Here is a 144,179-nt window from a genome sequence, read left to right as displayed (position 1 = left end):
TTTGCTGAATTTCCATGCTATAAATAGTTAACTATGAGTGATTTCAAACTACCCACTTACGACACTGAGTATGGAATTGGAAAGAGCATATAATTGTACAATTTATATCATACAACAGGCACAAGTAACCTCAAGAGAATGAATAACAAAAAAATGTGAAATAATTAGAAGCAATGAGTGTTGAATATTTATTTCCTTTGTTTATAATTCATTTAATTAAAAGTTTATGTAATTTAATGATTAATAATGGCTATTTAACAACCAGCTTGCAAAATTTTTGAAAATTTAACAGTTGTTCTCGCAAGCTGATACAAGCCAGCTCTAGGAGATGACTGACTGCTTAAAATGTTAGAAGTTTCCATTTTAAATTTCAAGCATTTCTTTTACAATGAGGATCTTTATGTCTCATTAGAAAAGTCTCCAGTGTCTTCTGTATTTTCCATGTGGAGTAACATAATCTTTTGGAACTTCTATTAGACTTCTGTTACAACAAACGTGTCCAATATATCAGAATACTCTTTCCGTCTTTCCTCATTCCCACCCAGTGGCCATTCTCTTCTTCATCTTTCCATTCTGCAAGGTCCTCCACAGAAACAGAATTAACAGGAGATCTGAAGCAGAGATCTATCTGTTGCAGGCACTGCCCCATGGGCATGGAGACCAAGAAGTCCCACACCTGCCTTTCCTGAGCTGTTGATACAGTTTAGTCCAAATTCCAAGGTCTGAGAATTACCAGGGGCTCAGTGGTGTCTGTCTCCAGACTCTGAAGATCTGAGCACCAGAAATTCTGACACATGAAGTCAGGATATGGCTGTCCCCGCTCCAGAAGAGAGAGTGTATCTGCCTTGCCTTCACCTCTGTGTTTGGGTCCCCGAGAGAGACCGGATGAGACCTCCCACACAGGTAAGAGGATCTTCTTTACCCAGTCTATGCATTCAGATGCTAATCTCTTCCAGAAACACTTTCCCAGGTACAACCGGAAATAACATTGTATCAGCTGTCCCTACTCCATTTAGGCTGTCACACAAAGTTTACCATCAGCAGCAACGTCTTTCTCCTGGTTCCACAGCTCTCAGCTTTGCAAAACATCATCAAATTAAAGTAGAAACTTGTTCCCACTCACCTCCTCAAAGTCAGCAATCTGAAAGTCACCTTAGAAGACATGCCAACCCTCTTCTGAAAACCTTGAATTGTGTGTATGTTTAATATAAACATCCTTACGTCAGAAAATACCAGGAACAAAATGCCACTTTAAGTTGCCATCCATAACCAGTTGAACTTTAAAAAAAACTTTTTTGGATATTTTATGAATAATTTGCCAAAGAGTAAGAGTAGAGGAATAGTGAACAACAACCATATGGGACATTTACATGAGAATATAAATTAAAAAATGCTTTTTGTATGAAGTAAATTTTGTCATTCAAACATCATCCTGATGAAAGAATGAATGTTCTTCACTAAATTGGACAATAAATTCTCATTGCTGCATAGTATTCCATTGCATAAATAAACTACAGTTTATCACATGGATGCACATATGTCCCATTTGGAGGCTACCACACATGTGTCTGCAATGAGTACTCTTATTTATGTTTTGGTGAGCATAGCTCTATACACATTCTTTAGAGCACACAACTAGAGGTAGAATTGTTGATTAATGGAGAAGAATTTCTGAGCAATTAGTTATAAATAGGCTTATTTTTAAGAACCATTACCAATTTTTAGATACAATTACCCTTGAGTACACTTTTCCAACTTCTACTAGCAAACTATGATTGGTCTTCTCACCCATTATCATAAAATCTCAGTGAATTATAACTGCTAAAGTGGAATCATTCTAGCAGCTATCTGTTGTCTCTGCCATCTCGCTTAATAATTTTCAGCATCTAGTTTGTCTTTCCAATTACGTTGAGATATTGAAAGAAAAAAAAAAGACCCTTGCTTTCTCTGATATATTTCTTAGTGCCAGATGTATTAAGTTTGAACTGAATCCAAAGTTGCAAATTTACTGAAATATTTGAGATAACCTATATAAACTTTTTAAAAAAATGTGTAAGCAAAAGGAAACATTTTTCCCCATGAAGGAAAGTGAAGACTTTACAAAACATTTCACATTTGCCAACACAGAAGTACTGTGTTGAGTTTTATTACTCCATTTTTTCTGCAAGGATTGTCTAACATTCTAAATTTTATTCTTCTAAATTTCCATCGTTCAACTGGACAGCAAGAATATGTTCCCCTAAAAACATAATTGCTGATTACTCTGCCAACCATAGTTATTACTGTTTTGTGCTCTAAGACATTTCCTAGGCGGGCAGTTGCTCGGAGTTCTCAGGTCATCTACCTGCTCTTAAAAGGGCTCCATGTCAACTAAGCGCTGTATAATTCACTTTAAAGCTGGTATATTAGGCTAGAGAAAGTTCCAAGTTATTGTCAGAAATGTTTCCGACATTCAGGCAGACATATGCCACGATTTTTGCAAAGCACATTGAAAGGAAAATGAGGAGAAATGGTGCCTGGGCTTGAGTCATATCAACATAAACATTTCTTTAAGCTCTGCTCTGACAGAGGCAATCTTGCTGGAAGCCAACGCAAACCATTATAAAGTAAGGCAAACCCTTTGCTCGGCCACGAATAAACCAGAACATGACATTTATATCAGGAGTTTAGATGGAATTGAGAGCCAAGACTGGGCAAGATTGCATGTTGGAAAATTCTGTAATTCATGGATCGCTTCCTTTGAAGCATATGCACGTTAATGTGCCTAAAACTTCAGAGAGGAACTTACTCATACTTTCTGATGCAAGTTACATGGGGTATAGATAAAGAGGCTTATGATTTGAACAGGCACAAGATGCACAGCATTTTGAAAATCCCAAGATAGCTTATGCACTTTTTTTTTTCTTCACAGTAGGAGTAGAACTGGAAGTTCTGAATCAGGAGTGTAAATGCATTGCAGCGTAACAAAAATTTGAGAAATAGTAAAGGAGATACAGATTAATTATCTGGGATTCTGTTATCACATCCCACTCAAATTACCGTTAACCACTTCCCTGTAGGTAGTTTATTTAGGGTCTAAGATAGCTGCTGGTTTAGAAAATTCAAAGATATATAAATCACCTCAAAATGTTAGAGGGGATAGTGCAGTGAGGCCCTATCTTGACTGAGTTTTTCCCAAACTGGAGTCAACTATATACAAACAAAACAGGTCGTTGAGTAGAAGTATGAGTCTCATTGTGCTGCAGTTTGAGGATTAGAGATCCAAATAGATTGATTTGATTGTTTGTTCAATAATCGAGTATGGAATGTTTGCCCAAACAATTCAGTGCAGTAGATGTGTTTGCTTGGTGCTCCTATAAAAGAGGAGAGATGAAGTATCTCAGTTAAAGATTTTACTGACCCTCCGGGGACGACAGCATCTGATTTCTGTCATATCCTCTTTTCATTCTACCACCAAGCTTCTATTTTAAAATTAGAACATGCAAGCTGTATCCTATAGTACCTGAAATTATGTGCTTCACTAGAATAAAACATGTCCTTTGAGAGCCATTAACAGTATTGCAGATTAGTAAATCCGACTTGTCCTTAATATAAATACTTTTTGAAGATATCCTTGGAATTCCAAGTAAACAATGGTCTCCTGTCATTATGTTTTGTCTACTGTAATGAATTCATAGAAGACAAAAGGAAAATACATCTATTGTTGCTTATGATGTGTAAAGATAGGTTTGGTGAAACTGTGGCTTACTCATTCTGGAATTTATTTCAGTGCAAGTCTTATATGAAAGAGATAAACATGGAAAAGTGCACTTTAACTTAAAAAAGCATGCATATCAATTTATATCTTATTAAAAGTACAATCTAGTCTATTCTTTTATTGCTAGATCTCAATCCTTTTTAAGCTATCAAACACAATTGCTCCCACATATTTTTCTGTTGATGTTGTGCTTATAAAATGTTATCAAAACAGCAGGCCAGTGGGGTCCTACATCTACATTTTAGAAGGTCCAACAGAAGGTAGACACTGACACGTACACCATGTATTAAGGGGCACAGGCACTTGGGTCCAGCACTCACAGCTGGGATTGTATCAAAAGCTTTTGTATGTTTTCTCAGCATCCTCTCTCCATTCTCCACATTTTGGATCCTTCTGTCCTTGACATGAAAGGTAACTGTGTCCAAATAATGTAAAGGCTTATGAGTGTCCCCTCTCCCGAGTACTCCCATGTTTCTTGGGAGTGTAGAAAGATTTGGATACAGGTTACCTAAGATAAGAAAAGCTGGATCAAGCATGCTTTTTTCTATTTCTATTTGTATTTCTTTTTTTTAAAGGCTTGTTAATTTTATTTGAAAGTCAGAGTTAGAGAGAGAGAGAGAGAGAGAGAGAGAGAAATCTTCGAACAACTGGGTCACTCCCCAGATGGCTGTAATGGACAGAGCTGAGCTGATCTGAAGCCAAGAACCAGGAGCTTCGTCTGGGTCTCCTTCGTGGGCACAGGGGTCCAAGGACTTGTGCCATTTTCACTGTTTTCCCAGGTGCAGTATCAGGGAGCTGAATCAGAAACAAAGCAGCCAGGACTGGAACTGGAGCCCATATGGAGCACCTTCATATAGGTGGCAGCTTAACCCACAACATGATGAGGCCAAGCCCCCTCCTTGTATTTCATTTGTGATTTTATAGAGACCATGAATTAGCAAATGGGACAATGTTGCAGTACTGTATACGTGTTGAGAAGATAGAAAGTAGAGGCAGGCATTGTGTTGTTGCAAGTAAAGCCTCCACCTGCACTACTGGCATCCCATATGGGTGTCAGTTCCTGTGCTGGCTGCTCAGCTTTCAGTGCAGCTCCCTGATGATGGCCTGGGAAAGCAGCAGAAGATGGTCCAGGCGTTTGGACCCCGGCACCCACTGGGAGACCTAGAAGAAGCTCCTGGCCCCCGTCTCCTGGCTTCAGGCTGGCTTAGCCCTGGCTGTTAAGACCATCTAGGGAGTGAACCAATGGATGGGAGATCTTTCTCTTTCTCTCTCTCTGTAAATATGACTCTAAAATAAAATAAAATAAAATGTTAACAAAGAGAAAGGATAGAAGAGTAGGTAACAGTAAATATAGGAGCTGACCTGAATTTCTGGTATGTGGATCTTTTTATACTCTTGCCTTGAATTTCACAAATGTTAGGGGCATGCTGGCTTCTGTTTAGAATTTAAGTTGCCAAAAAAGAAGCTAGTTTACAACCATGCCCCATATCTGGAAGAAAATGAGACATTTTTGTGAGAAACTTGAGTCTGACATTCAAGAGGCTCATGGTGTGGTCCTGAATGTCTTTGCAGCCTCATTCCCAGAACTGACCCTGGGACAAAGGTTTGTGTGTGGGGAATTAAGGAAGATCTCCCAGGAGAACCCAGTAAGGGAGCTGGGGAGCGAGTTGGAAGAGGGCAGGCTTTGAAAAAAGGGTACAGTGTTGGGTGAAGTCTTGTTCTGATTTCGGGAGGGAGCTCTGGTGTAGACTACAGAGTGTGGTGGCATTCCTGTCAACAAGACAGCGGGACTTGGTGCCTTACCAGTAGTATCTGCTCCCCCAGTGCTTTCCCTTACCACATGATGTCATTGTGAGAAAGGATGAGTCCTTGTTCCATCTGAGAGGCTTTGCTACATGTATAATAAATGCCCTAAAAAGTCACTCACATCAAATTGCTTAATCCCAATGTCACCTAAGCCCATGGAAGGGCACAGGCTGATATTAGGTCTAGCAGCCTCCAGTGAAGTTTCTGTTTCTTTAGCAAACCAGGATGTTCAGCCCTATTGCTCCAACTTACTTTATGATTGTCCTTTTGCTTAGCATATCTTTATCTCTTTGGAAGGAAAACAGTAAAAAGTTATCTCTTGTAACACATATCACAAACTAAAGAGGCGATGGCTGTGTTTTTTTTTTTTTCCACTTGTCAATCTATGCATCACTCCCTTGCTTTCTTATCCCCCAATATCACCCACAAGGTAAGAGACACTTCTAAGTAAGATATTTAGAATGACTGCTGCTGGAAATAGATAACTAATACTTGCATATTAAATTGTGTTAGTCAAACGTTGCTTGAGATTTTATACTGACTTATTTTCTGAATTTTCATATCGATTGCTGGAAAAGGAAACTTGGAATTTGTACTGAGTAACTCTCAAATGCAGTCATGCTTGTGGATTAGATACTCTGCTGAGCCAAAGTGATACCCTAATTCTGAAGAAGGATCAACACATAAAGAGGGACAAAGTTGCAAGGGAGCTAAGTATCTAGAGAGATTTCTCACCACCTTTGAGGACTGCCTATAGGATTGTGTGTGTGTGTGTGTGTGTGTACATGTACATATACATTATAAACTATGAACTACTATATATAAATACCTACTTAGAGTATACAGAGTATATATTGAGATAAATATGGTTTACGTGGGATGGGTATTTAGCCTATTGGTTATGACTCCATTTAAATTATTTCCTCCCATTTCACAATACCTGGCTCTAGCTGCAAATTCTAGCTTCCTGTTAATGTGACCCTGGGAGGCAGTAGAATGACTCAAGTGATTGGGTTGCTGTCATTCATGTGAAAGATCTGGATTGAGTTCCAGGCTCCTATGTTCAGCTTGGCTCAGTCCTAGCTTTTGCAAACAATTGAGGAATGAGTCAGAGAATGAGAGGATCTCTCTCTCTCCATTCCTCTATCTGTCAAATAAAAGTGATTTAATTAAATATAAACCTTAATATATGACTAGATGCTTTAAAAAAACTCTGAAATACTTTTGAATATATACATGTAAAATTTGGTGATCAAGGCTTATAAAAAACAATGCTTTTTCATACTTAGTTCAAAGATGAGACTCAGAACATTTATAATAATATTTTTCAGGAATAAAATAGAATCAAACTGCTAGCAGGAAAGTTCTAGCCTCTATTTTTATTCATATTTTATTGATGTGAACTTCATCAGGAGATAATGTCCGTATCAAAGAGTGTGTCACACAGTCTGCTGGGATTTGCCTGAAAAGCGGATAAAAAGTCAGCCATGGCCTGAGGAGGGAGAAGCGTACCAGGACCCGCCAGGAGTATTAGCCTGGCTGCAGAGAGGGGACCACCAGTCCTCAGGTCAGCTTCTGCAAGTGCTGTCTGTTCACCTCTTTCTCCCAGGAACTCATCCACCCCCTGCCTTCACAGGCACTTGGGTTTTTGACTCCTAAATCTAAATTACTAACCCTGAACTCATTCATGGAAACAAAACCAACATGTAGTTGCGGTCGTCCCCAGCTTTCTGCCTCAGAGTTCTCGGATTCCGATGTTAACACAAACGCTACTCCTGTGTTAGCCCTTTGGTCGATGTTTTTGTCACCTGCAGTTGCCCATGCTGTAAACTTTTTAAAAATTCCTGACTCCTCCCTCTTCTTCAAAACCTGCATCATATGACTTGTAAATTTTCACTGTTTTACTTTGAGTCTTATCACTCTCTATTGATATGACTTCACTACTCCAAGGCCATATCCTTTTTAGAGTATTACAAATCCTCCTTTACAAAATTGTTTATTTATTTGAAAGATAAAGTTATAGAAAGTGTGGGCCGGTGCCGCGGCTCAATAGGCTAATCCTCCGCCTTGCAGCGCCGGCACCCCGGGTTCTAGTCCCGGTCGGGGTGCCGGATTCTGTCCCGGTTGCCCCTCTTCCAGGCCAGCTCTCTGCTGTGGCCCGGGAGTGCAGTGGAGGATGGCCCAAGTCCTTGGGCCCTGCACCTGCATGGGAGACCAGGAGAAGCACCTGTCTCCTGGCTTTGGATCAGCACGGTGCGCCGGCCGCAGCGGCCATTGGAGGGAGACCTTTCTCTCTCTCTCTCTCACTGTCCACTCTATCAAAAAAAAAAAAAAAAAAAGTGGAGGAGAGACAGAGAAAGAGATCTTCCATCTGTTGGTTCACCACCTAAGTGATTGTAAGAGCCAGGGCTGGGCCAGGATGGAATCAGGAGCCAAGAGCTTTATCCTGGTCTCCCATATGGGTGCAGAGGCCCAAGTGCTCAGGCCATCCTCTGCTGCTTCCCCAGGCACATTAGCAGGGAGCTGGGTCAGAAGTGGAGCAGCCTAGACACAAACCAGTGCCCATGTGGGATGTGGACCTGTCATCTTCCTAACATTTCCCCTCTCAAATTCATCATTGTCAATACAATCAAGGTGATTTTTCCAGGTTTTTTAACATCCTTGCTTAAAACAAACAAACATGAATATATAAGCAAATATGTTTGATAGCTCCTCCCTGTTTATGGAATTAAATAAATACTCTTCAAAATTGCTCAGCCAGTTTGGCTTCTCATCCACATCATTTCTCTTAGGGCATTATGGAAATAACTGTGTTTTCCAAATACTGTATTCCCTACTATGCCACACACGTTCACACGTTCACACTCGTATTGTTGTGGGCAACTAGACCCATGAAGGTGTACAGGAAAGTGTGGTTTATGGAAAGAGGTAAGGAAGAAACAGGTGCTGGCCCCACCAAACTTGGGCTCATTCTTTTACAGAGTAGGGGGTTGTGCCCTAACTGAATATTCAGAGCGGAGTTTAGTTGGGGCTTGCAAACTGCTGACTTGGTCCCTTCTTGTGTGAGTCTATGAGGTCTCATGGCACCACCACGTGGAGCTAGAGCACACATATGTTCATCTCTAGGAAGATGTCATGGCATCTCACGTGTGATGGGAAGTGAGGCTCAGGTGCATGATGGAGAGTGTGCTGAGCCTGCAACCACGTTGGATTGGCATGGACATGTGTAGGTTTGGTGTGCATGATGCTCGGTTCTTGGCAGTCCCTTCACTCCTCTTGGCTTACCCGCTACCTACCTGCCCACACTGCTATCACTGCTCTAAATGATCACCTTCTCTTGGTGATGCCACACTTTTTCAGACACAGGCAAAATCTCGTTATTTATATGAAGATGCTCCTGACTGTTCCATCACCTTTTGAAAATAATTCACTCATACTCTTGAACAGCCCTTGACTTACAATAAAAGTCAGTTGTTCATCAAGTTTTCTCCGTCTTTGAACCATTACAGCATACTGGGTGCCCAGGTAAACTAAATCAGGAAGGTTCTGCTTGAGAGAGAATATACTTGCAGAATTTTCTGAGTTTTACAAATAGGTGAGTGAATAGAGAACCAAGGAGAAACTCAGTATCTTATACTTACCCAAAGCCACTGAGTTTTTTTCTGTTCCTACTGATGTCAACTGAAAGTCTTCAGGTTTGCCTCAATTAACTTCAACAAGCATTTATTTAATAGTAACAATTTATTGTGATTCTAATATCTGTGATGACAAATGAAGAACTCTCATCCTCTGTACTCCAAAGACATTTGTGAGAGTCCTTGTTAGAGATTTGCATTCTTCATGAAATAAATGGAAAATGTGTGTGCTTTATTCAAATAACCCTCATCTCAAATATGTTGCATTTACAGGCACCATGTTTCCTTATAATTCAAGAAAAAAACCTGGTGACTATCCACTCAAAATATAAGAATAATGATGACCAAAGATACTTAAAAATGCTCTTCCCTACCCAACAAATATCAAGTGGAAGAGAATTCAGATGTATCCTAAATATTTCAGATTAGTCACATCCTTCTATGGTGCTAACTCTCACTTGTGAGTACTGGAGCTTGTGATGAGAGGCAGGGTCAGGCCTTTGGTGTGCTTAAAGGACTGATAGCCATTTTCTTTGACAAGTTAGGATCACAATGGAAAATCTCCCTACAGTTTGACAGTTGACATTCTGTAGCTCAGAAGCAGCCATGACCATCTGTCATGTGACTGCTCGCAGGATAATGAGAATGCCTCGGACATGTGGGCTGGAAAGAAATGACTTTATTCCAAGGAAAATAAATCTAAATAATACAAATGCAGTGGGAGTGTTGCTAAATATTTCTGGAGACTCTTGAGGCGCTTTTGGAAGAAAATGAATCATTTTTGTAATATTTTTTTGCTTCCTTTTCTCCTAGTTCTGGCAATTTAAAAATATCATATAAGCAGAACTTGTGTTTTCAACTCTCCCTGTACTTCCAGGAGGGTGTCTGCAGGCTGTGCCTGCAGGGAGGTCACCGGGAGTCAGTGCAAATCAGGCCAGTAGCCTCGGGTTTCCTCCAGGACCTTTGGCACAGCCAGGTTTTATAACAGCAACTGCATAGAAAAAGGAGCACTACCAGTGTGTTGAGACAAAACAAAATCAGGCTGTTTATTATCCTGTTCAACAGGAGGGTACATTTTTTTCCCTAGGGCTTCCCCCATCTCTCCTGCTGAACGCAGCTGATCGCTGCACTGGCAGCTTGAATCTCCTCGGGGTTCATCAGCTTCTCTGCAGTGGATGAGCTGGAAGGAGGACCAGGCCTTGACTCTGAAGTTCTCTCTGCCGTATCGTTTCATGTAATCTTAACATCCATTCTGTTTAATCATCTTTTGTCTGACAGACATAAATAAAGCATAAATATGTGTCTGACTGCAATGAATTAGTTTCCTAACAGGTGAACGTGGCCTTGCCAAGATTTAGCAGAGATCTGGCCAGTGTAGATAATGTAGTGCATTAGATGAGAGGCTGGCAGTTCACTGTTCTATGAATAGATATAGATTTAGCATTATGAGAGCCTTTGAATAGGATGAGACAAAGCAAGGAGCAGCAGACAGGCCTTCCTGGATTTGATTTTAGTTAGCACTTTCACACTGGGTCAGTGACTCATCTGTTAGTACTAAGAAAATAGGTGCTCAAATACCAAAAGGCATTATTAGGGAAGGTATGCTTTTGCCTTGATTATTATGAATTGAATTAATTAATTATTAATACAAATATTTAAAAAGCATAATTGAAGGCCTTGTTTCACCTTGTCCACTATTTGATTTTTTCCTGTGGAGGAAGATGTTTTCTTTGCATTATCCTCAGTAAAGTTAAACCACCTGAGGTTATTGAAAAAATGTTGACGCCGAGAGTTGTGTTTTGGGCTTGGTGTGGTCGCTGGCTTTCTGTTTCACTTTGGACAAGTCACTTGATCCCTGTAGTTGACCATTTCATCTTCTGTACTTGAAGAATTTGAGCTCATGAACACCAAGCTACCTTTTCACCTCTAGAATTTTATGGAAGAATATCAAGGCTACCATCTTGTCTTTTTCCATCTCCAACTTGGTATGTAAGGCATCTGACCCTGTTTTGATAATTTTGTGGCTTGCACTTATTAGTGTATCTTTTAGAATATCTGATTTTAACCAAATTTTCAAAATTATTTCTATTATGGTTTATGTGTGTTTTTAGCTGATTTGGATTGTCCCTGTCTCCTAAATGATTGTTCACTTTCCTCTTTTAACTGGGTCCTCTTTTCAAGGTCAAAGCTTGAACGTCAGTGACACAAGTGCCTCTGTATACCTCCTAAAGAAATCTGGGACAGTGCTCTGCAGGTATTTCAAGTGTTCTTCCTTCTGTACACTTTCTTTCCATGCTATCGTCGCCTCACTTTTCTTCATTTTCCTCTCTGTACTCTGAACCCAACGCCTTCTTGATTCCTAGACATCTTGAGAGCACTGCTGAACAGCAGAGATACTACTCCAGAGCAGGGATGTGCTGCGTCCTGCTCTAAGGTTAACATATGGGGGTGCTGGAGTGGACAACTGGCACGATTCTTGTCACAGAGCTGGCAGTCAACAAGTGGAGTTCCCCCCTGCCCAAGGAGGATGACCCCTATACTAGTGTTTTAAATCTTGATTTCGCAGATCAGGGCATCACCTTGGATTTACAATAAAATTGCAGATATAGTTGGAGTGAAGAATGGACGGGGTGGATGAATCAGACACAATTAAGATCTCTAGTTCAATATATCTCCATGAACTTGTCCTGTCCCAAGAGCTGCTGGGTGGCCAATTCTTGAGGTCTGACTGCCTTTACAAAAACATAACCTGACCTCACTTTGCCTCGCAATCACAGTGAGAGTTCCTCCTCCTGCCACAGGGATTCTTTGCGAATGCTGAGGCTAAAGACCCCAAGGAGCGGCTTGGCCGGCCAACACAATTCACAAGTACAGAAGGAAGGAGAAGAAGCTCAGAGGACTGTTGACTGGGCAATTTCAATTTGAAAAATAAATCTATGGACAATGGAAAATAGATCTGGTGGATACACTCTACCCATCTTTGACCTAGAGTGGTGTTTGACTCAAATAGTGAACATGTAGCATCTTCCAAGACTCAAATACTTAATTGCACTTGACTCCAGCTCTATAAAATATTCTCCCTTCTGTCTCACTCATGCTTCCTTGGGTTTGCACTCTAATCAGATGGTCTTTCTGAAGACTTGTGCAGTTTTCTGGGGAACTCAGAGTAAGACATTGGTCAATTTAAATAACATTCAGAAATACATGAGATCATTCATGGTTTGGTGGAATATTCTCTGGGCTAAGAGATATTCAGATTAGGACAAAGTTATTGAGGTCATGCAGGCTAAGCTGTCATCTGCTCCTCCTGTAGTCTACCATAATTTTGTAAAATTTAAAATTTTATGCAGAGCAGAAATGCATTGATAAGGAAATCGCAGTACATGTAAATTCACAAGAATTCCACCTTTTCTATTTTGTAGATGAAAGTCTACAAAATGAAGGGCAAGAATATATTTTTGAAACAAAATCTGTTTTCAGACTTATTTTTAAAGATATGCTTACTTTAGGCTAGCGCTGCAGCTCACTAGGCTAACCCTCCGCCTGTGGCAATGGCACACCGGGTTCTGGTGCCGGTCAGGGTGCTGGTTCTGTCCCAGTTGCTCCTCTTCCAGTCCAGCTCTCTGCTGTGGCCTGGGAAGGCAGTGGAGGATGGCCCAAGTGCTTGGGCCCTGCACCTGCATGGAAGACCAGGAGGAGGCACCTGGCTCCTGGCTTTGGATTGGTGCAGCGCGCCGGCCATAGCGGCCATTTGGAGGGTGAACCAACGGAAGGAAGACCTTTCTCTGTCTCTCTCTCTCACACTGTCTAACTCTGCCTTTCAAAAAAAAAAAAAAAGATACGCTCACCTTAAAATGCTTCTTATTATTTTTTACAGAGATAGATGGGTATCAGGAAAAAATAGAAATAAAGTATTCCTTAAGGAAAATGTTTTGAAGTTAATGCTGGAAGAAAATTCATATTTCTGTCTACACAACAGTTTCAAGTTCACATTTGCCATACTCATGTAAGCAGATTTTACAGAACACAATAAAGTGAGTAGTCATGAATTCCATAAGCATGTGTTGAGTTTCTATACTGTATTAGGTGCTTTTTTATATAAAAAAAGATTTTATTCATTTGAAAGGTAGAGTTATAGAAAGTGAGGGAGAAACAGAGAGAAAAATTTATTCTCTGCTGGTCTAAGTGGCCGCAATGCCTGAAGCTGAGCCTATCTGAAGTCAGGAGCCAGGAGCTTTTTCTGGGTCTTCCCCGCAGGTACAGAGACCCAAGCACTTGGACCACCTTCCGCTGCTTTCCCAGGCCATAGCAGGGAGCTGGATCAGAAGAGGAGCAGCCGGGATTAGAACCGGCACTCATATAAGATGCTGGCAGTGCAGGTGGATGCTTAGCCCACTTTGCCACAGCGCTGGCCTCAGGTGCTCCTTTATGTGCTGGAAGTTCAGTTGTGAGAAGCACAAGCCGAATTTCTTCTTTCATGGATCTTACATCCTGGAGGAATGAAATAGAAAAAAAAAAAGAACACAGTAAAATGAACAAGTCATTGTTTAAGGTGATAAAGATGTCAAGACAATGAAACACAATGACGTGGCACGTAGGGACTCAGTAGATCTGTTTTAGATCAGGGGCCCCGGAGAGACTGCTGTATGCAGGTGACGTGAGGATTGAGTAATTCCTAGAAGCTGGTGGTTAAAGCCTGGAACACAACTGTCTAAACCAAAAGAAAATCCAGGCCCAGCACCAGGAAGGGGTTGGTGCAGACCAGGGAAAGGAAGAAGCTGGCGCAGCTTGAGGGCAGTGCCAGGGCTCAAGGGGTGTAAAATGAAATAGGAGAGGTTAGAAATGGCCAGCATTTTATTTTAGGCCACATGAATGAGTCTCAGTTTATTCAAAAGGTAGTGGAAAGCTGTTTAAAGGTTTTATTAACAAATAAAAATCAGCATATTAAAGAACCCATTTCACAGCACTCTTGGAAAAGCTGAATATTAAAATATGTAAGGATAACTTGTAAAAAGTCAGAGTGAAGGAGTTTAAACAGGAAAGTGATATGATTTATGTTTTTGATCACCTTCTATTTGTGACATTTTATCCATTCAAGTAGAGAATGGACACTTACCTCAATTTAAGCTCTTTTGCCCTCTTCTCTTTATGTGATAATTAATTAGCTACTCCCACATATTGAGGACCACAACAGATAATGTAACTGTTGCTTCAACTTTCTAATATAGTCCAGAAGACTGGAGAGTAGAATGGTGTTCTATTTATCCATATTTTTGCACTTTTCATCATTATTAATCATTTACGGTGTTTCATTTTTCTTCCCTTTCCATTCCATCCCTATTTGAAGCACTGCCTTTAACCATTCTCTTAGGTCTACGCAAATTCTGCCAGTTTTCCTTCATCTGAGCATGTCCTGCTTTTATCTTCATTTCCGAGAAGTCCTTTTCTGGGTGCAGACTTTAAGTTTGACCGTTCTCTCTCTTTGAGCACTTGAAAAATATGATTGCCTTCTCTCTGGCTTCCATGGTTCATGATGATAAACATGCTTTTATTCACATCGTAGCTCCTCTATGAGTAATGTGTCATTTTTTCTCGAGCTTCTTGCAATATTTTCTCCTTTTAAGTTTTCTGAACATCATTTATAATATGTCCTGGTGTGGATTTCTCTGGACTTCACTTGTTTTTGGTCCACGCAGCTTCTTTATCTACACTACTGAGCCCTACTAATATCGATGGGGATGGGTAAAATGAGGGTGCAGCTAGCACTAACTGTTCCACCACACTGCTGCTGGGTGGGAATGAAGGCCAGCTCCTCACTGGGTCCTGGTAACCTTACAGAAGTGATTTTTATGTTTTGGAAAGGCTTCTCTGGGTCAACGTGGAGTGTGGATTGTCTTTGGGACAAGCAAAGGTGCTAGAAGCTGCAGGGGGAGGAGGCTGTGGGTCAAGGTGAGAGGATTTCTGGAGAGATCTGCCTTAAACCTCTCAGGAGGCAAAAAGCAATCTTCATTTTATTTCAAGTAATGCCCATTTCATGCTGATCTTTTACTATGGAGAGCATGTTTATTTGTGTTTAGATGGGATAATTGATGATTTAGTGTGAAATTTATGTAGTATAGAGTCATTTTCCTCATTCCACACAAGAACTAAGGGATGTGACTTTATTTATCTGAGACAAGACTGTAATCAACCAAGATGTTCCATGGCTTGTTCATGGTTACATAAAATTTCTTTTAAGTAAAATTTACTGATAGTAAATAAAAATAGTATAGACGAATATAGGATGGTAGGTAAAAGTGTGGCCTTTTTGGTTTATTAATTTGAAAGGCAGAGTTACAGAGTGAAAGGGAGAGATACACAGAGAAAGAGATCTTCCACTAGCTAGTACAATCTCCAAATGGATGAAACTTCTGGGGATGGGCCAGGTAAAAGCCAGGATTCAGGAACTCTGTCCTGGTCTCCCACTTGGGTCACAGGGAACCTGGTACTTGGGCTGTTTCTTGGGGGCTGGATTGGAAGTGCAGCAGCTGAGACTTGAACTGGAGCACATATGGGATGCTGATATTGCAGGCGGTGACTTAACCCACCATGCTACAACACTGGCCACAAGTCCCAACTTCTTGATTTATGGACATGTGACTTAAGAGTATTCATTTAAACTGTTTGAGCTACACATTTCTCTTCTGTTAAGTGGGTTTGAAAATACTCATTTATCATTGAGTGTTGTGAAGGTTGAAATATCTAGCAAAAGGTTATATTGTTGTTTTTGGAACTTACTATAGAATGATTTGATTCTTTTGAAAACACTTTTATGTCTACATATAAATAATTTTCTCAAAGGCAGGAAAAAGTGTCTAAATCACTAGAACATTTGAGTAAGAAGTCAAGCTGTTGATATAACAGTATGATATAGAAACAGAAGGTATCACTGATTTCATATTGCATTTTTATAAACTTGTAAAAATGAATTTGTTTTGAGAAACAAAATATGTGGATTTTGTTTAAACCTGTATGAAGAAGGAGAGATACTCAAAGTATAGTGGGTAGAACCAAAGTCCAATTAGGCAACATATTACTTAGGCTAAACTGGTCTCGGTTAAGTGAGAATTTGAAGTTTACATTTATTGCTGGAATAACTCCAGTTAGGCCTAAGATTTCTAAAAGACACACAGCATTTCTATAAGTCTTTCTTCTTAGGTCAGACATTATTTATTAGTTTTCTGTTTGCTGCACTTGACTTGCAAATCATCAGCTGATCACCAGCTTCTCTGTGATGAATGGAATACAAGGGTGAACTTGAATGCATTTTACATGACTAAAATTTACATATATGTATGGAATTGTTACTGTAAACATGACATTCTAGAAGCATCCTATAGGATGGTGAGTTCTAAGGTGTAGTTGTTGTATAGCAGTTACGACAGCCAAACATCCGGGCAACTAAATTTATAAAAATAAAAAAGTTTATTTAGCTTATAATTTTGGAGTTTCAAGTTCAAGATCAGGCAACCCCATTGGTTGGGCACCTGGTGAGGGTGTCAGATAGCAATGGTGGAGCAGGTGCAGAGCAAGACTAATGTGGCAAGCCAGGAAGAAGAGAGAGAGGCTGGGTCCCAACTCAGCCCTTTATTATTACCCTATCATGAGAGCTGCCTTCTGCAGCCATGTCTCCAGTGGCTTAGGGACCTCTCTGACTCGGCTCCACCTTCTAAATACAATAACTGGATTAAATTTCTACCCTCTCTCTTAATGTCATTGACTTATGACTTTGGGTTTGACGTCCTGCATGCGTTCAGAGGCCAATTATTTTCAAACCACTGCAGCCTAAGAAGAACCCCTAATCATCCTCTCCAAAATCCATTTCCTCCTTCTCACTTTTGTGCAAATGCCCAGCATGCCCTTGCCCTCTGGGAAGGCTGGCCCTGCCCTGAGATGGGCAAGTAGAGGCTTTTAATTTGTATAACCAATGTGATGCTCCCTTTCCATTGTAAATGGCAGTTTGGCATCAGTGTGTGAGATAATTCTAGTCATAACATGCTGTTTGTCTCCTGAGAATTATTTGTTTGTTCTTAAAAGAAGAACAAAAACTGAATGTCTTTCCACTTCTGGATGTAATTCTCTTTAAATCCCTGAACCATAGCAGCCACCTTGTGAGCAAGAGGGGATAGGTCTGGAACACAGGCTAGAGTTTCAAGCTAGAAGAGCGGGGAACTGAGCCACTGTGTGGAGCCACTCTTCAACAACCATGACAGTATTCTATTCTAGGTTCCCTATATGTATTAAGGAAATGTTCTTGTGTGTGCAAGTTGGTTGAGTCAATATTGCTTGTTACTTTCAGTTGGAGGAAAAGTAAGATAGTCCCCAATTGCAAAAGGAATTTATGAACCACAGGAGGAGTGCAGGCAAGGTGAACCTCTAATTCCACAATGGAGTACATGAAGAGTACCTCGGTGGGCAAGGGAACTCAAGAAATGCTTCAGATTTTTCCGCCTCCATTACATCTACTGACTCTTTTCACGCTGTTTTTCTTCTTCAATACCCTTCGTCTAAGCCATTTACTTTTCTGACCTGTAGTGTATTTGTCTATGACTGTCTTAACACTTCTGGCTTGTAATCTTCAAGCTCCATATTGGCTGCATATACAAGTATATAGCTTTGTACTAGTAAGAGTGTAAGAAGCATTTGTTGACTGAATGAATAAATAGGATACAGGATTACAGAACATCAAAAAGGCGAGGTCACCAATACATATGGCTGGGGTGAGTAGGAGAGACATTCCAGAAGAAGGTGAAATATATCTTGTAAAACCAGTGGCACTTGAATAAGAAAAGGGTCCTGGGGAAGGTGTTCTAGAGGGATGATTGGAGACTAAAGGAACAGTTACATGAGGCTGCAGAATGTTACAGCTGCCATTATGGGCAGAGAGAAAACTGGAAAATTACCCAGAGTCAAATGAGGGAGGATCTCAAATGGCAAAGTGAGGGGCTTCTTATTGTCAGCTAAGAATTATTAGAAGAATGAAAGGTTTAAGGAGAGGCACCAAGGTATATGAAAGTTATGTTTTATGGAAATGTTAACCTAAAAATTCTGCTTCCCCACCCTCTTGCTAAAGAATGGAATGATGTCTTTACAACTTTCCTTTCCATCCTGGGTACTTCAAGTTGCACACCCCAAACCCTACAGAGACTGTAAAAGCTGTTCTGACATTCATTTTCTGAATCTGTAGTGTTGCTGTAGTGGTGCAGAGCAGAGTCCTGCATCTTCTCTTTTGTGGACGCCTGCTTATTTCAGACCCCTCCAGTTCTGTCCCTGCTGGATGAGAACGACAGTATTTCTCTCTGCAGTGTGAGCAGAGCCAGCATGGGCATCAGATACTTGTGGCCCCACATTGAGCAAGAAGAGATGCACTATCAGTGGAATGGTCCTGGCAGAAAGACCACTGCTTTGAGAAAACTTAAAAGAGCAATAGTACAGAAGATATGGAAAGTGAGCATGTTACACATTGCTACAGGCCTGTGCAGAAAGTGTGTCCAATGTGGACTTTTGCACAGTACGGGTCTTAGGGAGCTGAGTGATATTAAAGCCTGTTCAGCGATGGCTGGTAGGCTAAGCAGTGAAGTCTGGTTACAAGCCCAAGAATACCTAGGCATAGTCCCAAGAGAAGTTTGTAATCAAATGCAGCTTGCAAAGAGAATTTCAAATCTCACATGATTTTCATAATGAATGTTTTGGATTTTCACAGTATGTTTTCCTATGCTCATTTTCATCTAGATGGAGGGGGGATTTCAAGAATGCATGCCTTATTCTTTTTATTTCAGTTTCTTGAGGTACCCAGAATTTCTTTGCCAGAAGGATCCATGTAAAAATTAGAATCCATCTTGAAATTCAACTAGAGACTGCATCCCTAAGTTGTTTCAAAAAATTGAGAGCTGAACATATTGTAATCCTCAGAGCTGTCCCTAGACAGACAATATTGCAGAAGTTTTTGCCCATGTGTCTTTGTTTTGCAAATGAATATGCAACATTACATTAGAGCAACAAAAAATTATTCTTGGAGTTGAAGAGTCTAACAAATGTTGAATTGAAAAACAAGTTAGTTAACTTTAGAGAAAGAAAGAAACATCTAGTAAATTTATTAATGCCTCAAATTTTGCAGCGATTCTTTTCCATTGATAGTCAAGGGAAGAGGGAAGTAAATTGAGTCTGCACATAGTATTAAGTGCTGTTTTAAATGAATGTATATTATGGTTCCTGTAAATACCATACAATAAAGCTAAATTATTCAAATATTACTTAGTAATGTGTTCTTATAAAAGGCTCCAGGCACATAGCCAATCTCATTTCAAAACAAAGTGACAACAACAAAATAAAATTGTTCCATTTATAGAAACTGTAGCTTAGAACACCTCTAAAGACCAGAATTGCTGGAATTTGGGTATAAAAGCTGCTCGAATTATTATTTGCATTCTCATGGAGACATCACTGTGAAATACTTTCTTGCAGAATATGATGTTATGGGTAATGCGTGGAAGAGTTTATTGTACATCCTTTGGTGAATATATTTTTGTCTCCTTAAGTTGCATTGTTAATACCTTCTGGTCTTCTTTCTAATCATTTAACACATATTGTCCATTCTCAGTTTAAATGATAAAAAGGTGATGATTTTAAATTTTCTATGAAGTTTCCGATTGATAGTGTTGAAAATGAGACTGGAAAAATTCATTATTTTCATAATGTATTTTGAAAATTTTCAACAAATATTCCTATTTGAGGGCATTATTCTAGAAAGTATGAGGTCATTTTAATAAACAGTCATCCCTCGGTAAATATCTAAATTAAAGATGATTTTTTCACTGCTGGCTTCTCCTTGATAGTTGCAGGAAAGAAAAACTTTTCCTTTCTGTCTTGCAGCATGTGCTGGCCTATGGGAGCAGTAGTTGTACAGAGACTATCTCTCTAAATGAGGTCAATGGGCTGCTAGATTCTTCTCCTACCCTGTCCCTTTATTGCCCTCCCAGGTATCTACTTATTCTCATTTCTATGTCTCCTTTAGTATTAATACCTATAGTAATGACATTTGAACAATGAAGTGTGCTGTTGAAATTTATTCTTTTTTAATAGATATTTCCTTTATAATTCATTCACCTTTCCAAAGTGATTTCATCTCATAATCCTTATATAGAAAAAAGTGGTGCTCAGAGAGCTTCAGTGTTCCAGTGTCAGAATCAATGACCCAGATAGGACTGGAGTTCAGTTCTCCACTTTCTTCCCATGGCACTGTTTAGCCTCTGATCCAGTGAAGAAAACGTGCTTTGTTGGAAATGTGGTTTATGTTAGGGACATCTTTAGATGTAGCTGCATATGCTGTCCAGCATGTTCACTCTTTTCATCCATTCCCAGTACTGTTTCAGGCAAATCAGCACTAAAGACACATGCTGATGGCTCTTTAGTTTGGGGCTGCTTCTCCCAGGACTGAGAAACCCTCCTTGTTCCTGGGCTAGAGATCGATGGGTTCCTTTGCTTTGTTAGCGACTACTTTCTTCTGATTGGTGAATTCAGTTCATGGAAAATCTTAAAGAGGAAAACCCTGGCAGGTTGTTTTTTGAAAAGTGCAGTATTATATTCCTAAGTTATGGAGTGATAGGAATGAGAACTCCATGTTTCAAAATCATGTGAGCTATTACTTTTTGTTATACTACTTAATGCAAATGTGTTTATTAAAACTTTTTTATATGTCTATTGAAATTTGAAATATTAAATGGCTTCAGTATGTTTTTGTTTTCATCATCTTGTTGACTATTTTGGAAATAAACCCATGTTAAGCTGAGTGAATCCCAATTTATTATTGAATTCTTATTATAAACATTACTGCAGTGTTTAAAAATTTCTTATCTAATCCCTATATTTATTTTGGGATTTATTGAAATGTTTTGTCAATCAATTCCTATATACTGTGCTTATGTCTGAAAGAGAAGTCAGGTAAGGGACAAGGGAAAATCATGGTTAATCCTCTGCCTGCAGCGCTGGCATCCCACATGAGCACCGGGTTCAATTCCCAGCTGCTCCACTTCCAGGCCAGCTCTCTGCTGTGGCCTGGGAAGGCAGTGGAGGATGGCCCACCTGCATGGGCTCCTGCACCCGCATGGGAGACCAGGAGGAAGCACCTGGTTCCTGGCTTCAGATCAGCTTAGCTCCAGCCATTGCGGCCATCTGGGGAGTGAACCAACGGAAGGAAGACCTTTCTCTCTGTCTCTTTCTCTCACTGTCTATAACTCTACCTGTCAAATAAATAAGAAAGAAAGAGAGAAAGAGAGAAAGAGAGAAAGAGAGAAAGAGAGAAAGAAAGAAAGAAAGAAAGAAAATTAACTCAAAAAAGAAGGCAAAGGCAACAAGTCTCCAGGAAAAGTTCCTCTTCAAGTCACTGAAACTGATGGAATACGAGATACATTCAAATTTACTTATTTATTTTTACTCATTTGAAAGAGGGAGAGTGAGAGAGCGAGACAGAGCGAGTGACAGAGAGAGAGAGCGCGTGCTATCTTTCATTGTTGGTTCACTACCTAGATGCCTACAACAACCAGGACAGGGGGACATGCTGAGGCCAGAAGGTAGGGGCTCCATCTAGGGCTGCTATGTGAGTGGTAGCGATTCAAAGACTTGGGCCATTATCTGCTGCTTCAAGGAGTAGCATCAGCAGAAAGCTGGGTCAGAGGTGGCATAGCTGGGTCTTGAACGAGTTTTGAGAATGAGAGGCTGAGAAAAGAAAATACTCATTGCTCATCTTCTGTAGTGCAAGTGGATAAATGATAATTAAACTGAGAACAGAAACTTAAAAAGCAGCAAAAAGAATCATGTTATTTAGATATATGATGAGCTATGTTAAAATAATCAGTTAAAATACATACATAAAATAATGTTTTTGGAGATGTCGTCCAGTTTGTTGCTGGGGTAAGGGGAAAATGTGAGAGTAGAATTGAGGATCTGCTAAGTTTTATGAGAAAGTTTGTAGAACTGTTTGAGTCTTTTAAACTGTAGATTTATTTTTTGTTAAAATTAAAACTAAAAATGCTAAAACTAATCAAAGCAAACACAAAATCTCCAATAGCCAAATGATATAAATTGGAAGCTATTCTTAAAGCTTGTACCTAAAGCAAAGATAGGAAGTTAGGTGTACATAGATAGCGCAATAGTTCAAAAATATAACCTGGTGCTGTGTGATTACGAAAGGGCTCTATTTTAATGTCACCTTGGACATTTTAAAATGTTTATAGTACATAATATTCTTCCAATTATGTACAGCAAGGTACACATGCATTCTTGTAAGCCACCTTGAATTTTTCTGGGAAGAAAGCAAGGCATATATGAGTCATAATAACATCAGACCAATTAAACATTCGAAACTAACACAGGCAAAACAAATAGAGGGAAATGAACTGCTCACTACCAACAACTACATCAGGAACTTGAAAGATGGAAAAATAATTGTCAGACTCAGGGGCATATGCTCTAAAATTGTTTAATTAGTGCTTTGAATGAATGGTATGTGGTCACCTTTGTGTTTTGAGTTGTCAAACACAGAGGGTAACATGCTCTTCTTTATGAGGCCAATGAAGTTGTGTATGACAGAGTTTATTTCATTTAATAATTACAGGTGTGTGTGGATAGCCTAACAATTGAGACACTTAGTCTCCACATCAGCGTCCTGGGTTTGATGTCTGGATCTGTTTCTGACTGTAGTATTCTGATAACACAGTATTCTGAAATGCAGTGGTGATGGCTCAAATAATTGGGTTCCTGATATGCGTGTGGGAGATCTGGATTAAGTTCCTGGATCCCAACCTTGGCCCCAGTCCAATCTTGACCACTATAGGCATTTGGGGAATAAACCAGCTCTCTGTCTCTGTGTTTCTCTGCATCCCAAATAAATAAGCAATTTAAAAATTACACAAATATAAGACAGAAACCAAAATTATAGGATAAGTGAAAAGGACAATAGAAGGACTACTTCATGCCAGTTGTAGAGAATGAACATTTTGGTGAGAGCTTTATTTGAGATGGAATTTTTGGATGGGGGCTGGATTTCTGGTTGTGAGGAGGTAGGAGGATTTCCCAATGATGAGATGGAAAACATGGATGAAAATCATTAGACTAGAATGGAAGGGACACAGTGAGAAGTCATGGGAAACTAAATGATGTAAGAGGGGCCAATGACGTAGATGAGATTGGATTATTGAAATTTAGTGATACTACGCTGGATAACAGAAGTTATTTTTGGGTTCTGAAGATGCATGGTTCAGAAAATTTTTAAGGCAGTTGAGTCTGCAAATAAGCATAGGGAAAACAAAGAGGAAAGAGGCTGGTGGTAACAAGATGAGTTGGAGATACTGAGTGTAAACTGATTAAAGTCTGCCCTAGAGTGGACTGGAGAGATGGGTGTAACAAAGCTGACTGAGGATTTGTGATATTTTTTATATTTTACATTTATGTAATTGAGTCAGAGAGAAAATATTGCATCATTAATTCAAATGGGTAATCTTAAATATAGAGAGTTTGCTGACTTTCATTTGAAAAGAAATTGTAATTCTTATAGCCAGTCATCACCGATGTGCTTGGAGAGTTGATTTTTACATGGCACTGCTGGAATGTTGGAGATCTGATTCATCAGCTAAATATGTCTTGAATGTATTTAGTGGAAACAACTACACATAGAGAGGCTGGAAGATACATCAGGATTTCAGCGTGAAGATGCAGATCTACCTAAAGGTAAAGTTGTGGAGCTGTTGTACCAAGGCAGAATTAGATCTGCCCTAAGCAAGTGATTGGTGAAGAGGAAAAGCTGTTACAGCATTTGCTTATGTCTGCTTGTAGTCCAGATAATAGACTTAGGTTGCATATTTATTTAGTTGAAATAGACATAGCTGGTTTTCCAATTGGTTGGTATTTGCAAATAAATGATAACTTTCTTCATTCTTGTTAAATCTCTATAGATTTATGAATGCAGTGATAACTGTACAAATAACTGCAAGAAAGTGCTTTGTATGCATCAAGTTAAATAAGATTCCTCTTGTTGTTTAAAAATGTGAGAATTCTGAAATCCTTATGATGAGCCAGACTCAAGGTTAATTAGGCAGGCAGTACCTTGATCTCATTATCACAATTAAAGTCAGTTGCAAACAAGTGTCCAGAATTCTGTTAAAGATTTAGAATGTTTATATTGCATCTGGTAAGCCTACACACTTCCCATAGTGTGTGGCCTGTGCAGGAGGAAGGAAGGGGTAGGGCAAAGTTGGGGTGAGGTAGTGAGGAATAGGAAAAGACAGAGAAAGAGGGGCACATCTTCACCCAGCATCTGGTTACTTTGTAAACTGCAATGATAAGGAGCTCTTTGAATATTTGGCTTGGAGGTACACAATTTTAACTTACAACATTGTATTTCTTTTTATTTTTACAGTTTGTCTAAATTCAGTTTATTCACTATAGCTCCAGACTATTTCCTTTTTTTAAAAAAAACAAGATGAAATAATTACAGCTTTTTTTACCCCCTGAACAATAACAAATCAAGCAGACCTGAAAGACTTGTGTTTTCCTATTTATTTCTTTTGTGTCTTTCTGAAAATATGAAACCAACCGCTGCTCTCTTTGGGTGGTATCAAATATGAAGAATTTTGCCTAAAGAGTTAACTGAAATTTGACTTGTTTTCCATTTCACATTCTGATTGGAAAAAGAAATATGCCTGAGGATAGTTAATGAGGGAGAAGTGTTGTGTGTGTGGCGCTTGTGGGAGTGCATCCTACAGCTCACTGTGGAGATGACCGTGGAGCTGGCCCCACTCCTCCTGTGTATAGCCCTACTCAGAACACTTCTCATCTACAACATTTGGATGCTGATGTGTTCTGAATGCCAGGTCTTGGTCTTGAGGCGAATCATGAGGCAGAACCTGTGACACACAGCGAAACCAAGGATTTCTCAAAACCATAGCTTCCATCCAGAGCAATCAAAAAAGAAAGGGACAACCTCATGGCTGTAGCTGGTGGTTAAGTGAAGCAGGAGGACTGATGGCCATGTCTGAGGGCCTCATAGGCAAGAAAGGACTTCTCAGGAGATAGGGTTCTAAGACCCCAGATTTTCCATGGCTATTTATGGAGCACCTACTATATATCTTAGTGGGGAACGAGACAGACCCCATACTCAGGAAACAACACGGAGTGTGTGGGCTGAATCACCACGAGGTTGGCTCTAAAGTAATTTGTGCTTTGTCGATATGATGGACAGTTAAAAACAGGATGTACTAAGTACATTGTAAACACTCAAAATGTTAACAGCAGCTATTTGTGAATGGTGGGATCATGCATGATTCTTATTTTCTCCATCATTTCCTCTTAAATTTCTAAATTTTCTGTGATGACATATTATTTCCATATTCCAAAAATGGAAAGCTCCAGTTAAAGTTAACTGTTTGAACAGGGGCTGGCAGCAGTGCCCAAGGGGCCAGAATGAGTTTAGCTTGGGATGCTGGGTTGTGCTCCAGAAACCAGGTTGGCATGAACAGAGGCCTAGGATGGATGTAAATCATGAATTTATGTCAAGCTAGGAAGGGTAATGGGAGAGGAACATGAAGGGAGGAAATTGCGCTCTCAGCCAGGGCTGTGTCAAGGGTCACAAAAGAAATGTATGAGCTTGGACTTCCATCCTGAGCAGTCCAAAGATCATGGTCCCTGGTTATCAATTCTGAAATCCCAAAACCCTGACAACTTTAAGATCTTACCTTGAATATTTGTTTGACAGTGGAAACTGATTTTGCGTCAGTTCATTTAAGAGCAGAACTTGACCTTAATGAACATGAGGCTATCCGTTGGCTCAATTCATTCTACTTAGTACAAGTGTATCTAGCTTTTAGGGGCTGCCTCCGATGTACCAAGGTTGTTAGAGAATATGCCTTATATGTATCCTTTCTAAAACCCAAGACATTTCACTTTCAAAACACACAGTGCCCCATGGTTTCAAATATGCTATTGTGGATGTGTATGTATGTCTGTTGTCTATATCTGAGGGGACTTCAAAACATTTGTGGAAAATAGAATTAAAAGATGAGTCCACTGTGGTGCAAAATATGTTTTGAGATCAGTGCATATGAATGAACCTAAAAAAGTTCATGAAAAGATGAATATTATGAAATAATAATACATGGATTTCAATCATTTTTGCACCAAATACTTATCTTTTAATTCCATTTTTTCACAAACTTTTTGAAATACACTGTGAATACTCTGAAGCCTCTTGCAACTCAAGTTTCCTAAAGCTGTACTCATCTTGCCCTTCAAATCTGCTTTTTAAAATGCTTGATTTCTGTTAACTTTGTGGCCAGATGGTCAGATATGAAACATAAAATTAATATATTAGTGAGACCTTAGCTTATTGTGCTTTAGAGTTATTTACAGTTAATTGTCTTCCAATATCAAATACCATCCTGAAGCTCTGCAAACTCTCATATACATCTCAGGCAGGTTGATTGATGTAAAACATGTGGGCCCCAAACCATTAGTAGCCTCTCGTTGTCTACCAGGTTATTAAAATGCCTCACCCTGGAGTTAAGAACCTCGCCTCTCTAGTAACCTTCTTAGAGATTATTTTCTTGCTTCCTATGGAATCTTAATGTGCCTTCTTTCCCTAAAGATACTTAGATTTTCATCTTCCAGTGACTACTTAACCAATCCCATCTCCTGGAGAAAACTTCAGCTCCATCAATTAAAATCTTGGATTTTCCAAAAGGAATTAGCATCTCTGCTGTGAAGCCCTCCCTGGTCAGCCACAATGGACTTCCAATCCTTTGAACTCATACCCCGGGTTAGCCACAACATTCTGTGAATGGGCATGCAGGCTAGTAGTGTCCATGTCCTGTGTTGGCAAATATCTGCCTTTCCCAACATCAGAGCATAGGGCTGATCCTCAACAGTGTGAGTTTCCTTCTACCTAGGGAAGTAATGGTGTTATTATCTAATATCTTCATGTTCCCTATAGCACTCATAGAAAGTAATCATTAAATATTTGTCAAATGGTTGGATGAAATTGCCATTTGAAACTTATTGAATTCAGTGCAGAAACTAGACAACTATTCCCAGAACTACAATTCTCCCTCTGAAATACATACAGTATTTCTATAATAACCCTGAAAACCCCATACCTCAAACATGTAAACAAGATCCTTTGCCTAGAGATATTATTTTGGGCAAGAAGTCTGGACATTTCATGAGATCCAAAAGGACTTTCTAAAGAGCGTTCTGAAAGGCCTGCAAAAGCTATCCAAGCAAAGTTTCCCACACCAATTAATGTGCAAAGATGGCTTACATGGAGATTAACCTCAGGGTTTAAGGGTAAGTTGATTTCCTCCTTTTATTTAAAATAAGTTACTTCCCACTGGATTGGCAAGCTAAATAAGGTCAAAAAATTGAATTCACTAGAGTCTATGTTCAAGAAAGCATGTGACAGCAGCATCCATTCTCTAAAGACTTAAATTTAATCCAATGATAGACAGTTGCTTAAAAAAATTAAAATGGGCAAATGAAAGAGAAATAAAGGGCAAGAATAAATTCATGAAGGATAAGTAATGATGATTCCTTGACAGATATTTATCCTTTTTAATATTTATATTTCATTAGTGATCATATTAAAAAAAATTCTTGTTTTCAAGATTATTTGTATCCAGTATTGAAGGAATGAGGGTGTTTTCTAGCAATTATTTGTTAGTTATCAATCCATCTGAACCTTTTTATTATGCACCATTGCACCATGCATGGAGGACATTTCTCTAGGGGAGCCTGATCTGCAGACACAGTTCAGAAAACTCAAAGGCTAGGGGTTTCTATACGGGGTATTTAATTGTGCCTGTGGATTCTTTTTTTTTTTTTTTTTTTTTTTTTTTTTTTTTTTTTTGACAGGCAGAGTTAGACAGTGAGAGAGAGAGAGACAGAGAGAAAGGTCTTCCTTCCTTTGGTTCACCACCCAAATGGCCGCTATGGCCGGCGCACTGTGCCAATCCGAAGCCAGGAGCCAGGTGCTTCCTCCTGGTCTTCCATGCGGGTGCAGGGCCCAAACACTTGGGCCATCCTCCACTGCCTTCCCGGACCACAGCAGAGAGCTGGTCTGGAAGAGGGGCAACCGGGACAGAATCCGGTGCCCCGACTGGGACTAGAACCCGGGTGCCAGCGCCACAGGCAGAGGATTAGGCAATTGAGCTGCAGCACCGGCTGCCTCTGGATTCTAACACCAAACTCTGTGGGGCCGAGCCCTTTGTAGAATTGGGAAGACCTGTGCTACTCCAGTGTCATTCCTACAGCCCCATCTGGACGGGCACTCAGAGAGATGTCAACCACGTGTGGAGGCTGACATTCCTTCTCTTCCAGCTTCCATGGGTCTGTTGACAGTCATCTTATTTGTCTCCCAATAGAATTCAGTGATTTTAATCCTATCCCTTTTTGGTGAGTGTTATCTTCCCTTGGGATTTCCAATCCTTTTATTCTTCTAGGTCTTCAACCTTATGAGACTGCAGACTGCACCTTCCCAGTGCTCTTTATTCTTTTTCACACCAGGGGGATCACATCTAGTCATTTGCATTTTCTTTTTTTTTTTTTTTAAACAGTGACCACTGCATTGCAGTCAGTGGTTTTTTTTTTTGTTTGTTTGTTTTGTTTTTTTGTTTTTTTTTTTGTTTTTTTTTTGTAACGATTTATTTATTCGAAAGTAAGAGTTACACAGAGAGAGGAGAGGCAGAGAGAAAGAGAGGTCTTTCATCTGCTGGTTCACTCCCCAGATGGCCAGCATTGGAAACCGCTGGAACTGCACCAATCTGAAGCCAGGAGCCAGGAGCTTCTTCTGGGTCTCCCATGTGGGTGCAGGGGCCCAAGCACTTGGGTCATTTTCTACTGCTTTCCCAGAGAGCTGGATTGGAAGTGGAGCAGCCGGGTCTCGAACTGGCACCCATATGGGATGCTGACACTTCAGGCCAGAGCGTTAACCCACTGCGCCACAGCATTGGCCCATCATTTGCATTTTCAATAAGATCTCAAAGGCAGATAGCACTGGAGCATAGGCAGGGTCCTGTCTTCCTTTGAAGACCCCTTAAAACATGGCACACAAACTCAAACCTCTACATCAATAGAGCAGGTAATGAGAAAATCAGGCTTACTACAAGAAAGACTAGTGAGGGTTGCACAAAAACAAGAGATTACGCTGTATACTAAGGCCATCCAGGTTTAATCTATAATGACACTGTTCAGAGAAGTTGTACACATGCATAAATGCCCACACAGAGGCCCATAGTTTGCAGCCCCTGCAACTGTCACTCCCTTTTTTCTTTTAAGATTTATTTATTTATATGAAAGTCGGATTTACACAGAGAGAGAAGGAGAGTCAGAGAGGGAGAGAGAGAGAGAGAGAGAGAGAGAGAGAGAAAGTCTTCCATCTGCTAGTTCACTCCCCAATTGGCCGCGATGGCTGGAGCTGCGCCTATCGGAAGCCAGGAGCCAGGAGCTTTTTCCAGGTCTCCCACGTGGGTGCAGGGGCCCAAGGACTTGGACCATCTTCTACTGCTTCCCCAGGCCACAACAGAGAGCTGGATAGGAAATGGAGCAGCCGGGACTTGAACAGGCACCGATATGGTATGCCGGCACTGCAGGCGGTGGCTTTACCTGCTATGCCACAGCGCGGGACCCTCCCTCTCTTCTTTCTTAAACAAAAGTTATTAGGCAGAACAGATGAGAAATATGGAGACTGAGTGCTCAGGAGCCGGTTTGCATGTATTCATATTCTGATCTTAAGGCTCGCCTGATACATGAATGTGTGATGAGGATCACTTTGCAAGAGTCGCTGCTTTGGCTGACACATGTCACTTTGCACAATCACGATACACGTGCCTTGCAGCATTTTTTTTTTTTTTTCAGAGAAAATTAGATCATGGATTCCTTGATTGTGTCATGCAACTGTTATATTTCGTAGCTCGAGAGCCCAGCAGTTGCTCTCCATGTGAGGGCTGTCCCATGGCTCCCCTCTGAGGGCACAGCCTGGATCTCCTGTGTGCCACCAGCCAGCGGGCCAGACAGTCCTCCGCCGGCGTCGCCGTGGAAAGCTGTGGGCGACTCTTTGGCTGCTTGGCTTTTCAGTGCTGGCAGATGGGACCTCATTGTTTCAAAGTTTCAGTGTGGAAAAATTCAGACATCAAGGGTTAATCTACATTTTAAACTAGTCGTCTTTGAAGGAAATTATGCCATAAATGAGAAACCTGTGTGCAGTGCTGGGCTCTCTCTTTCTGTTAGCTTTGGCAGGGCCAGGAGCCTGTTTGGATGATAAAGCCAGCATTGGAAACCTGTATTTTCTATCGCAGGAAAACCAAGCAAATTCAAAATACTCCGCATTTGCCTTTTGACACCCCGTAACCAATAGATGAACTTTAATTTCTGGGCGGCCTCGCGGTGATTAATGCCCTCGGTTTTATGACGTGAGAAGAGCGCGCCGTCTGTGACAGTCGGTCTTCTGTCCGTTTCTGGGGAGGGCCGGTGCCAGGATTTTGATGTGCACTCGCATTCTGGCACCAGGCTTCACACTTCTCACCCAGCACGGAGCCAGCTCACAGATCCTGCTCGGCACAGCGACTCCAGACACGCAGCCTGCATTTGAAGGCGGCCTCCTGCAATGTGGCAGGCACAGTCTCCCCCCACTTCTTATGTGGAGCCTGTTTTTCGAGTCTAGGACCTTTCGCTGCTGTCTTCAAAGCAGCAAGGGGAGACCTGCATTGGGTAGCGACTCCCTGAAGCAATGGCCTTGAAGGTGAGGCTTGGTGCTCCGAGGCTGCTGTACAACACTCACCGGCAAGGGGAAATTCTGCTGTTTTTCTTCACATTCCCTTTAGAGCCCAGATGCTCTGCCTTGTTGGAGGAGGCAGGATTACAGTAAACACCTCCAGGGATTTCCTTCATTAGTGCCACTCCCCAAGCCTCGTGTCTTAACCTGGGTCGATGCTATCCACCAAAGGCTTTTGGTTCTCTTCACCTGGAAGGCACACAGTAGGAGTGCGCTTCCTCTCTCTCGTATGGCCAGGCGATGCACTTTGTTCAATAAACATTGTGCAGCAGTGCCACGTGTTACTTTCGACTGTACATGTTGAGAACTAGTGAGAGACGCTGACCATTTTCCTCTTGTCACTGCATTGATAGAAGAGGAACAGGCTGAGATGGGGCTTCTGTCAGCTAAGCCCCTGAGTGACTGATGAACAGATCACCATTGGCCATCAGTTTTAGACTTGTGAACTGTGCAAGAAATACGTGTTTGTGTGCTAACCGCTGAGATCTGGAGCTTGCTTATGAATGCAGGGTAAGTGGAGCCACTGCACCGGCGATTCTCAGCACAGAGCCAGGCCCCTCTTTTCTTTGCTCCACCCTATCATTTAGGTGTCAATAAAATAGGTGAGGTTCCTCCACGTGGAAAAGAGACAAGAAAGACTTGCTTTAGCAGGCCCTGCAGCTTCTAAATTTTCTTCCCATGACAGACTAGAGACACCAATATCTAAATGAAGAAGGACATAGGAGAACCTGCTACATTCTCCAACTAGGGTTTCAATCAGTACATTGAATATATTTTGATCCCCATTTGGTCCTTGTCTATTTCTTCTCCTATTGGTTAGGAAAGCAGTACAAGGAGTAGGGATAGTGGCTATTTCCCAAAACCTCCAACACTTAACTCTGATAGGTTAGATAGCAAGTATGACATACAGTTTTTGTTGCTTTTAAACAGCTCTTAAGTGGTGGCAGCCAATGGTTTATGGATATGGCAGGCAGGATTCTTAGACGGGCCCTGAGTTCCCAACCCTTGTATAAATATTCTACATAACCCTCTTCTCTTTGATGTGTAAACAGACATATCATTTTGTATAAATAAAATATTACTTCCATGGTTATTTTATAGTTAATGGCAAAGATGAAGAGATTTTGCCAGTGTGATTATGGTCCCTGATCAGTTAACTCTGAGTTACTCCAAGAGAGGATTTACCTGGTTGAGTCTAATCTTGATGTGAATGGAATGGGAGAGGGAGCAGGAGATGGGAGGGATGTGGGTGGGAGGGAAGTTAAGGGGGGGAAAGCCATTGTAATCCATAAACTGTACTTTGCAAATTTATATTTACTAAATAAAAGTTTAAAAAAAAAAGAAACGTAGGTATAGAGCTCAGTCCAACCATACAAACACACATGCATGAAGTCAGCCTTGGTAACTTCTCTGGAGAGGACTGAGCCGATGGAAGGAACCCAAGAATGTATTGTGTTTACTGATGTCCATCTCCATGGATATGTAAATTAAATGTAAAGGAGATTTTCTCTCAAAAGCCTACTGTTCCCTTGTTCCTTAGGCCTGACCACCAAGTCTCTTGGTCCACTGTGCATGTGAGGTCTGCAGGTGTCCCTATCAGTGCAGGAGAGCAGCAAGTTTATTACGGAGCTTTTGCCCCCATGACAACCACTGTTGACTTCCAGATCCTTTGTGCAAGCAGTGAAGAATTCACCTAAGACAGCTCTGAAGTGGGTTGCACCCATCCAATCCTGGAGCCATTCAACTCTAAGATTACTTGAAACTATAGGCTGCAACTGGCCGGTGCCGCGGCTCACTAGGCTAATCCTCCGCCTTGTGGCGCCAGCACACCGGGTTCTAGTCCGGTTGGGGCGCCGGATTCTGTCCCGGTTGCTCCTCTTCCAGGCCAGCTCTCTGCTGTGGCCAGGGAGTGCAGTGGAGGATGGCCCAAGTGCTTGGGCCATGCACCCACATGGGAGACCAGGAGAAGTACCTGGCTCTTGCCATCGGATCAGCGCGGTGCGCCGGCTGCAGCAGCCATTGGAGGGTGAACCAACGGCAAAGGAAGACCTTTCTCTCTGTCTCTCTCTCTCACTGTCCACTCTGCCTGTCAAAATAAATAAATAAAATAAAGGCTACAACTATACACTTATCTTTTTATGTGTACCACACACTGTTCAACAAAACCATCAGAACAAATGCGATTAAGTCAAATCACATCAATTCCCAACTTGACTCTCACTGGGATTAAACATGACAATAGGTCTGATCTGATTTCATCATCATTTAAAAAATCATCTATTATTTTTCACTTTATGTTTCTGTGTGGGAGCAAACTGTTGAAATCTTTACTTAATGTATACTAAGCTGATCTTCTGTATATTAAGAGAATCGAAAATGAATCTTGATGTGAATGGAAGGGGAGAGGGAGTGGGAAAGGGGAAGGTTGCGGGTGGGAGGGACGGTATGGGGGGGAAGCCATTGTAATCCATAAGTCGTACTTTGGAAATTTATATTCATTAAATAAAAAACAAAACAAAACAAAACAAAAAAACAAAAAAATAAAATGCTAACAATACAATATAGTCGACTATAAGTCTTTGTTTTTATTACATTCCCAGGAAGAAATAAAAATTCAGACAGTAGAGTTTCAAATCAAGCCCTAAATTTTTCAAGGAAAAATTATTAAAGTCTAAAATCAAAATCTCAATTTTGATCATTAAATAGCCAAAGACACTAGAGCCCACATGAATTTTCCCCAGTCTTAACTAAAGAGATTCTCTAGGGGGAAAAATAAGACTTCACTAATATTGTAATTCTGAGAAAAACTTTATTTCACATTTTAGAAAAGAAAATGTATCTGTAGGATAGCCTTCAACAGACACATTTAAATACAGTTTGTAAAATGTGACCATGGGAAAAACAGACCCACATTGGACATTCAAAAGCACTCACATCCAGCTCCGTGCAGTTTTTGTACTTGGAGTTGTCATTAACTACAGGATGGAAGACTGGGTCTTTCAACTTCCTGTCATTATGAGAGCCCCTGGAGAAGGGAGGGTTTTTCCTTGATTGGGAATGATCGAGGGTGGGGCCATGGCGGGACCATGAGTTGTTCTAGAACTGGGGATGATGTCTTCTTATGTGGCCAAGGTGGAAGCAGCAGCGATGGCCTCTGTACTCCCTCCCCTCTCCCGGAACAGTGCAGAACAGAGCTGGAGACAAGACTGTAACACAGGATGAGTGACAGCACCAAGGCTGCTTCTGAGACAAGAAAAAGCGCAGCCCGGCCCTCCAGTCTCAGTGCTGGTTGTGGGGGAAAATGGAAACTCTCTGAAGATGATTGAGTTTCCATGGTGACCAGGGGTGGCATAAACACAACTCTCCAGTCTCACGTGGGGGAAGCTTCCTTCGTCAAAGACAGCCTGAGTACCAGCGGAGTGTTAAGGAGGCCACACTTGCTATCAGTGTCTGGGGTCTACAGAAAGAGTCCCTGAGACCTCGGTCAGAACACTTGGTGTTGAAACATGTATTATGGAGAGGCCTTTCCGATCAAGGGTGTCATTCTTCAGCTAGATACAACGCAGAGCCCAATCGCCTTGCATATTAAGCAATATACGTTTATCAGTGAACAAGTGAGCTTGTGGGTTCTAACAAGGAACGCCTTTCCCATCCAATTCTGCTCTTTCACTCAGGTATTGCTTTTGTCCTGACAATTTATTGCCAATTGCATTTCAGGCATTTCTACCCATGCTGCTCATCTGCATTTTTGTTCTGGGGACAAGAAAGAGGATTGCTTCATCTTGCTTTCATCACAGTGTCCTGCACCTCTTGTGGCAGGGCCGGGTCTCAAAGAGCCTGGGTCAGAAGCAGGGAGACGGGGCTGCAATGATTCCTCGTGCCTGATGCTCCGTCCTAGAGGCAGGAGACGCGCGGTCAGCTGGGCGAGGGAGGGAGGTCACGGCAGGGAATTCGCAAGCTCCTGCCCTTGGCCCTTGTCTGCATCGTCCCGGGAACTGCCGGAGTGGCTGAGGCTGATGGTGGTGAAGAGGTGAACAGGGCAGGTCGTGCCCTCTGGGTCCCTGAATATAAGGGCTGTGTATAAAGAAAGAAACTGCAGCTGATATCCTTTTTGTTATCGTCAAAAATCGTCTTTCTCTAAGAAGAAATCAATGTCAAGGAAAAGCTCTTCCACATCAACTGTGAAGGCATTTGTGCTCTGTACATTCTGATCGGGCCCCAATCTCTCAAGTGTGAGGCATAAATTCTTAGTTTTTACAGCACTGGGGGTGACCCGATACCATCTAAACCAAGCTCACGGCCACCTTATAATTTTATTAATGTTCTATTTTATTAATGGATAATGGCCTAATAAAAATATACCTGTGCAAGCAAGCATCTGTGATCAAAATAAAAAGAACAAGACTTGGAGAATTTTACTTCTGATGGGAGCAGAGGAGTTGACTTCCACTCAGAAAAGCTGAAGGAATGGTGGAAGTTGAAGTATGTATGCGTATATATTAAAGTGCTCATGAAATAATGAGGGATGGTGAGGCCTAGATGTGGAAGAAGGAGGAAGCCTTTCAAAATTGCTATTGCTTTTGCATTGAGGGAATTTTCCCAACTTGAGAGAGCCTTTGCCACACTGCGGTGTGCTGTTGGTGACCTCATAGGTGGAGGGGGACTGAACCAAGAATGCAGGTTCTTCCAAGGTGGAAGATGTCGGTCTGTAATGAAAATTAGGCCTGTAGGGGGGTGTCGCAGTGAAGGGGTTAAGCCACTTTGGAGGCCACCCATTTCTCTTATCAGAGTGCCAGTTTGAGTCCAGGCTATTCTGCTTCCAATCCAGATACCTGGTAATGCACCTGGAACGTGCCAAGTATTCAGGTTCCTGCCTAGGAGTCCTCTATGGATGGAGTTCCAGATCTTAGCTTCAGGCTGGCCCAGCTGTCCGGCTGTTGGTTTGGGGCTTGAATAATCAACTGGAAAATCTCTCTCTCTCTCTCTCTCTCTCTCTCTCCCTCCCTCTCTCATCCTCTCTCTCCCTCTCACCTCTCCCCTTTCAAATGAATAACTAAATAATTAAAAAAAAAAAAAAAACTCTTAGTCTGTAAGGAAGTACAAGTGTAAGGAAGTGCAAGCCAGAAGTAAATAAAAAAATTATTTATTGAGATGTGCAGCTGGAATTGAATCATTTAGGGTCAAGAAAATTCAAGCCTCTCTCCCAACTCCTAGACATTATCATAAATTGGCTCTGAAGGAAGTTACCATTATCTTAGATATTGAAGTAACCTACCTAATAATTTATGAAATAAAACTTCGATTGTACAAGGATAGAAAAGTAAAAACATAGCATCAGGTACAACACACAAAATAAACAGACACATAAGAGAGATGTTGGAGCTGTCATGTATACAGAATAAACAAGTACTCTCATGTGTCCAGAAATGGAAAGATAAGATTGAATATGTTGGGAGAAAACTAAACCAAAAAAAAAAAAAAAAAGAAAAAGAAAAAAAGAAACCTATTAATGAGATGAAAACTTAAAAAGAAATTAGAAATTAAAGAAAAATTATACAAATATAGCTATGTTAAAAATTTAAGAATTATGAGTTTCAGAGCAAATTAGACATAGTGGAAAGATACTAGTGAACTGGAAATCAATCAGAAGAAACTATTCAAAAAAAGAAACATAGAGCACAAGATGAAAAATATAATTGAGACTAAACAATTCAGAGGATTCAGATAGAAAAAGTAACATCCATTTGATTGAGTCCCAGAAAGGAAGAAATGAAAGAATGAAATATAGGAAATAGTGGATGAGAAAATATGTAAAAATATTCTATTAAAATAATTGAAAATGCTTCAATTTTCCATACTCATATTTTAAAATCCCAATGAATTACAAGTGGAAAAAGGAAAAGTAAATGTTCCTTTAGAATTATCATGATGATTCTGCATAAAACCAACAGGGTCAACATTACAACAGCTGGAGGGCATGACCATTAAACAGAATAAAACACAGTGAGCACTTACTTCTTAAGCACTTTGTGTAAAACAAAAATAATCATCTTTGTGCTGGTTACTGTATTTCTATTTTAATATCATTAGAACATACAACAGTAGTAGCATATCACTAGGAATTGAAAAACTGGACTTAAGATACTCCACACTCCTGAAAAAGAGTAAAGGTAGTGAAAAGTACTAAATTTTGGTAATAATGCATGTGTAGATTTAGAGCATATATGATATATCAAATGTTATCATTGCCCTGAGCCATATTTCATTTGTCCATTTAAATGTAACTGTTGGTATAACAGATTGTCCAGCCAGCATGCTGACAGCTTAATATTGCAACACCCTAAATAGCTCTTCCTCTTGGCCAGAAAGAATTCTATGGCCCTCTGGAACTTATCTCATCACAATAGATATAATGCACTTTACCCAGAAATCTAACTATCCCAGGGGTTTCCCTCAAACCATAGGGATAGAATTTGGTAGAAGATGCCTTAACTATGCATCCTCTATGGGATGATTTTGTAGTATGTTTCACACATTCTCAGAGGGTTCAGAGTAGGATGGACCTCTGATTATCCATAGTTATGTGAATACTCCATCATTAATGCCCCCATTATTGACTTCTTTCCCTTTTGAGTCTCATACTCCACTACTATCCCAGTTATTCCAGGGGTTTCTTCTAAGTTAACTTCTGCTGCAAAAGTCTTTATATTAGACTCTAGTTTTAGAAACTCCCCATCTAAGGCTATTGCATCAGTTTCAAACCTAGAAAACAGACCTTTAGGATGTGATTCTGACATTGATGTCTCTATTAGATGACAAGAACATCATTGCATACGGTAAATGGGTTGTGGGAAGCTTTTCTGTGTTGTACTATCACGATTCCTAGGTAAATTGAGTGGTGCACTGGGGACATGCCATAGACAAGATGGGAAGAGTGCTTGTTTTTGCAAGAGCTCTGGCGCCCGAACAGTAAAAGGGCCATGGTGATTACAAGCAACACAGAACTAGCTGGTTTTCATTAAATGACATATATGCCTTTAGAAAGTGTACAGTTAGGCTCAGGTACGCTACAAAACGCAGAGGCTTCTCTGAAAGTGTTTAAAGAAACAGTCTTCCCTCCCTTGCTGGAGGAGAGTAGCCTCACATTGTATTTAACCATCAAAGGCAAGATGGATATCATTACTCTAACACATGAGAAAGCTAGAATGCATTTGATCCGCTGAGATCAGTGGCTAACAGCCCATAGAGATCCTGGAGGCTAGTTGGATGGGCAGAAAACAAAAGTTTCCTAGCTACTGAATGTGATAACTGGCAGGTGAGCAAAAGCTTAATATTAGCCCCCATAGTGGGAGACTTCTTAATCAGCCCAGTTACATAGTAACCTACTTGCCTGACTGTATCATCCCTTTTCATATTTATCTCATTTAATTTTCCCTAAGCACCATACATTTTATTATGCACCATGCATATTTATTATTGCAAATTTTGCAAGGACTTTTTAGGGGGATATGTGTTATGTATTTCTGAATAATAAAAACATAAAATAGTGACTAGCATACAATAGGTGTTTAATGAATTTTGGTTAATGCTGCCAATGAGGTATGTTGTCTTAGTACCAAGGTGTAGTCCAGTTGGTTAGGATCAAGGGGTTATTTTAGAAAAAAAAAAAAAAACTTGACAAATCTTGTGGTGCTGTCAAGATGTTGTCCATTTCTTAAGATGTATATGCTCTGGGGGTGTTTCTGGCAGGCTTGAGTGCGTGGACAATACTTCCTAATTCTTTCCCATGAAGTTTGTCTACACTTGTCTTGTGGACCCAAGACTTGAGTTTCGTTCTCCTGAAGCACTTTTTTCCTTATATTTTCATCCCTTTGGATGTGCCTCATTCCACTCTGCTTTACTTTATTCCTCATTACAATATTCAGAAATCATTTAAGGAAAAAGTTGGGGCATATTTAATAAATATCAATTATCTTCAAAAATGAGCAGTTCTCACTGAATCTTTGGTTTGGAAGGAGTTAATGCGTAACATGCTCCCAGAGAGGATCCTGTGCTCCCTAAACCTGAGTAATGATGCCATTAACCTTTCCTAGCCTAGCTCTGTATGGCACTTCACCAGTGGTTCAAGTGACTCTTTCCTTTCATTGCGAATAGCTAGAATTTTTATTAAGTGTCATTAATCAAAGGTGAAAAATTCTCTAAGCAGGGAAATTGTCAGTGAAACTGGCTGCTGTGTGTGGAAAAAATAAATAAAAGGGTTTGATAATTATATATTAACTCAAACAGTAGTAGTCTTTTCAAACCATCAGAGGTTGCAGGTCCTCTTTGATTTTAGGGGTCTAATTTGGGGGATGACCTATTAATCTTTTTTCCATTTCTTTGCCTTTCTTTTTCAGTAATTGAACTGTTCAGGTGTTATTGATTAATGTAGCTTTCTTAAATGACAGGTTGGTATGGCAGCTAAAGCTATTCTCTGTGCTGTGAAATGACTCAGGAGATATTCTGGAATGTGGAGAAAGAGTGAAGATTTCAAGTTTTTTTTTTGTTTGTTTGTTTTTTACACAAACAGACTTAGGCACCATTATAGGGGAGAAAAGGGAGAAAAACAAGCTTTTCTTTGGAGTGCTATTGTCAAAACTAGTTGGAAAGAATTTTAATTTGCATCAAGAGTAAGAAGCAGCATATTATAAACTGATCAGACCTGGGAATGAAATGGACTTAGGGAGGTTTTAATTAATATGCTGCCCTAAGCCTTTGACTGGATGACTGAAGGAAGAAGTTCTCCAGCTGTAGCTTATTGAGGCTTATGCAACAAGTAGGTGAGCAAAGCTCTTCATATTTTTGTCTGCTGCACATCACAGAGGGAAAAAAATACAATCTTGAGAACAAGAAAAGAAATACATTCGGTAGAAAATAGGTATTTAGAAAGGTAGACCCTATAGAATTATATCATAGCCCAAATGTGCCAATATCATTTATTTCATGGAATAAACATCTGTGCTTTGCAATATAATTGGGAGCTACAAGTGCAGTGTGAGTTCTGTTTAGTTTGCAACTCAGGTTGTTTCTTCTCCCACACTGGTTTTGTTAATGGCCCCTGTGTTTCGGTTGGGTAGTCTCAAATCCTCACAGTGTGCAAGTGAATTTGCGCTGTGCTTCTCTCAAACACACCTGCAAGAAATTTTAATAGCTTTAAAACCTGAAGATGTTTCCCTAACTCCCTGTTGCATAACAGTCACGACTACCTGAGGTATCATCACAAAAGATAATTTAATAATAGCTATGATGATGTAGGCACCTGAAGTTCCATCTGGCAGTCTCTCTCGCTCGCTTGCTCTCTCCCTCCCCCCCACCCCATAGATGGTAAAGAGAGAGAAGGCGAGAGAATCTGCAGTCTTGGCTAATGTCTTTCCTCTGGTATATATTCTGCATGATCTTCCTTGAACATCCAAAAGCAGATTTTAGAGATATTTTTCACAGAAAATCCATTTTGGATTACAAGTTGGTGAATGCTTTGACCTGCTTCATACCACCTCCTGAAATTTTTTGTTAACAGCTAAATTTAGGTTAGAATGCAGCAATATAAATATAGAATGGAAAAATAATCTGTTTCACTAGCTTCATCTATTTGAAACTATGGCTTAAAACAACCAAAAATAAATGCTAAATATAAAAATAAATGCAAAAATTTTTGTTAAAACACAGAGTGTAAAGATTTTCCAAGCTATAAAAATTATTTGCTACACCTTAGAAATGGATGATCACTTGTTAGGGAAGGGAGAAATTGTAAACAGGGATAATGTAGTTTTCCTTGAGTGATCTGTAGCTTTGCTGAATGAATAAATGAATAATTGTGTGGGTGGATAAATGAATGAACTACATAAATACATACATTCATTAAGACTAAAATTTGTTATATTATTCATTATTTTTTTTAATTCAATCTATGTTGAAAACATTTTTAGGTAGGTGATAATTCAGGGAAGAAAAGCTTCTTTAAAAGTGTGTGTTACTCATCCTTTGTCATCGCTACATGACTGGACTCCTGTGACTTCTCATTAAGCAAGTACTTTGAGATTTGGGTGTGGGGAATTTAGAAGAACATTGTGTCTGCTACGGCTGTGAATCTTCTTTCTCTGTGCTCTCTGTTCATGCTGCTCCTTCAGTGACCCAAACGTGCCACAGAGAACATCATAGATTTTTTTCCATCCATGGAAATTATCTGCAGATTTTACTGGATCTCATGATAGCTGACAAGATTTCTGATGTGTGTGTGCGTGAGAAGGAGTCAAGGTTAAGTCTTGCCAATGAGAAGTGAGTCTGCTAGAGCATTGCCCACAGTGCTTAGTTTCCCCTATTGGATGCTCTGAGTGTACTCCTAACTGATATATAATAAAACTGTCTTAACTCTGCTGGAGCGTACCAGTTACTACATCACATTATCAATCTATCAAAAACTAACAGAAAGACAAGCCATTTTAAACTTAGATGATATTGACGTCATTTCAAAGCACACCCAAATGCTTGCTTGTTCTACATCTTTCTTCAGAACTTACGTATAGCCTTTTGAAAACTAATACTGAAACTTCTATCCCACTTAGCAAGGCATCTGTAAGGATGTATTACCAAATTTCTTCCTAAATGAAATGACTGTAGTGAGATTGCAAACCTAACAAGCTGTATGGGTTAGTTTTGAATGCCAAAAATTCTGAAGAAAAAATATCTCCTGTTCATATTGAATTTAAAAATAATTAAATATGTTGTTTTGCAATTTGGGTGGATATATTTAATTCTTTTTTTTAACCCAAAATTTTGCCCATTTATTATCTAACAAAGGATTAAGGGAATGGAATACAATAATATATGGTCTACCTTTCTTTCATATATTATTTTTAAGCAATAAAATAACTCTCAAATGGAATATTTTCAATTTTTTAACACTATGATACATTATTTGCAGAAAAAAATCATATGTCACCTACAAGGAACACAAAATATCATTTTTCTGTGACCTGAGCAATAATGGTATTTAATTATTGTAAATGAGGGGATGTGCATCAGCAGGAACAACAAGGCTTGTGTGGCATTTCTGACATGCAACATTAGCTTCTGCTCCTTGCATTTGCTCACCCTACCATGCCTGTTACTCCATTGCAAAATGACCCTAGTGAAGTTAGCCCCCAGAAAAGGTAGTTCAAGTAGTGTCTGTCACAGTTTCTCAGGATCCCATTGCTTTTCCAGATGAGGTTCCAATCATATCTCATGAGGCAGAACTGCATCACCTGATGACCTGTAGCCGCAAGGGAAGCTGGGCTTCTAGGCAGTTAGCATTGTTAGATGATGAAAAAGCAATACTGATCACTCCAGTCTCCATAACAGAAGACAGCAAGAGAGTAGATAGTGAAGAACTGTCTCCAGTACCCACTATGGTTTCCATGTTCTATCTGATATTCATGAAATTACAGCAATTTGAATAGAAAATAAGTTGTAGAAAAACAATGGAATGGAGACATCTACTGAAAGCTTACTTCAGAGGATCTTACGCAGAACTGATCATATTGATACATAATTTTGAGGAAAACATATCACCAACTTTTTAGGAAAAAAAGGGATGTCAATTATGCTAAGTACACCCTAAAACATTTGTGTGAAAATGGGGGGGTTTCTCTTTAAACAGGCATTTAACACAACCTATTTTCATAAATCATGTCAGTAGACTAGTGTGGTAATTAGATAAGGATTTTTGTGCCGAGGATTTAGTTAAATGAGCACTAGTATCACTACTCAAATGAGTATTCATAACCAGTACTTGTTTTATTCTAGAGCAGCAACAAAATGGCAGAGACGACAGCTGCCACATCATATACATACACACACTCCTTCCTACACAAACTATGCTTTGTACATCAGATGCAGCATAAATACCACAGCATGTGGCAGTTGCTATGGCAACAAGTTTTTTTCTAATGAAGAGCAGATGGAATAGGCATATAAAACTTGCATAAGTTGTTAGTAATCTGTGAGTTACTGCAGACTAGTTGCCGGAGGAAACTTTTAAATTCTAGTGTTTCTAATTCTCCCATATAACATGTTCAACTACATCTTTTCTCCTTCTCTAGCTCAGCCCGTTTTGGTAACCAAATGACAGTGGAAAATTGTTAACTGTTCTTCCTGTACCACAGAAATTGTGTGTAGTAGTAAATTGTGTAATTACATATTCCTGTCTTTGCTTTTCCAAATAAATTTCCATTATGAAGTTTTTAACTGTTTTTCATTGAATACATATGCACTTTCAGTGATTTCTATATTGACTGCATTTTTTTAAATTCAATTCATACAATATACAGTAAGTGGTAATTTTTAGAATGATTCCAATTCATACAATATACATGATAATTTTGAGAATACCGCCAAGTATAACATGGTTACAACATCAACATTCTATATGGCTTGTTACACAATCCTCAGTGTTGTATAATGTGCAAATGCATTGGGATATAGATTTAGTGCCTTGGATTGCATTTTGTTCTGTCTGAGCATTTAAACTGTAGCCATGATCTGAAATATTCTAATCATATATTTAGACGAAAGAAAAATAAAAATCAAGGAATGAGCTGTGGTTATACTAGCATAACTAATTGTTCTTCTATCTTAAGTAACTTTCTGTATTGATCTATAAAACCAAACAGCAGGGATGAACATTTGTCTCAGGGACTTGGGTTTGGGTGTCTCATATTGGAGTTCTGGGTCCAATCCTGATTCCACTTTCCTGCTAATGTGCACTCTGGAAGGCGGCAGGTGATAGGGAAGGTAATTGGATTCCTACCACCCACGTGGGAGACTTGGATTGAGTTCCAGACTCCTGGCTTGAGCTTCTGCCATTGGGTACATTTGGAAAGTGAACCAGCAGATGGAAGCTCTCTCTGTTTGTCTGTTTCTCTGTCTGTCTCTCTGCCTCTCACATAAATAAAATAAAAAAATAACTTTCAAACAATAGCAAAGAAGATTTCAACATGTTAGCAACTATTTCCGGTGTATTAAGTGAAGACAGCATGGGACACTAGCGCCTTTAAGGGTAAGGCACTGGAATTGCCATAAAGGACGAGGGTTTTCTGGGAAAACAGGACAAACAAATGTCACTGATATGAAACAAAGGCTAAAAGTGATTAGGAGAGAGCAGCTAGGAGCTAAGCAGGAAGAGGCCATAATTGGAATCAGTTTTCTCTGATATCTCCTTATCATCTGGCACTATTGGTTAATGCAAATTATTCTTAGAACTCTCAAAATATCTACGATCCTGCACTTTCCTGGTTCCTTAATTTTCTTTGGCAGTAAATTCTTTGGAATCCTTGGAAATATTCTATGAAAATTGATTCATGTAGGAGAGAATAAAATTACATTAAATTCATATTTATTTATACTATGGGCTCATTCTGGAGAATTTCCTCAAAGATGAGTTGAGGTTACCGTTGGTCTTTAGGTTTTCCTTTTTGCGTTGGGATGGTACTGAGTAAAGACTCATATCAGCAGATCTTTTGCTTTCTCAGCATGTAAAGACATCCATTTGGCTTGCACTCCTGGTTACCATTTTAGATGCCCTGATGGCCTGTGCTTTCTGTGTCAACTGCTCACAAGCTTCGGGATATGATACTGCAGTGTTTTCCAGCCAGCCTCTGATGTGTGTTTAATGGATGATGTACTTCTGCCCTATTGCCCAGGTTCTCTCAGACATGTCGAGAGGTGGAAGCTAGTCACGAGAGGCTGATCTTCATTTTTAAACTTGTGCTAATTAAAATGTAAGATATACCTAACCCATAAGGGACACTGTAAACACAGAGGTTAACACAACAGACTTCTATTTTAGAGAGATTATCAGACAATAAACATGAACACATTTCTGTTTGAAAGGATGATTACAAATGTTATCTGTCAGAAGCTAAACACTGATTGTATAACCAGTGTAACTTGGGAAGGATAACTTACAGTGTTCAATAGCAGCTCTTAGAGAAAGTACTATTTGTGTTGAGAACATGTAGGTTCCTAACCTGAACTGGTAATTAAAATGAGAGCAATTTCCAATTTAGACATGGGTTTTCCTGTTTAGTGTATTCTGTAGCAATCTGTAAAAAATCAGTGTACAAAATCCAAGATTAAAAAACTGGGGGATTGTCATTAAGATAATGGCCATTCATGTTATTATGCCTGGAACTGGTTACTCTAGATATTGAAACAGACTAATTATAGCATTTTTAATTTTTTAAATTTTATCATTTGATGTACAATAGTAAGCCTAAAATAATTACATGATAGAAAGGAGACAAATTTCCACAAGTCTTTCTTCAGAATTAAAATTCTGAATCCAAACCATATGCATTGCCTTTCAATGATAAGGTAAAAGTACTCATTTAATTTTTCAAACAGGCCATTAGATAACAAAAGTATACTCATGGTATTTTAGCACATAAATGACAAAAATGTATCAGCTCAAGCTCGAAGAAAATCATATAGCAATACCACTGCTGGAGTTAAAACTCAAGAAAGTTATTCTCCCTTACCAACAACCAATACACAGTAATTACTGTAATCATACTTCATCCTTTAACAAATTAACCCTTCACTCCATGGGAAGCAGAGGGGAATTAAGTATACTTTGACTTCTAGAGTTACATGTATTTTTATATTTCTAATTCATTATAAAAATAATTGTGGACTCTAATTTTGTTTAACTAGTGCACTGCTTATAATTGCAAAATAGCTGTTAAACAATCGCTGCAAAGGCTCGGCTTTGTGAGACATTAATGACTGTTCAACCTCTAGTAAGACACTTAATATGGAAGGACGTGAGAGATTTATAATTAAAACAATCTTCTCAATGAATTGTTTGCTCAGAAAACAAACAGCTCGCCTTTACCTTGGCACTAGTAATTGACAATTAATTGGAAGCATCATTGACAGTGTATTTGGCTATGCTTTGCAACTTACTAGAAATAGGATTTACATCCATATTATCACAGGACTTGTAATTTGCTAACTGTTAACTCATTACTCATAAAATACAATATATGATTGAACACTGTATTCTTCTTATCCCTGTCATTGGAAGGTGTTAATCGGTACAACGGAATAGCTTGCATTGTTTCTAGTGGTGATTAGTCTCTCTTCATATTTCCATAAATGGTGTTAGATGAACAGATGTGGAAAAATAAAATCCACGTAAAATATATTAATGGTTAAGACCTAGAATAGCACTGTGAATATTTTTCCCAAGACAATCCTTATCAAGTGACAGTAGACAAATTATCACAAATAAAAATGATCTAATATGCTTATTATTTTATATGCAAATATGGTAGATTCCAGAAGTGTTAGATCATGCTTCCTTTTCTCTTCAAAAGAAGAGCAGAAACTTTTCTATTTTCTAATATTTAGGCACATATGCATGGTCCACATAAGCTAGTCTGGTCCTCTCATCATCATTACAGCTGATCCTTTGAAAATTAAGGACTAAGTTGGTTGGATGTTGTGGTTCCTATCAATACCATTTCTATACTTTCTTTCCCTGTTGGTCCTGTCCCATACAGAGCTCAGTATTTAAATCGAATGCATGAAACTGAGACCTGGAACTGCTGCTCAGTCCTGGCCGGTGGCAAGTTGGGAGCTCTCTGTCTCAGTTCTCTCATCTATAAACTAGTAACACCTGCCTGACTGCCACAGAGGATTCTCCTGTAAACACAAGGGATGCTATGTGGAGGTGCTATACATACAGTAGTTGTCAATGCTTCCAAAACCAGCTTTTTAATCACTTAGCCATTTCTCATAATAATTTGGCATATAGTCATTTGCCATTAATATCTGCATTTTAATTTTGATAGATGGCTTAAAACAAAGGTACTATGGTATTTTAAGTGACATAAAGAAATAGCATAGGAGAAAGATTAATTATTGTGTGACAGATTGGTCTTGACTTTTTTTGTTGTTGTATTTCAGAGTGCTTTTTCTTGATTTTCAAACTTTTGATAAAACTTAAAATTGGACATATTTATGAAGTATAGTGTGATATTTCAATGCAGGTATATAATGTGCTGCATGACCAAATCAGGGTTATTAGTATATCTTTCTCATCATTTCTTTAAGCTTGCAGTTTTCACACTCCTCTTTATAAAATATGTTGTAGGTATTGTGAACTATATTTTCAACCTATAATAATCACTATTCTATATTCATGTAGAATTTTGTAGCTTTCACATAGGAGAGAGAACAGGTGGTATTTATCTGTCTCTTGTTTATTTCACTTAACATATTGTCCCCAGTTCCATCCATTTGGCTACAAACATTAGAAATTCATTCTTTTATCACTGAATAATATTCCATTGTGCATTATGCCACATTTTCTTTTATCCATTCATTGGCGACCAGGTTGAATTTACGTCTTGGCTATTATGAATAGTACAGCAATGAACATTCGAGTGAAAGTATCTCTGAGATACATTATTTCAACAGGCCTGGTTGTTGCAAGCAAGCAAGCATTTGGGGAGTTAACTATCAAATGATTAGATAGTAGCATTCTTTTTTTTTTTTTTTTTTTGACAGGTAGAGTGGACAGTGAGAGAGAGAGACAGAGAGAAATGTCCTCCTTTGCCATTGGTTCACCCTCCAATGGCCGCCACGGCTGGCGCGCTGCGGCCGGCACACCTCGCTGATCCGAAGGCAGGAGCCAGGTACTTATCCTGGTCTCCCATGGGGTGCAGGGCCCAAGCACCTGGGCCATCCTCCACTGCACTCCCTGTCCACAGCAGAGAGCTGGCCTGGAAGAGGGGCAACTGGGACAGAATCCGGCGCCCCGACCGGGACTAGAACCCAGTGTGCCGGCGCCGCAAGGCGGAGGATTAGCCTAGTGAGCCGCGGCGCCGGCCTAGATAGTAGCATTCTCTCTCTCTCTCTCCCTCTCTGTCTCTCTGTGTCTCTCTCTCTCTCTCTCTCTCACACACACACACACACACATCTGTGCCTTAGATAATTAATTTAAAGAGAGAATAGCAATTTTGAAAATATTTAAGTTGATCATTCCTTACATAAATAAAACTGGATGCACCATGACTCTATGCTCATTGCACGTTAAAGTTGCATATTAGTTATCATTTCCAGGCTGTTATTTGGTGAACTGCTCCAAGATACTAAGTTAAACATAGTTCCAAGTACAGATGATTGTCCTGAAGTGTAGTGCCTTCTATCAATGAATATGTACTTCATTTTCTGTATAATTATACACAAAGTAAATATTGATTATACACAATTTGGACCATGCAGGTATATATTGATTTCTATGCTATTTGGTTATTGGAACTCCTAATAACTTTTGCTATTCCAATAATAGGTACTAGGGATCCAAGTAGATGTTCTTCTTTTCATGGTGAAGCAAATTCTGAGAAGGTTCACACAGTAGCTCTTTGAACACAAGGAAGAATCTGGTCTTTATTAGAGCACACAAGTTTCGTGTGAATATCAAGTAATCTCTGTTTGACAGTAAACTTTTTCTTGTAGAGAATAAATTTGGGCAATTATTTTATTTATAATAGTCACTAAAGGAGATTGATGCACATGACATGAAAAGAAGAGTAAAAACTGACACCCCAGACTAATGTTCGTTTCTCAGTACCTGTAAATGAAACTATGCAGGTGCCTACTTCCCCCCAACTCCAGTTTCTGTTACATAAATATTAATGGGAGAACAAATGATCATCAAAAAATACTTACCCAGTGAGTACAAACTAGTAGGTATTGTGCTAAGCAAGGGTTTTTAAATTTAAAATTTTTTTATTTATATATCTTTTTATTTATATATATATTTTTATATATAAATATAACATTAGGAACCTAGTAATTCATCCCACCATACCCTCTCTCCCACCCACTCTTTACCCCCTTCTTCCTCCCTCTTCTGTTTAGTCCAAGAAAGAAAAAGAAGAAAGGAGAGGAGAGAAGAAGAGAGGAGAGGAGAGGGGAAGGGAGGGGAGGGGGGAGGGGAGGGGAGGGAAGGAAGAGAGGAGAGGAGGGGAGAGGGGAGGGGAGAGGGGAGGGGAGGGGAGGGTAGGAAGAGAGGAGAGGAGAAGAAAGGGGAGGAGAGGAGAGAGAGAGGAAAGAAAGAAAGAACGAATGGACGAACTACAAGAACTGTTCCTCAACAGTCTAGGCAAGGGCTGTTCTATGTTACTGTTTCTCAAAGGTGATTTTGCTTTTTTTTCTCCTTTCTTCTTTTCCCTTCCTTCTTCCCCCTTCTTTCCTTTTAGAAACTTAATTGTCTTTAAAGAAGAACCTAAGGATGATAAATCTTTTGTGAGCTCACAGGCATAACTGTAACTTATGAGATATAAAACTATCTTCTATTTAATACACTGAAAGGAAGTGATTCTTAAGAACAAGTTTTACTATCAAGTCTCATGATACTACTCTTTGGGGACAGAAGTCCTGCATGGGAAGTTAGTGCACAGTGACTCTTGTTTATTTATCAAATAACTCTTATGTATGACATCAGTGATCACCCAAGGCTCTTGACATGAGCTGACATGGCTATGGAAGGCCTTTGGATCTACTAGCTCAACAAGGCCCTAAGTAAAGTAGAAGTTCTCTCGTCCCTTCAGAGGAAAGTACATACTTTGGTGGCCACTTCTTCCACTGGAGTCTCACCTACAAGGATCCTTTATGTAGGACATTTTTTTTTTTGCCAGAGTGTCTTGGCTTTCCATGCCTGAAATGCTCCCCTTGGGCTTTCCTGCCAGACTGGGATGTCTTAAGGTTCAGCACCAGCTGATGCCAGCCATTTGATGAAAGAATTAGCCAATAGAAGAGTCCCCCCTATCTCTATCTCTATCTCTATCTCTATCTCTATCTCTATCTCTATCTCTACCTCTACCTCTACCTCTACCTCTACCTCTACCTCTACCTCTACCTCTATCTCTATCTCTCTCAAATAAAATAAACGAAAGCAGAGTGATAAACTCAGTGCTTCTCTGGAAGTTTTGGCTCATGTACTTAGCATAGTCTACTGGGAAAACAATGTAAACCCTATCTATATTCATTCACTTTTTCTTGGGGCATGTCCTGTTTTACTGATGGGGCAATGAACCCTAATCCATTGCTGGAGGTCATAGAGAATTATTTGGAGTTACACTGATCAAATGATAATTATTGGCGCTGATAGCCATATTGATCATATGTTTTCCTGTTTTTTTATGGCTTTCATTTTTGGAAATCACATTAAACAACTTTTAAATTAAAAAATGTAACCAGCATTTATTTCAATGGGAAATTTTATGCATTCTGAGCACAAGTTGGTAAACTAATTATTGCTAAGATGGCACCAGATTCTGTTAAAATGAACAGAATTCTGTTAATAGACAACATTAGCTATCCTAATGGAATCTAATAAATCATATTACCTTCAATTATTGTTTTACAACATAGTTGTTTATCTGTAATCATTAAATTCTTTTGTACCCATTTTACCACTATAAGCTTGACTATGCTTGAAAACATAGCATAAATATGCTATGGCAGTCAATATTTATGTAATTTGACCTTTAATGCATAAAAAGTAACATCAAGAAAACAAGAATAATGAAGACTAAAAATAAATGAATACAATGAAAATGATATCAGCAATACGTCTTTTATAAGACTTTAGAAGACTAAAAATCTAAACCAGATTATTCTCCATAGTTTTGTTATTCTCAAAAATACTACAATATATTTTAGGATAGTTTTAAATTTATGGAAAAATTTTGAAAAGTAGGATAAAGACACCCCATATATTAGGGCTGGTGTTGTGGTGCAGTGGGTTAAGCCACTACTTGTGATGCCAGCATCTCCTAGCAGAATGCTAGTGTCTGGGAAGGTTGCAGGAGATTCCCCAAGCCCCTACTCCAATATGGGTGACCGAGACAGATTTCCTAGTTCATGTTGCAGGCTGGCCTAGACCTGGCTATTGTGGCCGTTTAGGGAATGAACCAGCAGATGCCAGATCTCTTTCCTTCTCACTCTCTGTCTACTCTGATATCTCTGTTTCTCTATCTTTCAAATAAATAAATAATATTTAAAAAATAAATAAACAAAAACTTAGATCTCCAGTCTGGTCTCAGCTCAAAACCCTAAAGATTAAAAAAGTTGTGTATATTCCAATTGCCCGTTTTCCTCGTTATTCCAATAATGTAATACATTTGTTACAAGTAATAAACCAATACTGAACCATCATCATTAAAGTATACTGTTGATTGAAATTTCCATACTTTTGCCTAATACCTTTCTCTGACTCTGAGCCTAATTCAGAATGCCCAATTACATTCAGTTGTCACATCTCAGTAGGCTTTTCTTGACTGTGACAGTTCCTCAGACTTTCCTGGTCTGCAACGACTATGACAGTTTGAGGAGTATTGGCTGGGTGTTTCATAGCATGTTCTTCTGTTGGAATTTGTCTGATGTTTCTCTAATGATTGAAATCGAATGGCAGATATTGGGGAGAAAGACTGCAGGAGTAAAGTGCCATTTCCCATGACAAAGCAACTCCTATCAAGTTTACTGTGTTGGGTAGGGTTCTCCATAGCAATACAGCCAATAGGATATGTACAAAGAAATCTGTGATGTCTGCGTCGCAGTCCTGGGAGCTGGTGAGTGAATTCTTTTAAGTAGGTTGTCAGGTTGGAAACTCAGAGAAGAAGTGGATCTATAGTCTTGGGGCAGGAGTTCTTCTCCTTTACTATACCTTGGTGTTTGTCATAGAGACCTTCTGCTGATTGGATGAAGAAAAACCCATTTTGACCTGGAGTTAGTCTTTTTTGCTTAAAGTAAATTGATTATAAATATTACAAAATGCGTTCACAGAAATGTCTACATGAGCATTTAATTGAATAACTGGACATGTCAGCCTATCCAAATTGACATAAAATTAATCATCATGGGTGCATAGTATCAACATGATCTTTGCCTGTTCCTATTGATCTTCAGTACCTGGCTGTAGTGGTCATGGTCAGGTGTGTAAAGTATTTGTAACGTTGCTTGTGGTTTTCATTGTGTGCATCTTGCACTTAAGGGCTGGGGACTTATGCTTCTCCTTCTTGAAAGGAGAATGTGAAAATTACTTGGGATTCTTCAAGGAAGTTTGTTTAACTCCTTCTCAATTTACTTATTCAGTCATTTATGTCAGTGTATTTTATCCTTTATAATGATTACATTTCCATCATTTGTACTGTACAGTTGTTTGGTTTTTGACAAATGAATCATTGCACCGTGCCATCTACCCACCATTACAGTATTACACAGAATTGCTGCACTGCCCCAAGAAGTACACTGTGCATTATCTAATCAGAGTTAATCTTTCCCCTGGTTCATTTGGTTCATTATTCTAGAACTTCCTTTTACTGGAATTGCCTACTATGCAGCTATTTCAACTTTATGACAGTTCTACTTCTTTCATTCAACAATGTACATTTAAGATTCAATAATGTCTTTTCATGTCGATTTTAACATCTCTTCTTTTATCACTGAATAGTATACTCTTATGGCTGTATCACAGCTTGTTTATCATAAATGATAATTTCCAGGTCATCTATTTCATAAAAGGGAGAATATGGTAAGTATATTTTTCAAGTGTTTGCCCATCTGAATCTGTTTGTGATGTCTTTCAAAAAATGAATACCTCGGCTGGCGCCGCGGCTCACTAGGCTAATCCTCCGCCTTGCAGCGCCAGCACACCGGGTTCTAGTCCCGGTTGGGGCGCCGGCTTCTGTCCCGGTTGCCCCTCTTCCAGGCTAGCTCTCTGCTGTGGCCAGGGAAGTGCAGTGGAGGATGGCCCAAGTACCTGGGCCCTGCACCCCATGGGAGACCAGGATAAGCACCTGGCTCCTGCCATCAGATCAGCGCAGTGCGCCGGCCGCAGCGCACCGGCCGCAGCGGTCATTGGAGGGTGAACCAACGGCAAAGGAGGACCTTTCTCTCTGTCTCTCTCTTTCTCACTGTCCACTCTGCCTGTCAAACAATAAAAAAGACATTAAAAAAAAATGAATACCTCGTTGGGAACAAGATCCTTTTAAATATAAACTTACAGTCTCAAAAATCTTCAATAATAAAAATTGATAATATTTACTAGCATGTTTCCTGATTTAAAATGTACAATTTTTTAGATTGCAACATCTGAAACTGTAATAAAAGATAATTAATAGCTTTATATCATCACTTTGTGGCAGCACAGTTATTGCAGTTCTGTTACACATGCACCACTTTGGTCACAGTTCTTCCATTGTAGTAACCTCAGTTAAGTATCTGTGTTAATATTATTGCGCACACTGAGTTTCAGTACTATGTCAAGTGTCTTCAGAAACATTACACACTAATTCAGCAATTAAATACATAGATGTTGGTTATTAAGAAACCAGGATATGAGAAAAAAGGACATAAACTTTATGTTAATGCAGACGTATTCATTGTTGGGAGAATGACTCTAATTTTGTTTTCTTTGCAAAGCCTAAACAATATGCTTAATATTATCAATGAGAGGTTGAAAGCCTAAAGTAAGAGGACTGAATTTTACTATTTATTTAGCAGATATATGTGGACAAATATTGCCTTTCATATTCAAAGGAATGCAGTTGAAAGCATGAGAAACTGCCAAAAATCTTGGTATAGCTCAAATTAATTGTGAAGCAAATGAGAGGCTGGTGTGATGGATTGTCACTCAGGATTATCATTAAGGCATTGTGTCACAGTTTAATTGGCAGCCTTTTGCTGTCTTAGTAATAGTAGATAAAATAATGGTGTGTCTTAGCATCCTTGAAATTCTACATATTTAATAACACAGTCTCTATGATGTACTGTGCCTCAGTGTCTATGTACTCACACAGTATCTTCACATTCTCTATCAACCAAGGAGGGCGGTATCATCGTCCTAAGTTATAGACGATGCAGCTTAGAAAGAATATGCAGGTCACGTGAGGTCATATAGCTGACAGATGGTAGAATCTGGACTTGAGCCTTTGATAGCAGAACCCATACATACATCACACTGGTGCTGCCTGCAGAGCTTCATTTCTTTCCTGCATTTAGTGTTATTGAGACGTTTGACATCCGCCTAGTCTTTCACTTGTTTTTGCACTTCCAATATGCTTAAACTGGACACTTTCCTTGCTCCCATTCAGGTACCCACTAAAATGATGCCTAAAGTTTCAAAATGGGGGAGGTAGCTAAGAATGCAAAATGGCACAAGAAATTTTGAGGAATAAATTACAGTTTAGGTGTTTATTAAGAGTAGGTATAAGTAAAGGAGGATTATACTATATATGTTACCGAGAGTCAATTCCAAATTCACTCCTGAGAAGTAGACAGTGATGATATGTCACACTCCATTATCACTAACAATCAGCAATATGTGCAATCTGGAAAATACTACATCTGGCAAATTTGCTAAGCAGAAACATGTGGGGTGGCAGGAACACTGCTCCTAGCCACTGGGTGACTGGAGGGTATAATGCTTGTGTAGAGAATTACATCAGTAACGTAAGAACAGGGTCACATTATAGAAACTCTCACTGAGCTCCTGGATTCCACCTGGCCCAGTCCTGGCTGTTGGGGAGTTTTGATAGTGCATCAGTGGGTGGGAGAGCTCTCTCTCTTTCTCTGTGTATTTCTCTCTTTCATATAAATAAATAGATAAACAAAAGTGGAAAATCCACAATAAGCACAATTATATCTATATATCTATATTTATGTATGTGCGCATATATATATTTATGCATGTGTCCATTCATATATATGCATGTGTGTGTCTATTGTCACCCAAGAGCATGAAACACTGATACAAGTGAGGAAATACACACATTTACTATTATATTGGGAGGCTTTAACATTCTTTTTCAGTATTTCATAGGTCAAGGAAACAGAAAAATAAGGATAGAGTTACTCTGAATAGCTCTATCAACCCACCTGATTTCAATTGACGTTCACAGAACACTCTATCCAACAACAGCAGGGTACACATTCGTTTCAAGAACACATGGAGCATTCAATAAGAATATTGAAACAATAAAACTCAGCCTAACAAATTTTAAGAATAAAAATCATGCATAATTTGTTCCCAGAAAAGAAATCAGTAAAAGGGAACTGAAAAATCTCTATAAACATTTGAAAATTAAATAATGCCTTTCTAAATTAACATATGAGTCAAGAAGGAACTTAGATACTGTAAGTACATTGGAGTAAATGAAAATAAATTCATGAGATACAATGAGTGCCCTTCCTGTAGGGAAATTTATAGCATTAAATATATATATATATATATATATATGTCTATATATATATATAGAGAGAGAGAGAGAAAGAGAAATGAAGAAAGATCCAGAATCAATAACTTAAGCTTATATCTTAAGAAACCAATTTTAAAAAGAGAAGAACAATTTAAGCCCAAAGCAGCAGGAAAGTAAGTAATAACAATAGAGTAGAAACAAATCAAATTAAAAACTATAATAAAATCAATGAAACCAAAAGCTAGTTTTTTTTTGAAAAGATCAATAAAATTGGCAAGCCTCCAGCCCAAGTAATAAAAAGATTTGTTATCAATATCATAGTTGAGATAAATTTTAATCTTATATTGTAGAGAATTTTATATAATTATATATTATATATAACATATATTATATATAGTAATATATATTATTTTGACTTGTAATAATTTACTGTTGATATCCTGTTTTTATGAATGCTGTATTACTTTTTAAAATGTTTCAAAACTTTTGAAATCAATATTTATTCTATGCTGGTATACTAGACAATTCTAGATACATATTTATACACACATATAATTTACTTTGTCATTCTTATACCTAGAATTAGTTAATGTAAATTTCTTATATAGTTGATTTGCGATGCCCTATTAAGTTTTTGATAGATTTCTCTCTATTCCTGACATCATTTACACATCTTGATTCAATTACTTTTGTGTTTAGGTGCTCACGATTCTTGTTTTGTAAGTTATTTCCATTAATAAAAGTGTTCCTGTTTTATGAATTTTCCTTGAATTATATATCACCACAAAGTAACAATGCTAATTTTGCTGAAAGCATGAATGTATTCACATGTGTATGTGCACACGTGTATATGAAGAAAATTTATGCTTGTTTATTTGCATTGCCACTAATTTGGCATAAAGCAATTTTCTATAAATTTTTGTGTTGCTGATAATTTGGAAGATGTAGTCCCTCTCCCCTTTCACTTGCTCTATTATTCTAATCTGGTGGATGGTGATAAGTAGGTTTGTGTTGTTTGGGTTTTACTTATTTATTAACACAAGGAATATTTATCTAGTATCCTAACTGGATACTGGATAAAAATTACAGCAGCCAAAACTCAAACCTGCAGTCTATTGTGGGATGTCCCTGTCCCATTTGGCAGCTCAACCTGCTGGGCCATAACTCTGACTCCCCAAAAAAGACAAATATTGGTGATAGCTGTATTCCGTGGGAAAGAATGCCTATATAGGAAATAAACCAAAAGGAGAAATCACAATCAAATCAATTTATGGTCCAGTATCAAAGATTTTAAATTTATTTAAAAATTAACATGTAAACAAAATTATTCAACAAACCGAGAAATGTATTGTCCAGCATGTAGTATAGATGAGTGATTAGAACTCTGCAAAAGCCTGCCTGCTCTTACCCTGCCATAAATCCCAATATTTTATAAAAAAATTCAGAGAATATGAATAAATAATTCTAAGTCCCCAAAATGAAATAGAAACTTCAAATAATCATATTACATTATTTAAGCTATCTCAATAATTCTTATCTTTATAATCACTGTAAATAATTATCAGCATTTTTAAAAAAGAGACATGTATAAAGATTTTTTTGCCATGCATTTCAGTGGTTCTAACTTTCTCCATCACCACAGATATTAACATGAACATTTCCACGTGGTAATGTTTCATAATGTTGTTGTATAAATCATATGGACTTCTGGTTTTGCATATTTTTTGGTACAAAAGAATAGCAACACTTTTTTTACACCACAAAGGTGTATCATAATAGAGTGGTTGAAAATTGGGTTGTAAATACTGATAGGAATTAATACATTCAACAAATCAATAATAAATCAATTAAACAATTAAGTGGTCATTTAGTTTTCTAATTGAATAGTTCATGACATTGAGAAAGCTGTTGATACAGGACATGGGGAAGAGGATGCAGGAAAGTGTATGATGAACAGAATGATCTTGGTTTCTCAAATTTGAGAATTCAGTCCAAAGCATAGTTGAAATGAAATGACAATGGTAAGGGTTACTGTTCCTTGACAGTGCTATAATTCATGTAATTACATGCACATGTTCTATCTTCTCTTTTCTTCCTTCTTCCTGCACTCTCATTTTCCAAAAATTCTTCACTAAATATGTATTACTGTGTAGGTAAGAATGAAATTAAATGTTACAAAAATGGCCAGCACTTACCCAGGCAGTTTTTCCCCACTTCTAGAAATCTGTTTTACTGATCGATTATACTTCGTGTTTGGTGTCTTCCAGTCTTGTTTGTTCCTCAGGACCTTGCGACTGCAGGCAGGAGCTCCGCCGCCCTCTTTTTTGGCTTTATTTTTTCTTTTCCTTTCGTTCTGCTTTTTGGAGAGTGTTACAGGTTTGTCCTCTGCGTTACTGATCTGATTTCAGCAGTGTGTGTTCTTTTATTTCGGGAAATGCTATTTCATGGTTACCTATTTTCCTTCCAATCTTTTAGAGTTTGATGTAATGTTAAAAAACTAATAAAACAAGAAATTAATTCCAGTTTATTTTTTTTTTCTGTAGAATTTTGTTTTATTTTAAATTTCACTGTGTAGTTTTCTCAAAGCACTATCATCTCACGTTCTATGGAGGATATCAAGCTGTTTTTTAAAAATCCTGACTTTGTAAAAATATAAGTTGTATAGCTATGGGTCCTTCAAGTTTCTATGATGGTGTCGTGTCTGTTCTTTTTAAATTTTCACTTTACAAGTCTTTTTTTTTTTTTTGGACAGGCAGAGTGGACAGTGAAAGAGAAAGGTCTTCCTTTTCTGTTGGTTCACCCCACAGTGGCCGCCACAGCCTGCGCACCGCGCTGATCCGATGGCAGGAGCCAGGTGCTTTTCCTGGTCTCCCATGGGGTGCAGGGCCCAAGCACTTGGGCCATCCTCCACTGCACTCCCTGTCCACAGCAGAGAGCTGGCTTGGAAGAGGGGCAACCGGGACAGAATCCGGCGCCCCGACCGGGACTAGAACCCGGTGTGCCGGCGCCATAAGGCAGAGGATTAGCCTAGTGAGCTGCGGCGCCGGTCTTACAATAGTCTTCTTAAATGTGCTATTGGTAGTTATTTATGTTTTTAGTAGAAAATGTGCCTTTTTAGGTCTAGTCTTTGCAGATACTTATTGCCATTGACCTCACCTGCAATATGCTTGGATACCTGCCAATTACTTCTCTATTTCTATGGTCAACTGTAAAGGATAGAAACTGAGACAGTCCAAGTGTTGGGGAGGCCTTATCCTGCCATAGCTGTGTTAGATTGCACTGAGAATCTTCTCCCTCTGCTGCTTGGTTCTTGTACATTCTTGGTCGACTAAACATAAAGTCAACCAAAACCTCCATGGAAAGTTCTCTCTGGGCTCTCAACAGGTTTATACTTCTCAAGTTGCCAAAATCTACTTCTGATGCTTGATCAGCCATGTGATGGAAATTCAGACATCACGTGCAAGTATGGGAAGGGTATTTGGAAAAGGCTCTTCCAACTTTCTCAGGAGAAACGTCTTGTAGTAGAGAAATGAACTCTTCATTCCCAGGTTATGATTTCCTCAGACTAAATTTAAAAGCTAGAACATGTAGGGGTAGGGGAAATTTTTCATCACTGTTTGAATTGGGAAACTTTCCTCTATTTTTAGCAACTAAACATAGCTCAGTGAAATTAAAAAAAAAAAAAACACACAACAAAAACAAAAACAAAAAACTTCCACATCTTTGTTTTTAGTGGAAATTCCTTCAAGATTTCGTTAATAGGTTGACTACAAGGTTTCATGCTGTATTTAAAATTTTTTAAATGTTGCGTTTTTATATATTTTCCCAAGTGTTTTTAGTACTTTAGAGACTTAGGAGGAGCTGCTTTGAATGTAAATGATTTTTGAAGTCCCAAGATTTCACCAAAATGAAAGAATTGGAGGAGTGGAGATTTTTCTTCAAAATAAATGAAACTGTGGTAATTTTTTCCTTTTTTCATTGGCCAATGTGATGTCATGACCAACGTGGATTTATTATTCTTTTCTTCTTAAAATTTTGGTAATTGATATTTCCCCATTTACACCCCTATATCTTCTCTTACCACATTTTGATTGATGTGATAGGCATTTCTGAAATGCAGGCAGGCTTTTCTTGCTAATTTTGAAGAAGAATGCTATTAATTTAATACTCAGATCAGTAACAGTCAAGCTTTTAGATAAAGTTTATTTAAAATTATTTCCTCTTCTCTTTTCTTTCCCTTGAATCTCCTAAACTTCCTTTTCCTGGTCTCTCCTCCTCTTTTCCCACCTATGTGCTAACCTCAGTAGGTGGTTTCCAAACATTCCCTTTCAGAATAAGGGCATTTTCCTATTTCAATTTAAAAGGATCTTGTCTGTCTGTCCAATGAAAGATGCATCTTTCATTGAAAAGCACTAGCCATCTTTTGGTTTTACCTTATACAAACACAAGTTAATTGAGAAGAGTTGGAGTAACCAGTAATACCGTCTTCCCTCCAAACCTGGAATGACCTCAAGTCTTCTGCTTATTTTCTGTGTTAAATTCCTTAAGGAATTCTGTCAGTCACCACTTGCCCAACCAAAAGACTGTACCATCATCAGGACATTTTGTCTCTTTCTTTATTATTATTATTATTGACAGGCAGAGTGGACAGTGAGAGAGAGAGAGACAGAGAGAAAGGTCTTCCTTTTCCGTTGGTTCACCCCACAGTGGCCGCCACGCTGCGGCCGGCACACCGTGCTGATCCGAAGGCAGGAGCCAGGTGCTTCTCCTGGTCTCCCATGGGGTGCACGACCCAAGCACTTGGGCCACCCTCCACTGCACTCCTGGGCCATAGCAGAGAGCTGGTGTGGAAGAGGGGCAACCGGGACAGAATCCAGTGCCCTGACCGGGACTAGAACCCAGTGTGCCAGCGCCACAGGTGGAGGATTAGCCTACTGAGCCATGGCGCGGGCCGATTGTGTCACTTTCAATAAAATCTTATGAGGGGTAGGATGAGATAAGTGTTGGTAGGAGGGATTATGTTCTTGAAAGCACAGGAATTTTTTATCATTTGATGAGTAAATAGACAAATAAATCAAAGAAATGTGACCAGTATTTGCTTCTCTTAACATCTCTTCTGTGTCATCTTTCTCAGTACCTGGGGAAGAATAATCTATACAGGGATCAATACAGAATTTACATATTAGATGGTACTAGCATAGAAAATCTCATCAATATATTATTTAGAATTCTTCTGAGAATTATAATGCTGTTGTTTCAGAATTTCTCTATTCTAACAGATCAGCGGATAATGTTATCAAAGAAGAGAGGCCTGTTCTTAAAATTTATTTTTATTTCAGAAAGTATCTTCAAATTTAAGTTTAGCCCTACACAGCATTGACTTGACACCTATAAATTATCTGAGGATAAGTCCTTGGTAGTGGGCTCACATACATTCAAGTGTATTTATTAAGTGCTGAAGAATCTTTAACCTATTTCATCCAACTTTTAGAGTTCTTGTACCCATAAATAATAATAATCACAGCAAATTAATTCTGTGAAAGTTTAAAATAAGGCTGACATACTTCTTTGAGTTCATTTTCCCTAAATTTACACACTTAAACATGCAAATTTCATTTAGTGGGCCGCACAGCAAGATGTTGTGAGTGTGTGTGTTTGAGAGAGAGATGAAATTATGATTCCTAAAATCATTTCTGTCTCTGTCTCTCTCCTTGGTTTCTGTACATAGGCGTCAATGTTGTCCATGTACATAAGCACTGTTAGAAGTTTATTAAGGGAAGCACTTGGCATAGCAGTTAGGACACGTTCCATATGAGAATGCCAGGGTTCAGTTCCTGGCTCTGCCTCTGATCCAGCTTTTCTGCTAATGCACACCCTGGGATGACTCAAGTACTTGAGTCCCTGACAACTACATGAGAGACCTGGGTTGAATTCTGGGCTCCTGGCTTCAGCAGTAGCTGGTGTGGGCATTTGAGGAGTGAATGATTGGGTGAAAGATTCTCTCTCTCAAAATTTTCTTTAAATTAAAAGACTGATTTTTTTTGGAAATAGAAATAGAAAGAAATAGACTTACTACTTTCATAGAGAATTGATGTTGTATTTAAATAATGCTTCTTGTGGCTACTCAAATTGTGGATACATTTTTATTTTATTGACTTTGGGGAGAAAATGAAAATTATTGGGTCCTTTGGTTATGTTCCCTACAAGAACAGTTCAAGAAAAGAATTCAAGCTGTACCTGATTTATGGTTGTGTCAGGCATGAGATTTGGGGAGGCATCTCCTAGATAAGAGTGCAGCTATGAGCCACTAGTAGCTAGCACTCACACCAAGGGTGTACCACCAAATGGCTTTCAGTGGAATACAGTGTCCACTACCATAGTAAACCTCTTCATTGACGTGATTAGATATTTTTTGGTATAATTTACACTTTCCTCATCCCTTCTTTTTACAAAAAAGTTTAAAATTTGTTTTTATCTGAGAAGCAGAGAAATAGAGATGCATACTGATACACAGAGAGAGAGAGGGAGAGAGAGCACTCCTATCATTGGTCCATCCATCCAGATACCCCACTACATCCTGGGCTGGCCAGGCTGAAGCCCCGAGCCAGGAACTCAATCCAGGGTTTGAACAGGAGTGACAGAAACCCAAAAACATGGGCGATCTCCTGCTGCCTCCCAGGGTAAACAGTAGCAGAAAGCTTGAGTCCTGAGCTGGGGCTGGGAATCTAACATAGATCTCACATAACCTGTATGGAATGCAGGTGTCTTAACCAGCATCTTCACTTCTGGAGTAAACGCCCAACCCTCTTCACCATTCTTTATTTGCTTACTATTTTAATTATTTCCTATTATTTTATTATACCTTCTTTCTTAAATTACTAGAGGATATTGTTAAACCTGTTGTAAAGGAACAGTAATCCCAGACAGTTCTACCTGTCTTAAACGGCTCTCGGCTTGTAGCATCTTTCTTTAGTCTTCGTTCTCCAGAGAGCAATACCTCAGTACTGGTAACTCATAATTTTGCCAGATGGCTAATCTACAAATAGCATATGATAACATTTACTCCTAGGTCACCTGGAATTCATGTTCTGTTATGTCACTTGGAATTCATTAAAAATTAATATTTTAGTAGAAGATATTTATATCAATAAGCCTTAAGATGGAATCAATTTATTTCAGAAAATCTTCAAAAGGCCTTTTGATGAGTGATTTGAGTAATGTATGAACTCTTCTGTTACATACTTCTTACTTTAATTCTAAAAATTATAAGATCCTGCCCAGTGATAGAGTTCAAATATGTCATCGTTTTAATGAGTTTTAGATCTGTATTCATGCATGCATGTATGGCATTAACATGAAGTAAAATTAGTACCATTTTTAAAACAGCTTCATTATAAACTATATGTTGTGATGCAGCTTCATGGTACTGTATAGGAAGTTAATTGTCATGGGAAAGTTGGGTGATGTTTTAAAGTTAAGAAAGTAGGAATTAGCAATAAATAAACATATGACATCTTAAAACAAATTTCTTGCTTTAATAAGCAGCGAAAATAATCACAAAGATATTGGGATGGACTTTGTGGCACAGCTGGTTGAATCCCACCTGCTCAATACTTCAGATCCAACTTCCTATAATGCTCCTGGGAGGCACAGCTGATGGGTCTGGGAGGCAGCAGGTGGTGGTCGAAGTACTTGGGCTCCTCTCTCTGTCTCTTCCTGTCATTGTGCCTTTCAACTACCTACCTACCTACCTAATTCCTTTAAAAATTCACATAGGTTTAATAACATTAAAAAAAAAAACTCCACAGAGAATTTTTTAAAAAAGATTTAGTCATTTATTTGAAAGGCAAAGTTATACACACAACACACACAGAGAGAGAGAGAGAGAGAGAGAGAGAGAGAAGTATTCCATCCACTGTTTCACTACTTATTGGCTGCAATGGCCAGAGTTGGCCCCGTCTGAAGCCAGGAGCCAGGAGCTTGTTCTGGGTCTCCCATGTGGGTGGCAGAGACCCAAACACTTAGGCCATCTTCCACTGCTTTCCCAGGCACATTAGCAGGGAGCTGTATTGGAAGTGGAGCACCCAAGACTTGAACTGGCAACCATATGGGATGCCCACATCACAGGCAGGAGCTTTACCCATTCATTACACTACACTGCCAGCCCTTTACATAGAATTTATTACGTGCCAATCTTTGTTATGAACTTTTTCAATATATGAACCCATTGAATCCTCTGCAATCCTGAGAAGTCTGTGTGATTATCATCCTTGCTTTCTGCATGGGTGAATGGAGGCAGAATGACTAAGTGACTTCCACGGGGGTGACACAATGGAAACATGCAGAGGTGGGCTCTGGAACCGAGTGCCTGCTCACCACAATAACAGAATCAGTTCCCATGCGTCATCGTCCTCTCATGCTTCCTTCCCAGCTGAAAGTCAGCAGACACCAAGGGTGTCCTGGGGTTTCGCCCAGTCCCACTAGCAGGAATAGGGACCCCAGTGGGCTGTTGCCTCTTAACTCAACCACGACCACCCCTCCAAGCTGCTAAGATGATATCACTGGGATGTTCTCTTCTTGCTTTCCCCTTTCTCTGTCTTTCCTTTACCCCCTTCTATTTCTCCCTCTTCTTCTTTACCAAACACTTTGCACTATTTATAAAGAAAATTAATGGTTCAAGGGGTGGAAACAAAGCCCTACAATTTTTCAGAAAGCCTTAAATATACTTAAACTGTAAATGCCTTCCATCTTCCCCTTTGCTTTGCTTTCTAGAATCTGAGTCACTCTGAAATTAACTCAAGAGAGTGATTCCAGTGTCCTTATTTTGTTGATGTTTACACTTTAATTTTGTGACTTGATTTGTCAATATCACTGTTTTTAGGATTTGAAAATATATTCTAAATCCTCACAAATTATTGTTATGTTGGGGGAAATCTTCTCATCGTATCGTTTTATTGGTCTAACTAAATTTTACTACAAACCAGACAACTCACCCAGAACAAGGGAAAAGATGTATTTATAATTCTTAGAATAAAAACAATGGTTGCAAGTGTTACTTACACTTTTTTTTCTATTCTGAAGTTTTTGCTTCTTTTAGAAAGTAAAGAACCCTCTTGCAATAACCCCTTTAAGAAAGTGAAAAATCTTTGGTGTTTAACTCTCTCCGTGGAAAGGGAAATTAGCAGCTGTGTAGTATTATTCAGACTCAGTCTGATTGTATATCTAGAAGATGAAGTCCTACCTTAACTGTTTAATTAAAGATTGGAACAAAATATTTAAGCAGGTGTTAATCAAGTCTTTAAAAAAATATTGCATACTCCAGTCTTTCCAGGTGCAGTTCAAGTTTTCTTTCCACCTACAAAATAAAGTAGATGTTAGATAAAGAGAGGAAGTCTATTTTGAGGGCTGAAAGTTTATTTCTTAAGGATGAAGAATCTTATGATAATTATCCAACACATAGTGCCAGCTACTTTCAATGATTATATATTTCAAATGTATTTCAAATTTTTATAGTTTTATTGTTAAAATTTATATATGTCAGACTGTATTATTTCAAGTGTATTTGATAAATTTTCACATATGTACTGATACATCTATGAACTCATCATTGCAAATAAAAGGACAATATAGTCCTTTTCAATACGAAGTAAACATAGAGAAACTATATACAATAAGGTTTTACTGTTCAGTTATCCCAAAACACACACTTCCCCAGTTACCATTCTAGGCAGAAGGTAGAATTTTCCCAGCCCCTGTACCCTACCAGTTACTACTGTGTATTTCACTCACAAAGGTAAAGTTTAATCTAATTTATAGGTAATTATTTTCTATCATAATTTTATTAAACAAATTTGCACCTATACACGTTGTGTATGATTTTATTTATCTCCTTCAATTGTATGTAAATGGAATTATTCAATGTCTGACTGTTTTGATCAATATGATTTTATGAGAATTGAATTTTAGCAAGTGATTTTGTGCATTCATGAAAAAAAGACTGTGACTGTTTCCTCCTGTATTTTATGAAATTGGTAAATTACACTGATTTATATTTGATTATTAAGCCAGTCTTGCATCTGTGGAATAAACCTTAGAAGAGATAGATAGATAGATAGATAGATAGACAGACAGATAGATAGATAGATAGATAGATAGATAATACAAGTGTTTACATCATACATCAGACATAGAAAGATATTGCTAAATTCCATTATACTTGATAATGCTTTGCTACATTCTCTCTCTCCATCTCTCTCTCTCTCTCTCTCTCTCTCTGCCTCTCTTCTTCATTGAAAGACAGAGAGAGAAAAAGCTCCCACTTGCTGAATCACACCTCAGATGTCTACAAAGGCCCTGCACTAGGAGGAACCTAGAGTCAGAAGAGTCATGAACCAGACTTGAGAGAACTCCAGGCAAGGCAGTAAACAATGAAGAAGAAGTAAAACACATAAACAGCAAAAGCTTCCAGGAATGGGAATCAGAATCCAGGATTGCAACAAAATATTTAAAACACTAATTTTCGAAAAAAGTATGACAAGTATAAGACATTAAAAAAAAAAAAAAAAACAAAACGGGAAGGTGAGACTCATACACAAGGAGAGAAAAATGCAGCTCCTGGAAGTTGTCTTTAGAGGACCTAGATGTTAAACTTAGGTGACAAAGGCTTGAAAATAGTGGTGGTAAACAGGCTGAAGGAAAGCCATGGCAAAGAGCTAAAGGAAATGACTGCACAACTCATCACAATGTATACAGAAATAGAAATTATATACAAAAGTCAAAAGGAATTTTCCCACCTTGGAGAAAGTGTTTGTATAAAAAACCTGTAACTAACATTTGACTTAATGCTGGGACTTAAAGATTTTCCACAAAATCAGGAACAAGGCAAAGATGTGCACTGATACCATATCTACTCAATGTTTTGGTGAAGGAATAAGTCAGTGAAATTAGAAAAAAAAATCAATATAATCAATATAGGAAAAACAGTCTAAAACTAATTTGCAATTGACACGAACTTTATTGAGAAATCATAAAAAAATCTTAAAAACAAAAATTGTCCAGAAATATATATCAATATACAATCATTACTATATACTTACATCAGTATATAAAAATCAATTGCGTTTCTATACATTAGTAAAAAATTAAAAATTAGTAAGGCAATAAAATGAGGGAAAAATGAAGTTTCAATGAATATTCCTGGGACAATGGTTATTTACATGCAAAAAGATGATTTTAAGACCTAAACTCATGCTGTACACAGATATTAACTCAAAATGGATTATGGTTGGGTTTAATTGAATTTTAAGAGCGTGGAATTTGGAGTGAGACTTGTACATTGCCCCTTTCCACTAAACGCTGGAGCTGTAATGTTGTCAAGAGCATGACAGGAGTGGGAGTACCAGACATGGTAATCGTTTATAATAACCTATAATACAGTATGCAGCCATATTGGATATTTCCATCTGGCATTGGTTCTGTGTTTGCGATCATGTTGAATTTGTGGTTTCCACTAAGGGAAGGGAGGGGGAAAGGGGTTTGGTGGTCCATGGAAAGCTGGTGTGGTTAGTACAAACAAACAAGGTTTTGGTGATGCATAGAAAGGGAGTTTGAATGGTTTAGACATGGCTGTCATGGAGATCCAGCTGGGCTGTTATATGTGGTCCACCGGGTTTGATGGGCCAGCTGGTGCTATCCTGCAGCAGGTCAACTGGAACTGTCATGCTGCAAGCTGCCCTGCCACTTGGATTGGCTGAAGATATCATGCCATGGGTTGACCACAGTTGTGGTAGTGTCATTATTTGCACAGCTGTGAAGGTCAGCTGAGGCTGTCATACTGCCTGTCTGCTGGGGCTGTCAACCCTCAGACCTTCTCTCTGGCCATGTTCCTGCCCACATCAGCACCTCAGGAACTTGCTTACACTTGCTGGACTTTGGGCCAGCACTACAGTGAACCTAACCATGCCCCTGCCAGCTTGGATTCCTAAGCAACCCCTTCAGGACTCCTAACCAGTCAATGTGTATTGAGGGCTGGTGTCCTTACAGCACCAGATGCTGCCCCTTGGCTGCTACCAAGACCCATGCACACCTGCTGAGACTGAAAGGATTACCCTGCACCCCATTGGCGCAGCCATCAATTTGTATGGATGAAGAAATAGAGGAAGCTCGACTGCATCAAACTGCAAAGAAAGTTGCAGTGGCCTACCAAACTGATATCTGAAGATATATAACAAGAAAGAGTCTTTCACCATGAAAAACACTCATTCAAAGTGACAGAAACAGGGGCTGGCGCCATGGTACAGTAGGTTAATCTTCCACCTGTGGCGCCGGCATCCCATATGGGCACCGGTTCTAGTCTCGGCTGCCCCTCTTCTGGTCCAGCTCTCTGCTATGGCCTGGGAAAGCAGTAGAAGATGGCCCAAGTGCGTGGGCCCTGCAGTCCGGTGGGAGACCTGAAAGAAGCTCCTGGCTCCTGGCTTTGGATCGGCACAACTCTACCCATTGCAGCCATTTGGGGAGTGAACCAGTGGATGGAAGATCCCTCTCTCTGTCTCTCCCTCCCACTGTCTGTAACTCAACCTCTAAAATAAAATAAATAAATAAATCTTAAAAAAAAAAGTGAAACAACCACTCCCCAGATAATGCAAATATAAATGTAGTGGTACAAGAAGCATGTAAAAGCAAGGCAATGCAATGTCCCCAAAGAAAATACAATAATGCTTTAACAACAAACTCCAAAGAAAACTCCATTTTTGATGAAATTCCTGAGAAGTAAAAGAAGTATTAAAAGGATGCACAAAGAGATATAAGAGGATACAGACAGTTCAACAAAATTGAGCAATCAATGCATGAAATGAATAATAAATTCAGTAAAGGGATAAAGACCTTGAAAAGAACCAAATAGAAATCTTGGAAATGAAAAATTCAGTAAGTAAAAAATAAATAAATACAATTACAAACCTCAACACCAGACTAGTTCAAGAAAAAAAGGAATATTTAAGCTTGAAAACAGGTCTTTTTAAATATCCCAGTCAGATTAAACATGACAATAGGTCTGATCTGATTTCATCATCATTTAAAAAATCATCTATTATTTTTCACTTTATGTTTGTGTGGGAGCAAACTGTTGAAATCTTTACTTAATGTATGCTAAACTGATCTTCTGTAGATAAAGAGAATCGAAAATGAATCTTGATGTGAATGGAAGGGGAGAGGGAGTGGGAGAGGGGAGGGTTGCGGGTGGGAGGGACGTTATGGGGGGGAAGCCATTGTAATCCATAAGCTGTACTTTGGAAATTTATATTCATTAAATAAAAGTTAAAAAAAAATCCCAGTCAGATAAAAAAAAAAGGAGAAAGTAGCTTCTGATATGTTTGGGACATCCTTAAACGAACAAATATTCCAACTGGAGCTATTCCTGAAGGTGAGGAGAAATAGAATTTGGAAAAAAAAACAAAACCACCCTATTGAATGATATTAACAGCTGGTAAATTCCCTGATTAGAGAGATATCAAAGTAAAGGATCATACATTGTAGTACAGACCTCCCATGGGACCTTAAAGAGACAACTCCAGAAAAGATCCTCATTATGTCACTTTATGGTCAAACTTGGAAATACAACACAAAGAGAAAATTCTAAAATTTACCAGAGTAAAGCATCAGGTCACTTTTAAGGAAACCCCATTGGATTAACAAATTTTACAACCTTATAAGTCAGTAGGGAATAAATGATATATTGCACGTCTAAACTAAAATAACTGCAACTAAGAAGACTTTACCCAGTGAAGTTATCTTTTGTAATGAAGGGGACACAAAAACTTTGCAGAACAAGCAAAAGTTAATGAAATTCATCACCACTGGATCAAACATGCAAACAATGCTTAAAGAAGTGTTATATACTGGGACAAAAGAAAGATAATGATCAAGGAAGCATATGAAGGTATAAAACTCACTAGAAACATTAGAACATATCCAAAATCAATATAATCAAAATTTTTAAATGACAGGACCAACTTTATTATTTACCGATAATAACCTTGAATGTAAATTGACTATGTATTCCTATTAATGATACAGACTGGTAATGGATTGAAAAAGAAGACCTGATGGGATCTTCTGCCTACAAGAAACTCACTTCGCCAGTAAAGACACACATAGACTGAACATGACATGATGGAAAATGATATTTCACACAAATGAAAACCAGCTCAAGCAGGAGTAGCTATTCTTATATCAGAGAAAACAGATTTTAAGATAAAAATTGGAAGAAGAGATTAAAATAAAGTCCCTACATGATGTTCAAGGGATCAATTCAAAAAGAAGATTGTGAGTATATATGAACCTAATACTGGGACATCAAATTTTATTGAAGAAATGTTATTAGATATATATAGAGAAGTGAATTCCAACACAATATTGGTCAGAGACTTAAGTACACTAATTTTATCAATGGACAGATCATCCAAAAAACAAAAAAAATCAACAAACACTAGTGTTAAACTACATTACAGACAACATGGACCTAGTAGGCATCTATAGATTATTCTATTTGACAGCTTGAAAATATACAATCTTTTCAACAGCAGATAGAACATTCTCTAGGATAGGCCACATATTAGATAATCTTTCAGCTAAAATGAATAAGACAAAAAGAATACTCAATCAAATCAATGATGAAAAAGTGATATTACAGCTGCTATGACAGAAATGCAAAGGATCACTAAGAATTATTATATACAAATATATGCCAACACTCGGAACACCTAGAAGAAATGGATTCATTTCTTATTAGACCAAGCTTTTAAAGAAGAAAGCACACCAATTATTCTCAAAGTGTTCTAAAAAAATTGAAAAAGAAGGACCCATTATTGAAAAAGGAACCATTATATTTCGTGAAATAAGCCAGTCCACAAAATACAAATACCATATGTTCTTCCTGATCAGTGTTAACTAATAGAGTACCTAAAAGATAATCCATGGAAATAAAATTGACACTTTGAGATGAGATGACTTTGTATAGCCCTTGTCTCAACTGTTGAGGAACAGTTTTTTTTTTTTTTTTCCATACTATTTGTTGAAGTCTTTCCTAGTGTAGGGTTAATCTTATGTGTATTAAGTTAATTGAAAGGTCTTTGTAAAAAATAAGAATGGAAATAGGAGAGGGAGGTGAGAAGGGGTAGGAGTGTGGGCAGGAGGGAAGGTAGGATGGGAAGAATCACTATGTACCTAAATTTGTATATATGAAATGCATGAAGCTTATATATCTTAAATGAAGGTTTTCTAGCTTAAAAGAAAAAAAAGAAAAGAAGGACCCCTTCCAAACTCATTGGTTGAGGCCAATGTTATCTTCATTCCAAACTCAGATATGGACACAACAAAAAAGATAATTACAGGCAAACATCCCTGTTAAACATAGATGTGAAGATTCTTAACAAGATATTAGCAAATCCAATCTAACAACACACCAAAAAAAAAATCATTCACTATGACCAAGTGGGATTTATTCCAAGAATAAGAGATGGTTCAACATACACAAATCAACAAACATAATCTATCACATGAACAGAATGAAGGAGAAAAGCAGACAGTAATCTCAATATATGTAGATAATGCATCTAATAAAATTCAACATCCATTTATAATAAAAACCTTGAGCTAGTTAAGTGTTGAAGGAAAATTTCTCGCCATAACAAAGACTACTTATGACAAACTCAGAGTCAACATCATATTGAGTAGAGAAAAAGCTGAAAACATTTCCTCTGAGATCTGGAACTCAACAAGGATGTCTACTCTCACCACATGCCATTTTAACTCATGTCAGTAGGCAAGAAAAATAAATAAAAGACATACAAATAGGAAAGAGAAAATTCAAATGATCTCTATTCCAGATGACATTCTACATAAATAGAAAAAAAAAAGATAAAGATTCAATCAAGAGACTATTAAAATGATAAACAACCTCACTTAAGTCATAAGACACAAAAACAACACACAGATATCAGTAGTGTTTTAATATACTAATAACAAACACATTGATACAAAAATCATGGGAGCAATTCCATTCATATAGCTTCCAAAAATAACATGGAAAAAAACCTAGCCAAGGTTGTGGAAGACTGCTACAATGAAAATTACAAAACAATCAATAAAGAAATTGAAGAATACACAAGCACACACATACATACACAAATAGACATTCAATGTTCATGAATTAGAAGAATTAATAATATTGTTTAAGTGCCCATATTATCAAAGCAACTTACAGATTCAATGATAAAGCCGCATAATACCAAAGATGTTCTTCACAGAACTTAACAAGATAATTCTAAAACTGATATAGAAGCACAAGAGATCCTGAAAAACCAAGACTATGTTGAGCATCAATAGCAATAACAATGCTGGCAGCATCACAATACCATATTTCAAGGTGTACTACATAGCTATTGTAACCAAAATGACATGGTGCTGGCATAAAAGTCCAGACACATAGACCTGTGGAAGAGAATATTGATTCCAGAATTAATGCATGCATCTACAGCTACCCTAGCTTTGACAAAGTTACTAATATCATGCACTGGAGAAAGGACACCGTAATCAATAAATGGTGCAAGGATCTTGAGATTTAATGCTATAACTAGTACTCAATCAGTATTTTTCACTTTATGTTTCTGTGTGGGAGCAAACTGTTGAAATCTTTACTTAATGTATGCTAAACTGATCTTCTGTATATAAAGAGAATCGAAAATGAATCTTGATGTGAATGGAAGGGGAGAGGGAGTAGGAAAAGGGAGGGTTGCGGGTGGGAGGGACGTTATGGGGGGGAAGCCATTGTAATCCATAAGCTGTACTTTGGAAATTTATATTCATTAAATAAAAGTTAAAAAAAAGGATCATTCAGAAAGCAAAAAAAAAAAAATTAAGATTGGTGATCTAGCCAAAAAATAAAAAAAATCCATTAACATCTGGGATTTTGCTTAAAAAAAAAATAAATGGTGCAAGGAAAGCTGGATTTCCACATGTAGCAGATTGAACCTCAATGCCCTCTCTGCCCACACCTCTTGAAAATCAACTCAAAATGGAACAATGACTTAAATGTCAGGCACAAAACTGTGAAAATATGAGAAAAATATAGAGGAAATACTTCAATACATATACAGTTGTTTTTTGGATAAGGCACCAAAAATACAGGCAACAGAAGTAAAAATAGATAAATATTATTATGTTAAGATAAGAAATTTCCACAGAGCAAAAGAAACAACCAACCAAGTGAAGAGGCAGCCAACAGAATGGGAAAAATATTTTCAAATCTTGTAGCTGAGAAAGGATTAATATCCAGAATATATAAAGAACAAAAAACTCGGCAACAACAACGAAATCAAACAATTAGTTGGAGAAATGGAAAAAGGATCTGAATAGATATTTCTCAAAAGAAGAAATAGAAATGGACAAAAAAATAGATGATAATTTCACAATATCATGAGCCATCAGGCAAATGCAACTCAAAACCACATCGTGGTATCATCTGATTCCAATTAGGATGGGCATTATTAATAAAACAAACCAAAAAACCCACAAATGTTGGAAAGAATGTGAGGAGAAACAAGCCCTTATACTCTGTTGGTGGAATTACAAAATCAGTACAGCCATTGTGGAAAATAGTATGAAGATTCCTCAGAAGACTAAATATAGATCTCCCAAATGAGCCAGGTATCCCACTTCTGCATATATACCTGAAGGAAATAAAACCAGCCTATGCACTCCCAAGTTTATTTCAGTGCTATTCACAATAGCTGAGACATGCAGTCTATCAAGATGGCCATCAATGAATGAAGAAACTGTGAACGGATAAAGAAAATGTTGTACATCTGCACAATGGAATATTACTCAGCCATAAAAAGAATGAAATACTGACATAAGCAACAAAATGAATGGAATCGGAAATCATTATGCTAAGTGAAATAAGACACAGAAAGACAAATATCACATTTTCTCTCATATGTGTAAGTTTATAAATATAGTATGTATCACAAAAATGCATGAGGGCCATATACTTTGGTAGACAGATATTTATGAATACTGTGTTCACTGAATTATACCCATTACATAAAAATACAGCCTTCTTTCCTTTATAATTTTTTCATAAATCCCACATTATGCAAAATAAATGTATCAACCCTTGTTTTCAAGAAAATGACTAAGTGTGTATACATATTTAATATTTACATATGAAACAAAGATAACAAAATGTTAAAATTGCTAAATGTGTGTGCTTATTGAACTCTTCTTACAGTTTTTTATAATATTTTAAATATTCTAAAATAAAAAATTTAAAAGGCAAAAGATAAAAATTTTTAAAACCTGTGGTATGTGTACACAGCATATTATTCAGTAATACAATGGAGGAGATCTTGACATTTACAGAAAATTTGTGGAGTTGGGGATAACATTAAGTGAAATAAGCCAGACACAAAAACTCTATCATTGTGGATGTTAAATTATAAATAGTTGATTTGAACTTGGAATAGTGACTAGTAAAGGCTGGTAAAGCTAGAGGGGAAAGGAAGAGATAGAAATTGGATGTGGAAGTATCAAAAACAGTCAGACAGAAGTAATAGACTCTAATGCTCCATAACACAGTGTGGCAACTATAATTAACAATAGTGTCATATTCTCTCTGAAGACCTGAAAGAGATGAGTAGGTAGGCTCCAAACACAAAACACAGATAAGGAAACGAAAATGCTTATTTCCTGGTTTGGTTGGTTTCTGCTGTGTACCTATGTTGGATATTACACTGCATCCCATAAAACTATACAAGCATTGCATGTTAATAAAAAATTAATAAAAAATAAAATATTTGTAGAAAATTAAATTTTGACATTTCTCTTGAGATTTAAAATAATTTAAAAATTTTATTTGTTTACATTTTTGGCACGCCCAGCTATATTTTATAATATTGAACAATACGGAATCAGCTTTTTGAACATTTTTATGAACTCATACCAAATTGTATTGTGCCAAGAAAACTTTGCCTTAATTTTTAATATCATGTGTCACTCAATGAAAGCTAATCCATATGCTGACAATTCATTTACATTTAAATCATCAAAATATTGATTTTAAGAGCCACTGGATAGCTAAAGAGAGCACCCTGTTTTTAAAACAGATTACTTATTGAAATGACTTGAAGAAAATGAAATTTTAATTAAAGATTCAGTATTATTTCTAACTCTTTATTATAATTTTTAAGTAATTAACAAAATATATATACTACCGTTTAAAAAAGGATGGATATTTTTCTTTGTGTAAACTTAGAGTCAAATGATAATAAAGAAATGTGAATAGAAATTTCAAAATATATCTACTTTTAAACAACTATGTGCAAATATGCGCAACATTTTTGTGAAAATAAACCTTTTCAGAACACTTTGCTGGAGATAGTCCAGTGTTGCCTGTGCTACATGAGAAATTTGTTAGCTTTTTAATTCCCCGATAAATTTTGCAAATAAAACCTCGAATGCCATTTTCTAAATTCAAATTTTGTTTTGCTTACTTGTTTTAATGCTTCTGTCAGTTTTAGTCCCTTTTCCACATTTTTAACTTCATGTGGAGATAAGAATTATTCTCTCTGCCCCAGATAACTTGATTCTGAATATGAGAGAAGGTTGCTGTATTTCTAACACTTACATAAGCATGTGTCTACAAACACATTCAGGCGCTTTATGAGTTTGAAAACATGCAAATCACATGGGAAATATTTGTCACAACACTTTCAATCAATAAATACCTATACACATCTGGAAGAACTCAAGTCTATATTGCTGGATTCCATTGCTGTGTAAAGGAAGAGGTGTAACTTCCTCAAACAATAATGTACGGTATATTCAAAAGATAAAGAGCTAAAAAGAATAAAATAAAGGATTCTGAACATTTCACCATAAAGAAATAATGTTTGAGGAGATAGATATGTTCACACTGATTTGAACATTACACAATGTACATATAAATCTTCATATGAATCTGTACTGTTTTTATGCATCAATTAAAACATGACACACACACATAATCACAAATACACAAAACTATGATGATAAATTGTTTTAAAGCTACCTTTATTTTTGAAGTGCCAACCTCTTTAATTGTGTTTCCTATAACTCATAGCCTGACTATAGGTCTAACAATATATCTAAGATTTTAATAGTACTTTACAGTATTGAACATTAATATTATTAGGATATTATTAAAATTTTAATTAATTTAGCATTTTAAATATGCCATAGTGCTAAGGGCTTTATGTACTTTAATTTGCCTCATAGTAATGACAAAATACTTAATTCTCTTTGCTTTTACTCTATCTCTAAGTACAAAAAGTGTCATGCTCCTACAAAACAATTTTATTTAATTTATGACTACTTCTATGAATCTCATAGTTCTTTGACCATTAAATGAGTATTAAAGCCTTTGAACTGTATTCATTTTTCATTTATACATCATATACATAAGTCCTTCCAAAAAATGATGAAAACAGAATTAAAAGATAAGCTTATTTTGGTGCAAAACATTGAAATCCATACAGAGTTTTTTTTTCCTAGCACACACTTTTCTTGAAGTTTCTGAAAACTCTTGATATGTGTGAATTTCAAAATCTTCCTGCATCAAAATAAACTCATCCTTTAATTCCATTTTCTATAAATTTTTCAAGCACCCTTCTGTACATATTGTTATTACTGCCATCTTGTATGGCGTTATATTCCCACAGATTTTCTTCACATAATGTTTAGCGGCACCGGCTGTGGAATTCAGCAGTCCTGGGTTCCTTTCTGATTTTCAACACATACCATATGGTAATGTTACCTTGTGAAAGGTACAAAAATTTAAACATCAATTTCTTCAAAATGTAATAATATGCAATTGGAAGGGTTATTTTTAAGAATAAATAGGAAAACTGCACAGCATAATTTCAAACACAGCATGAGCAATCAATAAATGGTAGGCTAGATTTCTTAGATTGCATGAAGTTATATTATGCCCATTGTGCCTTGTTAACTCAGAAGTTTATACTGGTTGGCCGGCACTGCGGCTCACTAGGCTAATCCTCTGCCTGTGATGCCGGCACCCCAGGTTCTAGTCCTGGTTTGGGTGCCGGATTCTGTCCCGGTTGCTCCTCTTCCAGTCCAGCTCTCTGCTGTGGCCTGGGAATGCAGTGGAGGATGGCCCAAGTGCTTGGGCCCTGCACCCACATGGGAGACCAGGAGGAAGCACCTGGCTCCTGGCTTCGGGTCGGTGCAGTGCCAGCCATAGCGGCCATTGGGGGGGGGGGGTGCGTGTGAACCAGCAGAAGGAAGACCTTTCTCTCTCTAACCCAGCCTGTCAAAAAAAAAAAAAAAAAAGTTTATACTGGTTAAGTTGGACAGGTAGATAGATATGTAGTTCTAACAGAGAGGCATGTGAGTTATCCTTAAAATTGTATAACTACCCCTACTTCTTTTACAACTTCCTCTTTCCCACCTCTACATTCATTTCATGAAAGATAATTTTTCATTGGCCAATTTGATCTAGAAGTCTTATCATCCAACCTACTGGCTTCTTTACACTACTCATAACCAGTTTATGGTAAGCTTTGTTGCATGGAATAACTTCACTCACCACTGGGTTTCTCAAAATATTCTATTTGATCATATGTCATTATTTTCCTCATGGTACTTCCAACAATTTTAATTTGTCTGTCCTTGATTCCCTGCTTGTATAGCTAGAGGGAACTGAGATAAACGGGAGAGACAGCCTCTTGGGAGCTAGACTGTCATCTGACCACAAATTTGAGAGCAGAGATAATCAAAATAGTGATTGTAAGGCAAGGTGGAAGAGATCCAAAAGATAAATGTTGTGCAAAGCAGAATCTGATTGAGAAGCAATCATTGATATATTGATATATTTCATATGCATATTTTATTTGCTCAAGTGCAAAAACAGGGCTGTTGTGAGCCAGAGTGACTAGTATCTCTACCTAAAGAAAAATTGGAGGAGGACTCAGGAGATCTAGTGGTGTTTACAAGGAGACTGAGTTAATAGGGTGGACTAAATGAGGCAGATCAGAAAGAAAAAATCTGAGGGTCCCAAGAGCAAATTATGAGACTGTGTTCAAAATAAATACATTTGTATTTAAGAATATATTTAAAGAGCTATTGAACATCATATTCCTCATGAATATGTAAATAGATTCTCCACAAAGATGTTCTTCATGGAAATATTCTCCTGGTGTACTTGTATGGATATATTTTTGTGGTGGGGAAGAGACTTCAAGATTTCCTCAATATACTATTTGGAGATGAAATTGAAAAGTGGTCAACTAAAACTAAAAATATGAAGCACTGTTGAAACTGTCCTATCCAGTAAGGACTGGACTACTGTAACTTATTTGTTTAGTGAATAAAAGTACGTTTGCTTTTTACAAATTAGCTTTCACTGTTTGTAGTAGATACACTTTCAACTTTACAACTGGCTTGATAAGTTTTCAGTCCAGAGGAAAGTAATTAGTATTGAAAATAATTAGCACTGGAAACCAAAATTCATATTAAAATTGAGAGAGCTTTAAAATCTGTGGTCGTTTCCATGTGAAGTGATTAGATTCCTTTACCTTTTCTTCCATTGTCTACTCCAGTGGACATCCTGGATTATCTAAAACACAAGGTCAGGGATTTGGAAGAATTTCTGGAAAAAAAAAGTGGGCAGGGAGAAACCAAACTTGATTGAATTCTTTACAAATATCCGGGTCCTTAACATAGAGTTGGAGAGTTATGTTCTGTGTTTTGAATTTAAACAGTTTAAGTATTCCTAGGGACTGAAATATTTTCTTAGCATAAAACACAGGTGCAGGCTCTGAACAGCCAAGAAAAAGCGTTGGTAAACATGTGAACCTGCCTGCAATGGCATGGTCCTGAGCCAAACTTTCAATCTGCACCAACGGCCTGGGTTTCTCCTCACACTCAGAGAAAGATCCTGTTCTCAATGCAGTGAAAGGACAATCTCAAAGTAGCACAAGCAATCTGTGCAAAGGCAGAAAGGGCTAAAATAGTCTTCATGGGAGTTAGCAATGTTTGTTCAGCAGCAAGTAACTTCTAAACAGAAAGTGTTTGCCAGCTGTTTGTACTGGACAGTCAGGTTATACACTCCAGTTATCTCAGTCCCAGTGGACTGGATTTTCCTCCTTTAAGTTAAGAGGTAGGTGGCAGAATGGCCACCCTGGCATGGAATGGGAGAGGGAACTTTTCCTTATGTCTATGTTAGGTTATGATAATAAAAGCAAGATTTTTGGTATATAGGAAATGTCCACTTTTACTGAGAATTTGGGATTCTTTTGGAGTCATTGCCATGACAATGCATGTTCTCCCTTTTCACATCCCTGTGTTTTCTCCTGGCAAAAACTTCATGTCCTCAGGACTTGGGCAACACTTCTTCCTTCTTCTCAATGTACAGTTGCAATGACAGCATCTGCTTATACCCTCTCCTTTTCATAGAAGAAAATCACCTCTCCTTACTTTCCCTTACTTGTCCCTGAATCATTCTCTCTATTTAAGAGTGTGTTCCCAAGGACTATGTGATCATAAGAACTGTTGGCAATATTCTTTCCTTCATGGGAATACGTTCTGGCATCTGTGAGATCTGTCTGGAGGATGCATTACTGATCCTTCTTCCAATTCAGGCATTTTTGTTGTTGTTGTTGTTGTTAATGTTGACAAATGCTTAGAGAATTATTTTTGGGCTTCGTTTGCCTTATTTTTTCCATTTGTGATTAGACTCATTTTAGATAGTCCTCTCCCTTGGGGATGCAGTCCTGTTTATATGGATGCTCCAACGTTTCCCTAATAATCGGGTGGAGAAGTAGCAAGGAAGGGAAAACCACGGAACTCAAACAAGACAGAAGAATCTTGTGGATTCTTTCTGAAATGTGCAGTTCTGACTTTCACCAACTACAGATGAAGATCCTTCAAAAACTTCATGAAAAAATAAACTTAAATGATAAGTTATTTTGGTGCAGAATTTAAAAAGAAACCCTCACACATAGTTTCTCTATAACATGCATTATCCATGAACTTTTTGGAGACTTTCTTATGCATGGATTTCAAATTTTTTTGCAAGAAAACAAATTTATTTTTTCCACGTTCCACAACTTTATGAAGTACCTTCGTACAATAGAACTTACAAGACTGATATTTAAAGAGCGATGCTTGAGGATGAAAATAACAAATTTCAGTCCTATGTAGTTTGCTTCTCGGTCAGACCAGTTCATTTGATTTTATCAGGGCTTTATGTCAGTTCTGATGCACGATTGCAATGAACTCAACAGAATCCCTGAGGTCCTCCATGCGACCAGTTATTAACACAAATTAAAGCTTCTAGACATTTGTAAAATTTAAAAAATACATACCATTAAGTGATTCTCATGAGAAAAGCCAGCCTCTTAAAATGCAATTTTGCTCTCAATGTATTTTGGTAAAGGTAAGAATCTAATCTACTCCCTTACAGAGTTTTCCATGTGGTATGACCCAAACAGGACAAGCTGACGCATGCCAGGTATACAATAACAGGAAAACTGTCCTGAAATGGGCTGCATCTCTTCAACAATTTAAGGGTTACCAAGGGGATGTTGAAAAAGTACCTACTCATTCTCATCAGGACTTAAACTCCAAAGGGAGGTAAGGACACTGATGACCATCTTGGGTGGAAATAAAAAATTATCCTATATGTGTGGCAAGGCAAAAGACTTGGCATTTGGCAGGTTCAGTTGCATTAATTTCTAGTGTAAAATATGCAAGTTTCCCACGGTCTGGAAGAAATTATGGTGAGTCATTCATTGAACTACTTAGAATTTAATCCTGTGTGTCTGTTGCTTCAGCCATTTTCTCTTCACAGATCTACTTTCTAGTAATATGTAAAAAATGTATGAAAAGTAATTTTATCTCACTCCACATGAAACAAACTTCCACCCAACAATTCTTGAGTCAAATAAACCATCAGTCAGATTTAATTTCCATGCTGACATGATTTTGTATTTTCTTTCTTTATGATCACTGACATTTTCATGGAAAAAGGCAGCATCATCCTTTCTTCGCTGTGATAATAGAAATCTTTTCTTCCCAATCTGTCATCAAATCACAATTGTACTGTATTCATAAAACAAGCTCTCCCGGCACCAAAGGGTTTTACATGCACTTTCCAAGTACTCTTCTTCCAGAGTGATCTTGGGCAATTAGCTGTATGTTGAAGCAGAAGAGATTGTATTGAAAGCTAAAAATATGAACACAGTGGGTTAAAAAAAGAATTTTGTTTTATGATCTCAAAATGTCACTGTAATTTGAAACATAACACCCTTAATACACAAATAACCCAACCTCGGCAGATGTCTCAAACCTTGCAACAAGGAGTTCCTTTGCTCAGTCCTCAAAACTACAGCTTCCCAATTTCTCTTTTCCCAACTCCACTTCATATATTAATGCTAATCCTAAATTAAGCTAATTTAAAATAAATCATAAAAGTCTGCCTGACTTTATAAACATCATTAAACAATCAATGCTAAGCTATTGCGTGAGACAGATAACAATTCACTATTAGGGAAGAAGTTTAAAAAAAAGAACAAAATCAATATTTGAAAAAAATTGTTTAGTTACCTCTATCTTGGAGAGAAAACACAGATTTTCCATAATGCTACCATCTTCCTACCTGTTTTCAGCTAGCAATGAACATAGAATTGTAAAAATTTGCACACATACCACACATCTCTTAAAATAGCACTAAATGTATGTGATGTCTCCAAATTAAAGCATTTCCCCCCACTCCCACACTCCAACTCCAGGACACTGCAACCACAAATGCCTTGAGATATTGGCTGAATCATCCCCCTTTCCAAAATTGTCCATCTGTCTTTGAAAGTGGCTGTGATCTGGAGGCTCAAGTTGACTCACTCACAAAGCTCCCTGCCAGCTTAGATGCACTTTGTAGGTGGAAAATTGTTGGTCTTTGTCCCTCTCAGCTTGCAAGTAAAATGATGCTGCCAAGAGATAAACACATTCTAAGTTTATCGTGCTATTCTTGGCCTCAAACTATAAGCCATAAGGCAACTATTGCTCAAGGTACCGTGTTTACAAGTGTTCAGTCCTCCGCTGTTTCAGAGACCCAACAAGATGGAATTTCTTCCTGCCAGCCTATATTCTGTTTTTTTCTAAGCTTTCACATTTCTCAATTTCTTTTTAAAAAGGGGGAAAGGGAGCAGCCTCTCAAAAAGTGTCTTGAAGATTGAAATATCACAAAATTTTGATAATGATGCTTTGAGGTTTTCTCCCCCAGCAGTACCAAAAATTCCTAATAAGACTGGATTATAAAGGTACAACAAAAAGTCTGTGGAAAATGGAATTAAAATGTAAGTTTATTTTGGTGCAAAAAGATTTTAAATCCATGCATATAAAATATGCATTTTCATGGACTTTTTGAGGACCTTCTGTGCATGGATTTCAAAACAATTTTCAGACCAAAAATAAATTCTTCATGTAATTCCATTTCTCCACACACAAAAAATTTAAAGATTTATTTATTTTTATTTGTTTGAAAGTCAGAGAGAGAGAGAGAGCGCACGAGAGAGAGCTCCTCCATCTGCTGGTTCACTCCCCAAATGCCTGTAACAGCCAGGACTGGACCAAGCCAAAGGCAGGGCCAGGAACAGCATCAGAATGTCCCATGTGAGTGCTAGGAACACAAGTACTTGCCCTATATTCTGCTGGCATTAAAGGAAGCATTAGAGGATGCTGGATTCGAAGCGGAGGTGGGAATTGATCCCAGGCACTCTGATATAAGATTTGAGCATCCCAAGTGCTGACCTAACCAAACATGCCCCTGTGCAAAATTTTGGAAGTACCCTCATATCATTATTATTTAACTTAAACATGAAAAACATGTATAATATATCACTATATAGACCTTTTCATTTTTGCTACTTATTACCTCCTTAATTTATTATATTGACTTTTGATTTATTAGATTTATTATTATAAAGCCCCTGTTTCCTTTTCATAAATGTGTTAATCAAAGTTCGGTAATGTTCTCAAAACCCAAAGAAAGTAATTTTGCTTTTCGAAAGAGGAAAAGTACTGAGTTAACTTTCATTGCAAATGTCTTCCTGGCTGCATTGGATAACAGGATGTATTGAGTTCATATATCTCAAATAGAAAAGAGGGGTATAGCTATATCACATCCTATATTGGCACAGTATATTGACATGTATTATGTATGATGTTACACTGTTTAAATTATTAGAAATCACATTAAAAGAAATTATAATAAGATAGGGCTTTTTACCAAATCTAGAATATTTGGCAAAGATATGAAAATCAAGTTCAATTCCTGATTCACAAAAAATCTTTTAGCTCCCAGAATTTTATAACTATATTCTATATCATAATTTCTTTGCATTTCATTAAAATTAACATCTTCTTCAAAGTTCAACATAGTACATATAAAATTTACCTACAGTGTCGGAGCTGAATTGTTTTCTTAGACCTGGTAAATAGTAATCCACACTCTGGAATTTCTTTTTGATGTATACTTGCTAATTTGTGCTCCTTCATTGATTTAATACTGCAGCAAATGAAACTCACTGACTACATGACAAATGAAAAGAACATAATAGAAAAAAAAAACTACTTGCTCTGGTTAATGTGCTGAAGGTAGAGAAGAAAGATTTGCCACAATATACTCATGATGATTGTAAGTAAAAACATAAAGTTAATTGGAAAAATTACTTAGCCTCACTCAAAAAAACACTATATTCTCAGCAAAATGAGCAAAGAAAGCTTTAAGGATCATGGTGCCTAAGCATTAGAATGGGCAACACAACAATACAGTGGCCTTTTGAGGATATACAGATAATATAATGAAGGAAGATAGGTGAACACTGTGCAATTGAAATCCATCTGCAGAGTAGGATTTACCTGCCACATTGCATGTGTTGGTCCATTTGAGCTGCTGTAACATAACTTCAAAAACAGGATGGCTCATAAAGAACAGAAACATGTTCCCTGGAGGATGAGAAATCCAAGGACAAAGTAGCAACACTCAGTGTCCTTGTCCTGTTGTATCCTCATAAGCTGGAAGGATAAGCTTGCACGAAGGATGAGCAGGTACCCTCAGGTTTCTTAAAAGGGCACTGATACCCTGGAGCAGTCACCTACCCTCAGGCCCACTTCCTACAACCATCATCTTGGGATTGGTATTTCAGCATATGAAACTGGGAGGTCATAAGCTTTCAGTCAACTCTTCTCCAACAGAAAGCAAAAATAAGCGACATTTTCATCACCAAATGTAGAAATGTTGATCACCTTTCCCCTACGTGACTCAAAGTGGGTGGCAAGATTCATGTATATTGTGGCTCATTAGGTCAGAAGCCTTGGGTGCCTTTGCATTACAGACTGGTTAAAACATGTAAGATGTCTGCTTTGAAAGCTCAAGAAATGACCTAATTCTGAGGGAGCAAACAACGGAGGAGTCTTGAGTACCTGAAAGTGCTAGCACCCAGCGTTCTCTGGGTGAATACGGATGTTTCACAGGGATGCTAGACTGCCCGAGCATGGCGGTGTTGCCACTGCAAACGCACACAAGTTGGATTGTCAGACACTATCTAATATATTACTGATTGTAGTGAAAAAAAAAAAAAAGCCTCCTAAATAGTACCATTTAATCCTTTCCAAATACACATGTAACTTAATTACTTGCTTTATAACCTGATTCTTGGATCAAGCTTAAATAGAAGTCAGAATAAGAAGCAAAGTTATGAAGTAGGGAGCTTTCAAACCTCAGTGTCTCTTGTAGGAAATATAATTTTAGGAGCCAGGAACTCACAAATAATATAACAATGGCCAGGGGTGGGGTTTGAATCCTTTTCTTTTTTGAAAGAATAGGAATATTTTTGAAAAGCAACAAGTTTTCCCAGTTCTGGAATATTGTTGCAATACTATTAAGCCAGGATGTTCCTTCAACTCTTCATTTAAATCCTCCATTTAAATCTATTCTTTATACAACTTATTTCCATTTTGTTTGACAGGTATCCTAGAGAAAGTGTGTGTAATGTCACGCTCTGTCTCCCAGGTAGCACAGATGATGTAACAACAGCCATCAAGTCGTAAAATCCTAGCGTCAAAGTTTCTTCCTCACTCATCCTATATACTCAATAGGGTGAGCAGCAGTCTTCAGATGAGCTGGAGACTATGTCATTGCTACTAAAGGACTTATCTCAAGACATATTTTGATAACTAATGAAGCAGGAAAATGGAACAAGGTAAATTGTTCCATGGTCCTTAAAACTTCTATCGGGAAATGTATCACATTTCTTTAGCAGAATAAAGACACATGATACTGCCTATTCGTATTGTGGTAGAGAAACACTTCTATCTTGTGCTCTGAAGAAGAGAAATGGAAATTTTTGTTTTGAAATTTATTTTTTAATTATTTGAAAGGTTGAAAACAGGAGAAAGAGATAGAGAGAGAGAGAATCTTCTGTCTGCTGGTTCACTCCTCAAATGCCTGCATGAGCACAATCTGGCCAGGACACGCTCAGGATTCTGGGACTTCATCTAGATATTCAATGTGTGTAGCAGAGATACGGGTATTTCAATCATCATCTGCAGTTTCCAGGTGCATTAGCAGGTGACTGGATTGGAAGTGGAGGTGGGACTTGAAATAAGCACTCCATGTAGGATGTGGGTGTCCCAAGTAGTGGCTTAAATGGGTTAAGCCATTTATGGCTATGGAGAGGTACAAGGCACAATCCCAAATGGAAAATTCTTACACATATTTCATGATTTGACTAACAGAAAATGGGATGCTTGTAGATAATAAAAGCAATGACTTAAAAAAAAAGCCACAAGAAAGGGAAGCCATTTGGTACAGAGTCTTATTTTCCTTCCTAACATCAATTTAAATGCTTGGGTACCAATTGGGCATTTGGGTACTTTAGATCTTGCTTTCATGTCTGTCCTATTTTATCACATCTTTGCAATTATGCCTTGACAACTGCTTTTTGGGCAAATTCAATATTTTCACACTCCTGCTCAGAAAGCCTCCTTGGCAGCATCTGTTCCTACCTGTGAGTGGTAGTGAATATTTGCAGCTGAATAAGCCTGGCCAGACATAGATTGTGTGCTGTGCACAAGAGTTACTAAGGGGGATAATACAAGATCTAGCACATAATAGCCTGTAATGGAATAAATGCATTCAGCAAATGGGGTCAATTGGTATGAGCAATGCCAATTAAGTAACTGGAGATCCATTTAAAAAACAGACAATGTGTCCATGCATGTGGAATATGTAACAGAGAACTGGGCTATTCAATCTTTTCCTGAAAACACTGTTAAGACTTACCAACAATTTATGTTAAATGAATCAATATATTTTACATAAATGTAAAATTTCAGTGAACCAAAGCATGCCCTTAAGGATTTTAAGGGAAGCTTAGTGCATCTTACATACTGTGATGCCTTAGTTTGCTCTTCTACTTTACATGCAATAGCAACACAATGATAATCCCAAACCTCACATTCCAGACTCTTTCCACAATGAACATAAACACAGCATACCTAAGAAATCACCGGAAAACTCTCCTTGAGGGCAAGGAAGACTTAAATGAGCAGCTATTGTTGCCTGTTTTTGCATACTGTCTTTTAATACTTTACCCCCACAACTGTCACTACTTAAAAGATACTGATAGGAAGGATCTGGTTCATGATTCTTTGAAAAATTCATCAGACCAGGTTCAGATAAAATACACAGCAAAGGGTTAGGGGCCACGCGCAGAGGAGGAGGAACAGGTAACGTCTTCAGGAAGGGAAAGCGAGAATGTGAAGTGACAGGAACAGCCCTCTGAGGTTGCATTTGTCCTGGACAACTTCTTGCTTCCACTGCTGTCCCCCTTAAAGGGATCTGAGTGGCAGTTTCCTTTCCCTTCTCAGAAGACTTGTCTAGGAGACCTCTTAATACTAAGTAGGAGGAGCTGACTTCTTGCTTTAATAAAGTCACTTAAATTGTAATTATTCTGAGCGCTTTCTGTTGTTCATGTTCAGTAGGTCCAGAGATATTCTATTTACGAGCTACTAGTTATTATTTAAGTCATCATGTAAAATGTAACTGTGAAATTTCATCTAAGAACTTGTTAGTAATTCAGAAATTACACAAAGCTTAAAACTGTGTCATTGGTTTCTCTTTGATACGTTTCCCTCTGATACGAAGATAGGTTAAAATATCCCAGAAAAGTTCCTAGAATGAGAATTATAAATTTCCAAATTGTAACCACAGGATGCTTTTTCCTGAAATATTTACCATGTAACAGTTGAGTCAATCCTCTTTTTATGGACCTACATCATATGCAACAGGTATATCTTTGTAACTAAAGGGGAAACTTAAAAAAAAAACAACAAAGCATATGAGTGCAATTTGTTGGATGTGTCTAGTTTTGAGGACTTCAGACAAAATACATATGCACTTGGATTGTAAGCCTCCTGGGATAGCAGTTAACAATGGTGTGGCTTCTGTCACATCCTACTTACCATTGACTGCTCCAAGATGCCAAAAATGATAATGTGGTCCTCATTTTTATAGACCTAGAGAGTTTGATACTTTTTTTCGTAAGCAAAAGGACACTGCCTTTATCTTCAAAATGTTTTCTTAACATGAGGTAGCACATTAATTCAATTAAATTTCATGAATAGGCATAATGAGATGACTCACTTTAGGGGAGTTGAATCAGGTCAAGATGAATAGTATCGTTAAGTAGTTAATTCATGCCTTTTTATTTCATGAAGTCAGTTGTTGAATGGTGCTGTATCTCAGGCTGAGAACTGAGAGTTTGACATCGGCATGCCTCAACATTTGATCCAAGCAGTTTACTTAAATACAGTAGTCAACCTAACATATGCAGGCAAGTGAAAATTTTCATAACATATTTATATGTAATAGGCAAAATGGCAAACAATTCAAATGACCATTAATAAGTAATGAAAACATTTTTTGCATTTCTGAATAGACAGACTCCTACTCAGTAAGAAAAAGTGACATACAGGCTTGAGAGTTGTGGTGCAATGGATTAAGACTGCTTGTGTTGCCTTCGTCCCCTGTTGGAGTGCCTGGTTTGAACTTCAGCTACTCTGCTTCCAACGCTGCTTCCTGCCAATGCACCTGGAAAGGCAGTAAATGATCGTACAAGTATTTGGATCTCCACCACCCGTGTGGGAGACTGAGATGGAGCTCTGCATTCCTGGGTTTAGCCTGGCCAAGCCCTAGCTGTGCTAGCCATTTGGATGCTGAACCAGCAGACGGAAGACTCTCTCTCTCTCTCTCTCTCTCTTTTTCTCTGTCATTCTTGCTTTCAAATAGATTTTAAAAAGGAAAAAAAAGACACTCAAAGTGCACACATCTCAAAATGATTATACTGCATGAAAGAAGCTAAACCCACAAAAAGCAGTTACTCTTTCATTCTATTTCTATAAATTCTAGAAAATGCAAACTATCACAAAAAACAAACGAACAAACAAACAAACAAAAAAAAAACAAGCAGACAATGCGTATGTCCTTTGTCTCTGCTGTAATGATGGTTTCATGGCAGAGGCCTGTGCTCAAGTTCTGCATCAATGTGTGGTGGTTTTTACACATCAGTTATACCCCAGTGATACCTGAGAGTCAATTCATAAAGCGACAAAGACTTCAGATATTTTCATCTGCATGTGATTGGTGATTGATAATAGTAGTTTTTACATAGATGAAAGTGACCATTTGTAAGATTTCAAAAATGAAGTGTATGTAAGCTCTTTTTTTTTTACATTTTTTAAAACTTTTATTTAATGAATATAAATTTCCAAAGTACGGCTTATGGATTACAATGGCTTCCCCCCCATATCGTCTCTCCCACCCGCATCCCTCCCCTTTCCCACTCCCTCTCCCCTTCCATTCACATGAGGATTCATTTTCGATTCTCTTTATATACAGAAGATCAGTTTAGCATACATTAAGTAAAGATTTCAACAGTTTGCTCCCACACAAACATAAAGTGAAAAATAATAGATGATTTTTTAAATGATGATGAAATCAGATCAGACCTATTGTCATGTTTAATCCCAATGAGAGTCAAGTTGGGAATTGATAATTTCTTCTTCTTTTTTTTTTTACAGAAGATAAGTTTAGTATACATTAAGTAAAGATTTCAACAGTTTGCACCCCCATAGAAACACAAAGCGAAATATACTGTTTGAGTACTCGTTATAGCATTAAATCTCAATGTACAGCACATTAAGGACAGAGATCCTACATGAGGAGTAAGTGCACAGTGACTCCTGTTGTTGACTTTACCAATTGACACTCCTGTTTATGGCATCAGTAATCTCCCTATGCACCAGTCATGAGTTTCCAAGGCTATGGAAGCCTTTTGAGTTCACCGACTCTTATCTTGTTTAGACAAGGTCATATTCAAAGTGGAGGTTCTCTCCTCCCTTCAGAGAAAGGTACCTCCTTCTTTGAAGACCTGTTCTTTCCACTGGGATTTCACTCAAAGAGATCTTTCATTTAGGGTTTTTTTTTTTTTTTTTTTTTTTTTTTTTTTTTTTCCAGAGTGTCTTGGCTTTCCATGCCTGAAATACTCTCATGGGCTTTTCAGCCAGATCGGAATGCCTTTAGGGCTGATTCTGAGGCCAGAGTGCTGTTTAGGACATCCACCATTCTATGAGTCTGCTGAGTATCTCGCTTCCCATGTTGGATCACTCTCCCCTTTATTTATTCTATCAGTTAGTATTAGCAGGTACTAGACTTGTTTATGTGCTTCCTTTGACTCTTAGTCCTTTCATTATGATCAATTGTGAACTGAAATTGATCACTTGGACTGGTGAGATGGCATTGGTACATGCCACCTTGATGGGATTAAATTGGAGTCCCCTGGTATGAAACGTATGTAAGCTTTAACCATTACAACTTATTTATTTATTTACTTACTTACTTGAAAGGAAGTGTTACAGAGAGAGAGAGAGAGAGAGAGACAGCTCTTCCATCCTCTGGTTCACTCCCCAAATAATCACAATGGCAGGTGCTGGGACAAGCCAAAGCTGGGAGCCAGGAACAAGGAGCTTCTTCCAGGTCCCCCACATGGGGTCAGGGGCCCGATGCTTCTTCCAATGCTTTCCCAGACACTTTATCAGAGAGCTGGATTGGAAGTGGAACAATCAGGCACGAACTGGTGTCCATTTGGGATACCCATTTTGCAGTCCACAGATTTACCTGCTATTCCACAATGCCTGTGCTGACCATCACAACTTTTAAGACATCTACAACTGAGGTGTGAAATTGAGCTTGTATCTAGCAAGTATATGGGTGTGAAATGTGCTTAAATGCCTTATTGACTATTCACGTGAATTAAATGATCAACTTGCATTTGGAAATCAATTCTTAGACATAAGACAGTTAAAGTGCACCAGTCAATGATGTACATGTGAGCCGTCCGTGACCCATCGTGGTCTTAATTACACTGCTAGAATAAGAATGTCATTATTCAAAGTGATCTCATGAGCGACCATAAATTATAGCCACTCCTTTTTATTTTCTGTTCTAAAGAACAACTTTGTGGCTTCACTTAAAGAAAGTGAAGTCTTTTGTTTCTCTCTGAGGTTGTCATACCAACAACAATTATTGAGCTCTAATTGGCCTGTGGGAGGCCAGGATCAGCAGCCTAGAAACGCACTTTAAGGATTTCAGATTTCAGCTCAGTGGTTAAATTATAGCAATCTCTCTCTTTATAGTAATATTGTGAAAAATGTCTATTTTAGACCTCTTGTTTGCACACCCCCATCTTTTTGCTCTTTCTAGAGGAAGTTTCAGTCCATTAATGAGGAATAAAGTCAGGATGCTTGTGGTTTTAAAATACGGTTATTTTGCCTCTTTCTGAATTTCTCCTGCTCCACTTATTTTGGAACTGGATATCAAGCAATACTGAATATTTTCAAAAGTATGCCATCCAGTTTGCAGAATATTTTACTGTGTCTGAAAAATGAAACCACTGAAAAGGATGAAACCAACCTAGATCTGATTATTTTACAGTCACCTAAACGCCCATTTTTCCCCCTTTTTTATACAAAAATTCTCCCTTATCCCCATGTATTTGTCCCCTTATGCTGAGGCCCACAGCCATGTGTTCAGCAAGAATCCTAAATTAGAAAAGCCACAAAACTGATGAGATAGTAGGCACTGATAATTTGTTGGTTTGGACGTAAGACTTTCCTTTACTGTTTATGCTGTTTTGATTCCCATAATTTATTCAATACAGCTTGTTATGGAAAAGATAACAGCCCACACTTCAGCATGTTGATGTTTATAACAATGGCGTGGAGTCCTCTGGCAGCTACACACAGCGAGAGAAACATTCATGTGTGCTTCTGTGTACATGTACATTCATGTCCTCAACAACCTGTTTGTCTACTATCTGGCTGTGTTTTCCTCTGCCTTCTTTAATTTTACTCTGATCCTTGACCCTGTCCCTTCTCTACTTTGGTAAATCTCTCTCCTTAAATATAATTTAATTGGTTTTCTAGAGCACTTACCACCTATCACCAGTGGTCCAGATAGCCTGGGTCTTGTATAGTCCCCGATTATCCTCACATCTTGGGACAACATTGAGTAATAAATAAAATGGAAAAAAAAAAAGAGAGAGAAATCTTTTAGAAACTTTTACCCAGAATCCACCATTACACAAATCTAGAAAAAGAAGTTATTATTAATTATACTCAGAAATTCTGGGAAAAGGTAACTTTGCAGAGGTGTAACCAGATGACCTTAAATAATTTTGTTAAAAAGGAGAGATGAAGGAATTTTTTGTAATATGGTCTATTCCTGCTCGCACTCCATGGTATATTTAAGACAACAGCTAACTTTATGTTCCAGTACTGATTTTGTTGCTTCCTAGCTGTGTAATTCAAACAAGACAACTAATGTTTTTTAAACCTGACTCCTAACTATATAACAGTGATGATAATTTCTACTTCAAAATGTGGATGTGATGGTTAAATGGGATTTTGTGCACTGGTACTAAACACCAAATGAGCACTTAGTAAACAAATAGTAGCAACAGAATACAGGGAAAATAACAAGGATAATTTGAAAAGGCATTGGATGATAGATAAAATGAAAGATTAAAAACTAAGTTTAGGGTCAGATACTGTGTCACAGCAGATTAAACTGCTGCTTGGGAAGCCTGCGTCCCAGATTGGAGTGTCCCGGTCCAAGTTCTGACTACTCCCCTGCTCATGCAACTTCCTGCTGATGTACTTGGTAAAGCAAAAATGATGACCCAAGTACTTGGGTTCTAACAATGATGTGGGAGACCTGGATGGAGTTCTGGGTTCTTGGCTTTGGCTTAGCCCACTAGCAACTTCTGTGGACATTTGGGAAGTGAGCCAGCATTTGGAAGATCCCACTGTTTCTCTCGCTGTCTCTCTTTCTTTGTCACTCTGCCTTTCAAACAAATAATTAAATAAATATTTTTAAAAGGTAAATTTGAGGCTATATCAACTTGTAAGTTTTTAGGATATTTGTAGCAGGTAGTTAAATTTAAAAAAAAAATAACTTTGATATTTAGTTCTCAATAAAGTTCAGTTTTGAAATTAATGTGCTATTTAAGTAAGTTACCATGTCAAGTATTTGCTTCACTTTCACTAGATTAAAGCATATTGAAAGTGTTGATAAAATAACAAAATTGATTGAAAAACATACATGTATTTTTAATTTTCCTAAGCACAAAGCATGTTAACAATAAAAATTTCAATGTCTTATGATATTATGTGATGTGTTCATGTATGTGGGTCTGTGTTTACATCATTATATTCTGTATTTTATGCATATTTGCTTCTGTCCTGAAGTTGGTTCTTATTCATAAAGGCACTGAACTTTATGAAACACTGGATATTAGCATGCTCAATCGGGTCCTTGGTTTCTTAAAAAGGAGAGACGCAGGACTGGCGCTACCATAGCTCAAATGTAGCATCCATTTTTCCTGATCATCTCATAACACTTAATAGAGTTTAAAGAGTCTTCTGGAGGAAAAATATCGGTGTGAATTGCACAACCCTAAAATCATTTAAGATGTGAAGTGTAGATAGAGAATTGGTGGTTGGCGCTCAGGCACTGGAAAATGGGAGCAAGCCAAAACACTGGCACTAACACCCTGCTCTTGTTAAGAAAATGCCAAAGGATCTTTTCACAAGAGTAACTCACAGATTGCAACACAGTTACCTTAGCTGGCTCCTGATGTGAGTATCACACCACATTTAAATTTCCATCTGTGGTGTCTGGAACTATTGTTCTCACTGTGCACTCTCCCTCCCCAGAGTTAATGTTCAGTGTGGAACAGACCACCCTCCCTTAATGGGACAACCAACTAGATGCAGAGAAGTTGCAAATGAAGTTTGAAGTCTTTCTACCAACCCTGGAATAAGTTCATGTTTTAAAACAAGTAAATTGGCATGAGACTTATGCATAGAAAATGCTACATTTTTATATATCTGGAATCATTCATTTTTCTTGGAATGTCGTCAGTGCTCCCTTGCTTTACTGTTCTTCTCTGAGTAGGAAAAATGAAAGTTCTGTCTTCTTTCTCCTTTTCTTGCAAAACCCAGTGATTGGTTCCCTGAGAAGGAGTCCCAAGAAACTGATGGCTATAAAATAAAAGCATTAGAAAACGGCTTAATACAATTTGAGTGGGCCGACAATATTTCCTTGTGTTCTTACATTATTGGTTGAGTTGTAATGCTTAAATCTGACATACACACACACACACACACACACGTACACTTAATAGCCATTTTCTGTTTTGAATATATACAGTATAATTAAATACATGAATACATTACATTTCTTCTTGAATATATATGCACAAACTCTGATTTTTATATATTCTCTATTTTCTGCATGTTAACATGGATAAAGCACTTGAAAAGTCTCTAACATAGATTGCAGTAAATGATAAACAATAATTATTATAGAGTTGCTATTTATATGCCTTTCTCTTAAGTATTTGGATATCAGTATCACTCACTCTTGACCCAAGTTAGCATTTACAGAAAGTTGCTGGTTTAGAAGTTGCATGACCTGCAGAGACGGAAATGATCAGCCCAAGAGGCAATGTTGAAGCAAATTCTACCTCTGTGCGCTGCGGTCTTGTTGCTAAGCAACTAACTGTTTATCCTCTCCTGTTTGGGTCAGGACTGGGAGTAATGAGCTGATGGTGCCTGTCGCAGGCCGGAGTTACTGGCTGACAATGAACTTTAAACTTCTCGGCTTTGCGTTGTTTTCTCATTTAGTGACCTCGTGGCTAATTCTGGGCATGTTATTTTATTTGTTTAGGGTTGGTGCTTTTAGATAACTGAATTAACAACTGCAAACAGGGACCCTCAGCAAAGTGCTTACATCTTAAATAAGAATAGTCTAAATAATATGACAAAGCAAATGGACCTCAAACAAAATGCTTCAAACCTTCTTAAAAATAAAGTAGCATAGAAATCTCTTCTTTGCCACAGAAAGTGCAACGTCTGTTTTTGCTGATTTGTTTTCTAGTTCCTTCAAGAAATGAATGCCAGAAGTGATTGACAAGACACTATATGCATTTCCAGAGCCAATTCTTATGACATAATACACTTCTACAAATAAAAATGTCTCAAAAGATGCATAAGTTATTTCTGTAGAAATAGAAGGGATGAGTTACTTGCCATTCCATTTTGATGAACTTGAATCCAGTTTCTAATCAACAAGATTGCCCTATACAATAAACTACTGATTGTGACTGCTGGCGTTAACAGTAATAGGACAAGATGTGTGGCACAATTTTCTCCATTCAGCTATTCATTTTTCCCCCAGCTTCGAAGGAGTCTTTATATCCTTGTGCTCTTCTGAAAGTTAGCCTGATCAATTGTGCTAAATGTGCCCAGTAGAGCCACGGAATGCACGGACAACTTTTGTTGATTACTAAGTGGTGTCAGTTTGGCCTCAGTTCCTCATTTTTGGAAGAGCCCTCAAAATCTGAGTTTTGGATCAGGGTGTTTTTGCACTCTTTTATGATAATTCTTTCTCCTCAAAGCCCACTTTGTTTTATACACATTAGTAGGTGTAAGAAATAGATCTACAGAAGCTAGTATCTTTCGGCCATATTATCTCTTCCTATTTAGTCTCTTTGAACTCTGCAAATTTGTGGGTGTTTTTTTTTCCTGCCAGTACTAACTAGGGAGCATATGATGTGTTGTATTCAGTTGGAACAAAAACCTTTATAAGAAGAGTAATAGGATAGAAAACATCAACAAAACCTTTACTTGTTCAGTCTTCGTACTCTCTAGCTCTGACATTTGGACTTGAAATTTAGAGAGAATCTATTAAGCTGAAGTGAGAATTGTTTATCAACTCCAAAAGACTTTCATTTGGAGGAATCCAAGTTCCCATTTTCATAGCAAGTTTATAACTCAACATAAATGTCAAGGCTTAAAGAACATTGCAACACAGCATGGGTATTTATTTGAAAAAAAATCACTTGATAAATTTCAGAATGTGCTGTTTTGTTTATCTTTAAAGAACCTGTCAAACTATATTGTTGGATTAACTAAGTAATATGGCTTGCCTGTGGTAGATTGCTGTGTTTACCACAGTTGTAATGAGCCTTTCTTTCCACTTTCACTCTGTGTGTGTGGTAGTGGGTGCTAATGCAGCTACTCTTTGCTCGTTCTTCCTGACGTGCTGTTGAGAACACAGTGAGAAAGCTTGCCTTCCAAACAGTGCCCCGAGAGCTGGATTTATTACCCACTATCTGTTCCTGACAGCTTGGTTACGTCTCACGGAAGTTACTCAGGGTTCAAAGATACTCTCTTCTATAGCACAAAATAGTGTTGGCCAGATGCTACCTGTATTTCTAATCACTGATGAGACCCATTGCAGAAACATAACTAAAGATTATTCACCAATTGATCTGGCTTTTCAAAACCAGTTTTTCTTCAAAAACTGTTAAGAGTAAGAACTTGAGTACGTTTCTCATTTTCCTTATTTTCTCTGTGCATTGTAAGAGTGCTATTAATAATTTTTTTTAAATATTGAATTCCTGAGCTATGTAAACTCTTTGCTAAAGGCTTTATATGTTTAACTTCATTTGCTCCTCATATCAATGGTACCAAGTAAAAGAGCTTTTATTTTCTGCCCATGTGTCTGGTAAAAAATATAAGGCACAGAGAGACTAAGTAACAAAGATCCTAGGTAGTCCACAGTGGAGCTGAGACTCCAGCCCACGCAGTCTTGTTTCATCTTGTCTAGTCACCTCCTGTGCTACCCAGTAGTAGACATACAGAAGCAGGCTAGACTGAACTAGTTCTTTAGAAATGTTAAGTGCTTTTTGATGTAGACTATAGCCAATGTCAATCTAAACATTTCCAAAATAATATCACCTTCTAGCTTTAATATTCATTAGTGAGCTGAACTGCCGAGACGTATGAGTCATGGCATATTACAGCTTGGTAGGGCTTGTCCTCACCTACTCCTACTACATCTGATGTGAGTTGTGAATCTGAGGTTTGTGTAGAAAAGCTAATTTTTTTCAACTTATATGTGAGGAGATTTCAAAAAGTTCATGGAAAATGGAATTGAAAGAAATTTTTTTTTGATGTGGGAAACACCTTGAAATCCACCTGGAGTTTTCCTAAGCTATATTTTCCGTGAACTTTTTGAAGATCTCTCCTATCTCATTAGACTCAGAGCCAGGGTGATTATGAATGGTTTCTTAGTTTTTGAAGAAGATAAACTCTTGGGTAACTTCACCATCTTCTTTGGCGGGGATATTTTCTATGTGAGTGCATTCAGATCTGCTAATGTTCACCACATGTTCCTTTGAAGATGACCAGAAATTTTCATGCATGCCTCTATGGCTATTTGATTAAATTCCATCTACTTCCAAAATGTTTTAAAATCATTAGATTACATTGTGGGTATATGAGAAAGTATTCACATGTCGTAAAAAAAAAAAAAAATCTAAAAACCCACTGAAAGCTAAAAGGTTCTGTTGATAAGCCATGTTTTTGTCAGAAATTGAGTGCTATCTGCTTCCATTGGAAAGCACTGATGAGGGATTTTCAATAAGACCTTTTGAAGAGATCATCTGGGAAAACGTGTATGATTTTGATACAGTCCACACCTATTGGCAGCACTTTTCTAAAAAATTATTTACTTATTTATTTGAAAGGTAGAGTTGAGAGAGCAAGAGTGAGAGTGAGAGAGTGAGGTCTTCTATCCATTGATGCTGATTCATTCTCCAAATGGCTCAAATGGCTGGGGTTGGGCCAGGCCAAAGCCAGGAGCTTGGAACTCCATCTGGACTCCCATGTGGGTGTCAGGGCTTCAAGCACTTGGGCCATCTTCCACTACCTTCCCGGGAGCATTAGCAGAGAGCTGGATTGGAAGTTAAGCAGCCGTGATTCATTTGGGATGCCCACCACCCAGGCAGTAGTGTAACGCATTGTGCCACAATGCCAGCCCAGGAAGCATTTTTGCTACTCTCAAATATTTCACATTTCTAAGATTCAGGCCAGCTCCACATATAGCAATTCAGACAAGATCCTACTAAGAAAAAGAAAAAAGGCTTCCTGCGAGATCTGAGCTGTATACAGAGATAAGAGAGCAAAGGCAACCGTCTTCACAGGATTGCCCAGCAATCTTCATACCAGGGAATAGCAATAGAATAATTGTAATTACTCCATCGATGCCTCTGATTCAAATGGAATCAGGTGATGTCATTAAGATTGCTTCTAATCTAGGCTTCTGTCAAGTAGTTTTTTTTTCCTCCTTGTTTAACAGGAGAATTAACACTTTATTTCACAATTATTTTCATGATTTCTGAGAAACATTTTTATGTTTTTGCTAGCACATTTCCAGTGATGTATAGGTAATTGAATAGCACCTTGATCCCAGCCATTTTCATTAATTTTCCAAACAGCAGATATTATGGGTATTTCTCAAATGATGTTTACACCTTAGAATATGTCCCTCCCGTTCCATAGCTTAAGTGGTGATTGTCATTTTTGTATCATAAAGAAAATCTCCTTGATGTAGCCTTCTCAGTTGATAGTTGTGAAATTAATGAATTTTTTTAAGACAGTGTAAACTCGTTCATCTAGTCATCACTTTGCTTCATTTTAGTGAAAAACAACTGGTATTTGGACCACACTAATGGGCTGTGGATCGCACATGCATGCAGTCCCTGCCGGTGCTCCCTTAGGCATGTTAGCTGACAATGACCGTCCTTGCAATGCATGTTTGATTATTCTTATCAAATCATTATCATCAGAGGCATCACAACAACATTATTTAGAGATGTACACTAGAGGGTGGTGTTTTACCTGGACACTAGATTTGTCAATGCATTGATTTTGAGGAAGAATGGAATTTTTTCCCCCAGGAAATGTTCCCCATGCTTAATGTTACATAATTCTCAGCACATATGCCCCATTAACAAAGTTGATAAACCCCAGGGAGCGGAAACAGAGACGGAGTCACTTGGCGGCCTTGCTATCCAGTTTCTTCAACACATTCTTGTAGGTGTTTGGGTTTTTTGAGCTCTACACACGGAGTGTCACTTACAACCCAAAGCTGATCACTGGGTGAGAATGTATTTGACTCTCTCCAGTTAAAGGATATTGGAAAGCAAGTGCAGCAAATAGAGAACCTGGGTAAAGTTCTGAAGTGCATCACTTGAATCTTACATCTTCTGGGCCACATATGTCTGCTTCCGTGACTGAGAAGAGAATCCTTCAGTGGTGGTGGGAAACGTGCCCCTGCAAGAGTTCACTTTCTCTTATACCCCACCTGCTCTTTGGTTTTTACTTAAATATTTAAAAACATCACCTCTAATTTAATGCAACCCAACTTTCTTAATAGCTTGCATGGGCTGATCAAAATGTAGTGTGCTTTTTCTCTCTCAATGGTCCTTTTCATGTTAATGATACATTATGGCTGTGGTTTAACTCATTTTGCTGTTAGCTCTTGCTTTTCTTTTTCTGTTTTTCTCAACTGACTCTCCTAATTTTGGTATGATCTATATTCACATCATGGGTTCCATCATGGTTTTATATGACAAATGTTCTCAATTTCATTGGCTTTTACCCGGACATGTGAATAAATGCACTAAAGGGTTGAGGGGGTGATCTGAAATGTCTTGGTTCTCCACTTTCCCTCCAAGAGTGAATGATTCTTCTTCCTCTGGCTGGAGAAAATTTCCTTGCAATCAAACGAATCATCTGCTGCAGCAGGATTCAAAGCTAGACTCTTTAATAATCTTCGCCACTATCTGATTCAGGAAAACTGCTGGAATCAAGACCTCCTGGAATACATTTAAGCACACTTTCCTATGATTGGATTAAAACTGAAATGGCTGGTTCCTATTAAAGTTAAGCCCTGGTCCAATATAGCCAAACTCCCTATTGAAGCTAGGGGCACATTTCCCTTGAAAGGCTCCTGAGCGATTGGCTCTGAGTTCGTATGTCCCCCTTTCTTCAGTGATATGATAACACCGCAATAATACTTAAACGCTGACACAACAGAAAATCTTGCCAGTTTGGATCCCAACCTTGGCAAGCTTTTTGTTTTCGTTGCAGCCCGGTTTACTCCTTGAGTTGCACAAAACTTCCATAGCTCCTCCACAGCATGTCTTGTACAGGAGACTAAAGAGAAGCAAAGAGATAACTAATTTTAGACAGAGAATAGTAAATAGGACAACAAATAAAAGCTCCATTTTGGCACATTGGAACTTTCTCTTTTTTTCCTCCTTTTAAATGTGTGATTCCTTTTCCCAAATGTTGCACTAGATTTATTTTTAAAGGTGTCATCTATTTCCATTCCAGTGCTATGTCATCTATAATTTAAATTTATGAGATAAAACTTGAGGTTCACCAGTGGAGCAGCTGGAGATTTCTAGCCAGTTTGCCATTGAAAATGCAGATTTGCTGAAGGTTTTTGTGTCTGACAAGCCCCATTGAAAGCACCTTGCTCCCGTTCCTGACAAGCATCCATCAACATGTAATATTTATCCGTCTGTTTGAGTTGCACTACAAATAATTGGCGGTCCCTCTGCAAGAAGACGGCTTCCTGCTGAGACAGCACCACCTGTACAGCTTCACCGAGCTGGGAACAAATGCTCTGAGAAGGGAGTTTTTCTAGAACTGATGGATAACATGAATGAGGGATCTTTGCTAAAATGGGGGAAACTGAATTTGCTCTTTGAGTTGTGTCATTATTGTTAGTTCTCCCATCCACCTTCCATCACCATCAGAATACCAATGGCGTGTTCATAAACACATTTACTGCTGACAAGAAAAATATGCTTGGTGACTTGTCTTCCGCCCTGCCCATCTCTCTCTCTCTCGCTCTCTAGCTCTTCCCTCCACCTCTCTCTGCCTTTAACTTCGCAATGATCACCTTCTCTAAACTCAATGTATGGTTAAGGAGATTGCAGTTCTGGGGCCAAATCACAGTGATACGGTGTATCATTTTCCTCTCTTCCTGGACGTGTATTGATTTCTGTTTTTAACACTCAGTAAACATGAACATTTTACACCCAATGGTAGTTCTCGTAACAGCAACATAGGCGAGCCATGGTCACAGGATGACTGCCATGACCTCACGACCTCAGGTTTCCTTGTAACCCTAGACATGGATTTCCCCTGTCAGGAAAAAAGGTATTCTTACAGAATTATATTTCTGTAGAAGTATGTGGTTTGCACTCTTTAAAAAAGAGACAAGATGATGAGGAAACGGACAAATAAGGTGATATACTTATTTTTTAAATAATGGACACATTATAGAGGCAGATCAGGTTTACCTTAATTTCTAAGACCTGAGTTTGCAAGCACTGTGCACCAAAGGTGGTATTGATAGGCTCCACTTTGTACTTCATTACCAAAATTGTGGTGGTTGTTTTATCTCAATTTAAAATAATTAAATTCTCACCTAAACTTTCTCTCATTTTAGAGATAATCTCATGGTTCTTTTTCTGGTTTTTTTTTTTTTTATTTACTTATGTACTTATTTGAAAGGGAGAGTGGCACAGAGAGGAAGACACAGAAAAAAGGAGATCTTCTATCCACTGGTTCATTCTCCCAACAGCCTCAACAGTTAGGATTGGGCCAGGCCAAAGTCAAGAGACCAGAGCTCCTTGCTGGTCTCACACATGGGTGGCAGGAGTCCAAGCGCTTTGCCAGGCACATTAGCAGGGAGCTGGAGCAGAAGTGAGAAGCTGGAACCGGAATCAGCCCCCCAATAAGAGATGCCAGCATCACAAGTAGTTTACCCCATTGCATCACAGCAGAGGACCTCTGTGACTGTTTTTTACATTTTGTGCCGGTATTACTCATGATCCAGTGAGAAAAATGAGTGAACAAGTTAGATAAGAATACTAAAGCGCAAACACACAACGCCTGCTGTAAACAAGAGCCTTTGATGGATGTGTTCCAGGGCTCTTGGAGGTTACTTTGCACTCTGCTGCATTTAATCTAAGGATGACATTAATACGCAAAATATAATTTCAAGGATGACACACCAGCACTTACGCTGAATGACTGAGTATTGTTATGTGTTTTCCATGCACTCTCCCCTGTTCTTCCAGACAATTGAGTTTGAGGTCCCTTGTATTAAACACAAGATTTAAAATGAAATGGATGAAACTAGAAGATCAAAGAGGATCACCTCTCAAGGTTTGAAAGTAGAGAGTTTGGGATGGGCATTAAATGTAGCAGTTAACATGCCTGTTAGGATGGCTTCATTCCTCATCATAATACCTGGGTTCGAGTCCTGGTTCCTGCTCTTGACTCTGCTTTCCCGCTAATGCAGACACCTTGGAAGCAGCAGTGATAGCTCAACTAGATGGGCTTCCGTTATCCATGTGGAAGACGTGGATTGCAGCTCCCTATTTCAGCCATGCCCAGCCCTGGCTCTGCAGACATTTAGAGAGTGAATCAGTGGATGCAAATTCTCTGTCTCTCTTTGTCTCCTCTCTCTCTCTCTCTCTCTCTGTCTCTCTCTGTCTCTGTCTCTCTCTCTCTCTCTCTCACACACACACACACACACAGTGTGTGAATGTATGTGTGTCAGGGGTGGTCTGCTTCTCAAATGACTTAAAACAAAAAGGAAAGAGTTTGGTGGCTTCAGATGTAAACTGTGTTGCAATAGATATTGTTACAAAAACACAAAAAATTCAAAATAATCATGAAAATCCCTTGGATCCTTTGAGACAAAAAAAAAAAAGACTCCAAGGTTTTCTTCTTAAGATGTGTTTATTTGAAAGGCAGTTACAGAGAGGGAGAGAGGAAGAGATTTTCCTTCTCTGGTTCACTCCCCAAGGAGTTGGCTCGGCCAACCTGAAGCCAGCCTGGAGCTCCATCTGCGTGGTAGGAGTCCAGGCATCTGGGATGCAAACAGGAATTTTGGTATAAGATGCCGGCCTCATGGGCAGTTGCCTAACATGCTTCACCTCACCTCCAGCCCAATTTCAAGTTATTTAAGTTATTAGTGGTTGGTAGAATTAGCCCCAGTTTCATAGATGATCAAACTGAATCTCAATGTTTGTGACATTCCCCAAACCACCCTATTAGTAATACTTGACTTTGGGAATGAAATATTACTTGTTAATCCTTCATGTGTAATGTACTGAGAGCCACCACATATTATTTCTGTTTAGATTCTCACATTAACATTTTGTGGAGGGAAGTATTAATATTTATGATTTCACAATTTCCAAATTGAGGCTAGGGTTTCTTGATATCACTGCCCACCCTGAATTTCCAATATTCACAAGAGACACCTTTGCTCCTCTATGTCAGCGGCTCCCAAGCCTCCAAAGCTAGAGCAGTTCAACGTTAGTCAGCTTCAAGCAGCTCTCAATCCTCTACTCTGCAATGGGTTATTCATTCCCCTCCTCCAAGTCATAGGTCAACTCAGTCAGCCATGTGTAGTCCCTTGTACTAAGAGAAAACTCCAGAATTCTTGGAACTCTTAGTTTTGCTCAATAATTTAAAGAATATCATTACAAGATATGTGAAGCCAAATTTCCTTCTTCAAACAGGAGAGGCATCCTGGGGCTCTGCAATTCCACACCTGCTCCTGGCCAGCCAGTGGCCTCTGGGGCTTAAGAAAAAATGACTCAACTTTTTTTCAGACCTATTTTGGATGCTTGCATCACAAGCCTCCTGAATGAAAAATGTCTTGGGGTTGATATCCTGCTTCCAATCTAGTTGGTGCCTCAAACAGCAGGGTGTCTAGAAATACTAGTCTCTGCTAGTGGAGCAGAAATCTTAAAGAGCCATGCAAATTGGATCCACCCGGTCTTTAACATGGGCCAATTCTTGCACAGTATGTGCACATTCTTCATTGACTTGACTGCATAATAGAGATAATTATAAGCACTCACTTATCTCACAGGGGTCTACTGAAGATTAATTAGTTAATGTTGGCAGACCAAAGGTGCAATATAAGTGCTAAGTATTATTATTATTACTGTGCCACTTATCTTTAAGGAATGTTGTTTCTGAAGTCATAGTGCCTATGTGCCATCTGCTCACAGCAGCCTTCACAAACTCCCTCCTCAGAAACTGAATCCGGTATCTGAATAAATAGATGTGCTCAAAAAAATCTATCACACCTCCATCTGTGCTTATGGAATACGAATTCAGACATAGGCAGAAATGCAAATCAATCATGGCGGAGGGGCTTCTCCAGCGCCCAGAGCCACATTTAGAGATGTTGTACTAATACTCTTGCTTTTCAGTGTAGAATCCGCTAACTCACGGAGCAGTGGCTCTGTGAAATTCTGTCTCGGTGAGTTAGGGTGTCATATTAGAGACCCAAACCTCCCCAGAACATGTTCACTGAGGATCTTTTGCTGAAATTAGCCCCATGATTTTAATGCTTTGGATGTTACTTATAATTATCAGAAGCTAATGAGTTTCTAAAAGTTTCTATCGCAAATCATGATTTTGAAACTTCTATCCTGGCAGAATTATAACTAGGTTACAGACAACACGACATGATCTGTGACCCATTTTTCCTAATGATAAAGAAAGAGGAGACTGCCTCTTATGAATAAGCACTCCTTCCTGAACATGACAGGGTACTCACTTCATCTGTGAAAGCTCAGGAAATCAGAAAGATTGAAACCTTGAACTAAAATTATCCAAATGTTTCCCAACGCCACTACTGTCGTATAAATAGGATTTTTGCTTTTGAAGTCATTATTGGTATCACAATTGTCATAGATATTTCATATTCTGCAGTAGGTGGCTCAGTAGGGTGGTGTCTCACCCATCACACTACCAGCTCCTCCTCAAATCAGTTGCAGAAAGTAAAATTATCTTTTAGTTGAAATTCACCTCACTTGATTTATTTACCCATGATAATCCCAGTGATATTTTTGTTTGGTTTTGTTTTCTTGTACCCAACTTTGTCTCAAATCTCCATCTAATGCAAGGATATGCAGAGGCATCTTCTGTGGTGACCATGGAATTCATCAAATAAGGTCATAAATGCTGGTTCATTAAACCTGTGCTCTGTTATATGCATAATCTCATCTCAGGGAGGATGCAAGTACTATTTGAATCCAATTCATCTAACCTGAATTATGCATCTACCTTATGAATTGCTGAGGTTTTGGGGATATAATAAGGAATAAAATATCGTACCTCGCCTCAACTCAAGAAGATAAATCTATAACTAACTATATTAAAATGATAAGTTCCAAACTAGGCAATTTGAGAAAGTCTTGAGAGAGTGCAAAGGAGAGAATGATTCATTTTGTTCAGAGTCAGGAAAGAGTGGCTCCGGAGGCGTCAGATAGATGACATAGGAGGTAGACTGTGAAGAATGAAAACCACATCATAGGTGGAAAGTGGACAGAAGAGTTACTTGGCATTGCAGACCTTCAAGCAAACTGACATGTCCTAGAACTCTGTAGTCTCTCCTCCTAAAAATTAGCCTGGACTTCTCATTCCTCTTTCTGAAGATGTTCTTGGTACCCGGAGTTTCACTTTTCTCTCACATATCAGCTACCTTGATCTTCAGTTCTGTTGCTTGCCCAACCCCTTCCTACCACACACAGACTGGAAAATGCATGGCTGTTTCTGAACTTTGAGATCCACTGGACACAATTAGTTTTTACTGCATATATCAGAAGCGTACATGCAAGTTAGCACCCAACCGGTAAATCTGCAAAGTTCACATTGGCCATCTTGAGGAAACTGGAGTATTTTTAGGCGGAGAAAATGATAGGGAAAACACAGACAGCAAAGAGCAGGATTTGTGTGGAAAAAAAAAAAGCCATCAGGTGGGGCCAAAGCTATCTGTGCCCTGTGCATCGGGGTGTTGGTTGGAGTGATGTCACCAGTCTCATAATAGCAGAGATCCTGCGAAATAGCAAAGGTAATCCTACCCCAGCAAAGCTTCAGCCCATCCCTCTGAGAATGCTAATTATAGGTTGGATATGCAAACAAATACTCCTGATTCTCCAAACAACCATGACATCATTTCTTCTTAGAGAAGATGGTCTCATCTGTCATGTTTTGAACTTACACTCTGCCCATTTAGGGGCATACGGCTCTCAGGAGATAGACCTTAAAAACATCTGAGAAAATTAAGTATTTTATAAACTTTGGCATTGTGGGGTGAACAGAAAGATAGTCAGTGGTTTGCATGTGGGCCTCTTAGAGAACAGGGACATGAAAACATCAGATGAGATGAAGACCTGAAGTTTTAGTGAGAACTGCTGATCTCGTAGTGCTTAGACTATTGGATAGCCTAGGAGTCTGAAACCTTTGAGCCCAGGGGGAAAAAGATGTGATGGAGTGGAGCTGGATTAGCAGGCTTGCAATATGACGACTTAGCCAGTGACTCCTCCTGGGGCTAAAAAAAGGGAGTCTGGACTCAGGGCTGTAAATTTGGCACTGTCCATGAGCTCTAAATTGACTTTAAAATGAATGAGGTAATGGAATACTCAGACAGAAGGCTCATCCATTATAGAAATACACCTCAAATCAGTCCTCTTTTCGGTCAAGGCTAAGGGGTACTTCTAGTTAAAACTTGGCAAGTTATTTGCTTACCAGGTCTTGCTGGGATTTGAATTAACTGTCACGGTGATAAAATTTTCCTAGAAACTAAATGAAAAAGCCAACATAAACAAATGTCATGGAAAGCCTTCAAATTTTTCAGAATTAACTGCTTGATCTAGTTAGCACCTCTACTTCTGTTGGGATAGTCCATTTAAAACAACTTTCTATAAGGAGATAGAGTGAAATTGCAGCACATTTACACATATGGCCTGGCTCTATCTATTTATGTAATGGAAGAAGAAGGAGAAAGCAGAAGAGAAATGGAAGAAAAGAGAGAGTGCTAAGTAACAAAGAAAATGCTCCTTTAGTAGGCCCTAAGCATTCGCAGTCGGGTCATTAACAACAACAACACATTAAAGAGTATTTAAAAGCATTTAGAATGCATCCAACTGTATAAAATCCACATGCCTCTGAGATTTCTACTGATGGTCAGGGGCTGCTGAGTGAATTGCGACTCTGTGCCGTTGCATGTGGTTTCCATTCTCTTGTTTTTATAGCTTTTTGGAATTTACTTTGGATCTGTTGGGACCACTATTTTCTGGCCCAAAGACTCTGTTTGAGACAACCCTCCAAAGACAATCTCTTCTGCATAGTCATCTCATCACTCTAACTGACCTGGAATACTTTGGTCAGAGTTCAGTTCTCGCACCTGCACCGTTCACTTGTTGCCTGTATCTCTATAGTGGCATTCGATACACTGAAGTTCTTCAAGATTGAATAACTTGCCCAAGTAAGTAGTACAGCCCACTGTAACCCCGGATTGCCTGAACAGCTCTCTATCACTTTTTCCTCCAAATCATCTATGTGCTATTAAATTTCTGTCGTTTTATTTAGTACTTGTAAAGGTTTTATTTGCAGTAGCACCATTAGGAATTAAAGAGGCTACATTCATCAACCAATATCTCATTGCCTGCTCCTGACTCCCAGGATTATTTTTACCTTGAGGGAAAAGATATTAAGGCAAAAAATTAAGATGTGCAAATATATTTATCAAACTGTTTAATAATTTTATTGGCATTGTCAACTTAAGAAACTATGAAGTTTATAAGGAGGCTCAGTAATGCTTAACGTTAGCTTTCAGGTTTACACTTTTATTTTCCTTTTTTTAATCTATGTATGTGCAAAAAATGGCCTCCATAAAGAAGTTGCAGTGTGAAAAGCTATGTGTCTGCCATCCTTCCTCACTGGTTAACTCTCAGATTAAAGAGCTTTGTGCGTATTTCTAAAATGTTTTCATACATTCGTACAGATAAAATTTTTCAGCATTATATTCAGAAGATGTTTACCACCAGCTCTTTTCTCAGCTGCAGAGTATTTCAGTTACGAGTGGCCTAAAGTAACTTAACTCACTTATCATCAGTTCACCGAGATTTTTGCAAAATTCTTCTTCCAAAGTGCACTGCAGTGAATATCCTTGTTTCCATTTCTTCGTTTACAGATGCAGGAGTAAAAGCCTCAAAATGGAATTAGGAACTTGAACTCTCTGCTGAATTTACAATCAGATAGGTAGGGCTAAATTTGCCTCTGTTATCATAAAAATGATATATGTATTTATTAATTGCAAAGAAACATCTCTATTAAGCATTACTTTTTTCATTTCATGGTTAGATTTTAGAAGTAGATTTCTTTAATTTTGGTGTAGTCATACTTGTCAATCTCTTCTGAGACTGTTTCTGCATAGTTTCTCTTAATTAGAAAGAAAGTTTTCATCTAAAACTATCTTTTTAAGTATGTCAATGTTTCTAGTACTTTTAAAACTTTAGGATTACATTTAAATCTTTGATTCACCTGGAATTTACTGAAGTATATTCTTAAAGCCATAGCCAGCATTTTTAAAATCAGCAGTCTAGTTTTCCACACATCATTTATTGAGAAGGCTTTTTTCTTCGCAGATTTGAAATGCCATCTTATGATACAATAAATCCTCAGATGTATTTTTATCTATTTTTTGACTTTTTCTTCATCCAGCTGATCAACCTGTGTATGAGACACGAGCACCAAACAATTACATTACAGTAGGATTAAAATATATCTTACTATTTTATGGAGGTAACCTCCTTTACCACTTCTTTTTTGAGAAACTTACTGCCAATTTTTTCACATTTATTTTTACATAAGAAACTTAGAATCAGCTTGTTCAAATTCCAAAAATAAGGCTGTTGGTATTTTATTTGGATCATGTGAAATCTGTAGATTAATTTAGTTTGAACTTGTATTTTTACAATACTGAATCTTTCTGCGTAAGAATAGGTTTTATCTTTTACTTCTAAAATGTATGTGTGTGTATATATGTATATATATGGTAATGTTGTGCTGTTTTTCATAGAGATCTTCCAAATTTGTAATTAAGTTCACATGTATGTATTTATTCTTTCTTAATATGGAATTTAATTTCTAGATTTTACAACTAGATTTTGTGAAGGACATAAATTATTTATCATGTATAAATGTATTTTTTGTATTTGGATTTTTTAGTAGACGTTTCTATTTCACCTATTGTGGGTTTTCCAGGTATATAATACACTGAAAATATTCTTATCCTTTCTACTATTTATAACTCTTATTTTGTAAAAATGCATCATAAAAATGACATGGAAATGTGATTTTCCACCCTCCCCCATCCCGTTTCTTTAAACAGGTAATTTTTCAGGCTTGAAATATTAATTTCATATTGATTCAATAAAAGATAAGTCTGGAAACCATATATTCCTATGTTTTCTTGGATATTCCAAATAGCTCTGGAATGATCTGCTCCTCAAGAATTGGTTAGAATTCATCACTGAAATGCTTTCCTTTAGGAAGTGACTGACTTATTTAGAAAAGAGGAAAATACTTTCCTTAATATTTCTTTCATGAAAATTAGAAAATTCTTCCTCACATAATTTTTTACTATTTTCTAGGACCAATTTTGTCACCATAGTAAGTCATTTATTTTACGTAGATCTCCAAATTTGTCTCCAGAGAGTATTTTCTCATATCTGCTGTGGTGTACCTATTAATATAACCTAATTTTTCCAATTTTGTTCATTATATGTGTCCCCTTATTATCTTAGTTTTCCAAGATCACCTTAAATAGACACAAATAACACACACACAAACAGGTCCAAATATACATATATTTAGCTTTATGTGTATGTACTTCCATATAATATCTATGTATAAGAAATAGTATGTCTCTATAAAATTTAAAGTTACCGATATATTCAGTCTTTCCTTTCTTTATATGTGCTTCCCCACAATATCCTGTTTTTAATACTAGTTTCATATATGAACAAATGTATATACTAATATATGAATATAAACATGCTATATATTTAGTTAATAAATGATACATATTTATGTTCACATACATCAACCATTAGGTGAATTTACTTTATTCTGCTTTCTCCTTATTTTTATTTATTTGTTTTCGCTTTATTTGGAAGACAGCAAGATAACCAGATCATCTGTCTGCTGTGCAGGTCTCCCATGTGAATGGCCAGGACTTAGGTACTTGAGCCATCATCCGCCGCCTCCTAGGGTGTGCATTAGCAGGAAATGGCCGAGTCAGCATTCAAAGGAGGCACTCAGGGGCTGGGGTCCTCTGGAGCAGAGACACAAGGTTTGCGCCAAAGGCCAACCTCTGTTTCTCCATTTTTCAATGTATCAATTTTTGCTTCTACTACTAGCAGTCCTCTCCTTTGCTTTTCTTAGTTTCATGTTGCCTGTCCTTACTAATATCCTTAGTAGAATATTTAATTCATTTATTTCTTCGCCTGTTGTTTAAAAAGGTGATTACACAGTCTACAAATTTTTCTTTTGATCACAATCTTAGTCCATTTTTATAGGCTTTGATATATAACAGCTTGTAATTCTCTAGATATTCTACACTTTCGTTTTGATCTTTTTTACTCAGGAGTTGCTGAAAACACAATGTCTAAATCTTTAAATAGCATTTTATGTCTTTTTGTGTTTTTCTAGTTGTATTGCTCTGTAAATAGGTGATCTCCCTAAGTTTATCTCTTTTTTTAAAAAAGAATTAAGTTTTCTTTATAACTGAATCTGTATGATATTTTCAGGATGAAGTTTGAGGTATTTTATCAGGGTACATCTAAATATATTTGTTTGGGCTACTTAACCACATAAGCTTAGATTAACTTAAAAATACTAGTGTCCGTCTTCTAACTTCCAGTTATATCATTCAGTTTTGCTTTCTGCATATTCATTTTATTATTTTCACTAGTATTATAATTATTGTTACTACTGTTACTATTATAACCAGTACATGAATTTTGAGTTTGTTTTATCTTTGAGTGGTTCTTAGTTTTTCATATAAAATGTTAAAGTGACAATTTTAATTCTTTAATGTCCTTTTCTTTCTTGATCTGAATTCTAGTGAAGTAGGCAGGCATACAGGTTAAAATTGATCAGATTTGTGAACTGGAAGACCATGCCTTCACCACACCCATGTGTGGCCTCATTCCCCTACCTGGCTACACCTGGGTGCCCACCAGCCAATCAGGTTAATTAACCACTCCCCTTTGGAAGTGGGTTAAAAGCCGGGCCACACTGGCTTTTTCCCTGGCCTCTTGCTAGGAAGGGGCTTGCTGTAGCCCCATGCCTCCAGGGTGCAAGGCCTTCGGGCCATGTGCTCTAGGCTTCCTGGCCTAGATGCTTGTCCACGTGGCTGGTTCCTGGTGCTTGGTATGAACCCTATTTACCTCTCTCTTAAATAAAGCTCTCACTCTCCTATGCATCTTTCTCACTAAATAAAAGCTTAAAATGCACCATGCTGCCTCGTTTATCTGTGCCGGTATTTAGAAGAATTCTCTAAATATTAGGCAAGAACCCTCTTGGGCTTATTAATATTGGGGATTTAGTAATAAGCCCATGGTGAAATCTTAAGGCACCCCAAATTCCGGTAGCACATGTGGCACCCCAAATAGCATTTCTAGGGAACTTTAAGGGGCCACATTTCAGGGTAAAATTTAGGGAGTCTTGTCCGATTTCACTAGCATTAATGCCACACATTTTGTTTACATTGCATTAGTGTTTACCTAATATGTCTTTGCCTGTTTCTTTTATTTCTTTAAAGCAACTTTATTTTTTACTTTTGCAAAATTTATTTGAGAGGCAGGGGGACACTCATTCTCTGGTTCACTATCCAAATTCTAATTCCTGCAACAGATGGGCTAGTCCACAGCAAAGCTGGGAACTGAGACCTGGGTCTCCAGTGTATATGGCAGGAACCCTTGGAGCATTAGTAGGAAGCAGGAAGCTGGAATCAGGAAAGGAGAGGGGACAGGAACTCAGGGATTTTTTTTTTTTTTTTTTTTTTTTTTTTTTTTTGTTTTTTTTTGCCAGGCAGTTAGACAGTGAGAGAGAGAGAGACAGAGAGAAAGAGAGAAAGGTCTTTCTTCCATTGGTTCACTCCCCAAATGGCTGCCACAGCTGGCACTACACCTATGCAGTGCCAGGAGCCAGGTACTTCCTCCTGGTCTCCCATGCGGGTGCAGGGACCCAAGCACTTGGACCATCCTCCACTGCCTTCCCTGTTCTGGAAGAGGAGCAACCAGGACTAGTACACGGTACCCCAACTGGGACTAGAACCCAGGGTGCCGGTGCCACAGGCAGAGGATTAGCCAAGTGAGCCGCAGGGCTGGCTGGGAACTCAGGGATTTACAAATGGGATGTGGAGGTCGAAAGCAGAATTTTAATCACTAGACCAAATGCCTGCCCCCAAAGACATTTGGCTTTAAAAATTAACTTAAATTCACTGTAAGAGTGGGCTTCATTGCTGATTAAATTAAAATCTTAATAAGTTGTGATTCTATTTATCATTGACATGAGGTATGGTTGTCAGTACCATGATATTATTTTTATCCACTATCTCCTTGCTTTAAACCTTTTGCAAGTGTTTTACACTTTGTCATGCTTTCTTTTTGTGTATCTGTAATTATTTGGAATGCTTTTTGACTTTGAAGCTTTTCTCATAATTTTAATATATTAAAAACTGTTTATTAATTTTTTATATCTTTGATTTTCCTTGTTTGTTCTTTTAAAAGTGTTTACTTATTTATTTATATGGGTGTGGAGAGGCAGAGAGGGACAGACAGACAGACAGTGAGTTAGAGTTAGCACATATTGCTTTGCTTGTCAGATGCCTGCAATAGTGAGAGCTGAGCCAAGCTGAAGACAAGGGCTTGGAACTCAACCCGGGTCGACCATGTGGGTTGCTGTACCCAAGTACATAAGCCTTCACCTGTTGCCTCTCAAAGTTCATGTTATCAGGAAGCTGGAATTGGAAGTAGATCTGGGATTTGAACCCAGGTATTCCCAGATGGAACACCAATGTCTTAACCACTTAATCAAACACCTGTCCCCCTTCACTTTTTAACTTCAAAAAATCTGTTGAATATTTACATAAAAAGCTAACAAATTAATTCAATTAATTTCCTAAGTCAGCAAGCATATTTAGTAAAAATTGTGTATCTTTCACCTCCAAATACACAGGTATTTTGGTTAGTTTTATGATTATTTACAACTTTTATCTCAAAAATTTATTGATAGAATTAGACACAGCCCATTGGTTTCTCAGCTAGGATAGGATTGCTGATTTATTTAATCAGATTTTCCTTTCTCATACCTCCTCCCAATTTCATGAGTGACATCATTGTATAATTGTAAGTGACAAGAAAACCCACTGTTCTTTTGTGTCTTGTTTGACCAGCAGCAATAGAACAAGAAGTCTGTGCAATCCTGTGTAACCCTATTATTGTAGTTCTCTCTTATTGTCATTACTGTTTATTGAGTACTAAACCCTTTCCATGCCTTTAAATACATGAATATCATGCAGTTCCTGCCCTGGCAACTATTCTTCTGATAATGCAGAAAAAGAGAAAGATTGCATGAGAACACAGTGAATTTAGGTCATCTATGACTATCACCATGCCATACTTCATTTATTAGCACTATTTTTGGGTATCCCTCATGTGTTGCTTGAAATTCTTTGAGGACTATAAAAAGCTAATAGTATATCTTTGTTCTGTAAAAATTTACAGTTGAGTTTTAAAGAGCAAACATATGCATGCAATATAATGAAACAAAATTATCGCGTATCACGTGTTGTTCAATAAATGTGTACTGAGCCTCTACTAAATGCTAGGTGTGAAGAGTGGCTCAAGATACAAAGGTAGGCCAGACATGAGGGATAAGACACCATATACTACATCATCATCATCATATTAATAATAATAGAATTGATGCTTATTGCAAAGTTACTCTAGTTGCAGTTACTCTTAGACATACATCTCATATGTTAACTCATCGAATTCCCACAATAACCCTGTTGGTCCCATTTCACAAATGATGAAACTTAAGCCACAGAATGGTAAAAATAACTTGCTCCAGATTAACTACTCATTATGACAAACAAATTTACAGCCTTCACAGTATCAGAGAGAAAGAGAGATCCAGTGGGACAGGAATCAGGAAAATCTATTTGAAAGAGCTGTTTTGGGAAAAATCTGAAAGAATCAAGAAAAAGACTTTAAAACTGGGGGAAGGTCAAGAGTCAGTGTACAATGAAGAAGCATACATACAGAGAGGAGTACAAAGATTGAGTAGGAAAGACTCGATTTTTTCCCAGTTTAGAGCAATCATGGATGAAACACCTCCCAAAAGCCAGAGAGAAAACTTGAGTAAGATAACTCCCTCTACCTAGTAGAGCTTCCCCTACTTATTTCTGAGAAACTTGGCCTAAATTTTCAGGTAACATGTGACAGGTGTAAAAGCTGTGTTGTTTCCTAGTATTCAATAGAGCTAAAGAGTTACCATTCAGAGTTAAGACTATCACCCTTGATATTACACGAATATGAGAAAGAGTAGAGAATCAAGCTATTATCTCCATAGACTTACAGTCCATTAACTCATTTATGAGTTTATTGACTCACTTAAGTTATGAGATCAGTGACAGTGCAAAGCAGGGCTGGAGATTATAATGGGGATGAGAGCATTTTATAGGATTTTGCTGAATCACAGAACACTGTTTAGACAAGGAAACCAACAAATCAATGAGAAGGTAGAGAAGTTGGAAGAGCAAAAGGCCTTTTGGGAAATCCCACTGACTTTGCTCATTTGCCTAGAACTGGACTGGAAAGCCCTTATAAAGGGCTGATATTTCAGTCATAATGTAATTAGTAGAGTAGAACATAAAAGGGAGTATATTACCTCTCTGCCAAGCTTTTGATGAAAGATCTATGTGCAGTGGTATGTAAGAGCCAGCTAGCTCTTTATGACTGTCAATTGTTAAATTTCCAAACAATATCAAACCCAGTTCATAGACGTTTGCTTGTTTGAATTTACCGGTGTGGAACTACTACACCATGGGAGTTGGTAAATGTTACAAATCATGTTTCTCCCCCTCACCCGCTTCCACAGCTTCTTCATAGCAGAGTCAATGCTCAGCAGCATTTCAAGACTTGAGGTTCCATCAGCAGACCATTCTCTTGGAGCTACAACTCCCCTCACTTAGGGGAATTAGAGACGTTCAATGAGGGTAAGACAAACATTTGAGAGTAATTTAGAATGCTAATGGAAATGGAGCTAAAAGAACTTCATTTTTGTGCAAAAACTATTTAAAATCTATACACAGTTTTTTTCATAGTACACATTTTCTGTGAAGTTTTTGAAGATTCCTCATAGGCATGGATTTCAAATGCCTTCAAAACGTTTGTGAAAAAATAGAGTTAAAAGATGAGCCTATTCTGAAGCAAAAAATTGAAATACATAGCTTTTTTCATAATGAACAGTTTCCATGAACATTTTGAAGACCTGCTCAGATGCATAGATTTCAAAAAATCTTTTGCACCAAAATATAAGTGTATTTTGTATCTTTTAATTTCATTTTCCAAAAACTTGTTGAAATACTCAAATATACTTCTACCACATCAATCCTTGGGATCATGTAAGGAAACCCAAACAGCCTGGCTTAGTATTTTTAGTTGGCTCCTTTTCTAAAAAAACAGGACACCAGGGAAGCGGTGCCTCCCACTCCGCAGGAACGCGTACTCTAGAGGAAGGAGCAAGGAAGGCTGTTGTTAGCCTGGGAGACCAGGGAAGGGATTTAGGAGATTCAAACTTTAAGGAGTGTTACTGATTCAATGCTTTCTAAAACAACAGGGATTGAGACAACTTAGACTCTATTTCCTTGCAAAATAGCAATGTCTCCCTTTTCCATTTCAATCCCCATTCTTCAATCCCTAACTCTTCTCTTTTGGGACTTCATTTAGTTTTTTGGAAATGTTTTTGGCTGGAAAATAGCAGGGAAATAGAAATGGCTTATAAAAATGTGTATGAGGAGAACAAATGCAAACTGTTGTGAGGGAAAAGGTGGCAGGAAAAAAAAAAGTACACCAAGACCTTTTAACATGGTATGAGTAAACAGCCTTGAAATGTTCAACTTGAGGGGAATAAAGTCACTTACGCAGATGGGGCAAAGAGTAAAAGTTAGATGAAACTAAAATATTCCAGTCACTAAACTGAAGAAACCATTAGTGGCTCTCCTCCTTTCATTTAAACAGCATGAGCAAGACTCATTCAATAATAAATTCTTATCCTGCAAGCTGTTTTGTGCCATCACAGAACTTATCTCATGCAGGTGCTCCATGTGTGAAATGCCAAGACAGATAATAGAAGCCCCCAAAACACCAAATTGGGGTTGGAGGGAATCCCATGCCCAAAGACATGGCAAGAAAAAGAAGTTTCCTAAACACAAGTGTGTTTGTGCTTTAGTGTCGCTTACCGTGATTTGGTTTGTTTTAATCAGTCATACTTCTTGTGCCATAAATTCCATGTGTATAGTAATTAGCCAGGAAAATTTTGACTTTCACATTGCAAGGAGAGAGCCTAAGAGACTCTGTGAGAAGATACAGTTTTTCCTACAGGATATAAACTCAACTTCAGGTCATTACAAATGAAATTTACTGTAGAAATTATTTGCAGAATGGCTGGAGGGCTTGATTTGGCATGCTTATGCTTCTAGAGCTCCTGTGGAAGTTATGGAAACTTACAGCTCTATAAATGCCAGCTGTGGAAGGCAGGTTACTCGTGGTTTGAGCTGAAGAGAAAAGAAAATGAAGATATGAAATGGAAAAATAAACATTTGGGAGCAAAGAGAAACACCAGGCTCCTCACTTGGTTTGTACAAAAGACTATCGAGAAAATAGGTTGAATATCACTTAGGAGATATGGGGAAAAGGGCAGAACGATGATTAAAACTGTTGTTGCTGCCAAAGTAGACTTCAAGCCCCAGTGGGTTTCATTTGCATATTCATCTGGACAACCTTAGTAGTTTGTAATTTTGCAGCCACTGTTGCATATATAGGATAAACACACATACACAGTTGCTAATACAGACAGAAATGTAACTGCACAATACATATGAGAGTACCTTGAAAAGTTCATGGAAACATGGAATTAACAGATAAAATAATTTTGGTGCAAGAATAGTCGAAATGCATGCATATAAAGAAAATTCAAGAAGTCCATGAAAAATTATGCCTGGATTGAAGATTTTTGTGCCAAAATAATGCTTGGGTCCCAAATAAACTTATTTTAAGTTCCCATTTCCATGAAATTTTTGAAGTCCCTATACTTATCCAAGCATGCAATCGATGCCTCTCTGTACCTACAAACATTCACATATGTAAAATGGGAAATATGTAAGATAAAAATACATGTAATGACTGCCATCTAGAAATTTATTATTAGATAGGTTTAATATATGTCTTGTAATATTCAAGAAATAATAGTACATTTATGTTGCATCTGTTTTTTGATTACATGTCATTGAATTAGCTCTACAGAAATTTGTAGCCAAAATGGTATATTTTCTGAAGTTCTGTTTAAAACTTTTGGCACTGCAACATTTAACCCATCTGTAAAATGTAGCATTGACCCCTCCACATTTTCCTTTCTTATTCTAATCACCATTCTCTCCTATTTTCTTTTTGCTCTCTGGGCATCCTTAGTGCTCTTCATGAACTTTCTGCCCTTTGCTTGTCTGTCAAGGGCTAGTGCTTCCCAGAAATCTAGTCCTGCAACTCTTCCACTCTGGGTGATTTCATCTGCACCCCTATCTTCAGGACCACAGGGATCCTCACGACTCTGAAATGCACATAAAACCCCCATACTGCAGTCAAATATGTATATATAACTACCTACAATAGACGCCTGTTTGGCTTTGTTAGACTAACTCAAGACCATCCTATTCAAATTGAATTGGTCATTTTCTCACAACTTTCCATGAACTTACTCCTCCATTTGCCTTCCAACTCTTTTTTTTTTTTTTTTTTTTTTTTTTTTTTTTTTTTTGACAGGCAGAGTTTAGACAGTGAGAGAGAGAGACAGAGAGAAAGGTCTTCCTTTTTCCGTTGGTTCACCCTCCAATGGCCGCCATGGCCGGCGCACCGCGCTGATCTGAAGGCAGGAGCCAAGTACTTATCCTGGTCTCCCATGGGGTGCAGGGCCCAAGGACTTGGGCCATCCTCCACTGCCTTTCAGGGCCACAGCAGAGAGCTAGACTGGAAGAGGGGCAACCGGGACAGAACCAGGGGTGCCAGCACCTAGTAAGCCATGGTGACGGCCCACCTTCCATCTCTTAATTGGTGGTGCTTCCAATCTTTCAGAAAACTGGAAAGCTGACTCATCCGAAATCTACCCTACTCCTCAATCAGCCCTAAAATAAGTACCCATGAAGTACTGTCAATTATAATTCCCAGATAACTTTCCAGTGGAACATGATTTATGAATTAGGATCTCTTACTTTATAGTCCAATTTATCCAACAGCCTTCAAAATGATCTTTATTTTTTAAAAATTTTTTAGAAATGTATTTATTTACTTGAGAGTCAGTGTTACAGACAGAGACAAACAGAGGGGTCTTCCATCCACGGGTTCACTCCCCCAAATAACTGCAATGGCCAGGGCTGGGGGCAGGCCAAGCCAGGATCCAGGATAGGAGCCAGGAACTCATCAGGGACTCCCATGTGGGTGACAGGGGCTCAAACACTTGGGCCATTTTCTGCTGCTTTTCGATGGCTGTTAGCAGGGAGCTGGATTGGAAGTGGAGCAGCCTGGACATGAGGCAGCACCCATATGGGATGCTGGCATTCCTTTAGTGGTATTACCCACAACACCCCTATATCAGCTCCATCTTAAAATTTTTTTCAAATGATTTCTATATGGATCAGTCCTAAATGCAAGTCTGATTTTGGCTCTCCTTTTGAAGATTCTTCCACTATTTCTAATGACCTTGAACTGGCACGATAAGCATTTTATAGTCTCTCTTTTGCTCTTTGCACAAGATAACAGGATGCCTTCAACTTGGCTCAACTGTCCCTTCTGCTGGGGAATCTCCCTGACAATACTCCAATAGCTCACATTTAGCACTTCTCATGCAACTTTCCTACAGTTGCTTCCACTGCACTGTTTGTGTCCATCGCATTGCACTACTTGCTTATTAATCTTTCTCTTGTATTTGGAAGCTCCTGGAAAGTAAAGACCATTTCTCAGTTCTCTTGTGTCATTAATATAGAACAAAATATCTGGTATATAATGAATGTCTATTGAACCACAAATGTGTTGTTAACGACTAGATTTGAGGCTAAGTCTGTTAGAAACTGTGCTAAGAGAAATGCTATTTCTTCTTTACCACCCCAATAAAATCCCAGTGGATAAGACTAACAAGTCTAGTGTAAATGAAGTTCATAGATATTCATCAAGCATCAGTATGGCCGTCTCCAAATCATGAGATTTAGGGTCTCTTTCTCCTCCATGATTGGTATGAGGATACTTTAGGAAGTTTGTGAAAAAATGGAATTAAATGGTAAGTTTATTTTGGTACCTAAAGATAATGGCTTGCTAAACTGGTGGTAAGGATGGGATGTGCTACCTTGAAAATCATTGAGCCCCTGTTGCTGCTGTGCTCTAGGGCAGGGCTCATGAATAGGATGCCTCTGAAAATATGCCTTTTCCGTGGCTCTCGCACTCAAAGTCACTTTGTGTCCCAGGATGGCTATTGGATCTCCAGCCTTCATGTTTACATCCTAGGCAAGAAGAAAGAGGATGTGGAAGAGGGCAACACCCAACAATGTCTACCCCAGTGAAGGCTCTCTAAGGAATTTCAAAAATAAATCCCCATTCCATCCTTATGTGTAGGTCACCACTATCTGCAAGGCAGGTTGGGAGATGTTATTTTTTAAATGAGTTGTTTGCTTATTTATTTTATTTATTTGAAAGGCATAGAGACAGGGAAAAGTCTCGTCCACTAGGTCACTCCCTAAAAGTCCACAACAGCCAGGGCTGGGTCAGGCCAAGTCAGGAGTCTGCAGCTCAATCCAAATGTCTCACATGAGTGGAAAGTACCCATCCACTTGAAACACCATCTGTTGCCGCCCAGGGTGCACATCAGGAGGTAGCTGGATCAGAAGCAGAGCTGGGACTTGAAACCAGGTACTCCTACATGGGATGTGGGCATCCTAAGCAGCGTCTTAACCATTACAACAAACGCTTACTGTCTCTCCCCAAAGATATTTTAACAGAGCATACTTGTATTTCCTCTTGAAATAAAATTAGCATATGTTAAGTACAGAAAGGAAAAAGAGAGATTTTTAGGAGGGAAACGTTAATACTTTTGTGAGTGCCAAAATCAATTATACAAATGGTCAACTCTAAGGGAATTCTGAGAAGTAACCTAATAGTTGAAACGTCCTTGCAGAAAGGGAAATAAGCATGTCTGGAAATGAACTCTGAGAGAAGGGTAAGATTTGAGTAGACAAGCTCAGAATGAACGTTAGAGCAGAAAAGCACCATGATGTGGTGTACAATTAAAATTCATGGGTGGCTCACTTGGGGTATTTTTATTTGCCATTGGTTTTGTAGTTGTTGTAACAGATGTACTTATTTATTTGAAAGGCATAGTTACATAGATAAGAGGGAGAGACAAAAGAAAAAAAAAAAGCAAGGGAGAGAGCGAGCTCTTATATCCATTGGTTCACTCCCCCAAATGGCTGCAAAGGCCAAGGCTGGGCCAACCTGCAACTCCATCTCCATCTTCCACAGGAGCTGCAGGGACCTACGCACTTGGGCCATCTTCCTCTGCTTTCCTAGGCACTTCAGAAGGCATCTGGATCAGAAATGGAACATCCAGGACTGAACTGGCACTCATATGGGATGCTGTTGTCACAGGCCATGGCTTATCTTGTGCCACATTATTGGCCCCTTGCCAGTGGTTTTTACCAGATTCTGAGCTCCTTGAGAATAGAGACTATTTCCTACTCACTTATTTCTTCAGGTCATATACAACCTTTACCATCTAGAAGGCATTTAATGAATTATGTTAAAGCTTTGAAGTAGGAATTGTTGTATAGGAAAGATCAAGTGCAGTTAAAAAACCAGAATGCAAAAGCCTACCTAACACTGATTTCAGATGATAGATGACCAGCAATGATGTTTGAAGCAAAGCCTAATGGATAGATATTTTTTTCTTTTTTTTAACTTTTATTTAATGAATATAAATTTCCAAAGTACAGCTTATGGATTACAGTGGCTTCCCCCCACCCCCATAACTTCCCTCCCACATCCCTCCCACCTGCAACCCTCCCCTTTCCCTCTCCCTCCCCCCTTAATGGATAGATATTTTTAACATCAGCTGTCCCCTATGGTCAGGGGAAGCAGACCTTGTTTTTTAAAAGAAGATTTATTTATTTACTTATTTATTTGTTTGAAAGGTTGATCAACAGAGAGAAGGAAAGAGAGGGAGAGAGAGAGAGAGAGAAAGGGAGAGAGATCTTCCATCTGCTGGCTCATGCAAATAGCTACAACAACCAGGGCTGAGCCAATCCAAAGCAGAGTCAGAATCCTGGTCTCCCATGCAGGTAGCAGGGGCCATCTTTGTCATTATCTGCTGCTCTCCAAGGTGCATTATCAGGCAGCTGGATTAGAAGCAGAATACCAGGACTTGAACCTGCACCCTGATACAGGATGTTGGTGTCAAGTGATGACTTAACCAGCTGCACCAAGACACAGTCCCCTCCCCAAGATGCTTGGAGCATTCTGCATGGACACACATATTATTTGACTAAATGAATTAAATATAAAATACATAAAAGACAGAGTAGATGATGTAGCCCTGGGTACTGACATAAAAAGATTTTAGATTCCCAAAGCATTGGGTTTTCGAGACACTGACCCTGGCAATCAGCTTCTAGGGTTATCTGGTCTGAGAGGTTGTACCCCACTGAATGACTTTCTTCTCATCTTCTCTTTCCCTTGTTCATACTGGAAACTCTTTCTCAACTCTTCTTACCAACTATATCCTCGGTAACATGGAAAATAGTGAGGAACAATTTTCTGTACTAGTCTCACTCCAGTTGGAACAGGTAGTCCCTTCACTTTGATTCAGTTTTTCTCTCACATCCTGAAGGCTGAAACCTAACATGCAGGCGAGATAATGTTAGTTTTTCAGCGGACAAAACTCCATGGACATATGAGTGTATGTATGTATCTAGCTATCTGTCTACCTATATCTTTCTCTCATGTTTACACTGATAATATTTTGACATTTTTCCAATTCATTTGAATCCTTTAAGTGACAAGAGTTACTAGTTACTAGACAAAGGAAAAATCTGTTTCTAGTCTTATTAAAAATCAAGTTCCTCATGTGATTCTGATTTGCATAAGAAAAATGCAAAATGTAGTGTTCTAGATAAGACGTGGTCAGAAAAACACCTTCCTGCTGACCACACAAATGATGCTGCTGTGACAAGAAGATGACCTGTTGTCCACAAAGGCAGCTGAGAAAAGAGGTCTTTTAGGAATGTCTGATTGTGGAATACACTTACTATGTAGCTTTGGGTCTGAGAAGATAAGCAGCAAGTGTAACACTAGGAAAGAGAAGACCCAAAGAATCAATACGGTATAGCAAATTCAAGTTAGCAAACACTTATTGAGAATTCAATTGATTCTAGTCTTGGTGAGCAACCATATGGTTTTAGGGGAAACTTGCACAACAGATACTTATAGGAAAAGTCTTGGACTCTTGTTTCATTAAGGGAATTTTATTGTCTTCAGATATAGTCTTGAATGAGAAAACAAGTTATAGGGTTAGTGATGTCATCACCTTACAGGTTTTTCCATCAATAGTGCTTTTCTAGTCTCACTGAGTCTAGGCATACACCTTGGTAAAGTAACACTTATCCATGTAGAATGATTAACTCCTTAAACCTTGAAGGATTTTTGTCCTGCCATGTGGTTTCCAACAAAGATGAGAGCTTAAGCTATAGCTTGCAGTGTGGATTCCCATGACAGTTTGCCTATACAATTTATTGATTTTGCCTGGTAGACCAGAAGAGCAGATAGCTTTTTCTCTATAAATTAGTCATTCACCTAACATAAGAGTAAATTTAAGAATTTTTGGGGGGGAGGATTAGAGGTAAGATATGTAAAAATTGCTTTAAATAGATCATCCTTAGGTGGGTCCAGAAACTGTAGTTCTACCATCAGGTTTTTGTAATAAAGGTATCAGCAATTCTGTAATCTACAACTGCAATTTCTGTTTATAATGTTTTTTTCAAGTGGGCTTCTGAAATTTAGAGGCTATGATAATGATCTCTAGACATCCCTCTATAATGTACTTCTAGACACAGAGAATTTAAAGTTTCTACTTAGTAAAAAGGCATTCTCTCATCCTTTGGAGTGGGAGCCTGGTACAGGGAGTCTGGAAGCAAGTTCTCGCTGAACTTTGTTTGCTTTCTTCTTCTTTTTCCATTTGACCCCAGTTTCCTCTGCAGAAATTATTTATGAAGCTCCTTTCCCCCCTCTTGCTTGTGAAGCAGAGCTTGGGTCTGAAAGCCATGGAGTAGCATGCTCATCACGCATATATTTAGCACCCTAATCTCTGCAACCAGTTTTAGCTGCTTGTTATACTTTTCTTGACATTTTCTTGTATGCTTTTTGACATCTGCTTGCAAACTCCTGCAGCCTTTTCAATCCTGATATTCACTTGTTTCATCTGATGTTGTTCTCATTCTCCCTAGATATGCAGATGTGTTGCTTTCCTTCAAGTCCTGTCCCTTCAGCTTTTCTAGAAAGACTGCTCTGAATACCTACCCACATTGCTTGCTTATTTGTTTCTTTGCTTATTTATTGTTATACAATCTTCTGCCTCAGACCGCTAGCATTTGGCAAGTGGTATTATACTTTCTCTGAGAACTGAATTCCTTAGGTTGACTTCTTAATGTAATTCACTTGCAAAAAAATCACAACAAGGAAGCCATACAATGGAGAGTGTTTCAAAGGAGATAATCTTAAAAATCAGCTTTCCCAACTACTCTGACAGTATTCAATGAAAAACTGTATTTCACAGGAGAGCTCAAAAATTCTCATGAAATGCATACTAGTCAGAAATGATTTTATTATTCTTAAGTAATTATCAACCTAAGGTGCTGTCTCATCAGATGGCATCAGTTTGTGCCAACAATCATTCTTTCTGATCATCAAAACGGAATTAACCATATATTTGCCTCTAATATTGTGCAGATCTGATATAGTATCTGAATGTTTGCTAATGAACGCCCTGTACAGTGTAATGCTTTCTTCAGATCTCTGAATTTTTCAAAAGACAGAATCTTTTGTCTCTCTGGAAACAATGTCACACTTGTAATGCAATTTAAATTTTTGCAAGAGATCTCTGCAGGAACACCAGCATACAGCATCCATGATTTCAGGTAAGCCAATACAGGTTCTCAGACCTTGAAATCATCCTGGGTAGTGGCTCAAAGATACGTGAAAGTTTAGATCTAATGCTGTGTTTTTAATTTCTGAAACAAAAGCTCTCTTGTTTCCCTGTTCCAATTATCAGAAGACATTTGGGAAGTAGTTAATTGGTAAAAATCTGTCAGTGCTGAAGGTGAAGCCGTACGAAGCTCAGTTTTCATCAATGCCGAATGGTGCGATGTCTCACACATAATATTTAAGTCAGTAGCTTAACCTTCCTTGTATATTTAATGCAAGACAAATTACCAACACAGCATTTTGAAGTATTTGTGTAGCTCTATATTTGGATTGAGTTTGACTCACAGCAACAAATTTCTTCTAGTAACATTAATTTAAAAATTAGCTTTGCACAAGTTGCTGTGCCTGTTCAAGTCACTAAAGGTAACTGATCTACAACATTTTTTATGTTAGATATTAGATTTTAGGATGGTCCGAATTTAAAAAATCATAAATTACCCAGAATTTTAAAAATACTCTCCTGTAACTATAATAATAAAATATTTATTCAAGAAAGTTAAATAATATTTCCCTTTTAAGATTTGGACATTTTTGTTACCATCTCAGTGAGGGAAAAAAAAGGAAGAAAAGACATAGTTTTCTGGAACAATTGATGCTTTCCTGGCTCTTTAAACATTGAACTAAGTGCATGAGTTATTGGGGTGAAATAAGTTGCTTTCAACAGTTGTTAATATATCATTAATAATCATACATGCAATAAATAACAACATATGAGTTATTTCCTAAGAGATATATGACTGCAAATTGCAGTAACAAATCACCGCGTGTGTAAAGAATGCTCATTACTCCAGTGTGTACAGAAGCTGTTTTAACAACTGTATTCTTTATGGTGAAGCTCACCCTAATTAGCCTTGCAGATTCCTTAGGGAGTGTGCGGGAATGCTTGACATTGTGATGCTCTAGCAAGGGTGGGGGAGGGGGTAGCGTTTCTGCAACAAGAAAGCACCAGGCCTGGTTCTCTATTCACTCACTTGTTCTAATGTATGCATTGTGGTGAAAGCAAATAGCCCTTTCAAACAAGTAGATAATAAGGGTGTTTGGAATTAAATGACTAATTAAATCAATATTAAACACGTAAGCTAGACAGCAATGTGGACTAACATTTTTTTTTTCTCAATGGTGTCCGTTGCAATACACAAGGTTTGGAAACCAACTGTGTATCTGTATGCACTTTAAGATAGAAATTTGTAGCCACCAATATAAGAGGAACACAATTCCTCATTTCTATTGTATTTGACAGCTAAGTGGACTGTGTATATATATATATATATATATATATATATATATATATATATATATAAAGAAAAGAGAAAAAACAAGATTGAAGCACACAAAAAAGCAGCATGTTTTTTTTCCTTTTCAATGAAACATTATCCGTGGATTCCGCTGCTCTGTTAGCTTATAGCTTGTTACTAAATCAGACCTTTCCTGCCGTGAAAAAAATTGCATCTTTTCGTTGTAATCCTTGACAGCTTAAAGTTTAATGGAGGCAGTTTTTTTTTAAAGGTATATAATGGGTTGACACCATGGAAGGATGCTGAGAGCTCACAAACTCAGAAATAGCATGAAATGCAATAAGAACAAGCTCTTGCTGATTTTTTTAAATCATAATTTTCTATTCTTGATAGAGGAAGCAAGGGAAGGGAACAGTTAGCTTTTTTGTTTTCTTGAAGTAAGCTGTTTGTCTCATCCTAATCAAATGATTCCCCTTTACCTTAGAAGAGCTTCAAAGCAGGGGTTTGTTCCACAGGTAAGAGGAAGGTGATATTACCATTAACAGAAAACAGATATTTACAAGGAAGTAGGGATAAATAGGACATGAACTGTCAAGATGAGAACTCAGTGAAAGGATCAGATTTCTCTTCTTTTGGAGAGAAGAAGCAGGCAGAATAAACCATCACTGGGTAACAATACCACCCTTCTCTACAACCAAAGTTCATCTTGGTTACAGCTCAATTTACGGGTTCAAGAATACATCTCCAGATAGCACGTGGTCAAGAGCGTGACAGAGGAGGCTCTGAGATGACACCTGTGGCAGGCTTTGAAATAATCTTGACAGGTGCACCAGGATTCCTCTTGGGAAGAGTTGATATTTTGATTTATCTTGGTTTGATTCTTCTTGGTTTAGAATAATTCTTTGATAAATATGTAGATTGATAGTGTGACCTGAGGCTTTAAGTTATCCATTGAGGGAATGTACTAGTTAGAGATAATCCAACAAAAAAGATGAGCAGCTATGGTCCTCAATAAATTAATAGGAATTATAAGAAACTGAAAGAAGAGCAAAGTACTGGATTGACAGAAGAGGGAGGATAGTTCCAAAATGTATTGTGGCACAAGTTTTCCTTCTTTTACTAATAAGGTTATTTATTACTTAATTTAATGTCCTTAGATTGTTATAATAGACATGCTGGTCTTCTACATCATTCTGTAGAATCTGTCACATGCACACATAACACTCTGCATGGGCAATATTTTAAGAAAAATAAAGAAAGGAGATGTGGAAATATTTCTTGAAATAATTGACATGGAATAAAGCGAAGAAAACATACACAGAGGTGATGGGTTGTAACACAAAGTACTGAAACACCCAGAACTGGCCATGTGCTTTGGAAAGGAAGGTCTGGGGAGGTAGCGAGAGATCCAGGAGTCGTTCTATCTTTGGGGACAGACATCATCCACTCTCTGTGTCATCTGTTGGCTCAGGAATGTCCCTGCATCCACAATAAACTCAAAGCTGGCATGGGGCAGATTTTCTGGAGGAGCTCAGTCTATTTTGTCTGCAAGAAGAGAACGATCTTGAAGGACAACCCAGTGAGATGGTGTGTTCTGTGGTCAGTAGTGAATGACGTCTGATGGTGTCTCTTCTCTGCCTGTTTACACAGGCAAACACCCTATTCATGCTGAGTATAGCATGCTGAAAATTAGACCCAGCTCATTCAAATCTGGGGTCAGATTTTCAGTATCTAAGCTTTGAAAAAAAATGAGGTAATAATTTCCTTTTTAACCACACTCACACAATATACTGGTGGCTCCCCAATCAGTAGGTTTTACATTTGTAGGTTCAGCCAACTGTGGATGGAAAATACTGGGAAGGAAAATACTGGGAAAGAAAATACCTCTGAACTGAAAATTTACAGACATTTTTGTCTTGTTATTATCTCCTAAACAATACAGTAACTATATAACATTTAAATCATTATTGCTTAGGCAATGTCTATAAGATTGCATTAGATTTTATAAGTAATCTGGAAATGACTTAAAGCATAAAGGAGACAATGTGTAAGTTATACAATAATATGATGTCATTTTTCATAAGAGACTTGAGGACCTACAAATTTTGGAATCTCCAAGGAACTGGCATCAATCCCCCAAGCACAATGGGAGATGACAGGGTATACTCATATAGTTTCTACTTTTAAGTAGGAGCCCATTTAGCTAGAAAACTGTTGTTTTCAATATGGTTACATTTTTTCTACTTATAGAAAAAAGTAGCTACTTTCATTTGAATTATTTGATATTGTTCCATTATACTTTCTGAGATCTTTCTCAAGAGTTCATTAAAGTTTAGTGTAAATATGACTCCCCACATAGGGTGGCAAAATTTATGATCATGGAAATTATGATAATATTAATTAATTTTTAATGTGGGTTTGGAGAAAATTGTGATGCTCATTCTCAGGTTGAGTGATTGCTCTGTGAAGAACAGTTCAGATGGTGCTCAAATATTGAAATAAGCAGATTTAAAACAATATCTCGTCAAATTTAAAAATTCATCTAGGAAAAGAAAATGGGAAAATGAACATTGCCAATGAAGATAATCTTCACAAATATTGTAGGAGAATTTTGCAAATATTATGTGCTTGCAATATTTTGAAAGACCATGAATTTGTTTAGTAAACCTCTGTTGAGAGCTTAGTATGAGCCAAAAACTATTGTAGTTTCACAGAATGTAGTCATGGATCTAGATCTTGATTACCACAACCTCAAATTTTCAAATGTAAGCCATGTTGTTAATATCTCCTTTTAAAGTCCCTGTGATGAAGTCTATATTGTGAACACTTGGATACAACCTTCTACTTACTGTTTTAAACTGCTTCGGTGTATGTAAATGAATTCCTAAACCAAATGTTGAGTTGGACTTCATGTTCTTTGAGGCTGATCCGCATCTTTTTTGAATGCTGCAATTGTGCACTTAAACTATAGTTCAGTACTTCTCAAAGTGATCATAAAGAAATTTTTAGGGGATGGCTAGGTTTTTAAGTTACAATATGTGAGTGCAAATTTAAAGAACACAAAAAGGTACTAAGCACCTACAGTTGTTTGAAGTACTCATTACCCTTGAGTAAGTTAAAGTGCTAAAAAAAAAAAAAGACATGGGTTTCTAATATAGTGTAGCAGAAGAAAACGCACATGTAAATGGGTTGTATTGTAAGGCAGGGAGTGAGGGGTCTTCAAGAGGACTAGAGTAGGGATGAATGATTATTTCTGGTTCCTGGGAAGGCTTTCTGGAGCTGTGCTAGACCTTGGATATTTTGTGGCTATGGAGAGACCTGGTAAAAAGTAGGCTCCTCATGGTTTCCAAAGCAGTGAGGAGAGAAACCAGCATAATGACATCATGGTGCATCCACAGGGGAAAGCAAGTCCCCCGAGTTGATGAGGATACTGACTCCTTCATGGAAGTGATGGGCAAAACCATCAGGATTATGAGTCAGGGACAAATGCTGAGCTCCTGGATTTGAGAGGAAATGGAGAAGCCTGCTAAGTTCATCAGGAAAACAATCAAAGTCAAAACTGCATCTTGCAAAGATAATTTGGAGGTGGTGTGTAGGAAATTGACATGGGGTGGCTTGTTTATTTGTGAAAGGATACTTATGGCACAAATAGTGGCACCAATTTTATTCCACTTTGGCTTAACCCATTTTGATAGCATTACACATATGATCAAGAATCAGCAAAATGTTTCTATCTAACTCATTTGTTTCTGCTTTTTAAATACAAGATTTATTTATTTATTTGAAAGAGTTATGGAGAGAGAGGGACACACACACGAGAGAGAGAGAGAGAGAGAGAGAGAGAGAATTTTCCATCCATTGGTTCCCTCCCTTATGGTCAGGTCAGAGCTGAGCTAGACCAAAGCCAGGAGCCAGGAGCTTCATCCACATCTATCATGTGGCTGCAGGGGCCCAAGTACTTGTGCCACCTTCTGCTTCTTTGCTAGGCACATTAACGGGAGCTGAGTCAGAAGTGGAGAAACAGGGACTTGAACTGGCGCCCATGTGGGATGCCTGCATTGCTGGTGGTGGCTTAACCAGCCTCACCATAGTGCCAGCTCCTGTTCCTCCTTTTAAGATACCCTCACCTTTGGGAGGGTATGTTTTCTACTTGCACAAAGAACAACTCATTAAATGGCAAGCCCTTCTGTAAAAGTTTCCAGTACAATTTAAAACACAGTTTATGAGATAAATCCACCCAATTAAAATAAAAGCTATTTGGTCTGGTGGTTAAGATGCTGCATATTGGAGTGCCTGGGTTTCCACTATCTCTGCTGATTTCAGCTCCCTCCTAATGCAGATCCTCAGAGGCAGCAGTGATGGTTCAAGAGCTTGGACTCATCTTACCCACCTGGGAGACCTGGAGTGAGTTCCTAGTTCCCAGCTCCGGACTTTAGCCCAGCCCGTCCTTCCCAGTTGGAGGTGTAACAGGCATTTGGGAAGCCAATCAGCAGGTGCGCGCGCGCGCTCTCTCTCTCTTTCTCTCCCTGTCTCTCTCCCCTTTCTCCCTTTCCCTCTCCCTCTCTCCTCCTTCTCCTCCTCCTTGTCAAATAAATAAAAATTCAAAAATGAGACTGAACTCAAGGTCCTTGAGAGTGTCTAGGTGTCAGTTATTATTCTACATACATTATGCAAATTTCCATGTAGACTCTTGAAAACCACCCCAGGAGACAAACATTACTCCCATTTTGTGGAGTTTAAGGTTTTGAGAGGGAAGATGAAAGATTGCAACTATCACTCCCGCTTGAAAATTGCACGTGGTAGAAAGCCGGAGGTACACATTGAATGGGGACTGTTAATGAAACAATTTAGTGCAGGGAACATGGTATAAATACAAAATACAGACAAGAAGAACACTGGGCATTTATTCAACACCCATTCTGCCAGTCTGCTAGTGAGGGCTGCAGGTACTGCTGTCTTTGGACTGATAAGTTATACTTGAGCACCATTGCCACAACTGCAGTAAGAGTGTGCATCAGTAATAAGAGCTGTTTGTCAGGAGCAAACGGACAGATGGGACATGGAATATTTTTATGTGCAAGTTCTAAGGAAGAAGCCCTCCAGTGGTGTTGCTTTAGTCAGGGATCTATTATGTCCGATTTTGCTGACAAAATACTAGCAGGGTATGGATGAATTAGAGAGGACTGTGAGGGGAGGAATCAGGTGATTAAGGCGATGGAAAGTATTTCCCGGAAGAAACAACAGGGCTGTGAATCAGTATCAAGTTGCTCAAGTGTTGTTAGCTATTTGGTGACTGCGTGACTTTGGGGCTTGTTGTTTATCCCTCTGGATCCTGGTTGCACATATGTAAAACAGGGGCACTGTTAGAGGTCTCCAAGAGTAAATGCCGAAGTCAATGAAGGATGGTTACTTTCCTAGGCATAACTGAGAGGGGAAGAGATGTTTTTCTGCTAAGGGAATAATGTGTACAAGACTTCAAGGAACAGGCAAACGTGGAGTACTCCTGGAAGTGCCAGTGCATGACTTGTCAGGTTGTTAGGGCAGGCGTGAGGGCTGAGAGTGCATTTTGAGAAGCAAGAGTGAAGAGTTAGCACAGGAGGCAGAAGTTAAGACAGGCTAACTCTCATAGTGCCTAAGAACATGGGCTCAGGAACAAGGTCATCTGAGTTTAAAACCTCCTTTACCGTGTTGAGTGAGCTGGATAAGTTGCTGAATGTCTCTTGAGAGAGACAGAGAGAAAGGTCTTCCTTTGCCGTTGGTTCACCCTCCAATGGCCGCCGTGGCCGGCGCGCTGTGGCCAGCGCACCGCGCTGATCCGATGGCAGGAGCCAGGTGCTTCTCCTGGTCTCCCATGGGGTGCAGGGCCCAAGCACCTGGGCCATCCTCCACTGCACTCCCTGGCCACAGCAGAGAGCTGGCCTGGAAGAGGGGCAACCGGGACAGAATCCAGCGCCCCAACCGGGACTAGAACCCGGTGTGCTGGCGCCGCAAGGCGGAGGATTAGCCTGTGCCATCCCGCTGAATGTCTCTTTCACTCCAATTCTTTACCTGTAAAATGGACACAATTCTGGTTTTGCTTTTTAGCACAATTTTGAGTGCTGTTCAAAAAAACAAAGCACGTCTCAACTTAAAAAGAAAAAATCTGGTTACTTCTTGTTAAGAAGAGGAAAATCATTAGAGATTTTCCCTGAACAGACTCCTGAGCATTTGCGGAAGGATGGCATGATAAACTTCCGGCAGCTGGAGAGTTGAGGCTGGCCTGCAGGCGTGGCAGGATCCTGCTTGCAGTATGGCTCTTGTCTGGTTCCCTTGGAAGCCTGGGCAGGAGGTCGGTACTGATCAAGGGGAACCGGGGCTGGCTGATTTCAGAAGTGGGGTTATTGGTGCAACACTGTCTGATGGATTTGAATGGTCTTAAAAGGGATTCTGGTGGTTACTTGTTATCAGGGCCAAAGGGAAATTAATATTTTCCTTTCTTGAATGTAGAACAGAGGATCACTTTATTCTTTATTCATTTTACATACTTGAAGTTCCTCTACATAAATGTTAATTAGTATTATTAATATCTGTATTTACTTATTATTACACTGGGTTGGGAACTTCTTTTTTTCATATAGTGATAAAGGTTTTTCTCCTGAATGCAATGGAGCTTATTTACTAAGGATTTTTAGCGGTGGATTGACATGATTAAATTTCTTTTAAAAAACAAAAACATCCCTAAAATAATGGAGGTCAATGAGAAAAATATATGCATCAAATTATATTTTTATGTCTATGAGTTTACTTATGTCAAAAGGTTTCATCTCTGATACATTCTCTGTGGAGGCAAAGACATCAAAATCACTCTGAAAGCCTTTTGACAAAAACTCCTCCCTCACAAATGTTTACCAATAAAAATAACTCTGGAGTTTCCAGGAGATCTTCACATTCATGGGGTAAATGGGAAATCAACTAATGCTCTCATCTAAATGAAATGAAAATTCATTATACACGTTATTGTTGAATTTCAAACAGGTGTTCCCTTCCTACTCAAGAAGGCAAGAAACGAGAAAACCACCACAGATTTTTTTTTTTATTGATTTAGTTTTCCTGAAGTCAGAAAAGTTACCTACCCATGCTGTATTTCTATGCTTTCTTCTAAGAAACCCTCTTTTATAAAAAGTATTTGTGGAACATAAGTAAGAACAAAAATAAGTAAGACATGTTATTTATAATATTTGCTGCTCTAAAAATGGTTGACCAAGTAACCAGGGGGTTGAGAAGCTACTGGTTCCTAAAGGAAATCTTATTAGTTGGTGTCACCCAACTAATGGTGTCTACAGTGTCTGCAAAATTTTCAGAAATACCCACTTCCACCCCAAAAAGGAATTAAAATTCAGGGCAGCTGCAGGGAGCTTTCTCAGAGAGCTGTCATTCCACTTCCTGAAAAGGGGAGCAGAGAGAAATCTCGCACATGAACCTGTCTTTCCCAAACCCAGCTGTTTTCATGTAATTGTAAGAACGCCCATGAGGTTTGAATAAAAGCAGACATTCCTCTTTTATACTGACCTCACTCAGCAGAGATTCAAGGATGTGCGTATTCTTAAAAATCTCAAACTGACCACATATAATAACACAGTTTGATGGATAACTCTTCACAAAAGAATCAGTAGCATATAACTTAAATCTTGCAATATCCTATTTTCTTAGCATGATGTTGTATAATATCCTCAATGCTGTCACTACAGAGTAAAGGTAACCCAATCTGAGGAGAAGCATTGCAAGAAGTAAAATATACTGAAAACTCAAGTCAGCCTGTAATAACTAATCTTGGATCCAATAAATCAAGTTTTCAAGATCAAATAAAAGTTGCTGTATAATTTCACCCTTCCAGTTACAAATCATACTTATTTAAGTTCATGTGCCCATTCTATGCCTCAACCCCCCACCATCCACTGTGTGTCTCTCAATAAAAGGCAATTGTGTCCTAACTACCCGGCAGAGAAAATACATTTAAGTGGAATTCATGGAGTATTGATTTTTTTACATTTTATAGTGAAACATGACAAAGTTTGGGTAGGCACTGTGCCTTTGAACATAAGCAACTCATTCTAATAGATGCCTATAGATCTATGGTGAAGGAAAAAATATTGCAATTAAAAGAGGATGGGCACCTTTTTAGAACCTGTTTTAGATAATGTACAAGGAAAATCCATCATTTCCAAAATTCTGATTGGAGGATGGGTAATTTTTACACTCAGGTATATGTTAAATGAACTAGTCCATATAGAATGAACATTTAACAAATATCATGCAAGAGTGGCATCAACATAGGTAAGTAGTTTTTAAGCCAAAATCTAATGGTCAAAGACCTGAATACATATCCAGGACTGACCCCAACTTATCTCTCTACTTCATGCATCACCAACTTGCTATATTTAAACTTGAAATTCCTGGCACAGGGAGTCCTATCCATTCCCAGAAGTTATATCTTTGAAATTCCCTCTTGTTTCCTTAGACACCATCTAGTCATCCATTTAATTCTCCATTTAGGTACCTTGACTAAGGGTTTGGTTAGGGTTAGGGTTAGTGCTAGGGTTAGGGTTAGGGTATCCCCGATATACCTACCCTTGCTGTTAGGTGGCTCTGCAACAGATTATAATGACCCAGTAACTTCCTAATATAAAGTTTATCCAACAGAACACTTAGTAATTCCAATATGACAACTATTTCCCCCATGAGGCAACAACTCCGAAGAATAGAAACATTAACTCACTTGTGCACCCTGTATGAAAGGCTTTAGTACTTTGCTTGGAACATAATAAAGACCCCAGATATTTGCTAATTGAATAAAAGCTTTTGTTTGAAGCACATGCAAGCTGATCAAGAGCTTTACAGATGGACTTTTGCCTCACCTATCACACTCTAGATCACTTGAATTTTGGTCAGGTTCTTAGTGTAATAGTTCAAAACACCAGGAATGGTGAAGGAATGGAATGGTGAGGATCCCTTTTTTTTTTTTTTTTTTTTCTGAGAAACTCAATTAGATTATCTTCCAGAATCCAGAGACAGCCAACTTAGTTTGTGGTATATTCATTTTGATGGTTAGACTCCCATTAGCAGTCAAAATTCATTAAATATTAATGATCATTGAAATATTTACTTAATATATGCTAAGTTGATCTTCTGTATATAAAGATAATTGAAAATGAATCTTGATGTGAATGGAAGGGAAGAGCGAGCGGGAAAGGGGAGGGTTGTAGGTGGGAGGGAAGTTATGGGGGGGGGGCATTGTAATCCATAAGCTGCACTTTGGAAATTTATATTCATTAAATAAAAGTTAAAAAATATTAATAATCATTACTGTTATAAGATACAACTCTGTCTCTGGTCAAACTGAGTCCATCAAAAACCATGATCACTAATAATAAGACAGATTTACAAGCTTATTAAAATATCAGGCCTTATTTCATAGTCAGAGTACTATGTGTATTAAAGCCATTTCCATCATAAACTTTGTGAAGTTCCAAATGTCTTTTATAGCAGCAAGTTATTTGGGTTTCCTAATGATGTATAGTCTATTATATCTGTTTACTTCTTTCATGTATCCTATGTCAGTCACTACCGTCTCTGTCTCTGGGTCAAGTCTGGAAACCATGGCATCAGACAAAAGCTTACACTTTATTTTGAGGAAATATGACCTTGTCTGGAAATACATAATCTTCAGAAGTACAAATATGGAACTGCTTTATTCGCCGATTTTCTGGAAGGAATAATGATTTTTTTAAAGCATGTGTTTTTTTTAACTAGATGATAATGAATGTAAATCATTCTACAAAACAATGTGAGCTTATTTTCACATTTGTTTGGGATTAAACTGCATCCATAAACTGTTTCCACATGTATGCTAATTAACTCTGCAGCAGAACCAACTACCATACTTTGAGGATTATAGACAAAAGCATTGTGAAACCTACCTTTTCAGTTCAATATTCATTGGTATATTTCTGCTCACCAAGACTCAGCTGTAAGTCTTTTTTGCAGTTTTTTTGGCTCAAATAATCAGTAATGCAATATGGAATCTTTACCTTTTCAATAAAAAGATTTAACTCAAACCAATCTGATGTAGACTCATAATTATGATTATTTTATAAACTGTCAGTAGTGAGTATAAAATGAATTAATGGTTTTTAAGCAAATAAATACATCTTTAGATACAGGCACCCCTGTACTCTTGTTAAATGGTATTATTGCTATCTACTTGAGAGAGCCAGATATTGAGTGGACATTAAACAACACACACCCTCTAGGAGTGGACATATTTGATCAAATATAACAATATTATTTTGAAGGCTTCAGGAGGTTGTAAGCCCTATTTCAGTTTGATGCTCATTTGTTAGCTGTGAAATAGTAAAATAAAAGTGAATAACAATGCTTTCAGTGAAGGTGTTTGTGTAAATGTAAGAAACAGAAAGAACATTTTAAATAAAGATTCTATTACTCTGACATTGGAAAGTGAACAGGTTCACTTTGAGAATGGTGAGAATTTTCATCTGCTCTTTGCTTAGGGGTGTTTAATTTTGCTTTGGAATAGGGATGTAAGTAAAGATTCTTAGAATTTCAGGAGTACTCAGCTCTATTTTGATCAAAATATAGGTCAGATTCCTCAGAACACCAGTTTATTCCATTGTTTCTATCACCTTTGCATAATTTTGTAATGATTTCAGTAACAATTATGAGCAAATTATGCCAACGATAATGTTAACCTGTAACATTCAATCTTCTCAGACTAACACAGAATCCCAGAATTCTCAATGCAGTTTAATTCTTTCACTTATGCATTTATTCAACAAGAAATCTCACATCAACTCTGCCAGACATCATGCTAGATATTGACTATATGCAGGCATGCCTAAATAAAAGTGGTAGGTTAATTTATTTACATAGCTCTCAGCGTGATATATTGTGTATGTGTGTAATTAAAAATTGAGAGCAGCTTTGTGAATGAAATAAAAGTCTTCAAAAGATATTAAAGGAACTTCCTAGTATAAGTTGAAGGCAAGGTGAGGCCTCTTTGAGCATTTGCACTATTGAGCTTGGTTACTCTACTGTGTTGGTGACATTTGCTTGGCTAATGAATAACAGGGAGCAATGATTTTCCTTTAATGTACACAGTCAGCCTGGCTCAAGAATGCAGTAGAATAGCCACCAACTCCCAAATTCATTGAATCAGAGAATACTCAAAGAGTGGAACAAAGGAAAAGAGACAAGTCTTTCAGAGTAGTAGCTAACTGTTAGTGCCCTACTCTCTTGCTCCTTGTCTAGTCCTCAAAAACCCATTGCATAAACACGCTCTGATAAGTTTCCTCACACTCATTAGATGTCGCTCCCCGTCTTCGTGGAGGAACGACACTAAACCCTGCCTAGGCTTCATATCCGAGTCACGGCACCATTATGTCGCTCCCCGTCTTCGTGGAGGAACGACACAGGACCCTGCGCTGTTCTTTGGTCTGCTCGGCCCTCCCCGGGTTTGCTGCTGGTTCTTCCCGGGTGGGCTACCGACCCTTCCACCTCCGTGGAAGGGCGGTTCCCCCTGCCACTTTCCCCACTTCCGCGGGGGAGCGGTACACCACCGGCCGGCTCTCTCGGGGGCTGCACAGGTGTTCCCTCAGGTGTTCCCCTTAGATGTTCCTGGTGCATGCCGTCTCTCTCCTCCTTTATAGTCCTCCTCCGCCAATCCCAACTCGGCTGCCCACACGCCGAGTACGCTGCTCTCCTCCAATCAGGAGCAGGTCCTGCTGTTTATTGGTTGAACTGGAGGCAGCTGGGTAGAAGCTGTTTTCTCCTCTCCCAGCGCCATATTGTGGGAGAGCAGATGCATAGAATAAGTCTTAATTCCAGTAACTTAGTCTAGTCCGAGTTGCTCCCCACAATTAGACACATGGAGATATTGTTATATGCTAATGTAGTTACCCTATTTGGACCAGGGTATAATTTTAAATGGAATTTAAAATCTGAATGTGTACTTCTTTGAGATTTTTCTTTTTTGGTTTTGTTTCACTAAAGTGATGTTAATGGGGATAATTGGATTAACATTGGCCTAATCAATATTCTTTTTCAATGCACAATTCAATATTTGAAAGACAGAGAGAGGAGAGAGAGAGACAGAAAGGAACACAGAGAGACTTTCCATCTATTGGCTTACTCCCCAAATTTCTACAGCAGCTGGAGCGAGGCCAGGTTGAAGAGTTAGGAAGACAATTGAGGTCTCTTGCAAGAGTGGCAGGGACCCACAGACTTGCACCATCTCTGCTGCCTCCCAGGTTATGTTTCAGCAGCAGGCTGAAATTGCTCGCAGACTCAGGACTCGATATGGGATACAGGTGTCTTAAACGGAATCTTAACCACTGTACCAATTGACTATTCCCACAATTCTTTTCAAAATTTATTTTTCCTTTTGTCTATAGAACTGTTACTTATACATTAAAATATATCATTATGGAGCCAGCGCCGTGGCTCAATAGGCTAATCCTTAGCCTGCGGCTCTAGCACCCCAGGTTCTAGTCCTGGTTGGGGCGCTGGATTCTGTCCCAGTTGCTCCTCTTTCAGTCCAGCTCACTGCTGTGGCCCGGGAAGGCAGTGGAAGATGACCCAAGTGCTTGGGCCCTGCACCCGCATGGGAGACCAGGAGAAGTACCTGGCTCCTGGCTTCGGATCAGCAGCGGCCATTTGGGGGTTGAACCAATGGCAAAGGAAGACCTTTCTCTCTCTCTCTCTCTCTCTCTCTCACTGTCCACTCTGCCTGTCAAAAAAATTAAACATATCATTATGTTAATTTTGTTTTGATGATACAAATAAATTGGAGATTGAGCATTTATAGATTGCAATAATCTAAAGGAAAATGAATCTGTCTCCAATAGTTTCATGTTTTAAGCAAACTTTCTTTAGTGTGAAAAAAATCCTTCAGAATCAAGGCTTAATCAGTTTGCTTTTGTACAAGATAGGAAAGAAAATAACTATCATATTGTGTTAGATTGATATTTTGGATTAAATGATATGAAGACTGTTAAATATTAATCCATATGTGTTCTACATATACTTATTGAACTAATATGATGAACAAAAGTCTGGGTCATAATTGCTATTATCCCACCAGAAAGAAAAGGCATTTATCTTATCAGACCATAAGGAGCCACTGAAACAGGTCTAAAAGGCTCTGAAGCTGCTGACAAAACCACAACAGTGGGCCCAATTAACAATGCCCATTTTTAATTAACAGTTGCTGACTCTTTGCCATTGAGATATTCACGCTGTAGGTGTGAAATGGCAACCCCCATTTGTCATATCTGTCAAAAATTAATTTTGAAATCTCATGGTCTTCCTTCCACAGGAAAGAAGTGAATAACTAGGGCATACTTCCTACCTGCTGAAGTTCAGTGCCACGACAAAGATGAGGAAAACAAAGCCTAGGAACTGGTTGGGTGGCTTCCATAGCATAATGCCTATTTATTTCCATTGCATTTCTTTGTTCCTTTAAAAGATTCATTTATTTACTTGAATGTCAGAGTTACAGAGAGAGGGAGAGCCAGAGAGAGAGAGAGAGAGAGCGCGAGCTTCCATCTGTTGGTTCACTCCCCAGATAGCCAAAATGGCCAGGGCTGGGCCAGGTTGAAGCCAGGAGCCAGGAGCTTCTTCCAGATCTCCTGTGTGAACAGCAGGGTTCCAAGCACTTGGGCCATCTGTCACTGCCTTTTCCAGGACTTTAACAGACAGCTGGATCAGAAGTAGAGCAGCCAGGACATGAAATGGGGCCCATATGGGATGCTCAATTTGCAGGCAACAGCTTTACCTGCTACACCATAATGCCAACCCCTTCCATAGCATTTCTAATGCTACAAACTATGCCAAAATTTACACCAAATTTAGTAGAGTGTGTGAGAGGCACTTAAAAATTCTTATTCTTATTCTTATTCTTAAATTATCTTAGTTTTTTCATTGAAAAACTTGTGTTAAGCACCTAACATGTGTTATATTTAATCCTGAGGTCACAAGTATGTACAAGAAAGTATATTCTGGAAAACATCGCAATCTAATAAAGAAAAGACAAATTGCAAAGTTTATATAGGTATGAATATTATGAATGAGTGTATTATCTCTTCAAGACATCGTAGTACCATCAGTGATAGCATGGTCAGGAAGGAAGTTAAATTAGGATAAAGACCTAAACCTGTGCAAGACTTTTTGCAAAAGTATTTTTTAAGATTTTAAAAAAATTATTTATTTAATTGAAAGGCAAACTTACAGAGAGAGAGAGAAGAGAGAGACTTTCCATCCACTGATTCATTCCCCCGACATGACCAGAGTGCCTGGGTCTGAAGACAGGAGCCTGGAACTGCATCTGGGTGTCCCACACAGTGCTCTTGGGACTGCTGCTTCTTTCCCAGGCACGTTATCTGGGAGCTGGATCAGAAGTAGAACAGCAGGACTTGAACCAGCACTTGTATGGGATGCTGGCATCTCAGGTGGTGACTTAACACACTATGCCACAATGCTGAGCCCTGCAAAAGTGTTTACACTCACAAAATTAATCTGGATTCAATTCTAAGGTTACAATTGGAATCATATTTATTGAGCATCTAATAAAATAATATTTTTGCAAAATCAACGTTATAATTTCCTCTTGAAATTTTCCTAATGAACTTATGAAGCAGATATTATCATTTACAAGTAAGAAAATTAACTCAAAGCATAGTTGACCATCTTGGAGTAACAGAGTTGGTAAGAGGTAGAGCCCATACTAGAATGATCAGTTGACACATTCATTCTTGCATTAATTTATTAAATGGAAGATTCCTTGCATGAGTTATTGGGGAACAAGAATATAAAAATGAGTAAAGCAAGTGTTTGACCTCAAAGCATTTACTTCTTGAGGAGGGAAGTCTATGTTACCTAAGAAACTATGATAAAGAGGAAAATTTTCATAGACAGCTTATTACATATTAGGGTAGCACAGATGTAGGAAATGAGGGCTAAGTTCTTCCTGTTGAGTTTGGGACTAATTCAAGGGGGAAAAGGTGACTTGGGACCAACTCTATACTTGTTTCTCCACATGGCTGCCTTCTTGCACATTCCCTGTGTAACACAATTATCAGCAGCAGAGACAAAGGATCTAGATACACTGCTTTGTTGCATTACTCAAGAGCTTCTATTCTAATTAATGAAGCAGAACCACCTGAAGAAGAATAGAGTGCTGTGGAGTTTTCAAAGTTACTGCGTTGCTGGCCGGTGCCATGGTTCAATAGGCTATATTCAATGTGATGAAAATAAACTATAACAAAGAATTTTGTATGAAGAACAATTATTTTTCAGAAGTGAAGATGAAATGAAAGGAGTCTATCCATCAAGAAATAATAATTATAAGCACTCATTTTAACCGACTACAATTTGTTATGTTGTACATTGCATTTTACCTAGCAGAGCTCAACAGTACAGAAAGCAAATATTTAAAGAGAGAAATAAGCAATGAAAAATTATTGAAGACATCAATATTTTCCTTTTCTTATATTGTATAATTAGGCAGAATATTAAAAAGGCAATAAAAATGCTACTGGACCCTGTAGAACATCAAGGCAAAACCAGCATTTTATACATTAATTATAAGTGTGACAAGCTGATATACTGTCGCTTTTTATGCTGATTGCTTTGACTTATTTTACTTTTTTATGATGGCAAATGCTTCATTTATGTCCACAAGTACTATTTAGCTAAAATTTTATGTTCTCTCAATGCCTTTGTAGGTTTTGATGTTAAAAAAAGTGAATCTTTGGATCCATTTACATTCTATTTTCTGTAGCTTTGTATTTAAGCCATATCTACCACAGTTAGAAAATTATTTTCAAAATTTTCATTAAGTCTGATAATTCTTTTCCCCTGATAAAAGAGCTATTCCTCTTTAATGTGACTATGAGATATTCACTTTTAAGTCTATTTACTATTTGTTTTTTTTCCCCCTCATCTGTTCTATGTTGATTATCCTTCTCCTCGCTGTCTTCTTCTGGATACATTGATAGCTTTTGCACCATTTCCACCACACTAGTTACCAGTACTATCTCATTCTATCCTCTCAGTGTTTAGTTTAAACATTAGTTCAATTAACATGAATTAGTCCTTTCACCATTTCCTATGTTTAGAACACTTTCATTTCACTTACACCTTTTCTGATTGAATGCATTTTTTGTCCAATGCAATGATAAATATATTAAGCCCTAATAGGAAAAACTGTGAATCTTGTTTCAGATATTCAGCATTAATTGAGATTCAGCCATACATTAAATCTTTCAGTTATTCCTTGTTCTTCCTGTGCTTTTGAGCTTGTAGGTTGGATAAATGTATGGCTCAAGAAAACATATGTTCTCTTTGGTGTAGAACGGGTGTTGTCATTTTCTTAAGTTTTTGCATATGAATATTTTTATTTTACCTTTTCTGTTAAATGATAGAATGCTAGGTTGGCAGTTACTTTCGGCTCTTTGGAGATGTTATTTCTATGATCTGTGTCTTTACCTCATGGTTTGTGGTGTATCACTTTGAATCTTTTTATTCCCAGAATTCTTTAATTTTTGTTTCCAGACATTATAATGCCTACGTTTTAGTGACAAATTGTGACTTCAAACAGAATTATCTTCTAGTTGTAAAAAATAAAGTTTGCACTTATGTTGAGTGCAAGCAAAAATGGCTTTAGTTCAGTCACAAGTTGGGATGAGTTGAAATTAAACTGTAATCCTTCAGAGACCTACCTTATTTCTGGTTCATCTTTCTGCTTGATTATAGTCTTTTGGAATCCCAGCCAAAATGCTGAGGGCTTTTTCAGAGGTTTCCTAGTGTCTCTGAATGCCAGTTTTTCCATCCTGGATCAGAGAAGGGCACAGTTTCCAACCTCTCAGTCACTTGGATCCCATTCACAAAAATGGCAGAAGTCCTTAAGGAAGTGACCCCAGATGCACTTGCTTTCTCTTTTGGACTTTGACTGACATTTCTTTTCCTGCCCTGGTTATCCTGCGAGGAATTAAGCACAAACATTATTCCTGTTTATTGATGATTTGACTGTCTTCCATTCAATGCTATTCACATGTTTTGCCTTTTTATGAACTTTATCATTTATTCATTTGTAAGAATTATTTAATTTTTTAGAAATGAATTTTTTCATTTATACATATATGAGCTTTATTCTCACAGCCTGTATATTGCCTTTTCACTTTTTAGTAGTGTCTGTAGATGAAAAAAATTTTAATATTTATAAAGCTATGCTTTTTGTTTTTTAGCACTAAGACTTTTTGGTGTTCTTTCAAAGAAATCTTTTCCTACCACAAATCTGTGAGGATAATCATTGAAATCCCTAAGCTTTGTGGTTTTACATTAATACTAAACTCTTTGGACCAATTTAGATAACTTTTTTCGTGCATACCACTTTAGTCGGGGATTAAGGTTCCTATGACTAACCCAATATTTATAAGATATCTTTATTTTCTTGTTAATTGCATTGATACCATTCTTATCTATTTCATTTGTCTTTTATAATTGTGCCAATTTAATCTATCAAAATTATTAATATTGCCAGTAATCTTGATCAATTTTGTTTTTTTTCACATTAGTTAGAACATTCTTTTTTTGCCTTGAATATTGCCTTGGTTATTATGAGTCCTTTGCATTTAACATAAAATTTAGATTCATCTTGTTAATGTCTATCAAAAGTAAGAGCCTTTTGTGTTTAGTTGAGATTGAATTGAATTCAAAAATCAATTTGAATTAAATTAATGTACTATCACTATTTAGTCTTCTAATATATAAATAAATATATCTGAAAATTTACTTTGGCCATCATTAATTTCTATGAGTAAAGATTTTTGTGTTGGTTTTTAGCATACTTTTTGTTAAATAAATTCCTAGTTTTTAAGGTACTTTAAGATGCTATTAGAAGTCTGAGTGTTTTATGAATTTTATTATTAATTGCTTATTGGTAAGTTAGGGAAATATAGATGGCTTTATGTTAACAATACATTGTACAATCTTGGTTTGTATGCTGTTATGTGTATATACAAATAGGACTATTAAATCTTCCAAAAGAGTAAACTTTATCATTATGAAATGTCCCTTTTTAATTCTAGTAGTATTTTTGTCTTATATATTATACCTTCTTATATTAATATATCTACACTAGTTTTCTTCTGATTAGTGCTGGAATGGTGCTTTTGTATTCTTTCATTTTTAATTTTTCTGCATATTTATATTTAGATTATGACTATTATAAATAACATATATATGTAAGTGAATATACATGCATGTGTATGTAGAGTTTCATAATTTCTGCAGTTTAATTATAGCATTTAGTTGATATAATTAGGTTTATTCCAATAATCATGTGGGTTTTTTTGGGGTGTCTCATTTTCATTGTTCCTTCTTTTTTGAGTTTCCTGTATTAATTCACATTTGTTTTGCATTGATTATGTTGCCACATTTTTAAATTATATATTTCTATTTCTAGTAGGTTTTCTGTATAATTGAATTCATAATTCATTAAGGACCATCTTGAATATAAGACCTTTAATGCAATAGAAATTCCATTTACATACCTTCTTAAATATTTTTCCATCAATTGGTTTCATTTATTTTATTTATTTCTATGTATGTGAGGAACTGTATACTGCATTCATTACTAGTCCTTTTAAAAGTCACTGGTATGTTTAAACATTATTTGAATGAGAAATTTGACCTTCTCAGTACTCACCATCACTCCTTCCTAAAGATTTGTACGACCTGGACTGGCACTGTGGTGCATGTGAGTTAAGCTGCAGCCTGCAAAGCCAGCATCCCACGTGCACACCAGTTCAAGACCTGAAGCTCCACTTGTAACCCATCTCCCTGCTAATGTGCCTGGGAAAGCAGTGAAGATGACCCAAGCTCCTTGGCACCAACCAACCATGTGGGAGACCTGGAGGAAGCTCCTGGATTCTGGCTTCAGCCTGGCGCAGCTCTGGTTGTTGTGGCCATGTGGAATGAACAGGTGGATGGAAGACCACTCTCTCTCTCTGTCCCTCCTTCTTCTCTGTAACTCTGCCCTTTAAATAAATAAATAAATAAATAAATAAATAAATAAATCTTAAAAAAAAAAGATTTGTGCTTCCATCTTGGATAATCCTTTCAATTTCATTTTCAAGAACATTCTTTAGTATTTTCTTTCAGATTTCCTGTGGTGTGAGTTTGTTGACAATAAATTTTCTCAGCATTTTTTCAAACTGTCTTCAATTTGTCTTTATTTTAGAGTATTTTTATATTTTCAGTAGATACAGAAAAGTAGTTGCCGGTTCCTTTTTTTTTTTTTTTTTTCCACTGATCACTCTAAGTCCATTACCTTCACACTGGCATTATTCTGGTAAGATGTCAGCCAGCTTTTACATTGTTGTTTTTCCCCTAAACTTAAAATGTCTTGAATCATGGTGTGTGTGTGTGTATGTTTATGATTTATTTATTTATTTGAGAGAGTTACAGACAGAGAGAGGGAGGAACAAAAAGAAAAGTCTTCCATCTGCTGGTTCACTCCCCAAATGGCCACAATGGCTGGAGCTGGGCC

This window comes from Oryctolagus cuniculus, chromosome 14, assembly GCF_051225735.1.
Source record: "Oryctolagus cuniculus isolate XC-2025 breed Fujian yellow rabbit chromosome 14, ASM5122573v1, whole genome shotgun sequence".
NCBI classification, from domain to species: domain Eukaryota; kingdom Metazoa; phylum Chordata; class Mammalia; order Lagomorpha; family Leporidae; genus Oryctolagus; species Oryctolagus cuniculus.
Note: the sequence above shows the minus strand (reverse complement) of the source record.